General features: G+C 34.8%; 11 protein-coding genes, 1 long non-coding RNA gene and 1 pseudogene across 21 annotated transcripts in view; 5 read left to right on the forward strand and 8 right to left on the reverse strand.

Annotated features, from left to right (window-relative positions):
* Positions 1-3471, reverse strand: part of LOC142619774 (two-component response regulator-like APRR5) — a 4723-nt gene extending 1252 nt beyond the window's left edge. Inside the window, exons 1-7 of one of the 2 annotated variants that reach the window (XM_075793052.1) lie at positions 2974-3471; positions 2063-2224; positions 1796-1926; positions 1543-1698; positions 1165-1336; positions 763-1078; positions 1-321 (exon numbers count right to left, since the gene is read on the reverse strand). The exon at positions 1-321 is cut by the window's left edge and continues 448 nt beyond it. In XM_075793052.1, coding sequence (XP_075649167.1) covers positions 1-321; positions 763-1078; positions 1165-1336; positions 1543-1698; positions 1796-1926; positions 2063-2224; positions 2974-3265 — 1550 coding nt within the window. In that variant the 5' untranslated portion in view covers positions 3266-3471. Of the gene's footprint in view, positions 322-762; positions 1085-1164; positions 1337-1542; positions 1699-1795; positions 1927-2062; positions 2225-2973 lie in introns of both variants that reach the window. The other variant, XM_075793051.1, reaches the window with a different exon arrangement.
* A 13026-nt stretch (positions 3472-16497) lies between these two features.
* Positions 16498-19107, forward strand: LOC142619805 (ribosome-binding factor PSRP1, chloroplastic). Its single transcript, XM_075793092.1, has 5 exons — positions 16498-16960; positions 17373-17516; positions 17608-17871; positions 18492-18600; positions 18685-19107. The coding sequence occupies exons 1-5, from the start codon at positions 16646-16648 to the stop codon at positions 18819-18821; spliced, it is 969 nt and encodes a 322-aa protein (XP_075649207.1). The 5' UTR covers positions 16498-16645; the 3' UTR covers positions 18822-19107.
* A 3-nt stretch (positions 19108-19110) lies between these two features.
* On the reverse strand, positions 19111-23659 carry LOC142619804 (subtilisin-like protease SBT3.9). 2 transcript variants are annotated; one of them, XM_075793091.1, is made up of 10 exons: positions 23525-23659; positions 23333-23424; positions 23132-23229; positions 22203-22358; positions 21427-22100; positions 21240-21319; positions 20671-20916; positions 20469-20583; positions 20180-20366; positions 19111-20067 (listed from the first exon to the last, which is right to left on the reverse strand). In XM_075793091.1, exons 1-10 carry the CDS (start codon positions 23657-23659, stop codon positions 19505-19507), a joined length of 2346 nt encoding a protein of 781 aa, XP_075649206.1. In that variant the 3' UTR covers positions 19111-19504. The 2 variants fall into 2 exon arrangements, with proteins under 2 accessions (XP_075649206.1, XP_075649205.1); XM_075793090.1 differs by having other exon boundaries at positions 21427-22358; positions 23525-23633.
* Positions 23660-24910: 1251 nt separating this feature from the next.
* On the reverse strand, positions 24911-28386 carry LOC142618914 (transcription termination factor MTERF8, chloroplastic). Of its 3 annotated transcripts, XM_075791973.1 has the most exons (4): positions 27931-28386; positions 26520-27809; positions 26316-26388; positions 24911-25197 (listed from the first exon to the last, which is right to left on the reverse strand). In XM_075791973.1, the coding sequence occupies exons 1-3, from the start codon at positions 28217-28219 to the stop codon at positions 26348-26350; spliced, it is 1620 nt and encodes a 539-aa protein (XP_075648088.1). In that variant the 5' UTR covers positions 28220-28386; the 3' UTR covers positions 24911-25197; positions 26316-26347. The 3 variants fall into 3 exon arrangements, with proteins under 3 accessions (XP_075648088.1, XP_075648089.1, XP_075648087.1); XM_075791974.1 differs by lacking the exon at positions 24911-25197 and having other exon boundaries at positions 26051-26428; XM_075791972.1 differs by lacking the exon at positions 24911-25197 and having other exon boundaries at positions 26051-26388; positions 27931-28385.
* Positions 28387-30348: 1962 nt separating this feature from the next.
* On the reverse strand, positions 30349-34943 carry LOC142621342 (uncharacterized). 2 transcript variants are annotated; one of them, XM_075794661.1, is made up of 3 exons: positions 33723-34943; positions 30969-31048; positions 30349-30863 (listed from the first exon to the last, which is right to left on the reverse strand). In XM_075794661.1, exons 1-3 carry the CDS (start codon positions 34587-34589, stop codon positions 30728-30730), a joined length of 1083 nt encoding a protein of 360 aa, XP_075650776.1. In that variant the 5' UTR covers positions 34590-34943; the 3' UTR covers positions 30349-30727. The 2 variants fall into 2 exon arrangements, with proteins under 2 accessions (XP_075650776.1, XP_075650777.1); XM_075794662.1 differs by having other exon boundaries at positions 30349-30860; positions 33723-34939.
* Positions 34944-38355: 3412 nt separating this feature from the next.
* On the forward strand, positions 38356-39048 carry LOC142620090 (zinc finger CCCH domain-containing protein 15-like; annotated as a pseudogene).
* Positions 39049-41852: 2804 nt separating this feature from the next.
* Positions 41853-45889, forward strand: LOC142621190 (uncharacterized). Its single transcript, XM_075794507.1, has 6 exons — positions 41853-42338; positions 42922-43084; positions 43287-43463; positions 43568-43651; positions 44262-44343; positions 45209-45889. The coding sequence occupies exons 1-6, from the start codon at positions 42052-42054 to the stop codon at positions 45646-45648; spliced, it is 1233 nt and encodes a 410-aa protein (XP_075650622.1). The 5' UTR covers positions 41853-42051; the 3' UTR covers positions 45649-45889.
* Positions 45890-46680: 791 nt separating this feature from the next.
* Positions 46681-47474, reverse strand: LOC142621215 (uncharacterized). The gene is made up of 2 exons (XR_012841726.1): positions 47326-47474; positions 46681-47227 (listed from the first exon to the last, which is right to left on the reverse strand). It is a non-coding gene; the product is annotated as an uncharacterized LOC142621215 (long non-coding RNA).
* A 12408-nt stretch (positions 47475-59882) lies between these two features.
* On the reverse strand, positions 59883-61455 carry LOC142619418 (large ribosomal subunit protein P1-like). The gene is made up of 4 exons (XM_075792514.1): positions 61345-61455; positions 61120-61217; positions 60331-60537; positions 59883-60111 (listed from the first exon to the last, which is right to left on the reverse strand). The coding sequence occupies exons 2-4, from the start codon at positions 61186-61188 to the stop codon at positions 60055-60057; spliced, it is 333 nt and encodes a 110-aa protein (XP_075648629.1). The 5' UTR covers positions 61189-61217; positions 61345-61455; the 3' UTR covers positions 59883-60054.
* A 2863-nt stretch (positions 61456-64318) lies between these two features.
* LOC142618259 (small ribosomal subunit protein uS11m) lies at positions 64319-66892 on the reverse strand. The gene is made up of 2 exons (XM_075791168.1): positions 66664-66892; positions 64319-65321 (listed from the first exon to the last, which is right to left on the reverse strand). Exons 1-2 carry the CDS (start codon positions 66797-66799, stop codon positions 64663-64665), a joined length of 795 nt encoding a protein of 264 aa, XP_075647283.1. The 5' UTR covers positions 66800-66892; the 3' UTR covers positions 64319-64662.
* A 2481-nt stretch (positions 66893-69373) lies between these two features.
* On the reverse strand, positions 69374-76582 carry LOC142620931 (serine/arginine-rich splicing factor SR34A). 2 transcript variants are annotated; one of them, XM_075794245.1, is made up of 14 exons: positions 76420-76573; positions 74241-74514; positions 73960-74083; positions 73335-73400; positions 73174-73248; positions 72921-73092; positions 72703-72749; positions 72551-72608; positions 71791-71840; positions 71654-71710; positions 71046-71191; positions 70881-70952; positions 70734-70782; positions 69374-69663 (listed from the first exon to the last, which is right to left on the reverse strand). In XM_075794245.1, the coding sequence occupies exons 3-14, from the start codon at positions 74044-74046 to the stop codon at positions 69643-69645; spliced, it is 900 nt and encodes a 299-aa protein (XP_075650360.1). In that variant the 5' UTR covers positions 74047-74083; positions 74241-74514; positions 76420-76573; the 3' UTR covers positions 69374-69642. The 2 variants fall into 2 exon arrangements, with proteins under 2 accessions (XP_075650360.1, XP_075650359.1); XM_075794244.1 differs by lacking the exon at positions 74241-74514 and having other exon boundaries at positions 76420-76582.
* A 7228-nt stretch (positions 76583-83810) lies between these two features.
* Positions 83811-87983, forward strand: LOC142620091 (protein FAR1-RELATED SEQUENCE 5-like). Its single transcript, XM_075793521.1, has 4 exons — positions 83811-83975; positions 85819-85965; positions 86010-86902; positions 87188-87983. The coding sequence occupies exons 1-4, from the start codon at positions 83811-83813 to the stop codon at positions 87981-87983; spliced, it is 2001 nt and encodes a 666-aa protein (XP_075649636.1).
* A 5814-nt stretch (positions 87984-93797) lies between these two features.
* LOC142618798 (uncharacterized) lies at positions 93798-104775 on the forward strand. Of its 4 annotated transcripts, none has more exons than XM_075791822.1 (16): positions 93798-94095; positions 94553-94637; positions 94963-95065; positions 95191-95289; positions 96094-96180; positions 96305-96375; positions 96635-96746; positions 96907-97361; positions 99079-99160; positions 99249-99425; positions 99507-99560; positions 101051-101143; positions 101221-101286; positions 102957-103003; positions 103333-104043; positions 104199-104775. In XM_075791822.1, the coding sequence occupies exons 5-16, from the start codon at positions 96097-96099 to the stop codon at positions 104575-104577; spliced, it is 2331 nt and encodes a 776-aa protein (XP_075647937.1). In that variant the 5' UTR covers positions 93798-94095; positions 94553-94637; positions 94963-95065; positions 95191-95289; positions 96094-96096; the 3' UTR covers positions 104578-104775. The 4 variants fall into 4 exon arrangements, with proteins under 4 accessions (XP_075647937.1, XP_075647936.1, XP_075647939.1 ...); XM_075791821.1 differs by having other exon boundaries at positions 95205-95289; XM_075791824.1 differs by lacking the exons at positions 93798-94095; positions 94553-94637 and having other exon boundaries at positions 94984-95065; positions 96110-96180.
* Positions 104776-119521: the final 14746 nt, after the last annotated feature.

Raw genomic sequence — 119521 nt, forward strand, 5'->3', positions numbered from 1 at the left:
GGTGATGAACCAGATTGTGTACAAAACATTGGAGGAAGAGCAGAACCAAACCCCGTGTATAGATTATTAACTCTTATACCTTTCACTGGAATTGGCACAGGAAATACTTTCTGTTGAGAGCATGAAGTTGCAACTTCAGATTCTTTAGAATGACCAGCAGCTAGAGAGATAATACTTCTTTGGGTGATACCAGGATTATCAGAGCTACAAGAAGTAAAGGTATTGGATAACATTTGTTCAGAATTTGTTCCATATTCTTTCTGATGATTACAAGCATTGGCAATTTTTGTTTGTGGAGTCTGTGATGCCCTGTTAGTGTACCTGCAAGGATTGAACTTTTAGTACATAAACCCAGTCAAAGAAAGATTTTAAATTTTTAGTTAGAAAATTCTGTAATCCCTCCCCCCCCCCCCCCCCTCTTCCCAAAAAAAAACAAAAAACAAAAAAAGGATACAAGAAACAGTTCATGTGTATATTGAAGCTTTTATGGTAATATTTTCATATAATGTCCTCAGAAGTTGCACATACAATACCTTCATCACTTGAAAAACTCACTTAAACATAATCAACATGCTTATTGTGTTTGGGCTTATTAGATCCAACCATTTTATTTTAAGATAGATTAATGAAATAAGGCAAGATATGCAGTCAAACAGCAGCAAGTCTAATAAATTAACTGCATTATACCAATTCAATAAATTCTGAAAGGAACCGGGGATAAGCAACAAGTAATGCAGTATAAACAAGGGAACTTAGACCCACCTCGTAAAGGCTGAGGCATTAGAAGTCCCAAGGGTACGCCTTTCTTCAGTATATGAATTACAAAAGCCACTGAAATGAGATCTTCTCAATGAAAGATCCAATTGTGGCAAAGAATCAAACTTGCTTGTGCCTTCACTGCTGCAGTTTGGATAGTTATGGAATGATCCAATCAAATCAATGGCTTTTCTAGAAGAGTTGACAAGGACATAATTATTGTCAAAATCCTCATTAGTGATAATAGCATCCCTATTATGACTTTCTGGTCTTATATCCTTGCCAGGAGGAGTTGTGTTATCATCCTTGCAGGTATCCACCTCTGATCCTAGACATGTTCAAAAAGTTAGACGCTTCCTTACTGTATAGAACATATAAGATGACACAAAGCTAGATAGAAATGTTTACCTTCTGCTTCACTCCCATGCGTAAGAAATTTCTGGCCAAAATTCAAGTATTCTTCTTTGTTTTGCGAAATTATGTCACTTGGAAACGATTTGCCCCATTTTGGCTGAGAGAATTCCTGCATATTTTCCACACGGACACTTTCAGCTTCCACCTCTGGCTTCGTGCAAGAGCTCTGCAAGAGGAGACAGCAAACATGCAGTCTCTATATGAAACTTCATGTATCCAGCCTAATGTGAAAGGAAATTTCTTAAAACCATAATTGGCCTCATTTAACATAGGTTCATATCCCCTGGATACACGCATCAAGCATTTATTGCAATAAAACTGATTAGTCAATGAACAATGCGAATCAACTTATGGTCTATCAGAAACACTAACCTGTTCATCACTCCCTTTTTCAATTTGTTCAGTATTTCTCTGAATACAAGCCATCCGACCATTCGAACGTTTACTGGCAGCATTGTTTTCAGAAGTGGCCTCTAGCTGTTGTTGTGCAACACTCTCATCTTGGGGATCATTTATGCCCAAATTTGACTGATAGATCAATAGGAACAGATCAAGACTGAGACAAGTAGCTTATAATTTCAAGACCAAAAAGAAAAAAAAAAATAATGGCGACAAAATTGCTTACAGATTGTTTTCTCCAAACATGCTGCCACAAATTTTTCAACTCATTTCTTCTAATAGGCTTAACAAGATAGTCAGCTGCACCTCTCAACATGCATTTATAAACTGTGCTTACTGAATCCTGTGCGGACATCACTGCAAATTAACAAAAAAATTATTTTGACGGGTACAAAAAATAGCATAAGATATATGAATAGTTTTTAGTTTTAATATAGAATTATATCAAATCAGCAATGTCAAATATTCGAAGCCTATATTTAACATGTCATACTTATGACTGGGATGTTTTTGCAAATCTCATGCTCCGCGATTAGCGTCAGAAGAGCAAATCCAGATATGGCTGGCAAATCCACTTCTGTCAATATAAGGTCTATGTTATGGGGTCTTCCCCTCAGTATCTCCCAAGCTTTTAAGCCATCAGGAACAGCAGTAACTGCTCAAACAATAAACAAGACATTTCAGTTCCAAAAGCACCATGTCTACAAATTTCAGGTTTCAACCAAAACACAACAAACAACATTTCAGGCTTGTAACAGATAATTACAAGCCTAATAGTTACATCTTTTGTCCAGGGGCTCTGCGATCCAACTCACTAGAACCCTTTACAATTAATTGCCTATCCAGTGATCAATTGAATAAAGAGATCTGAGCAAGCCATAACATGTAAGAAGGCCAGTGAGGAGGAATTAAATGGTTGAGGATCCATTCAGTAGCATTTCCTATTTTCCAGTTTCAAAACTTTTGTTTTTTTGTGATGTGATTTGTAGTTAAACTTCTTATCTTTTCCTTAAAAGACTTTCTCTAAATTCCAAGTCCTTGATCCATTTTGTTTTCTTAAAAAACTTGCACATGGGAATTAAAGCAGTTGAACATAGAAGAAAAGGCAGCTTCTCATTGTAATTTGAAAACAAAAAACCAGCTAACTATGCCTAACAATAATCAAACCAACCTTACAAGATAAATACCATAACTTTCCAGCCCTTATCTAATCCCTCCAACTTGTACCCCTGAAAGCCAACTCTTTTACAATCCAATTGACACTACTCACAAAATTTTACCAAAAAAATCCAAAACCCAGTTCACTATTCAACCCAATGAAGCTAAAAATCCAACAAAACTAAGGATGCAAAGCAAGCACACACACGTATATATAGAGAGAGAAAGAGAGAAAGAGATACAGACCTCTGTAGCTACACTTTCTAAGAAGCGCCCCTATGATCTGTCTGGTGGAATCATCAGCCTCAATCAGCAACACCCTCAGCCTCATCCTCCGCAAGAAATTTTCCCACCTCGCCACCCCACTTGAATTCCAACCTTTTCTCTTCCTAAGCTTCTTAGTCTTCTTCCTCATCTTCTTATTCTCTGCAGTCTCACTCTCTGTCTCATACTTCTCTTCCTCCATCTCCATCTCCATCTCTGTCTCACTCTCTGCTCTCAGTTCCATTTCCTCACTACTCACCACCACCTCATCCATGTCTCACACACACTCTCTTTCTCTTTCTCTTTCTCTTTCTCTGAACCAAACCAACTACAAAACACAACAGTGTTCAGCTAAGAAAATATCATATATCCTTGAACTACAAGAACAACTAAAAGGCTTCGCTGAAAATATCTAAAATAGAACTCTAATATATTATATATATCTCTTGAAGGGAAATAAACAGTGGAGATATTGAGCCCACTGCTCAAAGATTAATAATAATATCTCTCAAAATATCTTATTTCAGTATTGGTGGGCTGCTTTTTGCCACGTGAACTTGTAGTCTTGTACAAGTTTCTATCTTTAATCAAAATGCTATTGGTCATTGGGTTTTTTTTTTTTTTTTCTTTGTTTGTGTTTGTGTGGTTATCAGTTGAGTCTGTGGGTGGTGCAAGCAAAGCAAATTTGAAGGTCAATACAAAACCAGTGGATATTTTTATAATGGGTCCCACTACAAAACTGACAATTTTGTCACAATTTTGTCACAATTTATCCGCATAGCAAGTTATAAGTAGTGAAATTGTGGACTATATATAACTCACCCACAACCCACCGCTTATAATTTTTTACGTGGTTAAGTTGTGGCAAAGTTGTGATAATAGCCTTGGTTGGGTTTCATTGCGAAAGTTGTATAGATGGCCCACAGGAATTAGATATTTTTTTGGGTCAGTTGCCGTCGAGGAGACAGTTGATCTCAAGGACCCAATATTGCCACGTGGAGATGTATCATACGAGGGGTCATTTTGTGGCTTTCATTTTGTCCAGCGTTATCTACATCACCATGGACGGCTTCAACTTTGTTTGTTATTATAACGTTTAGTCCAAAGCAAAATTATTTTAAAATCTTGTGAAAAGGAAAGAAACAATTGAAAAATAAAGGAGTGATTCTCCTTAATCAATTGAGTGTTTGTGTGAAATTTGTTTTGAGTGATGTCAACGATATTATAAATTTTATAATTGATGTGTTAATTTTAAAATAAGAATAATGTAAGTGCACAATTACACCTGGACCCAAAGACAATCACGGGCTCAGGCCCAATGAGCCTTAAACAATAAAATTTGTAAAGTGTGGGCTTGAAACCTAAGTTTGAAGTACTGGGAGCTCGATAACAGGCTTTTATAAACAAATACAGGTAAACAACGAACAATAAGTACAACGAATCTCCTCGGACTTTAGCCGAGGACTACTTCTTTATTATTTCTCTTTCTTCCTTAAAGATTACAATTTCTCACTTTCTTTCCTAGCTACCGCCCCCCCCCTTTTCTTTGGCCTTTACCCCCCTTTTATACTTCATTCCCTGATACTTTTTGAACAGTGACTAAAAGCTTTTTTACCTCACTGTTCAGGGGTCACCTCCCCATTAATGCGGCCAGGGAGGTAGGTGCAGAGCCTTTAATGCGGAGGTAGCAGCCTTTACCCTTGATATTTTCTTTAATACTAATGCATCTAGAAGATTCAAGATGTCCCCATTTAACCACTAGTCTTTTCAGAGTTGTGTCTTGACCTTTATAATGAAATCTTGAGTTCTCTAAGACCTGTCCGAGGTGAAACTCTCCTCCGCATCCTGGACCTTCATTGTATGCCAACTCATAGAGTTTAATCCTGAGCCCGCCTCACGTTTCCAAAGGCCCATTTGCCCACCTAAGTCCTTTTACTCCCCACAAATAATAATAAGTTAATTAAAATATTTATGTATTATATAATGTAAGTATTTTATAATAAATTTTTGTTTTTGTTTAGCATTTCCAATTGTTTTTTTTTTTAGTTAGGATAAATTTATTGTAAGAGATATAAAATGATCAAATCATTTATTAATAGCATTTTTCTTTCCTCTTTATCTCTAAATACAAGAAATTCAAACATGTTAGGCCTAAATGAAGAATAGAGATATAAAATGATCAAATCATTTATTAATAGCATTTTTCTTTCCTCTTTATCTGTAAATACAAGAAAATCAAACATGTTAGGCCTAAATGAAGAAAAAATTTCTCTCTCCTTTCCCCCTTAGTTAATCTCTTTTTCTTCTTGCAAAGATAGAAAAATATCCTCCTTTTTTTCTCACTTTTCCAATAGATCAAGTGTGTCCTCCTTACCACAACTCAATTGGGTGAGTTGGTACCCACAAGTGCTTGATGGAGAGGGGAGAATGGGGCCAAGGATGTAGCATATATATTATATAAATCTTTCTAACTATTTCAACCCAACAAAAAAAATATCTCCTCCTTGTACTTATGGATACTTGTTTATATATCTCATTATATATATATATATATAGAAATTCCTCAATTTTTAGTTGTGACACAAAGGCATTGAGAAATTCCACATGTATTAGTTTTGACAAGTGAATAAAATGTAGCCTCTCCTTGGGTCACTCACTTGAATTTGTTTAGGCTGTAGCACTGGCCACTGGGACCCAATCCTTCCTATTTGTACCATGCTTCTTTCGTTTTTTTTTTTTTTTTTTTTTTTTTTTTTCTGGGCTGGGTAATTTGTACCATGAGTCAAAATTTCAACCAATTGTATGATGTCCAGTCCTTATCTAACTATTTGGAATATACTTTACTATTCGTCCAAAACCACCAAAACAAGAAAGCAAGGAATTTCACTCTATCTGGAGCTGTATGTACTCAGTGGTGGAGCCAAGAATCTTAAGTTGGGAACCAAACAATTGTGTCAAAATAAACTCAAATTACAAATATACATTACCCTAAAAAAATATACATAATATATGTGTATATTGATTTCATTTTGGATGACTAGAAGAAACAGGTTTCTGAGGCAATAGAAAAAAGGAAGTGGTAGATCCTTTTATTGCAAATGAAACGAGAGGTTGGAGCGGACTCCACCCCCTCGTCAAGTGAAAATGAATTTTGATGTTGTTGATTAGAGATGGCAAATCATGTATAGCTATTGATGGAGGAAACCACACAAAGGTGATGTTATTTTTGCCTACACTAAGATGATTGTCGAGCAAAATCGATAATGAAGGCAATGGAAATGGGACTTAAATTTGGGACAAAGATCAGGTTCAGTGTTTCCGCGCACTGAAGAGGTTAGGATGCACATGTCTTTAATTTAAACATGTTTCAATGGCTCAAGCCAATTCCATAAATTGGTCATATACAAAAGAGATGCATTAAACCTGATTCTTCATAATCAAAACTCCTTAATGCAATGATAGCATTGATGCATTAAATTCATCATTGGAGAGATTAAAAGCTCTCTTAATTCCTTCTCAGTCTGGTTTGTAAACTATACATTTAAAGAAGCAAATTTTGTTACCAACAATGTTTGTCGCAAGATGGGCCCAAAGGGTGGGATTGATCCCCCCCCATCTCTAACATCTCAGTTTCTTGTCTCTTCCTATTCCAGTTGTGTTACTTAGTTATTTAATTATTTTCACTTTTGTGTTAATGAAACCTAGAGTCTATTTATTTTGAAACTATTTATAGGGGAAAAATAATTATTTAACTCTTAAAAAACATATTCAATTGCCAAGCACAAATTAATTTGTACTGTGGAAAACTTAGAAGTTAGAACTAGATAAATTACATATGTAGTTGGCCAAAATTTTCATCAATCTAGAAAAAGGGAGAACATGTATCAAAAAGTACTTTCACATTAGCGTTGGTGGCTTTTCCCTATAAGAACAAAAAAACAAAAAAAAAAAAACATTAGTGTTGGTGGCTACCCACTTAAGCCAACCCAACCATACACTATATACTACTCAATAGATATTTTCAAGAGAGACCTTTCATGGGCTCTCCGAAAGGTGCGAATAATCGCTAAACCTTTGTCGGCAGTCTTTGTGGTTACAATTCACCCATGTTCGAGGAAATAAAGTAGCTTATATTCTCGCTAAGCATGCCAAATGTAGCACTACTTTTCTAATTTAGATGGAAGAAGTTCCACCATAAATTGAAGATGTTATTCCAGTAAAGTAACTTATAGTCTCTCGCTAGGCATGCCAAGTGTATAACCACTTTTCTAGTTTGGATGGAAGAAATTCCACCAAGAATCCAAGATGTTATTCAAGTAAAGTAACTTATAACCTCACTAGGCATGCCAAATGTATCACTACCTTTCTAGTTTAGATGGAAGAAGTTCCACCAGAAATTCAAAATGTTATTTGAATAACTTGTGGTAAGAGAAATTTTAGAATAGCACTGTTGATACGACATGATATTTTTTAAAACTATTGATATGGTCTGCTATTATTGGAGTAACATCATTTTCATATTGGTCCACGACTAATGCAACTTTTAAATACACCAATAGCATGAAAAATGTTATCTTCCTAAATTAATTGAAAACTTTGTAGTGAGTTGAGTACAAATATTGAAGATGAACTATCGGTAATTACACCAAGGAAATGGCTACAAAGAGCTCAATACTACATTAATCCTATGTGCTACAAGAACGACCCTATAGCTAAGATAAAAGAAGGCAGGTTGCCTTGAAGTTGAAGTGATGATCGATGTGTTAAGTGTTGTTCTTCGTGCATAACCCTTATTCTATAGGCAAACATAGAAGTTATTTTCAGCTCATAACTATCCTTTTTCACAAAATAAGAGAGCAGAGTGGTAATTTCAAATTAAGTGACATTGGTCTTCAACCCTTCTATTTACTTAACTAGTGTCTTCGGATCTTATAACTATTTGACAAGCGTCTTTAACTCTTCCATGCAACAGATAAGTGTTTTTTATGTGTTCCTAGCATTACTCATCTTTTATATGGTATAAATAATTTAAAAAAACACACATGGCATGGTTACCAAACTAACACATATCATATCGTTCCCAACTTACATGTGTCACCATCTATAGAATTGCAGGTGACTTTTTGCCGACTATTGATGTTATTATTTTTGTAGTATAAACATTATCTTTTAGGAACAACGTTGCCCACACATAAGAGATGCCTAAATCTCATTATAGTTCTCTCTCACACACACATACACATACACATAGGGACAAAACCAAGATTTTTTGTTTGGGCCAAATTGCGGTACTAATATATTAGTTATGAGTCAAAAAAAAAAAAAAAAACTATCACACACATACGTATAAACACACATACACACATATATAAACCTTAATATTTTAATACTAGAGTAGGCCATAATTTATTAATATATTATATACAAAATTATCAACTTTGACATATGTATATTCAAACGATAATTTTTAGGAGAATTTATTATCTTTTAAATTCCAATAAATATATAAAATTTGTTTAGTTTGATATTAGCCATGTACAAAAAACAAAATTGAGAAAACAAAAACTACTTTATCTCTATAACTACTAGACCAATTGAAAATTTTTATATTTTTTAAGAGTATTATTGGACTGTCCCAAACATTTGGAGGAAGTAGAAAACTCTTATATTAGTAACTAAATCTTTAAAGTCTTAAATAAATATACATAAAATAAATTAAAAAAATTGGGGGTGGGTCGAGTCACTTCCACGTGTACCGTCTCATTTTTTCCCACTAACTCTTTTTTTTTTTTTTTTTTTGAGAAGATTCCCACTAACTCTTTGGTTTCGTCACCCACATTATTTTGCTAATTGTTTGTGCTTTCATCACCTAACTTTCTGCCCCACATGGCTTAATTGATTTTTTTATAGGAAAATTACATAAAAAGTCATAATTTATACTATGTTTCAAATTAATACAAAGAAATTCTAATTTTATCAATTAAAATCCCAAATTTATGAAATTATTTCAATTTGAGACTTTGTTCAACTTCATTATTCACCTCCATTCCTCAAGGCAGTAATAGAGCAAACAGTGGAAAATCATTTATTAAACTCTATGTTTATGTTTCAGTTTCAGCTTGTTCAAAAATCAATTTAGAAGCTATTGAATAGCTAGAGAAGGTAGAGAGGGAGAAAGTTTCACTTAGAGTAAGAAAGTGATTACCAGAAAATTGAAGTTGGTTAGTCAGGTGCAACACAAAGTTTTATCAAGGAATTTCCCATTTTATCCACTTTTTTATTGCCTAGATTGACAAAAATTAATTACAAAGATGGACAAGTTATTCAAATTGGAACTATTCATAAGTTTTGGAAGTCAAAATTAAAAACTTGAGACACAATTTGAAATAGACTTTAAACTTTTTTATGTCCCTTCTCTCTCTCTTTAAATTTTTTTCTCTTTTCTTGAACAACTTTTTATTTTTTAAAAAACTTCTTGAACAACTTTTTAATTTAGCTATCCTAATTATAAACCATCTTATTGGGCTAGAACATAATGGACCAGTTATCAACTTACATTTTTAGAAGCCCTTAACAAATTATATGGACTTTAACCAAATAATTAATTTTATAAATCATTATCTTAATTAATAGCATTTACCCAACCAGGCAACCGTATGGTTCGACCCACGTTGTAGCTATGATCCCAATCAGGCAATCACAACACCACCAAGCCGTACCAAAATATTTCTTAGTAGAACAATGTTGTAGTTGCTGCAAATTTTATTACTTAAACTCTATAAAGTGATGTGTTAATAGTAAATAAAAATAATTAAAAATTTTATTTATTATATTGTTAACGTGAGGTCAATCACATTTAGATAATACTAAAGATAGGGTCATTCTACCGTACCTCCAAAAAAACAAGGGGGTACGGTACCCACCTATTTCTGAGTCGTTAATTTATTTTGGTTTTGATTTTGACCATTGATATAATTTTAAGGGTTTTTGGTTACCGGTGAAACCGGTTTTATATATAAACAAAAAATTAAAACATTCTTTTCAGCCCTTTCTCCTGTCTCACGTTTGCTTCTCTCATCGTTTGCTCCTCGCATCGTTTTCTCATCGTTTGCTTCTTCTCTTCCATTCTAAATCGGCGGCGACACCCACAATCTTCAGGTTCTCTGTTTCCATCTCAATCTCCAACTTTTATTGACTATTCTTTCTTCTGGGTTCAACCAATCACTGTGAAAATTTAGGGTTTATATTGGGTTTTTCATTATACCACGTTTGGTTGGTGAGAAAAAAAGGTAGGAATCGAAGAAATTAAAGTTAGGTTTTTTTCTTTATCTGGGTCTTATAAAAGCAGTAATGTGAATGTCCACTTAATTTTGCCCAACAAACAATTTTGGAGAATAAGGCGTTAAAGACAGGAATTTTTCTTAATGCTATATATATTATATTGTGTGCTTAACTATATATTTTTGTTCTGTATATCTTTTGCTTCCATTCATTCACATAGATTCTCTCTTCGTGTTTTCGTGGGTTTTAATGTTTTTTCAGTGACAGAAAAATTTGGTAGTTATGGTCTTCTCGGGTTTGGTAATCTCAAAGAGTCTTACATTTGTATCCCTAGCTCGTGTGTGAGCTACCGGATTTAACCACCATGTTTCGTACTTAACTGGAAGCTGATAAAATGAGAGTTCTTTTTCACTCTTCCCCTACATTTTTGTTCTTGTTGTTGCATTATTCTATCTGGGTTTCTCTTTTCTTATCATTCTATGGCTTTCCTTTGCTATTTTCTGTTTGATTTGGGTTATGGGTTTCTAAGATTTTCTGGGTTTTTTCTCCTTTTTTTTTTTTTTTTTTTGTATAAATTATTTTGATTCAAGTTGTGCTCTTTAGTTTTGTGCTAATTTGTGTGTGTGTGTGTGTAAATTTGCATGTGTTGTATTTGTATCTTTTCTGTACTTTAGGGTTTGTGTTTTTCTGTTATTTAATGGAGTTAAATTTGTGCAATAAGTGATTTAGTATTTTTATTTTTATTTTTATTTTTTATGTTTGTGGTTGTAACATTGGGGTTCCTGGACTGAAATTGTGTAATGATACCACGCTTTCTTTTGTACGCTTTCTATAATCTCTATTTCGTATTTAATCTTGGGTTATTGTTGTTTTGAGCTATTGTTCTTTGTAAAAGTTCTAATTTTTCTTCCCCTAATATTCATGACCCAGACAATATGTTCTTGCTACTTCTAAATTACAGGTTAGATGTGTATATCCATGATTATTTAGTAAAGAGGGATTCAAAGGCTTTCATGTGCTTTTCAAGTCAAGTGGAAAGTATCATCTGATCCTCGTTGGTGAGTATATTAGAACAAGATGTTGGGATGCAAAGACAAGTCTCATTTCGAGAGACTCTTTTTTCTTCATCTCTTTTAACCTTTTTAATTGGTTTACATTTTTGGAACATGGGGTTACAGCTATTGACGCCCCCCGGAGGTTTTCTCTTTGAGTGGTGGTCGTATTTTGGGATATATTTATTGCTTGAACTAATGAGAAGCACTCGTAGGTTGCCGCATCTTACATTGAGGTTGGTTAAGAATATTTTATTTTCTTGGACATTCTCCTTTAGTATTTGTTTTGTTTTGACAATCATTGTACAAGAGAGGAGGAAATGCGGTAACTACCTGGTAAAGCAAGAGAATAAATAAACTTGCGGTTCAAAGACATAGAACTTTTCTATCATGCATTTTCCAAATTGTTTCATCTAAAGACACTTATCCTTTCAAGAAAGTACGGATTTTGAGCTTCCCATGCAGAATCAACTTGAGCTCTTGCGTGGCATTAATTATGGGAAATTATTGATTCTCTTTCCATCTCTAGTTTAGTTGGTGCAAAACAAAATTATTTATTAAGATTTGTTTGAAAACGTTAGTTCGATCTCACTCTTAGATGTTTATACTTTGGAATCCTAGATATCGCCTAACTTTGTGATTTGCTAATTCTAAAATTGCTTGTTTTATTCCTTAATCGGTGTAACACATTTATAGTTATCATGGCCTTTCTCGGTATTTATCTTTTTCTTTGTCTCACATCTTGGAAATCGAAACTAATCTCGCTTCGTTGCTCCTCGTCTCGCTTTTGGAAGTCTTTAACTTGGTATCATCTATTATAATTATTGCTAACCGTATCTTGCATTTGTCCTTGACTATGACAAGAATTTAGAATCAAATGAAGGTTTCTCTTTCTCCATGCTTAGCCTTTAGTTTTTCTTTTTCCTTTCTGCAACAAGAGTTCATCTCCCCCAAAAGAAAAACCCGTGTTAGGTGTTTCTCTTGCTTGATCGGTTTATATTTTTGCATTGCTCATTGACAATTGAGTGAATGACAGAATTTTTCTTAAAGAAACTAAATCATGTTATCTCCTTTACATGTCCTTATGTTAGATGTTTCCTGCCAAGATGTTTGTAGCTAAACTGATTGGCACCTCCTAGTGTTTTAAACGGACACATCTAGAGTTCAAATCTTCATCCCACAACTAATGAATAATCAAAAATAGATGTGCCCCGATTGTTCCTTTTCTTTGATTTCTCTTTTCCTTGGTACATATGAGGTGAATCTTTGGCTTATTTAAGGGGTGGGGTTGTGAGTTTGAAGATCATTTGCACATCTTCAGTGATAGTCATTTCCCATAGGTAGCCATTTAAGAACTTTGATTTGCTGACGTAGAATTAGTATGCCAATCTTTGTGGAAATCACTTATTCTTTCGCAAAACTCGTCAAATAGCATAAAGTTCCTAGTTGGAAACATGGTATATGGTAGCCTATTTTGACATTATAATTGTTACGAATTTTTTTAATGCTACAAATACAATTAAAAATAGATGTGTACAAGATGTCATTCCTATGGAAAAATATATGAATTCTCCCCAAAGTACTTTTTGGGGGAAGTCGCACGTACAAACACATTCTTGCATTATTCTCGTCATCAATTTTTACTACTTAATACTGTATCAGTCAAAGCTTATGGAATTATGAAAATGCTACGCAGTTGATTAAATCAAGGGAGCAAGAAGAAGAACCTCAACAACCACAACATCAACAACGGTAGGTGAGACATGGATCGATGACGTGGCAACTAGTTACAACTGTTGGATTAAATTAAAGGTTGAGATTATGAATCCAATTTTTCTTATATGAAAGTACGAACTATGGTACTACTCAATAGAGAATTCCATAAAAGTGCAATCGACATGTGATATTGATGTTGCATAATGTGAGGATAGTACCTTTAAATGTGAGAAAAAAAATAAGAGAATTATGAATGTGATAAAAGTAGTGGTGGAGCTAGGATTTTAGTCTAGAGGGGCAAAATTAAAAGACGATATTAAAAGTGAAATTTATCTAATAAACATTAATCAATATTAATAACAAAATAAATAAAAATTGTAAGCAAATATGAATATATTTCATATTATTAAAATAAATAAACAAAAACAACAAATTCATAGCTACTAAAAAATTTACAAACTGATGGAGTAAAAATATGATTAGTGTTACTTAAAAAATATAATGAATAAATGTTTGAAATTATTTTTTGTGATTGGTGACATGCTAATTTGTAAAACATAAGTAGTAAAATTTGTAATATCTCTAGCATCATTTAAAGATAAAATGTTGTGAAAAGTATCATAAATAGTAACAATGATGTAAATAATGATATAAAAAAAATAGTGAAATAGGTGGTTTGGTCACTTTCAAGTTTCAACAAGTAGAAGTTTTTTTTTTTTTTTTTTTTTTTCATGTGACTACTAATACAAAAAAAAAAAAAAAAATTAGGAGTCAAGCGGGGCAAGTGCCTCCTCCGGCTCTTACCAAAGGATAAAAGCATACCACATGCGACGTCGAGATTACGCAATGAGGCCTTGGTACCATAAAATGTGAGAAAAAAAACAAGGGAATCACCGAACGCGATAAAAGCATACACATGCGATGTTAGTACTATATGCGATGTTGGTATTACGAAATGTGAGACTAGTACTATAAAATGTGATAAAAAAAATAAGGGAACCATCAAATATAACCAAAAAAATAGTCACAGTAATGTTGGTACTACGCAATGTGAGGATGATACCATAAAATGTGAGAAAAAAAATAAGAGAACTACCAAATGTGACAAAAGTGCACTCACGTGTGATATTGGTACCGCAATGTAAGAATGATATCATAAAATGTGAGAAAAAATAAGGGAACCATCGAATGTGACAAAAGATACATGACGTTTTACCGCATAATGTGAGAATACGTTATATAAATGTGAGAAAAAAATAAGAGAACCATTGAATGTGACAAAATTACAATCAAATATGATGTTGGATTACATAATGTGAGGATCGTACCATAAAATGTGAGAAAATAAGGGAACCACCGAATGTAACAAAAGTATAGTCACATGTAATGTTGGTACTGCGTAATGAGAGTGAAAAATGTGAGAAAAAAATAAGCTGAACCATCGAATGTGACAAAAGTACACACATGTGATGTTGGTATCACAGAATGTGAACATTTATACCATCAAATGTGAGAAAAAAATAAAGGAACCATCGAATGTGACAAAATACATACATTTAATATCGTATACACAATGCGAGGATGATACCATCAAATGTGAGAAAAAATAAAGGAACCATCGAATGTGACAAAAGTATAATCACATGCGATGATGATATCGCGTAATGTGAGGATGGTACTATAAAATGCGAGGAAAAAAATAAGGGAACCATCGAATGTGATAATAGTACACACAGCATGTGACGTTGGACTCGCGTAATAATGAAGATGATACCATCAAATGTGAGAAAAAAATAAAGCGAACCATCAAATGTGACAAAAATACTCATGCGATATTGGTACTACACAATGTGAGGATGATACCATCAAATATGAGAAAAAATAAAGGAACCATCGAATGCGACAAAAGTATAATCACATTGTTACGACGCGTATCGAGGATGAGACTATCAAATGTGAGAAAAAAAAATGGAACCTTCAAATGTGACAAAAGTACAATACACGTTGACGTTAAGATTACACAATGGACGACGCACTATTAAATGTGAGAAAAAATAATGAACTAACGAATGCGTGACAAAAGATGATTACATGCGATATTAGGATTACACAATACGGCATACTACCATCAAATGTGATATTTTGGTAACCTGGTATAGCAGGTTGACTACTAGTGGGTACCATACCCCAAAAAAAAAAAGGGGGGTACGCTAGAATTACCCCTAAAGATATGTATGAACTATGAAGTAAAAACTGAATAACTCACTTAGGGTTGAACCTCTATCCGGAACAATTAATTTGAAGAGGTGGGCTTTAAAACTAACTATTGTGTAATGGCAAGATACTCAAGCTAGGAAGACTTTAAACATAAAGACAAAAGGTAAACAAATAATACCTCTTTATTTATTAACTTTCCTCAAATTGGCCAAGGAACACCATTACACCTATAGAAAAGAAATATATCAACTCAGTAATTCACAATAATTTCTCCCTTCTTAAGTTCAGTATTTTCTCAATCCCTATAGCAAGGGGGATCTTTTCCTATTTATAGTCTTATTGCTCTTATTTAGGCCTCCATTTGTAGGGTAGATAATCCTCTTGGTAAGATACTTGTCACATCTTCCTTTTTCTCTCCTTTTGAGGCTTAAGCTAAGTAAATAATAGATTGTTGTGATACGGTTCAGAATGTTCATTTAACCATACATGCAGCATGACTGGTTGGTGCAATACATTTAATGCAAAGGAGATGCGGCTCTGTCAAAAAGCTTCCTTAAACTTCTACTTAGGTAGATCATTATTCCCTTAGCATGACTTGATAGACTCCAGTCGTCCGTTTAGGTTCTTTAAGTTTTTTGTTCTCCTCAGCTTAGACCTCAAATTTGAATCTTCCTCAGATTGTTTAGTTTGGGCCTAGGCCTCTCTGGTTGGCACTCATGTAGGCCCCCTCCAGATCCAAGCTTGGCCCATAATTCCTTGGGCTCTTGAGTGCTCATCTTGGCTCACACAAAAAGGTTTACAATAAATCATCGCTAATATTATTTTTATTATATATTAATTACAATTTATCACTTTAAAATAAAAAATATTAAAAATTTTGTTATATGGATATATCATGTATTCAATTTCCTTTTTCCATTTTCTTATCTCTTCTTTCTCATCCCAATCAAGCGTAGCATAGGTTTAAAGCTATAATAAATCTTGTGATTATTGACAGTATATTGTAATTAGTGTATAATAAAAACAATGTCAATAATAATTTTATATAATTTGTGAACATAATGTTACACTAATCACGATCATTCACCGCAATAAATATGAAATTTGTTTTAGCACTCTTCTTTTTTCTTTTTCTTTTTTTCTTTTTTTTTTTAAGTCAAGAACCCTTTTTTTTTTTTTGTGTGTCAATTTCAAAGCGCACAAGATGTCAAGAACTCAAGATTTCAAATTTATTGAATTGGATAAGGTGATGACACTGACAGCGACACAATCCGTATCCAGATTCCAGAATTTGCTGTTTCCACTTTCCATTGTCTATATTCCTTGAACCTCTCAAAATCCCTCCATTTTCCCACACTTTCTCTCCATCCAAACACTCCAGCCCCGAAATGGCTACTCTATTATCCTCCTTACAACCCACACTTCAGCTACCCAATATCCCATCTTCACCATCATCATCATCACCATCATCTTCTTCTTCTTCAGTCTCTCTCCTCAGCCTCAGCACCTTCTCTACCAAGCCTACAAACTCACTAACTTTCACATTATCCAACTACAAATCCAGTTTCTTGAGCAACCTTAAACCCATTTCCCTCTCACCCAGAAAAAGCCATCTTGGCAATAATGCTTCACTCTGTGTCCGAATGTCCTGGGATGGTCCACTCTCTTCAGTGAAGTTGATTATGCAGGGCAAGAATTTGGAGGTATTTGCAGTTTTGCACTAACCCCTTCTCTTGGTACCTTAGAAAAAAAAAAAATTGGGGACCCTTTTCTTTGTTGCTAAGAAAAATTACAATAGAATATACAAAGTCAAAGACCCATGTCTTGGTTGCTAAGAAAAATAATAATAGAACATACATATTTCAGTTTCATGGTTTCTGTTTCTCTTTTAGTAAAAAGAATGTATATTTATTAACTTATTTATCTAATGAAGTTAGGTAGTTGTTTTAGGCTATTGTGAAACTTATAGACTTATGTATGAAGTTCTGTGAATGCATGTTGAACAATCAGAATGGGGTTTAATTTTCTCTGATTTGTTTAATGTTCATTTGGTGGTTATTATATAAATAGGACTTTGTCAAATTGATATGAGAGAATGTTTATGGGTGAATATAGTTAACTGAGACTGTCAAGAAGCATGTGGAAGAGAAGGTGGGGAAGGCAATTGCTAAGCACAGTCATTTGGTTAGGGAGGTGGATGTTAGGTTTTCAGTTCGGGGTGGAGAGTTTGGGAAAGGCCCAAGAATTCGGCGGTGTGAGGTATTGTTAATGCTACTTGCTTATGTATTTTTTTGTGATTTGTAAGGTTGTGTTAAATGGGTCATTGTATTCTGAGGGTGTGTTTTTGTAGGTTACATTGTATACGAAGAAGCATGGAGTGGTTCGAGCAGAGGAAGATGGTGAGACAGTCTTTGGGAGTATAGATTTGGTCTCATCAATAATACAAAGGAAGCTGAGGAAGATTAAAGAGAAGGAGTCCGATCATGGCCGGCACATGAAGGGGTTCGACAGATTGAAAGTTAGGGAGCCTACAATACAACCAATGAAGGAAAATATAAATGATGAAGAGGAAGGTGCCATTTCTCAAGAAGATGATGGAGAAATTATTGATGAGGTTGCTACTTGACCTTTTCCGTTTATCTACAAATTTATATATTTTCTGTTTATTTTAACTGTTGTCCTCTTAAAAGATCAAATTTGTTCCCCTTTCATTCTAAATTTGTCATTACATTTCAATTTCCCAAATCCAGATCTTGATCTTCTTGGGCAACACTCTTATGTTACCATTCAATATTAGTATCCCAGCACTCTTATAGATTAGGATAATGCATTTCCTAGTTGTAAAAATTTTGATTCCAGAACTTTAGATTTGAACCTTTGCTTCTATCTTTCTCAAACATTAGACTGCATTTTTACTCTATACCAATTTTATATATATATGAGGACTGTATATGCATATTGTTAATCTTCTTACGTAAAAATTTTACAATCAAATTGTAGCATAAAATTGTATTACCCTTATAAAGTGATTGGAAATTTCATCTTTCTTCTCTTCAAATAAAAATTAGGCACTGCATGTTTGTCTTTAGAATCTGTGCATCAAAGGAATTGTGCCAATAATTGCAAAATATATCAATGTTGTTCTACTGGTAGTCGGATCATTCAACTGCTAACCTAGATGAGCTGTTCTTTGCCAGCACACACTTGCACTCACCCCTTGTACCTGTCTTTCAGATTGTTCGTACAAAATACTTTGATATGCCACCTTTGACTGTCTCTGAAGCAATTGAGCAACTGGAAAATGTTGATCATGCTTTCTATGCTTTCCGGAATGAAGAAACTGGTAAATACTTTGTCACTTTTTTTTTTTTTAACATTAATTATCATAATCATCCTGGGTCCAATTTTTCCCTTGCCTTTGCACCAGGTGAGATTAATATCGTGTACAAAAGAAAAGCTGGAGGATATGGTGTTATCATACCTAAAGAAGACAGTAAAGCTGACAAATTAGAGCCCAGGGTGGTGGAAGTGGAACCAACTAGAGAACCCTCCTTGACAGACTAGATGTACCTAGCAAAGGAAGATCCTTTTTCAGAGATAATTTAACTAGCTATGTCTTCAAATCAAACGGCAATGATGTATTGGAGGACAAGGCATGCTTAGACAAACCTGAAATGTTTAAGATCAAATGAGGAAATTTTGAGATGTATGAACATGTTTATGATGGTAATTAGTTTTTGTAAGTCGAGATGCACCACATGATTTCCAACACAAATGGAGCCAGATATAACATGTAATTACTATGCAATCTGTAAATGATAATTAGCTCAGATGACTCTCTTTCTTTCTATTGTCTCTGTTTTATACCCTTCTTTTTGTCTAAACTTAAGAGGCTAAGACAATTTAAGTTACTGCTGTGCTCTCTTTTCTATACTTCCACAACTTCAAACTCATGTTTTTGTTAAAATTCCAGTTCTTTATCTTATTTGATTTGTTATGCTTGAAAAGTATATTTTCTGTGCCTTGATGGGTTGCTAAATGTAGGCTTTTAAGGAGCCATTGAACTGATGTCAAAATAATCTTAATGGATTACCCTTACCCATGTCAAGAGCATCAGAAGCAGTTTTGTTTGCTTGCATAATTTTAATGTTTAGAGACTGCAACCATTTTTATTTTATTCAGAGTCACTATGATAACTTTACAATTTTAATTGGACATGCTTGCCTATCCAGATCATTACCTTCTGATCAATCATAAGATTCTACAATCTCAGTTCTCACAGATAATGGACTTCTTACAGTATGCACCCCATCAGTCCAAGTCAAGCTTCCAAAAGAGTATCCTGTGGTCACTTTCTGACTAGAGGAAACCCTAACAGTGAAAGAGATTGTCTTAATCATAGAATTGAAGATCAATATATGAGGTTTTACTGCTATAGTTATGCCACGCGGAGGCTCAATAATGGCCACATATCTGGAATTAACCGCTCCAACATTTGTGACAGTTCTGGTAATAGTTGTTGAATTTCCTAGGGTTGGGATGGTTATAGAAGGGAGATTTACGTCCAAAATAGAGGGTTGTTTTATGGGGCAGAATGTGGGATGCTCAGTAAGCTGGGAAATGGAAGAATTGTTGTTGCCCATGGCACAGAGGTACTGAATATAATCTGCTGTCCCCATGTCATACACAAGACCAGGATCTGCAGCCCTATTTGAGTTGACAATTCCACCGCCATAATCGAATGGATCAGCAAGTTTCATTGGCTCTCCCTCTGCAAATACTGGTTCACCGGATGGATCGGTAGTCCATGCTGCAGATTATGATTATACCATATTAATTGATGCGTTTTAAACCATGCATGCATGTAAGGTGTAAGTAGCAACGAACATTGCAGTACTTGAAAGAAAGCACAATATAAGTACCTGTGGTTACAAGTGCTGATTTGATAGCGGCAGGGGACCAATCTGGGTGCAATGATTTGAGCAATGCAACAATGCCTGAGACATGAGGAGTTGCCATGGATGTTCCTGATCCAAACTTATATGCAATTTCTGGGTTATGAGGAGAAGCTGCTGCTAGTATATGGACACCCGGGGCAGCTACATCTGGCTGTCATTAGACCACATTGGAACACCAATGAGCCAGATACCAGTAATTTCTGACATCCCACATACAACTTTTCTTTATTAGCTTTGAATAATAAGGAAATACCTTCAGTATTGCTGGGCTGATGGAACTAGGCCCTCTAGATGAGAAGTATGCCACGTTGGTTGACACAGGTCTACCGAGATGTGTTTTGGAAGGCCTAATCCTGACAAGTGGATTCCTGCAACAATTATGTCATTTATGAATTTATCAACAAGAACAACCGTGGTGATGATTACATCTTTGATAGCATGGACAATGGTGATACCTGGTAGAGCGAAGGTAGTAGAGTATCTGGGTACCAATTTCATAGCTTACTTGAACACAAGGGAAGTTATCATCACATGAATGCAGGGACCTTCTGGGATTTATAGCAATAATTAGTCCCAAACAGCCAATATCTTTGACAGACCATGCAGCATCCTCTACTGCGTACTGATTAGAATTTGAAGTGAAGCAGAGCGCCACATTTCCGGCCAACCAAGTATCATTTGGTGTGAGAGATTCGCAGTAACTGTATAACAACTCCAGGTAACAGGAAAATAAAAACTGAAAATTGTTATTGACAAAGTCATAGTTGAACTAAGGTTTTCTTTAATAGATATACGCCACATACTCTCATGCAAAGAGTAGGCGCAATCACTTGCTAAAACTAGAGGGAATAATATAATGCGGACATGACAAGTGCATCATATACCCGATTAGATATTTGAGCTATACTACTACTTTATTAGACAGCCCATGTGAAGGGAATTTAGAGGGCCTGGTGAACACAATACATATAATGAAATGTAAAGACTTTAAAGCAGCACTATGTTCTCTGTAGGATATATGTACCGGGGGGATAGGAGTTCTGGCACCTCAGGGTAGACCAGATTGATGAACCCTGTATCCTTTCCTGTAAACATTGCTTGGCCCTACAATTAATAACCATTAATTGCAACAATGTAAAGAAACTGATGAGACGTGGATTTTTATTTTTCTTCCTTTTTTATGAAGTGCATGATCCGGTGTGGAGAATTACCATTGTAGTCCAGTTGTTACCAAGGGTGATGGGTGTAGGGAAAGACCTGTCTATAGTGCTTGCTGCAACAGTTATGATCCAAGGTGATGTGTTCTGTATCGTTTGAGCACTTGGGCCAGCATTTCCAGCTGCACACACAACAGTGATTCCCTTGGCCACAGCATGGAAGGCACCAATGGAGATCCCATTGTGTATCTCCACATCGGAAAAGGGAAGATCAGGGGCAATGGACAGTGATAGCACATCTACCCCATCATGTATAGCTTCATCAAAGGCTTTCAGAATGTCAGCACCTGCACATACTCCTCCTCCATACAGATTCCAGCATACTTTATACATAGCCAGCCTGGCCAGGGGTGCACCACCCCTTACAGTGCCAACACCTAGCCCATTGTAGCTCACATTGGCCACAAAGGATCCACATGCAATTGAAGATGTGGAGGTGCCATGTCCCGATGAATCTCTTGGGGACAAGGAGTCTTGATATTCAGTACTGTTGTATGGCTGTCCATACTCAGCTTGGAGTCCCTTGATGAAGTAACGAGCTCCAATAAGTTTTCTATTACAGGTCTTCCTTGCATTGAACAGCTCTCCTGACTCACAAATGCCCCTCCATCTAGAAGGAATTGGTCCTAGACCTTCATCTCGGAAAACTTGGGATTCTGGCCATATCCCTGCTGACCATCTATTGGGATTAGTTTGGTGAGAGACATGAATGCACACACTTGCACACAACACACGCGTGCACATGTTCACAGAGAGGAGAGGAACAGTACCTGTATCAATGAGACCAATGATAACGCCATTGCCCATTTTAGATTTATGCAGGACATTAGTTGTAGAATACGAAGACAGTTGAAGGTAGTCCCAACTTCTTGTGGTTTGTAACTTATGAAAGCGATTGGGTATGACTTGTAACACAGTAGGTAACTCTGCAACCAAACAAGAAATGTAGGACAACGCTTTAAATCTGTGGTAAGGAGCATATTTACAATAGTTGAAATTTGAAAAATGTTTGTGTCGAATATTGTCTTGAAATCATAGCTTTTATCTCTTAACTTCTTTTTGCCCTAGCACAGGTGTGGGATCCAGAGGTTGCAACCATGACTGATTCAAGGATTAATTGCCATGGATCAAGCAGGGAAAAAGTTTTTGTACTGAATGTAGAACTTTTTTTCTTACACGAACTTTGTGTGGCGAGGAGTTGTTCATCTCTTTTATTAAATGAGAAATTTCATTAAACACAATAAAAGAAATTACAAAAGCCGGCAGCTGAGCTGCAGACCAACAAAGCCACATCTACACAAACAAAACAAGGAGCTGAAAACAAGCTAACAGAATACACAAACAGAACCAACAGCTAACTACAACCCTCAAGACTCAAAGACAGAAAATGGAGTACACCGCTTTAGGCTTGAAATTTACAGTATGAAAGATTGCAGGACTATAAAATATTAATTCTAAAACCTTTAAATTTCACGACTTTTATGATTTATTTGTTATTGTTCAATCATTTAATGGCATTTGCTCTGGCTGCGGTGTGCTTAGCATGTAACTTATGTTGATGGCCTTGTTATTTTTCACTTTATGTTTCATGGTGCCATCTGCTTTCAAGTTCATTTCTCCACAATGTGATGATTGTAGCACCAATAAAGATGACTTGTATGAATGTAGAAATGTTCCGTAGTTCTAATTGAAGAAGTACCTGATATCGCTTGCGCTTGAGCCTTGGTCAGCTTGGCTGCAAAACCAGAGAAGCCATGTTTGTAGCTATAGACCATGGCTTGTGCAGATGCTTCTATGCTGCATAAGTACATATTGAACAATCAGTTCTGGCTCAAGCTATTTCTGAACTAAAGCCACCATCAACCTGAAACCTCAAGGAATTATGTTTCTCATGTTATACCTTCCAAGGACGCTAGTAAGCATTGTGTGATGGGTTTCTGCAAGGAGCTCTGGATCATCATGTTGCCGTGTTCCCATATAAACGATGTAAACCTGTTAACTCTCACTATATAGTTAGTTGCCAAGAATGGTTCAAGCTATGAGAAGGAAAGCAACAGCTATAGTATAGGCAAACAATAATAAAACTTATTACATTGCTTTTGGCTTCAGCAAGAGTGAGCACAGTATGTTCCTCATTTAGAAATGAGAGAAGACACAAGAAAACAAGTGAAAGAGTTTTGTTGCTGCTCATGCTACATGGAACTGAGTTCATTGTGCGTTTATGCATGCGTGCGCAAGTGTGAGTGTGTGAGAGAGAGAGATCACGGGGAGTGGGTTATCTTTTATATTGACAATGGAGGAAAAAAGATACTGATGATTCTCATGTTGCGTTGATTAAGCAAAAGCTACTTTATTAAGAATAAACCAAAAGACTAAACAAATACATTTCACATGAGAAAACCCGCTTATTACTGCTAAGATCCCTATTCTAGTAATTGTTTATATCTGATATGAGCTATGACTACCTCTAATGATAAGAAAATGGGTACATGATTCTAAGTGCTTACAATTTCACCAAGGGTCAAGATCATTCCTTGTAGTCATTTTTTCTCATAGGACTTCTTTCAAAGCACCGTTAATTATTGAACAACTTTGTGTACTACTATTCCAGATTTTATATTTTTAAAATCCTTTGTAGTCTTCTTTGTGGTCCTCTCAGGATTGTAAGGCTACTATTTGCCATATTTTTGTTGACGTCATAGAAATATTCTTGAAATTTCTTCCATGCTAGTGCTGCATAATCAGTTAGGAAGCACGAATACTTTATTTAGGGTGCCATACCACGTCGTATTTGTTGTACCTATGTCATATTGGTGTCGTAGTAGCCATTTTATGTTATAATTTTTCAAAAATTGCTCGTGTCACCGTATTGAACTTGTGTCCATGTTTCCTAGATAATCAGTGCAATTACTCAAAACGATTTGCCACTTCTTCCTTCTTTTCAAATGGGGAATTGTTCTGCTCCCACTTTAAGTGGATATGTTTCATAGACATAAAGGAAGTGAAGTGATACCTTGGACTACTTCAGAATAGTTGAATATGAGTTGTTAGTCCCTTTGGAAGCAACATAAAGGAATAAGAAAAAGAGCTCTAACGTAGAAAATTAAAAATTTGTAACAAGGTATTGAAAAATATAGTGGAGGCATACTCAGAACCAACTACAACAAAGGAACTGTTTTAGGCCTTAGACCAACTCTTTAAATTAGCTCCAGTGATCTAATCTCTAAAAGAAAATGAAAATTTATCCATTACTTCCAAGTGTACTTTTTTAATCTTGATAATATTCTTTAATTATATCAAACACTACTCGAATACACCTTGACCAAATTGATTCTTCAAAATATTTATTAAAAATATAAACCTGGGGACCAAATAAACTACATCCTTCGCCTGGTATTGTCTAGAACCATCTGTATCGGATCAATATGTTCCAAACTTTATTGCAAACAAAACCTCATTCTCGATTACTTTGCCTCGTTCTTCTTCCAAACCAATAGACAAATATTCTTATTGAAATATATTGAGTTGATTATTACAAAAAGAAAGTGAAAATAACCAAGCCAATTAGAGGCACCCAGGGGAAAACGATGCATCTATATAGACACAAAATAAACTGTTGAGGATGGGATGAAGACACCCAATTTGGCAAGGCACATCCTTCTCTGACAGCACTAGAAAAACTTTGACAAACCAAGACCTTTTAAAACTCAAAATGACTGACTCGTCTGGGCAACTTTCATTGCTCTTCCCCAAGTTAGATTTGTCCTAGAATCAGAAAAGAAAGAAATAAGCTGGATAGAGCAACTGTATGCAAGTACAATGTATATCGGCTGTCATTAATTGTTTCTTTTGCTGCTAGAGCTTCAGCATATGGGAGATGCTTAGAAACCCTTTCAGGCTTCAACCAACCACCACAGCACTGCCCCTTGCTTTTGCTAATTGCTATAATGATCACAGCAGCAATGGCTACATCACAGTTGACAGTTTTTAAGAAATTTTGGAATTTAGTTAAGAGCCATTAGGTTCTTTGTGTCAACAAAGCTGCTTGTAATTTGATCTTCAGTAGGCAAGAAAATCAATACGAGCACAGCTGCTGCCGACACAGTTGATATAAATGCTGATAAACAGGTATGGCCTTGTTTTATGAAAATAAGCTTCATTAATTGATTTCCAGATCAACCAACAAGTCAATAATACATTTGATTCGAATTTTGTCATAACATCATGTCCAAATCACCTTTCGCACTTTCTTCCCATTATCGGAAGTGACATTAACAAAATAAGTGATATTAAGGCCAAATGGCTGACAAGATTTAAGCATTGACTCCCACCATTCACCATCTACTTTTTGTGCTAAATGGACAAAAATAGTTAATACCAGACATCATAAGATCTCATATCATTAACAATCTAAACCAACTGGTCCATTGGTTTACATACAACTAATACAAGGCATCCAACTTCCATGACAGCACTGGATGTTAAAGAAACATCATAAGTGTATCTATTTAATAAAGGTGCACATGAGTGGGCTCTTTACAATGAACATTTGCCGACGGTCAGGTTGACGGTCCTGTTGTGGGGGGAAAAATTCCAAAGAGCCAAACTTTCAGAAATAAGAGCAGTATGCTCTATTCCACAAGTCAATACCATTGTAATAATTCAGGTTAATGGATGAAAATAAGACATTTTCAAATAATTTTTTATCCCTCCCACTAATGGTTGCTAGAAAGAAAGGAAACAAATAATTGAGAGACAGCAGAAAGAAGAAACCAGCTTCTTTCTTAACATAGCAATGATAAATATACAGTCAGTTTCAAATATAGATGTGAGCATAATAAATCTTATCCCAGAGCAGATTTCCTACTGCTCAAGCTTCATACCTTTCAGGGCTTCCATTGTTTGAAGAATCATCTCAATTTTCTGTACTCCCCAAGTTGCAATTGTCTGCACCAGCTAATACAGTAAAAAGGGAATTTGCATACATCACAAGTAGCTGACGAGAGAGTTTCAAGAAGTTATTCAATAAAGCCGTCAAAAGTGCCTCAATTAAGGAAAGGAACATATTACTATCCAACTTATCTAACCTTCATCGCAAGTTATATTCTCGACCGCATGTAGCAATTTTTTCTCTTTCTTTTTCGTCGAGAATCTCTTAGTTGAAACAGTTAACAGCTTATTGATTGACATTCCTTCTCCAGTAATCTTCTTCTTTGCCTCATACCTAACCTTAATTCTCTCATCAAGCTTGTAACCAAGGAACGCCGGAAAAGCCAACAATTCTCCAACTTCACGACCCATGTCCTCTATCAAGTACTCCATCTTCTCCTCCAAAGAACTATGATTGTATTGCAGTATCTGTGGGTGCTTCGTGCTCATGGAAACAATGTCACTGTAAGACAACCCATAACTCAAGAATAGCCAAATTACCTTTCGCAAATTCTCACAGCTTGTTCTGGTCACAGATCCCATTGCCATTGCCATGTCCCTTGTCCTATATTTATACCCAATCTTCACCAAAAACACTAGTTTATAATTGAGGTTATCAAATGAAAGGCCTAGAAACAAGGGAGCTTTGATCAAGAACTTGAAAATATCGTTGGAATCCAACCCACATTGCTTGAGAAACTCTATCCTGGGACGCAATTTCCGCTCTTTGCTAGCACTAACCACACTTGGGAACACAAGAAAAATCTTGAAAATTTGCTGATTATTTAGGCCAGCAAACGACCTCAAGAACTCTACATGGCCCTCCAAATGCTCCACACTGTAACTTAAAATCATTGGGAGCCTACGCACCACATTCCCTGTGGCATCCTTATCTCCCCCACTAAGATCCAAAAGGAACCCGATTCTAGGTATCAACTGACTTTCCAAATTATAATTAAGAATTTCCGGACGCCTTACAATCAAATCAATACCACCATATGGGCTAAAAAAAGTAATGGTCCTATCAATCTCTTCAATTGGCCTAAGACACACTGCTTTAGCTAACTTGACGTGGTTGAGCACATAACCAATCTTTTCACTCGGAACTCCACGATCAAGAAGCAATTTAACCTTTTGATCAAAAGCCACCAAGAATCTAGGATCTGCGGCAGTCAAAAGGTGCTTGAGCTGCATAGGCTCAATCTTATTTTCCAATTCATCACGCACAAAACATATAAATGGATCAATTTCCTCAGCTGTTAACACACTAGGACATTTGATAATCAAGTAACTCAGTGTAAGGCTATCAATTCTAAGTGATTGCAAAGAACGAACCCGAGCACGTATTGAATCCAAAGATGTCAATGCAAGAGTTGGGTTTTTGTCCAAGACTAATTCAGTTTCTTTATCTTCAAGTCCAAGCTCTCTGAAGAATGGAAAGAGATTCCCTGAAACAAAAAACATATCAAATAAAACATATCCCTATAATGGAACATGACAATGTGAATATTTGGAAAGACTACATTAGACTACATTGTGTTTGAGAAATTGACTCTGAGAGTCACTCACCTATATCAGTGTGAAGATTGGTGGGGGAATTGATGCAACTGCAATGGATTGAGATATGTTTAGTGGGTCGAAGACCCAGTTGGGGAAATAGCGGTTTGAGCTCGTTTCTTGAGGCTTTACTGAACTTCAAGAACCATTCATGGGGATGGAAAGTTGAAACTGAAGAGAGTGAAAAGTGAACAGTTGTGAGAGGGATTGGAGGGTGTAGAAGAAGAGTAACAGAAGAAGAAGAAGAAGAAGATGGAGAAGAAAGGATTGGGTTTGTGAACAAAGTGAGCAATGCAACCATTTGTACTCAACAACCAGCAAGTGAGTTTAGCGCTTAGTAGAGTGTTGCAGCAAGACGCGGGTGTTCAACTTTCAACTGCGAAGTTAAATTATGTGAAATTTGTGGACTACGAGGAGAGAAATGGGATTTCCTCTAGCGAATGTTTTTTTTTTCTTTTTTTGATGGGAGCTCTAGCGAATGTTTTTTGTTTGGGCCAATTTTACGTTTTTTAGATTCTTTGGTCCATCCTATGTATGTATACCTTCAAGGCCTTGCAATTTGGAAACTAAAAGGTTTTAGCCCAAGCCCATTAAGGGAACTTCATAAATGATTTTTTTACCCAAGTTTTTCTTAAATCAAAATTATTTCAAGAAACTAAGGGTTTTTTTTTTTCATTTATAATGGATATTCACTTTTCTATCTCTTAAAGTTTATAATTCAACTAAAGCTTGATTGATCACAATCTCAAATATCCGGTATTGTTAAGGAGAAATATCGTTGATAGTTTCTTTTGATTTGCATTAATTGAGTGAGCTTGTTAGACAATCATGACCATAATCAACAAGTTGTTCCCCCTAAAAGGATACCTGAAATTTGGAACATAGAAACTATATTTGTAGAAAAGAAACATATCAAGTCGAGATTTTCATCATAATCAAAGTGATTCTCTCAGTTTTACCCATTATGGCGGCATCAATTCGCCGGTACACTTCCATTCGGGCAATACCGGCCGGTACCGGGCGTACCGGCCGGTACAGAAAAAAGCTTTCTTTTTTTTTTTTTTTTTTTTTAGTTTTGTAATTTTTGAATTTTTGTAAAGGTATAATGGTAACTTATTTACATTAACTTCTTAGTGTTATTTGTTTTCTTAGTATGCAATGAACAATTAAGCTTTCTATTTTTTATATTGTGTTTTTTTTTTTCTTTTATTTGATACTAAAATCTAAAACTATGAATAATTTGTTCTGAATTGAGGTAATGTTTTATAATAAACTTTTATATTTACTATAATATAAGTGAAATATTATATGTTTATAAACATAGTTCTAAAGATTTTGGTGTGTGTGTGTATGTGTATATATATATATATATATATATATATATATAAAATAGCGGTAAATCCGAAACGGTACACCGGTATTGACCGGTATCCGAAATATATCGTACCGGTGGCCAAACCGGTACAGCCTCCGGTACGGTATTGACTTCCTTGTTTTTAACCATGACCTATGACAACCTAACTCATATAATTCAAATTCGCTTTACCAGAACAACATATGAAATCATTTTTAGCACTAAATACTCCTTAAAGGAGATTACTAACTTAAACATCAAAGTATTATACTAGTACCACATTGGTGTCATCTAAGTAATCTAAGTAATTTATGTTCTTTTCAAGTGTCCAAAGGTATTCTTTTGAGTTCATCGTCACCAAATTAGTTGTGTAATCACTGATTCATCATTCGGTATAAATTGAGAAACTTTGATATATTTCCCTAAGTTTAAATGATTGTTATATAAGAGGGCCTAATGTTACATGCTTAAAGTGACCTAGTTAGACTCGATAATGGCATTTGAAGGTGGAAACCCCATTTGCAAGTCACAATGGAATAAAACATGACCGGATCATGGGTCTCTTATCCTTTCTTTGAAGTAGAAACAACTAGAGTGAACCAAGCTAGGACAAGGAGGAGCAAAGGCATATTGCCATCTCTAATGGGGTGATATCAGCACTTATGAGAGAGAGAGAGAGAGAGAGAGAGAGAGAGATTTTGGGAATGATAATAAGATATGTATAAATATAAAAAAAATTATATACATTCAGGATGATATGGGCAGGATAGGGAAAATCTATCCTTGTTCCATCCCCTCTTCATTACAAAAAAATCTGATGCAAAACGAGACTAATATGGCCAGAATGAAGGTATTTGGTCTTTCATATTTAGGATGATTCAAAATAATTTAGTTATATATGAAAGATAATTATATAAATGTGCAAAAATAACTAGTTGGCTGTCAAGTGTGTGGCATACTGCCATGCATCGTTCTTCTATAAACTATTGTAAACAGCATAGTGGAGGGAAAAAGGTGTGGTTAATTCAATCATGAAACAAAATGAGTTTAATTAATACATGGAAGCTGAGTGGGTGTGATTAGAATAGGATAAAAGTCGGATTGTCCATACATTTTACCCTTTAGTCTAAAATCAAATTCCAGATCAGGAGTTACACATCAAATATCCTCACAGAAACTAAAAATGAAATCGTCACTCCATTTTGAATGAAACAATAAATATTCACACAACGTTGATTGGTTCCTGACAATTGTAAGAATCGCAGAAGCTTGAAGTCCAGCTTTGAGTTGACCCCAACTTCTTCCATACAAAAAACATGGTTGTAAATAGAACCAAACGCTAATAGAAGAGCACTAGTGCTATTACAGGGAGAAACATCAAGTAGGAGGTTCTATCACAGACCATTAGCCCTATCCAATTCAGAACTTTTAAGTAGAAGTTCCATCAGGCTTGACTTATCTTTGAGTGTCCTTGTGGCATTTGCTGTTAACTTTTTCTCCATTTTTCTTGCCAGTAGGGAGACCTTTGATAAGGATAACTGATGAGCCTCCTTTTCTTGATTTTCCGCATGATCTGGGAAAAGGCAACCTGCTAGACAATCATAATACTATGTATTTTCAGTTGGCATACAGGCAGTGATGCAAATTGAGATAAAAACAACATTAGAAACCTTATGCAGCTAGTAAATGCACTTGCCTCTTTTTAGGGACTTGGTTAAGATCGTTAGTTCTTTCTTTATAAACTTCTTCTCGCACATCATTCTGAGGATTCTGTCCCTGCAAAACATGGTAGAGGCAAATATACAATTCTTAGTTCCATACAATCAGGATTTCTCTCCAGGTAGAACCATCTACAGCTCATAGAATTCTACATCCTCAAAAGGAAGAGACTAGAGTTTTCAACAACAAAAAAATCAGGAGAGTTCAAACTTTTAAGTTATTCACTGCATAAGGTAAAATCACGGGAGTAAGCCCCTTCATATAGTCATGCATGATGCTGCCATTTGTAGCTTTATAACCAGATAGGCACTAACTAAATTGGGACGAAAACTAACTCTATGCAACTGAGGGAGAAAAAAAAAATTAACACATTCACTTGATTGCTTATTACTAGTTAATTAAGTCAAACAACTTCAGAAATATAAAGAGGCCTGACAGAGAGCTTATTCCTCAACAGTTACGAGGAAAGGGGGGAAAGGATAATAGCTTCAACTGACAACAACAAAAAAATCCTTCATGAAAATTATGGCTTTTTAATAGTGGATGAATAGAAACAAATGGAATGCAGTCCTTACAACACACAGGATAATCATTACTAATTAGAGAAAAAAATACCACTCAAAATTTATTTCACCATTGTAATTTTGTCAATAGATAATGTATTTAACAATGAAACGTAGTTATAGACAATTTCAAGTAAGCATTTTGAAACACAGAAAGTCAAATAGTACGTCAAAAACCAGAAAACTTTATGCAACATTCAAAATGAGGACTCAAGAATCAGTAAAGACCTCATGCTCGATATGATAGATCAAGGCTGTCTAAAGGCAGAAGGATGAATGTCAGCAGCATTTAATCCAGTCTTTGAGTTAAACAATTGAAGTTTCAGCAACTATTTAAATTCATTTGCACCTATTAATTTTTCCAACATATGTAATTACATGAAAGATCAGAAAATTTTTATTATCAAATAGGAGAATATCTAACTTTTAGTTTCTAGGCCTCCTGGAATAAACAACCTAAATAAGATCCAACATTAACATTTATATATCACCAACAGGAACATGGGGAAAATCCAAATCAATCCTACACATTGTTGCAATCAAATACCTCTTCTGTGTTCAATATGTCATAATAATTTAATATGAAACTATAAACACTTGATAAGTCCCAAAGTAAGAAAAAAATAAAGTTGCTATAAAAATGATAAGGTACCACAACAATAAAAAGAACATGAATTTGCCAGATGTGTCTTAATTACATTGAGAGCAACAACACAAGGTAAGAAAAAAGACTACTTCTGGATTAGGTTTATCTTGGAAAACAATTCAATTAATAGTATTTTATTAACCAGAATGCTGTTGCAGCCTCTTAAAATTCACAAACACATCAACCAGAGAAAAAAAAATTTATATATATATTTATATATATCTGTTAGGAACATTGTTTATTACATATAAAAAAATGGCACAAATAATCTGCTAAGAAATTGTTTATTACGTTCAAACACTAATCAAATAATTAGCAACATTCACATCATCACTCAGAAAGTGCAAAGCAATTTGCAGCTTATATTTTATGACACTATCAAAAGCCATAAATAACGTAATTTAAGCATTTCAAGGCAGAGGATCTGGGCAGTAGGCATAGATGCTTGGCCATACTCTCAACAATACTTATGCTATATGCTCCCTCTCATATTCTAAAAAATGGCCCAATAACTTCATCATTTAAGAGTGACATCATGTTAGATAGCAAACCAATCATCTTTATTCTGATGCTTGCTGATGACATTCCAACAAGCATATGCATGATGAACTTGTCAAAACTCCAATTCACATTTGTCAAGCACTTCACAAACCTTGTCTCCGTCAATGTTGAATGAAAAACTATCCATAAAATACAAACAATTAAAGAAGAAAAAATATATGATGACAGTTTTTCAATTAGATAGAAAAATGCTCCAAGCAAAATACACCAATAGTCACTAATCTAAGATTGGGGAGGAAACTTATAGTTCAATATAATTTTCAAGTCCAACCACACTAAAATCATTAAAATGTTCACATGAAATCTAGATATACCAATGGAATGTAAAATATGAGAAACGGAATCGCTCACGCTTAAGTCCTTGTTTCAAAACAGACACCAAAATCACGACACATGCCAATACAAGCTAAAAAGAAGGTAACTAAGAGTTCAACCTCCAGCTGTAAATGACTGAGACCAATCACATAGAAATTTAAAGCATTATAGATGCATCATGCATATGAAATACTCAATTCCAGAAAGCATTCATCTCACAAATCCAAACGAGAAGATGATGAAATGTGCTTTAACCATTACCAAAGCCATCCCTCCCCAACTCTGGATCGTGTAGTTTCAAAACAAAACATTTCACCCAATCATCATGAGACTCATCCTCACATAAATTGTAAGACAAGACGCCATCAAAACTAACATACTAAACATACAATAACAAAAACCGAAGCCCAAATTATCAGATTACTACAGAAACCACAACAACATATTCACCAAAACAGAATGCCATTGCAATATGATTTTAATTTGCACACATGAATACTATGACATCCAAGGCACAAGCAAGCAATCAACTCATACATACAAACACACCAACATCCTAAACTACAAAAACCACAAGAATTCAATCAAACATAACTCCCCAAGTGCAAGCAAATACATACACATACAATCAAATCAAAAATCTTACTTCCTTGGAACCTGCTATAGACTCCGAACCCGAAACTTTCATTTTCTTCAAAACCCCACCAGTATTTTCATATTCATCATCATCAGGATCATCATTATCATCATCATTATCATCGTCATCATCACACCCACCATTCATTCTCTTCCTCTTCCTTCCAAAGCTCCTAACTTTCCATACATTCTTTCTCCTATACACAACCTTCTCACTCTTCCACGCCCCAACAAAACTAGTATCAATCACCGTCACTTCACTTCTCGAATACCCCACTAACTCTCTCTTCTCCTTCTTCTTATTATTCTTCAACTTCATCATCTTCTTCTCCTCCTCCTCTTCTTCTTCTTCCTCCACATTATTTTCTTTCACTTCCTTCAAACTATTATTCGAATCAAACGACGCTGTTGCTGGGGTAGTCACGTATTGGGGACTAGTGTTGTTGTTGTTGTTGGTGTTGGTGTTGGTGGTTGAGGTTAGGAATTTGGGGTTTGTTTGTTTCCTGGGAAACTTTTTCCTGGAAAGTTTGGAGCTTTGGATGTGATCGTCACCATCAACACCGTCCATGAAGAAGAGCTCCGACAAGACATTGCTCATTAGACTGTACATTTGTTTGTGTTGTTGTTGTTGTTGTTGCTGTTGTTGATGATGAGTACTGTTTCGGTGGAATCGTTGTTGGTCGGACTGAGTGGAGCCAGAGTCGGAGCGAGTGGAGTCGGTAGGATTCGGGTTCGGGTTTGGGTTTGGATTATGGTTGAGGAGGAAGTGGTCTAGGTTGTTTTGATCATCGTCGGAGGTTGTCGGGAAACCTTTGTTGGACCGGAGACGGTCGAGCCAGCTGGAGCCGGACTTGCCGGGTGGGACCGAGCAGAGCATTATTATTGTTGTTGTTGTTGTTGTTATTGTAAGAGTGACACGTGGAGAGAGGTGAGTGGTGGGAATTGGAAGGGTTGTGTGTAAACCCGAAGAGAGTGTTGAGAGAGAGAGAGAGAGAGAGAGAGAGAGAGGTCTGAGATAGGGTTTTGGTGTTTGAAGTTGGAACTTTGAAGTAGTTGAAACTCCGATTGCAGATGAAAGAAAGAAGCTTGAGGAGACTCGAGAGAGTGGGCACACCTGCTTTACCTCCACGTGGCATAGTTTAATTTCATTAGAGGAAAACAACTGTTGGTCTGTCGGAAGGAAAGACAAAGTCTTTTTTCTTTTTCTTTTTTTTGGGCTGAAAATAAAAATGTTACCACTTACCGGCAGCTAAACTAAGAGCATTCTCATTAGGCTCTTTATAAACTGGTTTGATGCTAAAAATTTGGCTAAAAACCCTCCAAAAACCCTATGCATTAAACTCCTCAAACTAACTTGACAAGGAACAATCACGCGTTATTTGTGGCGAGATGCTACTCCTAGCCAATGATAAAGAAAATGATTTTTTATTCCCCTTTCTCTCTACATTGTGTGCTACCATCATCAAACCACCCAAAGACCTAAGCACCACTATTCGAACCAACATCAAAATGCCATCATCAATAACCCAAATCTGAAACCCAATATCAAACCTATCAAAAACAATAAACCATTAAACGCATTAGATTCGAAAAAGATTCTTCGAGTTGAAGAAACCCATCAAAAACCTACTTCGAAAACCCCCATCAACAACCCATATGTGATTTACTAAGTTAAAGAAGACTCATTTGTTAGGCAAAAATCTAATTCACAATTCCAAATCAAGCTAAGCAACAGCACCAAGAGGCAAAGGCCGAGTGATGATTCCAATGATGGTAGCGAGGAAGATCGCTAGTGGATTTTGCTGGGTTTAATTTGGCTAGGCTAGGTTGTGCCGGATGGTTGTGGGTTTTGGTATTAAAGTGTGAATAGAAAATAAAAATAATAATATTTAAATGAAAGAGTGATATAGTATTGAGGCTAATGTACATGTATAAAAAAAAATGATAGTTGAACTCTAAAAAAAAAATATGGAGTTTTTTGGATTAGTTTAGCTAAATATTTAAGGAGTCTGGTATGAATACTCTATACTACAATATTTGCCGCAACTATCCACATGTCTAATTGTAAGTTGTGGGATAAAAAGTTATGGGTTTATGTGAAGGCGATATACAACCAGTTACGGTCTACTACATTGTGGCAAAAGTTATGACTTAGTTTGTGGTACTAGAAGTCTAGAATTACTCCTGAAATAAACAAGCCCCTCAAATTTTTTTTTTTTAAAGATATGATAGAATTTCTAGATTTGCTCCATGTTTTTTGTTATATTTGTTATCAAGTCAAGATGCCAATTGATTTTTTGTTTAGAGGGTTTGAATCTCATATCTTTTATTTTACGATAACAAACAACTTTACCAATTAATTTAACTAAAACCTACACTTCTCACTTCTTTTTAACCTAATGAATAACATAACACACATAACAACTGTGAGGTGCCGAAGACCCAAGAACCTGAGGACCCAAGGAAGGGAAGCTCGAGACGTAGTAAGCAAGGGAGAATAAAGGAATAAGGAAACTTACCCGAGGATACCCGAAGATGAAGTAGCATGGGCTTTGATGACATAGGGGACGCATTGCGAATAGCTGAATATGGCAGGATAACTTAGAAGGTTGCATTAAATGTCCGGCACCAACCTTTCTGGCCGCATTAATTAGAAAGTATCAACTTTGTCCGTTGCATTAATGTAGACGTGACATGAACAGTGCGGAACGCAAAGTTAGGACTTAGCTCCATTACCGACGGACAGGTTTCGGGGGAAGAAGCTTAATAGATTACAAGGTGTAGGGCTGAGATGATAGGAGCCAAGAATATAAATAGGAACCAGAAGATACAGATAGGTGACTTTTGTTGTTGAACCCTCTCTACCAAATATATTGTATTCGGATCTTTAGTCCAGGAGCTAGCAGAGATATTCAAAGCTGGTTTATGATTTTTTGGTCCTTACAACAACCTTTTTTCTTCTTTAAAAAAAAATTATTTATAATAACACACACACAACAATTATAATTAGTTACAATCTTCTCTTTTTTCCCGTAATGATAACTAGTATCACACACTTCACCACAGCTATCTTATGTTATATACTGAGTGGTGGAAATATGGTAGATCTATGTTATAGTGACAGACAATTAATTACAATCTGTCACATAGAACAGTTGCGACAAAATGTATATAAAAACATGTGGTACTGATTCGCCCACAATCAAAATTCACTTATCTAGACATCAAACTTTTTTTTACTTAAGTTTAAGATTAAATTTATTTTTTACTTTTGCAACAACCCTTGAAATTTATGAGGATTGATTTGGAAAAGTATGCAAATAACTTATTATTTGGTATGCATTTGGGAATTGTTGAAAAAAGTTTTGTTTTTTTTTTTGCTTTTTTCCTTTTGTCTCTTTTTTTTTTTTCAAATGATATAGCTTTAAGCTTTTTTGGAATAAACTAACTTTTAGATTTTTGCAACAAATTTAACATAAAAATTACCAAAAACTCTATATTTTGACAAATAATATGCAAATAAATTACCAAAAAAAGAAATTTTCAAACAAACATGCAAGAAATTAATGATCATACGTCCATTTGAGTTTTAGAAAACCTTTAAGGATAAGATCACATATCGACACCAATGTGGTGCTTACCAAAATTTTTTGATAGTTTTTTTTAGAGAGTTTCAATCTATGGCGTCCACTCTTGATAATAACTCTTTTACCATCAAACTAAGACACCAATAGGTTTTTGGTGTAAGCAATGATTGAGTCCAAATCTCTTATTCAACCATCAAAGACTTTATTAGTTGAACTAACTAGAACCTACAACTTTTTGGATAGTTAAGTTACTAATAATAATAATAATATATGCAATAGACATGATGATCCTGGGAATTTTTTCATACCTTGGCATGGACAGTATATGATAGTTATATAATACTTTGGCCGTTACTCATGACCTTTACCATACTCCACAATTTAGGTCATAGAGCATGTACTAGTGAAGGTTTATGGTGGATATTTCGAGTTGTGCATCATCCATCATTAATGGGGCATGACGACTTTCACACACTGATAAACTCACTTTCCTAAATGGGTTATGCTTTTTATGGGGATAAAAGGATTGAATTTGAGTATTGAGCTGTGGGCCACACCCGAGAATGTCAAGGAACCTGAGGATAATCAAACAACACGGTAAGCATACGGGACCACAAGTCAAGGACAAGGATAAATAGCGACAAACTAGTGATATATCCCAAGGAGCCAAACCTCCTCGGTATACATTGTGAAGGGGTGGAGTCTGGTCGCTTAGAGAATACTGTACAAAAGGTAACCATGCTTCTAAGGATAAACTTCAAAGAAAGAAGCCAACAGTAAGCTGAGAAATATTTGAGAAGAAGGCTGTCACCACCACATTAAATGTTCTGGGGGGAAATGTCTATACACCCCCTAAACTTTCAACCACTAGCCAAAAGACCCCCTCAACTTTTATAAAGACCAATTTACTCCTTAAACTATTTATACCTGTCAAATTAATACATCTGTTAGTTTGGTGTTAAAAAACTAACGTTCAAATCACGTGAGAAGCACACACAAATTACAAAGGTGAATCAACTTAGTTCTTTTTGCTTGTTACAAGAACTGAAGAAAAAAATGCAAACCGACTCGTCGTCGAGCACCGTCACCGTGAACACCATGTCCGCCTCGCCGTTCAAGTCGTAATTATTCCATCCAAACGATGTTGTTTACAACTCTCTCTACAGCTCTCCTCCAACCTACTCGTCCGACTCGCTGAATTCGGACTCAATCTCCAACTCGAACTCAAACTCCGACTCCAACCGCCTATACCACTCTCGGACCGTACAGGAGCACCAGGAGATCGTGAACCGGAATTTGATGTACCTTACTCGCCTCCGCGAGGCCACTAGAGAAGTGGAGGCTCTCCGTCAAGAGAACAGCCACCTCAACGTCGTCAACCGCGAGCTTAACAAGCAACTCAGCCTCCTCATCCACACTTTGCTCCTCTCCTCCACCACCTCCAACGACTTCACTACTACGGCATCGTTCTGTGCTCTCGACTCCGCGTTTCGAAGGTTGAGAGTTAGAGGAGTTGGAGTTGGAGAAGGAGGAATGAACGAAGGAAGCAATCACGATCACGATCGAATCCCCTGGGATGACGTGGCGACGGTGCCAGATCTGATTGAGAGTCCGACGAGCGTGATCGAAAGCAGAAGGCTCCAGAACGCTGATGTGAAGCGCTTCTCATTACAGAAGAGTATCTCCGTCAGGTCCAATCATTTTCCTCTCTCTGAACCTAGCTTTCTCTTTCCCTCCCAACTAAGTTGATTCACCTTTGTAATTTTTGTGTGCTTCTCACATGATTTAAACGTTAGCTTTTTAACACCAAACTAACAGATGTATTTGATGATGCAAAGAAGATCAGTAGGCTGGATGCTTCAGACTTGAAAGGACCACTTACTCTCTCTGTGGCCTGAAAAAAAAAGAAAAGCGAATCAAAGGTGACCGGGGCTGCCGGCCAAAAACCCTCCGATGGCAAAGTGAGTTTTTCTCTCTATATTTTTGGAGTTCCAACTTTTTTTGAGTAAAATTCACATACCTTTGCCTTGTCTGAATCAGTCTTTATATAGTGCCTTCATAGACAGTTATCGAAATTGGAACCTCCCCTGAATTCAAGGAGGCGCAAGGGTCAAATGTAACTCCCATAACCATTTAGGAGTTATTGCTTCTATTTCACAACGGATACCTGACAGTTATGCGTGGGATAAGGAATTATCACATTATATTCGGAGATTTTCCTAAGTATGATACTTTCGTCCTGGAATTCCTTAGTTGAGTATACTTTGGCACTTGCGCAGGGGCTGTCTCGTCTGACAGATAAACTCCTTCAAGACGAGGTTGTCCGCGCTTTGGACGAGCGCCTATTCTCTGGTGGTCCTTATCTCATCCAGATCTCTTCTTGCTTGGACGAGGTAGTTGCAGGTAGGTTCCAAAGGGTGTTTACAATTCCAACCGGGTTACGGACGACCTTTATGGACGACTTGGAGATAGGCAAAATCAGTACCCTATCAGTATTAATTTGGCAAGTGTAAATAATTTAAGGAGTAAATTGGTCATTATAAAAGTTGAGGGGGTCTTTTGGCCAGTGGTTGAACATTTAAGGGGTGTATGGGCATTTTTCCCAATGTTCTGCAACAACTCTTCAGGCCACATTTATGTGGAAATGACTCCAAAACAAGGATATTTAGTCTTACAGCTACCTCCAAAGCTTCTGGGAGGGTTTTGATGGGACAAGCATCTAAGAGAGGATCTACATAATCAACAAGTGGAAGGCTAGAATGAAAGGAAAAAAAGAAGAAGACTATATAAGGGGAGGCCTCCATGAAAGAGGGGGGCATTGAATCGAAGAGAGAGAGAGAGAGGCCTCCATGAAAGAGGGGGGCATTGAATCGGAGAGAGAGAGAGAGAGAGAGAGAGAGAGAGAGAGAGAGAAGAACTTTGTGTGTTGAGAAAAAGTTAGATCATATATAAGAACATATCTTCCTCGGATTCGACCGAGGAACATTTTTCTCTTCAAAATATTCATCTCAATTATTCTAACTCTAATCCAATCTACTGTGGCTTAGACTCGATTTATCAAGTATTTACCTGAAAAATCCACTCTCTTACAAATCTATTATTGTGGGCTTATTGGGCCATCATTCATATTTTTTGGGCTGAGGGATAATTCTAGTCCTTACACTTTTCTTATCCATCCTAACTTTGGATGAGAGATTTCTAGATTGGGATGGCACTTTTTCTTTTTTTGGCTAAAAGATTTGGAGGACACTTATTGGATGATTTGAATCCTATTATCATTAATTATTCTAGTTTATGGAAATTAATAATCTATATATATAAAAGTGAAAAATAAATTATCAAGGACATCCAAATCTATGGATCTTGCACCATTTAATAGTGAACTAATGGCTAAGATTGAAAATTACAAATTCACATTTAATCTCAGCAATTAAGTAAGAAAAAATTTAACCTTTCAATTTTTTTTTCTGACTTTTTCACCTTTCTAGCTTTTACACATCTCATAAACTAATAATTGCAAGGCATCTAAATCCAAATCTATATATCCAAGGTTGCACCACATTCAATTTCTCTCAATGGTGGAGAGTTTATAAAAACAATTAGAAAAATGTTAGGACCAAATACAATTACAAATTTTTTGTCACAACTCACCATGTGACGAGTTGTGAGTAGTAGAGATGTGATGGTGGGTCTATTTGGATCAATAACTTATCACGTGACAAGTTGTGGCAAAAATTGTGTAATTTTATTTGATCCTAGCATTGTTAAAAGTTGGCAAATTGTGGCAAAAATTATGTAACTTTATCTGATCTTAACATTGCTGAAAGTTAGCAAATTGTGGCAAAAATTGTGTAACTTTATCTGTTCTTAATTGTGGCAAAAATTGTGTGACTTTATGTGGTCCTCACATTGCTGAAAGTTGGCATATTGTGACAAAAACTGTGTAACCTTATTGTTATTGGCCAATTGTGTCAAAAATTGTGTAACTTTATCTAGTCCTAACTTTTGTGTGATTTTATCTAATCCTTATCCGAAATAACAACCTTCAACCATCTTTTACTCCCTTGTACAGTTGTTGTACTGATGTAAATACAAAGACACCATACGCCCAAGGATTTCCCCAACGTTACAAACAAGAGACCAAAACCCCCCACAAAACCACAAAGCCCATGCACCTTTGCTTGCTATTCACACAAGAGCCAAACCAAGAAATTATTTATTGACTTTAATTTGTCCCAATGTTTCTGTCTGCTCAATCTCTCTCGTGTCTTTCTCTCCTTTGTTCTGCACAATTCAACTATTATTTGGCCTTTGATTCCTCTTCACATTTATTTGGTTGCCTCAAAACCTCAAAAACTTCTGCTCCACCAATTTCAACGTCAATCTTAATGGCGTTGTAAGTTTCTCTAAGCCATTAAACGACATATATAGCTTGATGAATAATAGACTAGCCTACCCTTTTTCTTTTCAAACCCTCTTCCCACCTCTCATGTCTCAATCAATACCCAAATCGAAAGTACACAAACTTTATCCTATCTTCTGGTTTTTCACCAAATATTTGTGATTGTTTTTTCCTGGGTTTGACTTCTTTTTTGCTTTTTCAAAAAAAAAAAAAAAACTTCCATATCCTTGCTCTCCTTCAATTTTTTTCACACTTAATATTATCAAAATTTGAACTTTTGTAACTTCTAATTATTTTCCATTATTATCTGGGTTTTGTTTACTTCTTCTTCTCTTTGTTCTAAATGTTTTATGGCTTTAATTGAGGTTTTGGTATTTCTGGTTCCAATATGTGTAGCCTTTGTTTTTGGAATATTCATTGGATGGGTTTGGAAACCCAGATGGGCAATCATGGGGAGTGACAAACTGAGCTATTCTGTGTCAAAAGCCTTTGAATTATCGTTTCCTTCATCACCCTTAGCCTCGGTTATGTCTCCATTAAATGGGTTGAGGTCAAAAGGCAGTGAAGCTTGGACCTTGAATACTGGGGAGGATAAGACACAATCTTCTGCACCACCTAATGAATATGAAGATTGCAGGTACTTGAGATTTATTGGCTTCTCTCTATTCTCTCTTTCTTTTTTTTCTTTTTTTTGGTATTATTCTATTACTATTTGATTTGTGAATTTGCTACTTTTTGTTCAGGTTCTTATTTGAGCATATTAAATATTTGTCATTATATGTAATTTATCATGAACATAGGATCTCTAATGTCATATTAATTAATGATAGTGAGTAATTCAATTTGTTCTTTTATCATGAAATCCTAAGACTATTTTTCTACCAAGAATTATTGTGAGGACTCCTATAATTCAAATGGCCTAACTGAAGATAACACGTTTATATTTGCATTTTTCTGTGCAAATGATTATGGGGGGGCATTTACTCTCCAAGGGATGCCCAATTTCTCAATCGTATAATTCTATTTATACAATCATGTTTGGTTGTGTGTGTGTGTGTGTGTGTGAGAGAGAGAGAGAGAGAGAGAGAGAGAGAGATTACAATTTGAATTTAAGGCGCATTTTGGCATCCTTGGAGATTAAATGCCTCCATTACCTTCCTACCTAAACATTATTTGAATCAGATATCTTAAAGTCTCACTGGTTGATTCTTCTTGTTTAGTATGTTGCAGCCCAATGAACAAAAACCTAATTTAGTGAACAAGGAGGATTTAGAACATTTATGCCAGCTTGTAGAGATGAAAGATGGAGGTCCTCCTTGGAAACAAATGATGGATCGTTCTGCGCCAAATATGAGCTACAAAGCATGGCAAAGAGATCCGAAGGTAAGTTATCTTTTGTTTTGGTTGAAGAATTTCTTCAAACCTATAAAGTGGTCATTTGAACGATCAATTGAACTGTAATGTTAGGTCTTGTGCTAGAGCTACATCAGATTGCATTCAAATTAACTCTTTTCTTCCATAGAAATCTTTAATTATGTCAATAAAACCGTATGTGTGATAGTTTTTGTCTCTTTTGGATTGTTAGCACGGTCCTCCACAATATCGTAGCAGCACTATCTTTGAGGATGCCACGCCAGAGTTAGTTAGGGACTTTTTCTGGGATGATGAGTTCCGATCAAATTGGGATGACATGCTTGCATCTTCTACAACTATAGAAGAGTGTCCCACCACAGGAACCATGATTGTGCAATGGATACGGAAGGTGAGACTTCCCTAATCATTTTGACCCATCAATTTTCTTTATTTTTTTACTGATAGATTACCTTAGTCACATGCGCTTATCTTTGTCAATGCTTTGTGGCACAGTTTCCCTTTTTCTGCAAAGATAGAGAGTACATAATTGGTCGTCGAATATGGGAATCCGGAAGATCATATTACTGTATCACAAAGGTATGAGGAGAAGTCTTTTTTTTTATAACATTAATTGAATTAAGTAATAATGGTGACAACAGGAACATGTGTGTGCTTATGTAGGACTTGATTATCTTTTTTAGGAACTGCTTGTGTGATTTAAAGTGTTTTGTATTAGGGTATTAATTTTGGTATTTGAGTTCAACCACCAATTGATATACTAAAGAAGTCATTGCCATAGGATTGTAGGGTGGTTGGAATGTGCTTTTATTGTTTTATTCAGGGAAACCTTTTCGTCATAAGTAAAAATAATTCATATGAGATGTATTTTTGTGGATAATGTTGAGCAACCAAGTCTCACATAATCGTGGGATAATTGTGGCCTGGAAGGAAGCTAAGGATGGATGGAAGGGCACTTCAGAACAACCTATAAATACTCTCAAATTAGCAGTCAAATGGTTTTGGTACAAAATACGGGGTGGAAATAACTGATATGATGCTAGTGAAAAGAGACAAATGATCAGATATTAGAAAGCATTTGAAGGAAAAGAGGGATCTCCTGTGTCATTTTCTCTTTGTGTTTACATTTTTATTGCAGTTCAGTTTTTGAAGCTCTAATGTTAACAGCCATCTGTTTTTTCCCCTCTAGGGAGTACCTTGTACTTCTGTCCCAAGGCGTGACACACCAAGGCGTGTTGACCTTTATTACTCAAGTTGGTGCATTCGAGCAGGTAAATCATGTCACTTTTCATTATTGTAATTAGGAGTGTTCACCAAACCACATAAACCGCACTAAAACTGCCCACAAAATGGCATAACCGCACCGCACCGCAAGTAATAGTGCACCGCACTTCATGGCGCAGTGTGGTTTGTGGTTTTCTAATAAGAAAACTGCACAAACCGCATCGCACCGCACCCTCTCTATATATTAAGATATATAATTATTTTTAATATTAAATATATTATTAATATTTTAATATCCCTAGTTTTAAAAAAAAAAAAAAAAAAAAAAGGTTGAATAACCCTAGCAAATGTTGATTAGGAAAGTTAGCTCAAAATAAAGAAAAACTAGTTCAATAGTTTAAAACTTGGACCAAAACAAAGGGAAAAATTAGTTTTGTCTAGGTAGAAAAAGCTCAAAATTTAAAAAATATACCAACTTTAAATCATTCAAACCGCATCTTATACATCATACAGCATATGTGATTGCAAAAATGAGGTGCGATACGGTTATGGTTTTGGCTAAACTTTAAACCGCACCGCATCACACTGCACCGCACATGTGACTGCAAAAATAAAGTGTTGTGCAGTTATAGTTTTAGCTAAATCGCACCGTAAAGTGCGGTGCTAAAAATGACCCAAAATCGCACCACAGCGCACCGCGAACACTCCTAATTGTAATAAATTAATTAGTATCTTTTTCTTGGTAATTTAACTCACTCATCCAGTGGGATTAAAACTGATTTGAAATTGATCCCAAAGTTATTATCAAACATATAGATAATTTGTTTGCCAAAAGTATATTTGCATCCTGCGTAGTCCTAGACTCACTAATGTATTGTTTTACTAAGTTTCATTTCCATTTGACTTAACCAGTGGAATCAAAAAGAGGTAATGGCCAGCTGACTGCTTGTGAGGTGCTTCTCTTCCATTATGAAGATATGGGCATCCCATGGGAACTTGCGAAGCTTGGAATACGGAAAGGAATGTGGGGAGCTGTCAAGAAGATTGAGCCTGGTTTTCGTGCCTACCAAAAAGCAAGAGCATCAGGTGCACCACTCTCTCAGCCAGCCTTTATGGCTCAGATCAACTCTAAAATAGGTCCACAGTACCTGAGATTCTTGGGAGAGACTGAAAATTTGTCAGAGACACAAATAGCATCAACATCTGACAAACCATCAGGGAGGAACATACCAAAGCTACTTATTTTTGGTGGGGCTATCATACTTGCTTGTAGTCTTGATCGGGGACTCTTGACTAAGGCAGTGATATTCGGAGTGGCCAGAAGGTTTGGAAATATAGGAAATAGATTGTAAGTAAAGTGCTAGAATCTATCCAAGAATGTGAAATGGTAACTTATATCTTGTATGAGTTAGCTTTGTTTCATCCAATTCGAGAGAGAGAGATACTCTATCATTATTTTATGTCAGGCAGGCCATTACGAAGGATGAAAAGCTTTTCCTTATATTTATTTGGTATATTGTGCCTGCTACAGTCATCTAGAATACAAACACATTGTATCGCTGTATATACTTAAAGCAGAAATTTTGTATTATAGGCTGCCAATGTGCAACTAGTTCAGGGTTTATAGCTTTGCTACTTCCAGTTTTTTCATTTCTTATGTTCATCTAATTTCATCTTGGTTTGAACTTTCTCCATGAACATAATAGAGTAATTAAATAAACATTACACTGTATTGCATAAAATGCTTGTACTTTTTTTAGTTGGATTTATCCCTCATTTAAACTTAAAGACTTCTTTATTTATTTATTTTGATAATTCAATTGTTAAAATGGGGGTTTTGGGATTGGGTGGGGGGGTGTTTGGGGGAATTTGAATCCTGAACATCTCTATTGGAAACACCAAGAGGGGCCAATTGAGCTACAAGACTTTTTAAAAATTATTTGATATGAGGCACTCATGATTGCGGAGGCAACCTGAGGCCATGCTTCTCTATGACTGTGTATACCTCCTGAAGCCATGCTTCACTATGTCTGCATATATGGTTCAGAAGCTTTTGTATTGATATCTCAAAAGTGAGTGTTTAAACATCCAATTTAAGCCTTGTGAGTACACCATGTTCTGATTATGAAAGCCTTGCTTCTCTAAGAAGCTCTCTATACTCATCAATATCTTCCTCAAATCTTCTCCCTACACCTTGCTTGATATGAGAATTTTACACAACTGTGTCGCAAAACACACTCAAAACAGTGCTATCTTGCCAAATAATTATTAGAATGATATTATTTTTTAAAAATTTTTAAAAAAAACCTCTATTTGAATGTTCTTTTCCTATGCTTCCTATTTATTACTTCTCTGTTAAACTAAGATAATGGGTCACCCAATACTGTGTAGAAAACTAGAAATATATTCCATGCACGAATCATTATAACCTTGCTTGAAAATTCATACATTGTATACGTCTTGCATTTGGTTGGATAAGATTCTGCACTTTCAATCTTAACTGATTTCTCCTTTTAAAACATCCAGTAGTTTACAATATGGCAAAAGAATTTTGGATGATTAAACAAATTATCTTTGATGAACTATTGTGACAGAAATAATGATGTTGCCATCGGAGTCACTAATATTCACATTGCTCTGCTAATCTGCTATCAAGAACTGAAATATATATATATACCTTTAAATAATTATCTTGAAGGACGGATGTTTCAATATCATGCCACAATTCCCTGGCAGAAAGATATAATATTCATAATTCATGCTAACTAGGCAAGCCAAGCAGACCTATTAACGATGATGACCCACCAAGGTTTCAAAGCAGTGTAACCCATCAAACTGTGGTGCTAACTTTGGCATCTCGATCTTCTTCACTTCTTGCTTTGCTTTTGCCACTATATTTTTCATAGATGCCTGAACCCCACCTTCATGTTCCTGAATGTAACACTAAAATAGCTTAGCTTAAAATATACCAACAAAAATAAGAGTTGTAGTTAGAAGATGAAGGAAAAAGCGTAGAGTGGCTCTGTTACTTTAGGTCTATTGTGATTTATATCAAAGAAATAAATCCCAGCAGCAACAACAACCGCAGGCACTGTCACGTAAATAGTTCCTGAAGCCATTGCAATCTGGAGAGCTTTGTTTGATTCTTAGAGAAGAGACAATATGACCTTTAGATGATATATATCTTCAGAGACTTTAGAGGAATGAAGAAAGTAAAGCAAAGGAATGTGAGATGCCTTGGTGATGAAGAAAAGCAACGAATGTTGTGAAAGGAAGGAATTGGAAAAAAATAAAAGGCAGCAGAACAAAACAAATTTTAAAAAGAGCACCTGATTTGAGTGTGTATTTATTCTAATTTAATGAAAGGGAAAGTGATTGCTTTAACGTCTATATTATTTTGGACATTTCGTGCGACTAAAGTATCATGCATGCAACCAATTAGTTAACATCTTTGAGTTTACATTATCCAATTCTTTTTATGATGAGAATTTGGGTTCGAATCTTCCTCCCCATCTTGTACATTTCAAAAAAGATAAATTATTTTAGTCCCTTCATTTAGTTTGTTAGGCCAAATTGTTAGGAATTCTAAAACGAAATACATGTATAAAATTCATATATAGAGATATAGAGATGCCTCATCGAGAATCAATTTATCTATATCTTTATAATATCTAAATATTAAAGCATAATATTTAATGTTGTTACTCTTTCATTGTGCCGCCTTATCCACTGATTTTCAACTCTTATTATCTCATTTTAAACTCTTCTTTCTTTTTCTTAATTTCTCACTTCCTCCAACATTTCCCCCTCTATTATACCTTTTTATCTCCCTACCACTTTCTACCCTAGTATTACTCTTCCTCCATCCATTCCTCTTCTTTTTATTTTGACTCTCCTTATCCCCATCTTCTTTACAATAAATATATGATTTTATCTCATTTAGGGTGTGTTTGTTTGGAGGTAAAATAGGGTAGATGGAAAATTTTGGAAATAAAATAGGAGAGAAAATGGGTTTGTGTGTTGTTTGGTTGGAAGAGGGGGAAAGAAAAACTTTTATTTGAGGCACAGACATTTTCCACCCGAGTCCGCACAAAATTTGTCTCTCCAAATTGGAGAGAAAACTAGGTGGAGAAGTTTGATGGTGAAATGACAAAATAATAGTTGGAGGACAGCAAGAAAACACAGATAATAACCTTGCCTTGCCTTAATTTATTGTTGGCTTAATCTAGCGATTATCAAATGTACATGATCCCTTGAAATTTTCCATGAGGTATGATAATTAAATGTTTGATTTGGCATCAACAAGAAGTAGATAACCTTATCCAGACTACTGGAGAAACTTTATAGGTTTAAAGTAAGCCACGTCATATGAAGTGACAGAGGAAGCATTCATATTCTTGATTTTTCTATGTTACTTTCATTTATCATATTTTTGATATGATGCACCACTTGCACTAATGGTTCAAATGACTTACTTCTTGTAACTTGGTGGATAGAGCATAGGATAGAGGCCAAAGAATTGATGAGTTGGGAATCTATGTCATCCATTCATAGTTTCATACTCCTCATAAAACAGAAAAGTTAAAACTATTTTTACGGAAAAAAAATATTGATTTTTTTAACAGCATTTTATATTTTCTATAAAAGTGGTATTAAAAATTTTTGTTCATTAATAAATGCTTTAAGAGCACTCATTAAAGGGATCTATCAACTAAACAATAATTAATGGACATAATAATCCCTTATCCTTTTATAAGCTTGTGCAAAATATTTTTAGAATCAATGGATAATGACTAGGGAAATAGATAATGCCAAATATATATATATATAGATGAGTTCAAGTTAAACCTGATGTAATTCTATAAAAATTACACATTTTTTAAAATATTGATTTGCATTAGATCTAATGGTTAAAAAGACACTAGTGTCATGTCAAATTTAATATTATTAAGTCATTAAATTCTCTGCCAAAAATAAACAAAACCTCATTAAACTCTCACCCTCCACCGCTGTCTTCTTCTTCTCTCTCTCATATGCCAGGACGTCCATGAACTCTTCCAAGGAACCAAATAACTCAACAAGTGATAAGGCATTAGCCATTTTTCATCTTTTCAATTAGATGTGAAATCTTTTCAATTAGATGTGAATGATATGCATCTGTATAAATAGATTTCATGGGAATAGGCAACGATTGAATTAATTTGTTATTTGACAATTCTCCTGAAGCAAACAGATATGAGTAATAAACAACCTTCAATACATTAGCAGACTAACTGATTTATTAACTTTATTTTGTTGTGATGGGCTCGTACTATTTGTTGACTCTTTAGTATTCCTAATAGAGAAGTTATGCCCTCCACCTAAAATCCCATATGAATATATTGTAGAGAAGATGTTGCAGTCTAGTGGCTATTGCATGTTAGACGATGTTAAATCTGAGATTTGGATAGCTGGTACTTCTAATAAGTCTTTTAAAAGGATCTTCTAGATGTTGCATGTTTTCAGATCTGCTACTTTTACCACAATAAAAGTACAATGTATCGATTCCCTTGTTGATCTATTTGGTTCATTGGAGGAGTTCATGTCCAGGAAGATGAGAGAGAGAGAGAGAGAGGGGTAGAAGAAGAAGACAATGTGGTTGATGAAAGACTTTAATGACTTTTTGTTTATTTTAGAAGAAAATTTAATGAGTTAATGATATTAAGTCTGACATGGCACTATTTTTTTTTTAAACCATTAGATCTAATAAAAATTAATGGTTTAGAAAATGTGTAACTCTTATAAAGTTACACCATGTGTAACTTGAACCCACTTCATATATATATCATTCTTGTTAGCCCCTGGATCATGATATAATTCATCTTATACCAAAATACTAGGCGATTTAGTTATATACTTATGTGTTAGAAAACTCATATAACACTTCTTTATTTTGAAGATTCCATGTATGTGTTAAAACTCAAACTCTCTTAATTTGTTGGCTAATTCGCTACTAACAAAAAATGAAGTTTATAAAATTGCTTAGAGAGAGAGACAGAGAGAGAGAGAGATGAGGATCATAAGCAAGAAACATAGACAAGCTTCTTCTTCTTTTTTTGGGACAGAAACTTTATCTACTCAAAAATAATAAAAACTGGGTCCTAGCCTTGCAAACATATAATGCACAAGTTTATCACATTTACCAATCTAACAAGAACTTTATAATTGAGTAGTATTATATCATCTAACCCCTCTTGTGGCGATAAATGGCTCGAATAAAGATATTGGGCTGTGGGCCGCACTCGAGGACGACAAAGAGTCCGAGGACAAATAAGTATTAGTAAAAGCAAGTAGGTTATCGGGCCGAGGACGAAAGCTAGTCACGACAAGCACGTGATGTTGTCCGAGGAGTCAAGCCTCCTCGAGAAACAGAGTGGAAGTCTAAAGTCCGACCATCCAATCAATACTAGGAAGTAGACAACCATGCTTGGAAGGAGGATAGGCTTCAAAGAGAGGAGAGTCAACGGAGAATTAAGAAATATCTAGGAAGAAAGCTGCTATTACCATATTAAATACTCTGCACCTAGCCAGCTAGCTGCATTAATGTGGAAGTGATGTCTGAACAGTGACCTCTAGCCTTATAGCTGCCCACAAAGACTTCAAGAAAGTTCTGATAGAACAAGTATCAAGAAGATTAGTTGCTTGATCAACAAGTGGAAGACTAATATGAGAGAAGGTGAAGGAATATAAAAGGGAAAGGATTCCATTACAAGTGATCATCATCAAAAAAAAAAAAACCACTCTGTAATAAAAAACTTGAATATTTGTACAAGTCTAAGATATATATATAAAAAAGAACATACCAACCTCGGATTTGACCGAGGAGTGTTTTTCTTTTCAACTTATTCTTCTCAGTCATTCCTACACTAAACTAACCCATTGCAATTCACCTTTGACTCATTAAATGTGTGTTTGTTTGGTAGTGAAATAAGGTGGATAGAAAACTTTGGAGAGAAAATAGGAGGGAAAACTTTTTTGAAGTATGTTTGGTTGGGTAAGGAGGAAGGAAAATAAATAGTGATGCTCAAGTGTTTTCTCTCCAGGCCCACCAAAATGTTTTCTCCCCAAAATTGAGAGAAAATTGAATAAGGATTTTTTTTTTCTATTGACAAAAATACCCATATTTTCTTCAAGTTGCTTTTTTTTTTTCTCTCTCTCTCTCTCCCTCCCCTGTGCAGTAACGTTGCTCCTCCCCCTTTTTTTTCTGGGCAATCACGATTCACGCTGCCAGTTAACTTGCCACTTTTTTTTTCTTAGGCATTAACGTTTCCTCTTCTTTCTTTTCATTTTTTTTTCTAGGGCTTAGGCATGATAGTTTTTTATTTTTTACTAGATGTGATTTTTTTAGGACATGATTTTTATTTTTATAATAAATTTGGTTGATTGCTCTTTTTTGTGTGGTTATTTGTCACTTTTTTTTGTTTTAATTGGGCATCATTCTTTAATAAGAGTATATAAGTAAATTTATTTAAACTCATTTTTTCCATCCCTCTACTTTTCCACTCCTAACCAAACAAAAATAAGAAAAAATAAAATCTTTTCTATTTTCCTACTTTTCCATCTTCCCACTATTTTCTATCCTCCTACTTTTCCACCCCTCCAACCAAATGTACCGTAAACGTTCAATATTAAACCCTCTCTACAAATTTATTGTTGTGGGCTTGTTGGGCCATTGTCCAAATCTTTTGGACTGTGGATCAATTTGTTGCTGCACCTCTCATTCCCATCTGTTAACTTGTTATGAGCTAAAAAAAAAAAAAACATTTGACAATCCCCTTCAATTGGCAATTTAACTATGTATAGGATTGAAATTAGAATTTCTTGTTACATTTACAAGTGAATAATTAGTTAAATAATTAAATTTAGAAATAAACTAATGGTATAACATTGTTTTGAGGAAAAATACTGAATTAAAATTTTATATTAACTCACTCCTCAAAATATTCATTCTTAACTACAATTCTACAATAATCTCAAAACCCCAACAACTGATTTTAATTAAGAACCAAGTTCGATTAATTATTTTAGTATCTTGTTAACTCTACATATGTTCTCTTAACCCCAAATCCCAATCATTGCTATATATAATAATAATATATCAGAATATCTTGTGCATGAACATGAAAAATGAAATGGAAAATTAAAGAAAAGAATATGAGATTGTATTGAATTAATTTTGACTAACTTTTACAAGACATTATGGTGACTAACTCAAAAAAAAAATCTCTAATAAGGTACAATGGTTTCAAAACAATGGACACCATCAAGCTCAGGTGCGAGCCTCAGATTCTTCTGCTAACTCCAAGGTTGTTTTAATTGGGCATTATTTTTTAATAAGGGTATATGAATAAATTTATACAAACTCATTTTTTCCATCCTTCAACTTTTTCACTCCCAACCAAACAAAAATGAGGAAAATTGAAATTTTTTCTTTCCACTATTCTATCCTACCACCATTTTCTATCTTCTCATTTTTCCGCCCCTCCAACCAAACATACCCTTAATCCATATTTTCCCTACACAAGAAGGTGATACTCTCTCTCTCTCTCTCTCTCTCTCTCTCTCTCTCTCTCTCTCTCTCTCTCTCTCTCTCTATTTTTTCCCTTTTAGTGGATTTATAATTATTTCTTGCATCTCTACTTTAGTTTAATAAATGAAATTAACAAAGATAAGAAAATTTTAAATAGAGAGAGTAAGAATTGAAACCATTCGGTCCAATTGGTCTACTTCGGTCCAATTCAGTCAGCTTTGGTCCATTTTATTCCAGTTCGGTCCAATTTAAACTATTTTGGTCTAAGTTAGACCACTTCAATCCATTTTGGTCAATTCGCTTTATTTCGGTGCACTTACTTAAGACTAAGAAAAGAAAGGTTTGACAAAATAATTTAAATCAAACTACAAATGATGGAATTTTTGAGCTGCAATGTTTAAACCATATGTTATTAATTTCTTAATCAGAGATTTACTCAAAGACAACTCCATTGGTACCCTTTAGTAAGTACAGTATCTTTTATGATTTAATACAATATCTCAAAATAATAGTTGGAGGACAGCAAGAAAACACAGATAATAACCTTGCCTTGCCTTAATTTATTGTTGGCTTAATCTAGCGATTATCAAATGTACATGATCCCTTAAAATTTTCCTTGATGTATGATAATTAAATGTTTGGTTTAGCATCAACAAGAAGTAGATAACCTTATCCAGACTACTGGAGAAACTTTATAGATTTAAAGTAAGCCACGTCATATGAAGGGACAGAGTAAGCATTCATATTCTTGATTTTTCTATGTTATCTTACGTTCATTTATCATATTTTTGATATGATGCACCACTTGCACTAATGGTTCAAATGACTTACTTCTTGTAACTTGGTGTACAGAGCATAGGATAGAGACCAAAGATTTGATGAGTTAGGAATCTAATTTGGATTTCACTGAAAAGGAAAGGAAAAAAAATTGCGTTTAATGTTTGTTGTGTGGGTCCCGTGCACTGTTCACATGACCCACAAATACGAATTTCAGCAAATTTTTCTTTAAAACTGGGTCTCACGATATTATTCACACATTAAAAATTATTTTGCTATAATATTTTCAGTATTTAGTAATAAGCAACATCCAAACAAACACCTAATCATCCATTCATACATCTTATAAAAAAGAAAAGTTAAACTATTTTCACGAAAAAAAAAATTTTTGATTTTTTTAACAACATTTTATATTTCCTATAAAAGTGGTATTAAAAATTTCCGTTCATTAATAAATACTTTAAGGGCACTCATTAAAAGATCCATCAACTAAACAATAATTAATGGACATAATAATCCCTTAGAGCATCTCCATTAGATGCTCTATCTTTACTTTTTGGAGAAAAAAGCTCACTATTCGCGCTCCAACAGAATCTCTAAACCCAAAACTTTTCCAATTTTTTTTTGAAGTTGCTATAGTAATTCTCTTAATCTAGAGAACTATAGCAACTCCAAACCATTATTTTATCTTAAAAAAATACCCGGCTGAATAAAAAAAATATTCTTTCTCTTTCCTCCCCTCTTCCTTGTTCATTTGTCTCTCTCTCAAACGGTAACACAATCAAAACACAAACACAATCTAAAATAAGAATAGAAACAACAGATCAAGAACAGGTTAAAATACAAATTTAATTAGAACAACAAATGTAAAATCAAAACAAAAACAACAAATCAAGAGCATGAAAGCCTATCTAAGCTCCATTGTAACAACAAAGTGAAAAAAAAAAAAATTAAAAATAAGAAGAAGATAGACGAAGGCCATGTCGGCTGTGTGCGTGTGAGGTGAGCTGAAGAAGAAAGAAAGTAGAAGTAGAAATAGAAGTCAAAAGATCATGCTAGAGAGTGTTCTAGAATCAAGTAGAAATAGAAAGTAAAAAAAAAAGAGAGCTAGAGAATGAAAGAGAGAGTCTGGAATGTTCTTGAATGTGAGGGAGAAAAATAAAATAAAAGAAGGGGTGGGGGGGATAGAGACAGGTTGGACACGTGTGTGGAGGAGAAAAACAAGAAAAGAGAAATGAAAACATATGGATGAGAATGAATTGAAAGAAAGGAAAAATAAAAAATAAAATACAATAAAAATCTTAATTGAGAAATGCTACTACAATATTTTTACAATAAATTTTAAGTAATAGATTATTATTAGTTAATATTGGTGAGTAAAAAAAATAATTTCAACGGTGGATTTAAATTAGAACTAGTAACAACTTTCCATCTAAGATTTTGATGTGATTCTTGTGAAAATATTGCGAAAAATGTTGTGAATATAACACTTTTCATTAAAAAATGTAATTGTTGGGAATGAATAAAGGAAGAATAAATGATGATAAAAAAATAAAGAATTAATGAATAAATAATATTTAAATAAGATAAAAAATGGGATTTGGAAAGTATATTTTAAAAAATGGGTAGTTAAAAGGTAAAAGTCACCGTCCATTCTCTAAACAGTACAAAAATTCAGAGAATCTGCTGGAATTGCTCTTATCCTTTTATAAGCTTTTTTTTTTTTTTTTTTTTTAGGGACAACCTTTTATAAGCTTGTGCAAAATATTTTTAGAATCAATGGATAATGACTAGGGAAATAGATAAACAAAAGACATGTGGGTAAAAGTACGGCCATTTTTTTTTTTTCATTCTTGTTAGCCCCTGCGTCATGATATAATTCATCTTATACCAAAATACTAGGCAATTAAGTTATATACTTATGTGTTAGAAAATTCATATAACACTTCTTTATTTTGAAGATTCCATGTATGTGTTAAAAACTCAAACTCCCTTAGTTTGTTGGCTAATTTGCTAATAACAAAAAATGAAGTTTCGAAAATTGTTGTGTGTGTGTGTGTGTGTGTGTGTGTGTGTGTGCGTGAGAGAGAGAGAGAGAGAGAGAGAGAGAGACGAGGATCATAAGCAAGAAACATAGAGAAGCTTCTTTTTTTTTTTTTTTTTGGGAACTCTATCTACTCAAATATAATAAAAATTGGGTTCTAGCCTAGCAAACATATACTGCACAAGTTTATCACATTTACCAATCTGAGAAAAACTTTATAACTGAGTAGTATTATCTCATCTAACCCCTCTTGTGGGGATAGATGGCTCGAATAAAGATATTGGGCCATGGATCGTGGGCCATGCCCGAGAACGCCAAAGAGCTCAAGAACAAACGAGTATTAGTAAAGGCAAGTAGGTTATCGGGCCAAGGACGAGAGCTGGTCACAACAAGCAAATGATGTTGTCCGAGGAGCCAAACCTCCTCAAGAAACAAAGTGGAAGCCTAAAGTCCAACCATCCAACCAGTACTAGGGAATGGACAACTGTGCTTAGAAGGAGGATAAATTTCGGAGAGAGAAGAGTCAACAGAGAATTGAAAAATATCTGGGGAAAAAACTGCTACCATCACATTAAATGCTCTGCATCTAACCAGTTTGCCGCATTAATGTGGAGGTGATGTATAAACAGTGACCTCTAGCCTTACAGTTGCCCACAAAAACTTCAAGAAAGTTCTGATGAGACAAGTATCAAGAAAATTAGTTGTTTGATTAACAAGTGGAAAGTTAAGATTAGAAGAGGTGAAGGAATATAAAAGGGAAAAGATTCTATTACAAGTGATCATTAGGAAAAAGGGAAGAAACCACTTTGTAATCAAGAACTTGAATATTTGTATAAGTCTGAGAGAGAGAGAACATATCATCCTCAGATTTGACCAAGGAATGTTTTTCTTTTCAACTTCTTCTTCTTAGTCATTCTTACATTAAACTAACCTATTGCGATTCACCTTTGACTCATTAAACGTTCAATATTAAACCCACTCTCTACAAATTTATTGTTGTGAACTTGTTGGGCCATTGTCCAACTCTTTTGAGTTGTGATCAATTTGTGTCCCTACACCTCTCATTCCCATCTGTTAAGTTGTTATGAGCTAAAAAAAAAAAACATTTGACAATCCCCTCCAATTGACAATTGAACTATGTATACGATTGAATTTCGAATTTCTTGTTACATTTACAAGTGAATAATTAATTAAATAATTAAATTTAGAAATAAACTAATGGTATAACATTGTTTTGACGAAAAATACTGAATTAAAATTTTGGATTAACTCACTCCTCAAAATATTCATTCTTAACTACAAATCTACAATAATCTCAAAACCCCAACAACTGATATTAAGTAGGAACCACGTCCGATTAATTATTTTAGTATCTTGTTAACTCTGCATATGTTCTCTTAACCCCAAATCCCAATCATTCCAATATATAATAATAATAATCAGAATTTCTTGTGCATGAACATGAAAAAAAAAAAATCAAAGAAAAGAATATGAGATTGTATTGAATTATTTTGACTAACTTTTACAAGACATTATGGTGACTAACTCAAAAAAAAAAAAAAAAAAAAAAATCTCTAATAAGGTACAATGGTTTCAAAACAGTGGACACCATCAAGCTCAGGTGCGAACCTCGGATTCCTCTGCTGACTCCGAGGCTGTTGGAGGGGGGCTTTGCTAACTTGACCCGGTGGTGTAGAATTAGAATTCCCTTCTTCACCATTATTCTTCATTGACACCAAAGGCTTTGAGCTATGACCCATCGAGAAGCTCAATTTCTGGCAGAGAGCATCAAAGGAACTGAACATCGACATCATTTATGATTTTGATGAAACGAAACAAGGAATACAATTGCAATTCAAAGAAGTTTGTAAAGGTTTTTATGATATGCAAAACGAAGAGTGTGTTTGTTTTGTTTGCAGTTATTTTTGTGTGGAAAAAGGTTGTAGTAGGAGGAGGTATTTAAAGGTTGAGACTTTGAGAATTTGAGATAGGATTTGGATTCTGTGGAAACTAGAAAGAGCTGGAAGGAAACTAACCAGTAACTACTAGGATAATGTAGAATGGTCATTTGAATCTTGACCCTCAGTGATGGAAACGTGGACGGCTTAGATGGGATTGGTTGGCCGGCCCAACGGATTAGAAAGGAAAAAAAAATGTATGACACACAAAAACAAATGTATAACCGCAAAAACTTACCCAACTTTTGTCACAATTAGTTGGATGGCCTAATGGATTATCATGGAGGAAAAATGATAAGAACACAAAAATTGACACAATTTTTGTTATAATTAATCACATGGTGAGTTATGAGTGGGGAAAAAAAGTGGTGAGTCCACACATATACCACTCACAAATCGCTACACAGTGAGTTGTGGCAAAATTTATGTAAATTGTTGTGGTCTTAGCGTTTTTTAAAAAGAAAGCTAAGAATGTTAAGGAATTGAGAATGCTTGTTTTACACGCTATGACTAATTTTGTTAGGAGTAATTATGGTATCATATACTAAGTCACAATTTTAACTACAATTATCTTATATAACAAATTATAATTGACTCTTTGTAATTAATTTTCTACCACTTTTACACTAGTTTGTGTTATTTAGGGGCCGTTTGGTATGATTGTTTGAGCAACACTTTTCAATTTTTAAATAATATTATACACTTTTTTACACACTTTTTTACACATATTTTCAAAAATTATAACCATTACTAGAACAACATGACCGCCTTCTAGATTTTTTTTGTTATTTGGCAAAGAAGAGTAATGCCGAGTAAGCGAAAGGTGGTTTTTGGGTATGTACCTGTCGGCAAGTGTTGTGGACCAGGGAGGAAAGAAGGAAAGTGGAAAACCATTTCTCATATTTCTCACGCGAATACGCGATGACTGATTTTGGTAACACGTTTTCATTTTCATGGGGAATCCCAGATCTTTAATTGGCCAAAATAAACCCATAAAAAACAGATGTTTTGGGAGGATGATGGAAATATCAGAATAGAGACAAAGGAGGGTGAGAAAAGAGAAATACCTCTAGATATCTAAATTGTTTGGTTGGGGCAATTAGATTGAAGTTTTTTTATTCTCCTCAAAACAATAGCACAGGAGAATAGAGGGGAATTCTCTCCACCCCTTCAAGAAATTTGAAGTATTTATTCTTTGTCTCAAGACAAATTGCCTCCAAATTTTTAGTAGGCTTGATTTTTGTTAAAATAGATTTCATGGAATCCTTTTTTTTTATATATAATTACAATAGGAGATAAAAATTTGAACTATGAATATTTTCTAAGTAAGAGATAAAGATTTGAACTTTGAATATCTTTATTTAGAAAGATAAAATAAAGAAGTGAAGGCGTATAGGATTCATTTTTATTTAGTGAAAAAAAAAAAAAACCCAACAATTTGCACTCCTTTCTGTAAGTTGTTATCATCTTTAAATTCAAAAATCTAACTATTGCTACTCAATAAATGTGAAACCAACCTCAATGTCAAGTCTACAAGAATCAGTAGAAAAAAGCTTTGAGCAGAACCTTTTTTTTATAAATCTAGTGTCAATTTTTTTTTCACAGATTATTGTGCAATGCACTCCTGAATCGCTCAAGCCTCGAGCTAATATGTTGGACCATCACAACACAGAAAATTTAGGTGAATAATCTGCCAGTGATAATATGATGATAGCCCATGCTTATTTTAAGGAATTTAGATTTTAGATTCAACAAGCAGATTTGAGCTCAGTTGTTTTGCCCAACTTCTAGGCTAGCAGCTGACCCATCGTTCAAACAGAAAAGAACAGAAGAGAAATGGAAGGAATTTGGTGAAATGTAAAAGAGAGATGAAATTATCATTAGATCCAACGGATTGTAGATATGTTAGGCGCTAAAAGATGTGGAGTTTCGGCCTCTAGGCCCTGACAACCTCGTCTCACAAACAAAGGTTCATGTCATAATAATCACCAAATGGCAGTAGTGCTCATTTAAAAGACCAAAATTCAAGAAAAACAAAGAAGCAACCCAATATTGCAAAGCCCATTATAGTGCTTTTTCAGGACAAACAGAACAAAATGGTCAGCCATTGTAAAGTGGATTCCAACCCACTACCCTCCATTTTTTTCTTACTCAGGTGTTCATCATAGGAAAATCAGAAATTCTAAGTAAATGAGATGATTGCGCTGCTAATAACATTCAAAGGAACAAACCCAACACTTAACAAAATAGATATATTCCGGCTGACTGTGAATTATAACTTTGACGTATTAAATAGCCATGTCAACATATAGCAATTTCATATAATTTATCAAAAACCAGGCAAAAATTAAACTCTGTGACCACTCAGTCCTAACCTGCCTAGCAATAAAAGACAAACTGGTAGGAAAATCTAATCAAATAAACTGAATCCCAAGTCATCATCATCGCTCTCTTCCTGTACCTCTTCCTGTTTACATAACCAAAAAAGAGAAGCATCAGAAGCTATGATTTCTACTCAAAATAAGAAAAGGCAAAAGCACCTAAAGTATCAATCTTTTCTGCTATTCCAAGGTCACTTTCTATCCTTATTTGGGACAATGGCTCAAGTTAATCACCAGGTCCAGTGGTTCAACCAAAACTTATACAAACCAAGTATCATATCAACTAGGTTTAGAGTAATTTATACCTTCTTTTCCTCAACAGCAGGAGCAGCTGCAGCAACAGCACCACCAGCAGGGGCAGAAACAGCAACTGGAGCAGCAGCACCACCAGAACCAGCATTCAGGATAAGGTCATCAATGCTCCTCTTCTCTGCAAGCTTCGCAAACAGGCTAGGCCAGTACGACTCCACTGAAACTCCGGCCGCTTTCACCAATGTATCAATCTTCTCAGACTGTTGAAGAATTATATCACAATTTAAATAATTTCAACCAAAAAAAACATTGACACTACATCAAATACAAGGACACACATTGAATTCTAACAAAATGTTTCATTTTCGACCTCAAATTTCAACAAATTCCAACCCACACACCCAACACCCAAAACAACCATTAATAAAAAGCATAAAATATAATGACAAAATTCACATCAATTTGAAGAATGACCCACAATGCAGCAACCTCACATATAATTATATACATAAATATAATCCCAATAAACTTCAAAATCACCTTAGAGCTTTCTACCATTGTACTGGGTTTTCAAATCAAAATACTGTATTTCAAATAAAAAGTGAATAGTAAGTCCAACAAAAATTAAATCAAATTAGAGGAAATACAATAAACTCAAATGGGTCTCAAAAAAAAAACCCATCTAACATATATTTATAAACACACAAATATCGAATGATAAAGGGTCTATTATAATCTAAATTAACAATAATCCGCATTATATTAAAAAAGAACATAGAATCAAAATATTTAACATAAAATTGTACAAAATAAAAAACCCAAAAAAAATTTGTGGGACTTACAGTGATTGCGATTCCATCGTCATGGAGAAGCAAAGAGGCGTAGGTGCAAGCGAGCTCACCGGTAGACATTGTTACAGCGCTCTGATTCACACTAAAACCTTCAAATTTTTCAACAAAAAAAAAAAACTAGTTCAAAACTACTATTTTAAAGAATAAAAACCATTAAGAAAATAAAGTCGGAGGCAGAGAGAGAGTGAGTGAGAGAGAGAGAGAGAGAGGAAAAACCTTGAAGAAAAAGCAGCGCTGAAATGAAGCTTTGGGTAGGGTTAGGGTTTTGTGCACTGTGTATATATATAGGTTGAGATTTAAGAGTGCTAGGGTTTTTATTTTAGCGTTTCCTTTTTTTTTTTTTTTTTTTGGTTGAATGGGCCATAGTATTGAACCTATTATCAGGCCCACGTTTCCTTTTTTTTTTTTCTTTTTTTTTTTTTTATATAGAGAGAGTTTCAGCAGGCCCCTACTGCCTTCAACATTTGTCAATCACAAGGCACCCTTACCATCTCATTCAAAGCTGATGGTAAATTGTATTTGAGTTTGTTTTAAGTTTCATCACCTATAGATAGCCACTTTGTATCATTGTAAAGGCAGAACTTACTCTTCTTTCAGGCCAGCTGAACAATAGATGTAATTAATGCAATCGTTTAAGGCTCTCAAATAAAAAAGGCCCACACTTGTTAAAAAAAATTATATATAATATATTTATTTTTATATATTTTAATTACAAAAAAAAATTAAGTATTTTTATTGGTCAATAAAATGCATTAAAAATGCCACATTATATCCTAAAATGTAGAAAATTACACAAAAACATGGCACACAAGCACTGTGCAGTCTTGTCCACAAGCCCAACACATCACAAGGCCTAAACTAAGCTAGCCCCCACACGGCCCCACACTAATTAATAAGTTATCACATTTTTTTTAATGCAAACTTTTACTATATCAATTATTATAAATTATCACACCAATTAATAATCTGATATATATTATATCAACTCATTTGTATTATAGTGATACTAATTTATTAAACCATGTAATAAATTAATTTTTATTTGTGTAGGTTTAGACTTTAAAATTTAAAAAAGAATCCACTTAAAATTTTCGCCCAAGGCCTCCAAAATTGTTGAGTCGGTCCTGCCTCCTTCAAAAATCATTTTCTTATGTCTTATGTAAAAAGTTTGTTCAATCTAATAATATCAGTCAGTTTGTATCTAGTTATCTATTTTATTCCATGCTTTCAAGTAATTTTTTATATTTCTTTGATGTTATATTTCTTAACCAGATCTCATAATCTTCTTACACCCTTAACCAGTTTCCATAATCTTCTTACACTCTAAGTATGTGTAATCTCCTTGTCCCATGCACATTGAGTTATGATCAGGGGGAATTTCTTGTTATGGCTCCAAGAAGCTAGTTAAAGGTTTTGGATATCATGAGGTTTAAAAAACCACTAAACCAACCTCTTAGAGTTGTAAATGACATATATCATTTGTCAATGAGAAGAAAAAAAAAAGATGTAAACAAATCTTCAAGCTAAACAACACAATCAAAACATTCTTTTGCAAAGTTTGCTAAAGCAGCAGCAAATTAATTCCATTCATTGTCATCATAGGGAAAAGACCATGGAAATAATGTTAATTTTTAGACCAGTTATGCAATTTACAAAATGAGATTGAATTTTAAATGGAGTCAAAATAAAACCTTATTTTGAAACCCGCAAACACAAACCTGTGAAGGAGCTATTCATTGTATAATGATCAAATTCCATGTATATTATAATAAATAAAAGAAATAAAAAAAGGTCAACGAAGACAATAAGGCTGTGTTAGGCATTGTAATTGAAAATGTGTCACAACTTTCCAGGCACTGAATGAATTTTACACGAAAAAAAAAAAATTTGGTTGGTATTTCGGGATTTGTGAACTGCATTCTGCCCATAATTTTATTTTTCAAATTGTATATTAGTTTAATCGTCGCATCTTACATCTATGATCTACCAGTGAAGAGCATTGTGAACAACTGGTAAAAGTTTTGCTGCATTAACTTTTTTATACAGGGACATAAGTCACACAACTAAAGAATGACAAGGGAACATAAGGAAACACAATGACAATGGTACATTAACTTTGCAGCATTCCAATTTATTCAGATTAGATCATGAGAACATATAACTCTTGACAATTGAAACAATCAAAGCTTGGCCCTCTATATGATTAGTTTGTTTTTAAGAAAGATTGTTGAACCCAATCTTAACTGGAAATTAGACTGCTATGGCACCTGAAGCAGAACAGCATAAATATGGAGTCACTACTGATGGATGGCACAGTGTGATCATCATAAAAAATTTGGTACCCTATGCCTATCAACTGCATTCTAGGCAGCAAGATGATCAAACTTACTTAAAAAGGTCAATCTGAATCTGGAAATTTTTAGCCTCTATTGCTACGAAACTTCGAATAGTGAAAGCATATACATAACAGACAGCACTGCCAATAAGCCAAAATAAATTAACAACTTCCATGTTAAAATACTGTGTAGAATTTGTTTCTCTCTATCCCCTTCTTTCTTTTTGAAGAAAACTGTTAAGACATCCCATATCCATGATGAACACCACCCATGTACATAAAATCGACTGAATATTCTGGCTCCTGAATATTCTGGAATTAATTTTGTTTAATGAAGCCACAACTTACTGTGCAGTAGGCATACCCAAAGTACCAAAAGACCATAAGAACAATAACACACTACGAAAAAGACGTTTCTATTTCTTGAAAAAAAAATACCAAAAGACTATAAGCACATCTGTCTGGTGAAGATCATATTCACAACGGTACAAGCTTTGCAGCACTAACTTTTTACATAAGGAAATAACTACAGCATGACAAGGGAAAATAAGGAAACATAATGGCACAATAACCTTGTAGCATTTTTATTTATTTGAATAGGTCATGAGAACATAGAACTCTTGTCAATTGAAACAATCTTGACCCTCTGTATATGGGATTGGTTCATTTTAAAAAAGATTGTTGAACCCAATCTAAACTGGAAATTAGAATGCTGTGGCACCTGAAGCAGAACATTATAAATCTGGAATTACTACTGATGGAGGCTACAGTAAGATCATCATATAGACTATTGAGGGCCAAAAGCTTAGATTTTTTTTTCCTTACGTTTATGCCTAAATTATTAAATAGGACCAATAATAAAATGTGCTATGAGTTCTTGTTCAACATTTTGATACACAGGAATCAGCCAGAGATGCTCCAAATGAAGCTCCAAACATTATCAATAAAGAACAACAATCCTCTCCAGCACTAATATAGTCAGAAAATTCTCATTCACATGATCTTAATAAGCAAGATAAATGACTAAATAGTCTAAGATACCCTTCATCAATTTTGCACCTAACATCATAATGGGACCAATCTTCAAACAAAAGTACATCCAAGACTCGCATAATTTTATTAGCACCGTGAAGTTGAGCTGCAACTGGACAATTCCTCATCCTACCTCTGTTATCATCCACCACCCAAATTGCTACTATTTAAATACGACGTTTTTTCGGGAGCCGGCAGCCATTATGGGGACGTCGTGTTGTATCTTCAATGTATACAACTGGATTCCGATCCCCTCGAGAGTTGGTGAAGCCCTCTCTCCAGCTCATGATTGCCTGCCTCTTCTTTTTAAAATAAGTAAACCCCCTCACCTTCATCACAACTGACTTCAACCCCAAATTTCGTGACATACGTCCCACATGTTCAGCAGTTGCCTCAGCAGCATATCGAGACATTTTTGCCCCACCTTTCATTTCTGGCACGCATCCTACAGAGGCCCTACATTTTATGTTCCCTTTAGAATCTGTCACCGTAACAAATGTATTGTTACGCAGCATCTTTATGTGAACAATATCAGCATTTTGCTCAACATTATATCGAGGAAATTGAGAAGTCCCCATGATGTCCCTACCATCTTCCTCTATAATTCCCCTAACAAAGTTCATAGACCTAGAATTCCTCTGGGTCTCAAAATCTTTCTGACTGGAAGAATGTATATAACTCTGAAAGCTTAAAGCATATGGAGGAGAGACAAAGACATTTTCTTTTATGTTCCTCAAACCAAAATTCAGCACTGAAGTTCCTGACAATCCCCCTCTTGCATAATTTTCAGAAGAATGGGAACCACCAAGAATATTCTCAACACAACCTACAAAATCCACAATGCATCCATCACTAACAAAGGTATTTAACATAGTTATTCAACCTACAAATGACAAAGTCGGCAATTTTCAATTTCCACACCGGTTACAGGTTGGTTTTCTTCCATTATCTAGTCAGACAACCATTTTGGTTATAAAATTTTAAAAATAAAATAAAATAAAACCCAACAAATCCATCCTTTCTTATTGAGATCAGCCACAGCAACTGCATCATAATTACTACTTCCGTGTGCAATATTTTAACAGACTAGAAGGGCAGATTCAAACAAACCCAGATCAGGGAGTTTTTTTTCACATAAATGATAAGTAACATATACATAACTACACATTGCAACTAAGCTAACATTTTCTAGAGCACAAAAACTAGTCCATGTAACACTCAACAAGAGGACAAAAATCCTCACATATGACCAAATGTCAATCCCTAACTACATTTGCTCAAGCTGTTCCACAACATGCATTCATATGCTGGCTGGTAATTAAGAATTGCTTAAGTACCAGAGATAGAATGCTTCTATAGGGGGGTATAAAGGAGACTCAAACTGTGTTTTGTGAACATAGAGGCCATCAATTTTTTGAGTGTTCCTTTACTATAAGAATCTGTAGGAACTGATGTTCTGGTGTTTCTTCACAAATCACAACTCCAGTATTTGACTTGGATCACATAATTGAATGGGGTGCAATTCAAATCATTGGAAGGGGAAATCTTAAAGGGCTGTGCTCAAAACAGAGGAAAATACATCATCAAGCTCATACTATGTTTGTCAAAGATTGTATAACTGTTAAGTTTAGTTTGCTGTGTTTTGGACCAGGTTGCTTCTCTTATTAATGTTCAAATTTGTTCCTAGAGTAAATGAGTAGGTATATACTGATGTATTGTGCTTGATCTTAATAAATCTCTTATTCTTTAACTAGGCCATAAAGAAAACTGCAATGAATTCAATAACTCCTGCAGTATATGACATTAAACTAAATCATAATCAGATTCAAAATCTCCAATCTATATCAATGCTATAAAGCTTTTTGAAAAAAAAAAAAAACAAACAAACCAATCTTGAGATAACCCAGAAAGTTAAATGTCTCATTTGATTCAAAAAAAAAAAACTTAGTAACCAAACAGAGAATAAACCCAGATGAAATTGACAATTTTTATCAATGCTATGAAGCTTTTTGAAATAAACAAAAAAAAAAAAAACCAATCTTGAGATGACCCAGAAAGTTAAATTAAATTCAAAGCAAAAGGGTCTCATTTGATTCCAAAAAAAAAATCTTAGTAACCAAACAGAGAATAAACCCAGATGAAATTGACAATTTTGTTCATAAATATACCTGTAGAGAATGATCTGGGAGCAGTGAGGTGGGAAATTCTAGTAGCATAGAATGGAAGAAGTGAAATGGGTTTGGATGCAAAGAGAGAATAAGAAGAAGGAGCAGTGGCTCGGCGAAGAAGACTGGAACAATACATTTCTCTCACTTTCTCTTTCCGTTCTGGTCTAACTCTGTTCTGTTTTAGGGTTTTAGGAAGGAAAGGAAAGGAAACTATTTCGACCCAACCCGATCCGATTCTTCTCCGGGCTTTCCCCCATATACTATTTTACCGTTTACTAACTTTACTTTTACCTCTCAATTTTTTGTTTTTTATTTACAACTTTCAAATTTAATTGCCATGTTTGATGCTTTCAAATTTTGATTAAAAGAAGAAAAAAAATCTTGGTTTAATCACTTTTTTAAAAAAATTATATGTCCATAATATTTTCACAACAAATCTTAAGTGACATGTTGTTACTGCCTGTTACTAGTAGGTAAAAAAAAATTAATTTAAGTGATGTACACTTCATATTATAACCAGTAAAAGCTTACCACTACGATTTGTAGTGGAAAATATTGTGAACATAGTATTTCTCTACATTTTTAGTCATCAACCTTTATCTCATGTTTTAAAACGGTGCATATTCTTTGAATTGTTTTATTTTAATCCTTATATTTTTTAAATTATGTTCAAAATGTATCTAACATTGATTATTGCTTTAATTTTGAGTTGAGATTATTTAATGAAATCTTATGGATTATAATAGCATCAAAAGAGGAAAAAGATTGATTATTCAAATACTTTGTTTATTTCTTTTATATTTGTTTGGAGATAGAGAGAATCAAAGTAAGAAATAATGACAATTTCTTTTATATTTCAAAGGATGACGACCATTTGAACATGGGGCAAAGGTTGAGGACTAAATATGTAATTAAACCTAAAATATTTTTAGGTGTTTTATTAGACAAAATCTTTACAATTTTATGTTAGTTCAAATCATAAGGGAGTCAAATGTAAAGAATTGGAAGTTTTATGAAAAAAATTGGGATAAAACCAAACAACGTGGAAGTAAATTATAATTTTCCTTTATGAGGGGCGTTAGTTACAATTTTCCTCTAATTACGTAGTGGTTGCAAGTCACATTTTTCCTAAACTTCAAAACAAAGCAATGTCTCGTTTTCAAGTCACATTCTTATACTATTTTTGAGAATTTTTCATACTTAAAATGTTGCTTCAATGATTGCCTTATTTTAAAAATGAGATTAGATGAAATTATTTTGAGTGTTTAGAGCAATCATTTCATACTCCAAAATCCATTATACCAAAGTTTTTTTTTTTTTTTTTAGTTAATAAGTTCAAAACAATCACCAAAACCGCTTTTATAAGACTTTCTATAATTTTATGGTCAGTAGTGTGTCTCATGCTTGATTGAATGAATAATTAATTCGTGCAGTAATAAGTAATTTAATTTAATCTCACTTGAATTGCTTTCGAAAATTGCCTACGTATCCCTTAATATTGCCCTTAGAATTTAAGCAAAAGTTAGATTGACTTGATTTTAATGATACAAACATATAATGAAGAAGAAAAAGAGACCATATTTTATGATCTCTAGTAAAATTGTTGCCCTAAACTATTAATTTTGTTACTATTCTCCCTCAACTTTATAAAAATAAGTCAATTTCTTTCTTAGACATTCCCTATGTTAAAATCTTAACATGATGTCCTTATTGAAAAGAACCAAGGTTCAAATCCGCATTCTCCATTGTCGTAACTATCAAATAATTAGTCATAACTATCAAATTATTAAAAATAAATTGTACATCTAACGTTTACTTCTTTAGTAGAACAATTATATTACAAATTTTAATAGAGAAGAGGCCTAAAGATGAAATCGACTTGGTTCTAAAAATTCTACAAGTTCAGAACCGAAATTGGCACAAACAATCATTCAACAAGACACAAAATTAACACAATGACCAAAATGAATTTTAACAATAATTTGGAGGACCCAATTAGTAATTTTATCTTTATAAAAAAAAAATTGAAGACTACTTCAAACAGTATCCCATGCCTATTACTATCCACTTAATTGTAACAAATTTTACCCGATGTTTATTTGCCCACAAAAATTGTCCCTGCACACCCTGACCTGATACCATTTAACAACCAACCAACATCACAAGATAGAGTGGACTTAAAAATCAAAAGAATCCCTTAGACAAGGGTAAGAAACTAGATCATGGTCTGCACTTTCTGGACCAATTTTGAAAATCAGAGCCATTCACAGGCAAATAAAAAAAAGATGCTTCAGATTTTGAAACATCATTAATATTTTAAGTAGATACCAGTTAGTGTGTTCATTTTCTTAAATGTTAAAGATATGATAAAATCTAAAGCATGCATTACTCTGATAGAATTGTTCTTTTAAAAATACAAGATAATAATCCTCAATGGTACAAGCCACAGTAATAAGTGCAGTTGAGGTTCAAAAATGCATAGGTACTGAAGACGGAAAAGCCATTCAAGATCCATTTAAAAAAGTAAATCTCCCACAATGGAGGTTAGGGGACTCGATTGCAATTGAAGCCCCAAAAATGGGATAGAGCTCCATCTAGTTAGAACAGGATGGTCTTAATCACATATTATTATTACCAAATCCAGAATACACTCAAACACCGAGAAATTTAGACTCAAACCATAGTAAGTGCCATAAATAATAATGTCACAGATCTCCATAATAGTAGCCTCAATTATTACTTAAAAAACAAAACGTACACATACCTTGCAGATTGTAGCTCAAATAAAAAGAAAACCGCAAAATAACTGGTTTGCAATACTACATAGTACACATACTTCGATAAGTATCAAGCCATGCAAACCATAGCTAATTTAGATCAAGACAAGCCATCAAATAAGTGCACTTAAAAATCGATTTAAAGCTTTCCCCTCAAACTCTACCAGTTTCTGGAGTAGTTTGGACATTACTTGCATAGAAATCAGCCACTACCAGACCGTGCCTGAAATGAGATTAAGCTTAAATAAGATTTCCAGAATATTTTAACAAGTAATTTTATATTAAAAAAGTTTCAAAAATGTGGGAGTCCATCCTTCCTCCTCTTTCCAATCACTAGGAAGCTTAAATGTTTCAAATTTTAAGCATGAAGACTGGTCTTGGAGGTTAAGAAAGACACATGAAGCACAAAGAAACATCTTGAGAAATTGTCTATTTATTTTGTTCAAACAAAAAACATAACGAAAAACAATCATAAAAACCATTGCAATTACTCATTAAAATAGGAACAACTTTGAACCCAAAAAAAAAAATGCTAATAATAATAAGATTTCTGATACAGCATAATTGTTTAAAAAAACAAAAGGGAACAGCACCAAAAAAAGACTGAAATGGGAACTGAGAAATTGTCTGTACCATCTTGTTCTATCCAAAACATGGTGATAAACAAATTTAAATCCATAACATTAATCATTAAAATAGGAACAACTTCAAACAAAAGAAAACAAGAAAAAGGGTTTCAAAATTCTGCTACATGATAATTCTTTTTAAGGGAACAGCACCAAAAATGACTGAAAAAGGAACTTATGAAACATGAGAAACATGGAAAAAATAGGTTTTTCATAAAATGAGGCTCCTATACATGGGGTACTGCTTTGTCTGGAGGGAGAGAATGGAGAGGTGGGAGGACAACTCCCCCGCTTGCAGGGAAAAATGGAAGGAGTTAATCCCCATAAGACTTTCAATCTGTCAAAAGTTGGATGGGTTCGAGGTCCTTCCCCTTCTCCCCTCCCATCTCTCAACCCCCTACCATAGTGTACACAACTAAAACATGCTGGAAAATTCTCAGTGCAGAGTTATATCCTAGATCACATGCTTTGTATGCTATCCAGTTTAAATAAGTTCAAATATAATACCAATTTCATTGACTTCTATAAGCACATCCAGAGATCACACTGCAATATCTTATATACACACACACATATACAGATGTATCTCAAAACGGTGATCTACGAAAAAGGTATGTGAGGCACACACGCACTATAATTTCATCACTTAATCCTGAAGTTTAATTACCTGGCGAGGAGATCCTGACCTAGATCTTGATCTTGATCTTGATCTTGGCCTGCATATTTTAACAATCAATATCATCATTAGAGGTAAGATAAGAGGAGCAGCAAAGGCCAAAATATAAGAGAGCTAGTGTAACCAAAAGCCAGATACCTGGAAGATTTGACAGGAGATGCAGATCTGGATCTTGATACCGACCTAGAAATAGACCGCTCCAATGATTTGCTGTAGGGAAAAAAAGGACAGATTCTCAGATAATAAGAATATTCAAGACGCACAAAAAAATTAAAAAGGAAAGAAGAGGACAAAAGTCAGTACCTCCGGTCCCTTCTTACACTTCTGCTACGGCTACGGCTACGACTACGGCTGCGGCTGCGGCTACGGCTGCGACTGCGACTGCGACTGCGACTGCGACTTCGACTTCTACTACGACTTCTTGGGGGACTGCCCTCATACTTCTTCACCTGCACCAGTTGAAAATAGAATCAAACAACAGCAAAACAGTAAGCATTTTACTCCAAGGTATATACATCCAATCTGCCCTACACCTCTCAATAAAGCTTAATCGAACACTGTTTTACATCAAAAACTGGGGAAACAAAAGTGTAGGATTTATTAATCAACTTAAAGTGAGAAAGGAGCATTTTTCAAAGCTATAACCAAGCAATTCATTAAAGATCATTAAACAACTCACAAGCATCCATAGTATCAAATAGAGACTGCTATTGAAATTTTGGCCTCTAAATTTAAAAATTTTCATTTACATCCCTAAACATTCTAATTTTGAGCAATTTAGTCCTTCCCATCCAAATTGATACATCACCAATTTGGGAGAGACTTGAAACATACCTACCAGGACCCAAAACATAGTTTAAGCCTAATAACAATCCCACAAGTTTATTAAGATGGCAGAAAGGAAAGGTTACCCGAATATAAGCTCTTGCCCAAGGATTTCTGAATTCAGTGTCATCGAGTTTCCGAATCTGAAAAGCAGACATGTCACCTATCATATTAGACCAAAGCACATATGCAACAAATCAAATGATTTCTCCCAACAACTTACAGCATATTTCATGTCATCATAATTTGTGTAATCAACAAGGCCAAAAGTCCCTGGAGAGAGATCAATTCAATATCATTAGTAATCAATCCAAAGTATAAGGATATCATTAATTACGTCAATTCAGCAGGTCCTAACCAGTGCACTAAAAACTATTAAGAAGTTAAATGTGTCATTTAAGTATATAATTAAGAAAATTTCACAATGAATATTAGATGCTACAGCAACAGACATCTAAATGAGCTATAATCACTAAACATGCATCGGCAATCTCCAATGTCCTGTTTCACCCCCCTTATAGCAGCTATACAGACAAAACAGAAGAACATGGCATCAACCCACCAAATGCAAAGTTGCAAACCATAGATGTCAAGCATAGGACGTGTAAACTTTTGTTCAAAATAAATTATGAGACATGCTAATTTTTTTCCATAAGAAAATTTGCATTTTCAACAAACATAATGAGTTAGTCTCACAGCTATTTGGATATCCAAAGCATATCTGTATTTCCACATAAAAAGAGGAAATGATTTTTTCTTAAAATTGGTAACTACATGGGCAGCCAGTGGAACTTTAACCCACAACCTAATCCTCCAACTTACTCTTAAAAAGAAAAAGAGGTGTAATTTAAGCTAGAGCTCATTTGCCAGAGGAAATGAAAATTGACCATCAAACTCATAGGAACCATATAAATCGAACAGCAATTTTAGCTAATTATAATACCAACAAATTAATAGATACATATTTTAGATAAAATGCATACCTTCACCGTCACGGGACACCTCAGCAAAACATACATCACCAGCTTTTCGCATATGATCCTGAAACCGATTGACCAATAAGGTTACCAACACAGCAGCATGAAAAAATAAATAAAAAATCTGCAAATTACTTTTTAATATAAAAATTCCACACCTTCAAATCTTGCCAGGAAGCAGAAGAAGGGAGCCCACGAACAACAACTGTAAAACAAAAAAACAAAAAAAAAAGCATCAGAACCATTAAAGTGCTCCTAAAATAAACCAAATCAAAAGATATAAAAGGTCTAAGCACAGTTTCATGCACAAAACTTTCCCATCACATTCTCCTAAACCCTTTTAGTTACAGAAGAAATATTCTCCTAAATTATGCACCTCGATATTCAGAATGGCGTGAGATACCAAATCGGCTCCCACCACCCCCTCCCCCATCACCACTCCTACCACCACCACCACCACCACCACCACCACCACCACCACCACCACCACCATAGCCACCTCGACGATCGCTTGAAGATGGACCCCTACCACCATGGGCAAGTTCAACCTGCGTAAAGGACAAATGACAAATTAGTCAAGAAATAAGAAAGCAAAGTACCCCAATAAAACTAATTGGTGATCTTATTACCCTTAAACGACAACCATCAAAGTTATAGCCATCACGACCCTTGATCGCATCTTCTGCATCCCGAGCATTATCAAACTAACAAAACAAACAAAAATTAAGTGAAGACAAAAATAAATTATGTTTTGAACATATCCAGTCAAAATCCAAGATGCAAAGAGTACCTCCACAAAACAATAACATGGAGGGCGGGGTGGAATCTTCAATTCGATGTCTAATATACGGCCATACTGCAAAGGTAAAATCAACATCATAGAGCTGTGTCAGTCCAACTATTAAACAGCCATATTTTAACATACAATCATGTAGAACCATATCTTTAATAAGTCATGTAGAACCCTATTTAATATGATAAATTTAAATTGTTCCTAGAAAAGAAATCCTTTTTCTGGTCCAAAGGCTAGAGAATGCCAACACAACTGAAGGGAAGACCTTAACTACATGAGCCTCCTACAGCCAAATCCCATATACTTTTACAACTATTAACGTCTTTCAAATTAGGGCATCAGATGAACAGCATAAGCATTATGTTGTCTCCCAGTATTCAAATCCTAAGATGGTATTAATGTTATCATATAAGCACATGAACAAATGTGCATAATCCTGTGCAGAAATTCAGAAACTGAACAATTTTTCAAATAAAAATGATTTTTTAATTAACCGGACACATTTAAATGGAAAGTTCTTAGGATTAAAATGAGACATAGGAGAACACAGACAATTCACCCCAAAACAAATGAAATTTTGAGTACCAGCAAAAAATCATAGCATAAAAAAATCCAACCAAACCTTGTGAAATAGATCTTCAACTTCCCATTCTCTTATATCTGAGGGCAGGTTGCCTACATAGATTGTGCGAGAAAAACGACCACTCATATTTGGCACTCGAAGATTGTATAGAGACGATTATACACTGCATAAAGAAGATGACATGTCATAATTATAGAAAATTCTCTCAATTTCTAAAGTAAAGTCTTCCTATATATTGCGATGTCCAATTATCATCAGCATGTACTATGTTGATGATATCAAAAGGAAAGGAAAACCAAAACCAAAACAATGAAGCAAACCAAGAGAGCAATCCTCGAGGTGAGCCGTGCTCCACAAGCTCCATTGCTCATTTGCTCCAAGATGCTCCAATGCTATAATAATATTGAAATAAAATTTGATCTCCTCATCCTCTCCAGAATTTTAGCACACGTAGAGATCTTCTGAGAGTGAGCAAGAATCTCCAATAGTCCAATTATAAAAAATAATACCCATAACTCCACCCTGATTCTCCCACTCCCTCTCTATATCCCTATGTATGATTGCAATGCTCATATTTGTCCAAGCGCTTGCCATCTATCATAAAGAAAGCATTGGTGTCATGAGATCAAGTAAGATTGACATATATTTAGGTATTTACCTTACTCAGCTCGCTTTAACAGCATTGAAAAAACAACCCTGGAAAATACTTAATATAGCCCCTAGTTCACTAATCATCGTTTAGTGCAACTCATGTCCAGGGAAAAGGAGTGGGCATAGATGTCTTCAGCCTCTCTCATGGAGCGTTTAATAATATATGTATTTATAAACTTAAATCTTTCATAGCAAGAATCATGATCGATACCCATGTTTCAGTTTTCTTACCTCTTGTTAGTTAAAATATCTTTTCATGAAGTTGCATCCAGGAAAAGGAGAAGGCAAAAATCTATAGTAACAATTTGGAAAAAAAAAGGGAGGGGGGGGGAGGGAGGAGGAGGCTATTCATGGAGGGAATCCTCATTGATACTCCTCCAAGTTCCAATTTTTATAAAAATCAGGCAAAACCAGTCTTGAAGCCATTTGCTTTAACACAGACACAAATAAATACCAACAGATACTATTTGACAAGAAAACTAAATACATTGAAGATAAATCCTTTAACCTCCATTCTAATAGTACACTTAGACAATTACAAGTACAATCAAAAAGTCAAATTAAAATAAAAAAGTTAATAAAATTCCATATATGAGTTAGATTAGAATAGAAACAGTGCCATTTTGTTTCACACTCGCACATTCTTTGGTGGCACAAAATTCCCCTCTAAAATAAATTATCACAAAAATTTGAGTTCGCCACTTACGAAATGGGGAAAACGAAGTACGATCAACACCAAAAAGGAAGTGATACCAAATATAACACACAAACCAACCCACCACATGAGGAACCTTATATGTTCCACTGAAATCTAGAACCTTGCTATGAATACACTAGTTGTCGCCAAATTGAACCATAACATTAGCAACACAGAAACTTTACTCTTCACACTCGTTGCAGTCCAAATTCCAGAGGTAAAAAAAGCCCATTAATTGTCTTCAACAACCATAACTGACAACCCATTTCCTCTCTGACATGATGACTAATGCCACCCCTTGCATCTCTCTTCCCCACAACCCACCCCAACCAGTGATAGGAAAAATGCAACCAAACAACAAAAGCCACATGAACGAGCATAGAGCCACCACCTTCACTAGCATTCCAATCCCTCATCAATGATTCAACATTACCCAAGGGCTTGAGAAGAAGGGGAGAGAGAGACTGGAAGCTAGGAAAGGTGGTTGCAGCTATACCGATTGGTAAACTATTTTAGAATTAATTGGTATTCTTATCCCCATTTTGGTTTTAGATGTACACAGAGAACAAGAATTTTGGGTTTCATGTTCTCCATCAAAACAAACAGACGGAGTTTTAGGGTGCATTTGGATAAGCCGTTGTTTTGGGTTCAAATTGAGCGTTTGTAAAAATTAAAAAAAAAAAAAGCTATAATGAGTTGCTGTTGCGAAACAGAGTTTCGGGTTTTAAAAACATGCTTTTATGCTCCCAAAACAGTCTAACCAAATGGAGTTTTAGTATGTTTCAACAAACCATTCACAAAAATCTCACTTTCCATGAGGCAGACTATAAAAGAGTGATTGTATAATTAAATCACCACTATGTCTGTGTGCCATCAAAACCCATTTCAGTCTTGCAAATCTTTTAAACATACCAATACCTTATTTATCCAATAACATCAATTTTTACACAAAATCTACCAATCAAAACCCAATATACATAAGAAAGACTTCGCTAAGCACAATATACCAATAATCCGAGCAATTGAAGCTAGACCCACTTAGAAATTCCACTTTTTTATTCAAAAAATCTCAACTTTCAAGCTTAATCATCAAAATTAGCACACACTTATACACCAAAAAAAAAAAAAAAAAAATTGGAGGAGCACAATACCGAAGATTTTGATTTGAGCTGAGCTGCAACGGCTACGAGCAAGTGGCACGTGTCCCTCCCTCCCTCCGCGTAGCGAGCTCCTGTGACTGAGAGTGGAGAGAAAGAGCGATGGGTTTTGTAGCTCCGAAGTCTGATCTTCTTTTCGTTTTGCTCTAGGTTTTGAGCTCGAGGAAATCGATGGTATTTTGATATATATGCGTTTGAATTGGGCTCTTGAGTTTTAAAGGTGTGTGGGCCTCTTGATACTGCCGGATCTGGATCTGGATCTGGATCTGGATCTGCTGCCCATTTGGGATTTGGGGCCTTTTTGTCTTTGGGCCGAATTTGGATTAAGATAAAGTATTTCATGCCCAAATCTTCTGTACTGCACCTCTTGGTTTACTATATACTCCACAAATAAAAATATGTTATATGTTCATTTAATTTATTTAGTGCTAAATTTATACCTTCTATTATTTCAATTTCCTAAATATGATGGGTTCTTTCTTTATTTATTTTAGAAAATTGAAATAATAGAAGGCATAAATTTAGCATTAAATAAAATAGATAGACATGTGGCATTTTTTTTTTTTTGATAGGAAGACTGAAATTTTTTATTACGTAAGGGAGAAGTACATAGCGTCTTGTAATACTAGAGATTCAATTATTGGTGGACATTCTTCCAACCAGGTTATAAAGTCATGGATACCCTTTGTATGTTGTGCCAACGTATGTGAGCATTTATTTCCCTAGCGCTTGACATGTTGGACTTTGACTTGTCTAAAATCATGCAATTTTTGCTGGATGCTTTCAAGGATGTCAATCACTGTAGCGGGTGGTATGGTGGAGCCCGACAGAGCAGTGAAAATTACGTGGGAGTCAATTTCAAAAATAACATCTCGTACCCCAATATCCCATGCAAACGAAACTGCTACGTCCATCGCTTTTGCTTCAGCCTCTAAGGGACCCAATGGTAAGTGCATATGCTGACTGAGGCCTGCAATGACCGTTCCTGCATGGTCTCGGATCATTGTACCGATGCCCACTGTGCCGAGATTCTTGAAGATAGCTGCGTCGGTGTTTATTTTGAACCACGAGTTTGAAGGGGGAACCCAGCAATTGTCTAATGGACCGGGGGGTTGAGGACATGCGAAGTGAGCCACCTGGAACTCCTCCATGACGGTGCGAGCTTTGTGTAGGATTTCGTTTGAAGACTGCCGTAGGGAGCCATGTCGTGTTCTGTTCCGGTTGTACCACACGCACCATGCGATGGAGATAACAAGTTCGAGTACGTCTTGGCCCACATGTTGCCTGAAGATGAGGTACCAGACCAGGTCAATGAAGTTGCGATAGCGGACACCCATATTATCGAAAGGAATACATGTAGCGGTCCAAACGTCACGTGCATGTTTGCAGTCCCAGAAGAGGTGTCCGCTGGTCTCAGCAGTCAGGTCGCATGCATTACAAGTAGGGTCATCGAGCACTCCACGAGAGTAGAGGTTTGCCTTCACGGGGAGAATATTCCGGCTTGCCCTCCATGCAAAGGTTTTTAGCTTGTTTGGAATCCGGAGGCTCCAGATTTTCTGCCAAAACTGACTATGGCTGCTGGCATCTGATGTTCCTTCTATTGATTTAGACTGAGATAAAGACAAGGCAACTTTATAAGCACTATTCACTGGAAATTTGCCTTTTGGCGTGTAGGCCCAAATTATGTGGTCTTTGTTGCGTCTGTTACTACGTGGGATGCCAAGAATGGTGTGGGCATCATCAGGTAGGAAAACATGATTAACCAAATCAACATTCCACTCTCTTGTGGCTTCGTCAATGAGCTCAGAAACAGTCGCAGTCTCAAGTAAGGTGTTTGGCGTAGAGATGACTCGGAAAGTAGATGGCTTTGGCAGCCATTTATCTCTCCAAATCTGTATAGAGGTGCCATCACCCACTTGCCATCGATGACCAGCCTTAACAACGTCTTGTGCAGCCACTATGCTTCTCCAAGCATAGGAGGGTGTTCGGCCCAATTCAGCATAGAGGAAGTCACGGTTAGGGAAGTAACGTGCCTTGAGAACACGATGAACTAGTGAGCATGTGTTGCTTTGAAGGCGCCAGCCCTGTTTTGCCAAGAGTGCTATGTTAAAGGCTTTGAGGTCGCGAAAGCCCAAACCTCCATCTTTTTTGGGTGCACACATTTTTTCCTAACTTAACCAGGCCATTTTGTTTCTTCCATCCTTTTCGCCCCACCAAAAATTACGAACTGTTTGTCATCTCGTCACAAAGGGAGTCTGGAAGCTTAAAGACACTCATTGTATAGGTGGGAATGGCTTGAGCCACTACCTTGATGAGAATTTCCTTTCCGGCCTGTGAGAGCAACTTTTCCTTCCATCCCGAGAGCTTGTTATCCAATCTTTCCTTAAGGGCTCGAAAGGTATTTCTTTTTGACCGACCCACCAGGGAGGGTAAACCCAAATAAGTTTCATGTTGTCTGATAACTTCTGCCCCAAAACGATGTTTAATGTCCTCCTGAATCTCAAGTGGTGCGTTTTGGCTGAAAAATAAGGCAGTCTTGTCACGGTTGAGTTGTTGACCAGATGCTGTTTCATATGTCTCTAGGATGTGTTCTAGGTGATCACAGTCATCACTAGTGGCTCGGCAGAAGATTAAACTATCATCAGCGAAAAAAAGGTGGGAAATCTGTGGACCCCGTGGGCATGCAGCAACACCATGGATTACCCCACTCCTAGAGGCTTGAGTGAGGAGGGCGAAGAGTCCTTCTGCACAAAACAAGAAAAGAAAAGGGGATATGGGGTCCCCCTGTCGCAAGCCTCTCGTGGGGGTGATATAACCACGGGGCTCGCCATTGATCCTGATGGAATATGTGACAAAGGTAACACAAAGCATCATAAGGTTTACCCATTTAGTATGAAAACCCATTTTTAACATTATATCATGAAGGCAGCCCCATTCGACTCTATCAAAAGCTTTACTCATATCAAGCTTTAAAGCCATCTCCCCAACCCGCTCGTTTCATTTTTTATTTAGGTGGTGCATAGTCTCAAAAGCTACTAATATATTATCAGTAATAAGCCGGGTAGACATAAACGCACTCTAGTTTTTACTAATGATTTCAGGAAGGAAGCGTTTAAGCCTATTTGCAATAACTTTGGAAGCTAATCTGGAGATGACATTGCTTAGGCTTATGGGTCTATATTTTGTTATCTTGGTGGGATTTTTCACCTTCGGGATGAGTACGATATGAGTGTCATTAAACTTAGGAGGCATGATTCCCGAATTTAAAAAATCAAGTATAGCTCTTGTAACACACTCACCCGATAGAGACCAAAAATGTTGGTAGAAGAATGGTGGCATACCATCTGGGCCCGGAGATTTCTTTGGGTGCATTTGCTTCAGTGCTTTGTGTATCTCATCTGCTTGAAAAGGCTGACAAAGGTACTCATTCATTTGAGCAGTGACCACAGGTCGAACAGCTGCAGTTATTGGAGTAGTGTCTGTAGGACCGTTGGACCGAAAAATGGTGTTGAAGTAGTCTAGAACAACCCTTTCCATAGCTTGAGCATCCTCCTGCCATACCCCATTTGGGTCTGTAATGCCTCGGATGAGGTTTCTGTCCTTACGATTTGAAGCTTTTTGGTGAAAGAAAGAGGTGTTTCGGTCACCATCAGTGATCCACAAGTGCCTGGACCTCTGGTGCCACATTGTGTTTTCAGCATCAAGCCAGCAATTCAAAGCTTTGCGGGTCATTTCAATCTTTTTGTGGTTAGGGCGGGGATGTTGTACTAGAGATTGTAGTTCCTTTTCCAAACTTGCAATTTGCCTTCCGACGTGCCCAAACTCAGTTTTATTCCATGTAGATAGCCGGGCTCTACAACTGTCAAGGCAGTTGCTAATTGGGGCACCATTTGGATTGTGTAGTCCTTCCATCCATGCCTCTTCCACTATTTCAGTACAACGTGGGTCACGAAGCCACATTGCTTCAAAGCGGAAAGGTGGTCGAGGACGTTTGAGCCGAGTCTTAGAGGGTGGCAAATGTACGGCAATCATGGAGTGGTCTGAGGTGGACATTGAAAGGTGTTGAACTGATGCTCCGGGGAATTTTGATTTCCATGTAGCAGTAGCAAGTGCCCTGTCCAGGCGTGTGCGAATGCGGCCCTCAGTAGGATGGTTCCGTGACCATGTGAATGGAGATCCATGGTAGCCTAGGTCCAAGAAACCACAGTGTGAGATTGCCATACGGAAACGGTCCATTTGCCTAGCAGGTTGAAGGCGTCCTCCGGCCTTTTCCGCTTGACTGAGAATTTCATTGTAGTCACCTAGACACAGCCAAGGTAGAGTGTTCGATCGTCCAAGGGATTCAAGAAGAGTCCATGTCTCTTCATGCTTGTTGGTATTGGGGTGGCCATAGAAACCAGTTAGCCTCCACGTTATACTTGTTATATCACAGACTATATAGGCATCAATAAACTAGCGTGAAATTTTTTTTACATAAACCTGAGTGCCGGGTTTCCATAAGAGTGCCAAGCCTCCACTTGAACCATCACTAGAGACTATCAATCCTTCGTTATATTCCCAGTTTCGTTTCATGTTATTCAGCTGTTCAGTAGAGAGTTTTGTCTCCATTAAGAAGACGCAGATGGGAGCTTGTTTCTTCCACGCTCTCTTGAGAGCATTCACTGTACGGGGGTTCCCAAGCCCCCGACAGTTCCAGCTCAATATACTCATTGCCTCCGGCGGTGCTGCCAAGCAGCCCCCGCCGATCCTAGGTTGTCTGCCATGAGTTTGCCCAGGGTACGTGCCTCCTTATTTAGCAGCTTTTGCTTTTTTTCGTCAAAAGAGTCTTCCATGTGCACCTCCTTAGAGGATTTTCTTTTAGAGCCTGAACTTTGGTCGCAGGTCCCACTAGTGTCCATTATGTGTCGAGGTGGCCCAAGCCGATGCCAAGAACTTTGTTTTGGGCCCACAGGGTCAAGGTTTGTGGTTGTTATGGAGTTGTTGGAATTTTGGCGTGGTGCATGGATATCATGGTCACATGGAGGCATGGTGTCGTTCACGTGGGTCACTTTGGCCGCGTCGGTTTCCTTTTTGGTGGTGACTGATTTTGGGGGGCATGGTGACGGGGATGGTCGAGAATATGTGGCCGGGGTGTCGTCTAGTCGTATATGTGGGGTTGGTTGGTGGGAGTTTTGAAAAGAGTGCAAAGCATGGTCACATGGGAGGGTGGGAGTCACGTGAGGTACTATGGCAGCACTGGTGTTCTTTATTGTGTTGGTTGACTTTGGGAGATATGGTGATGGAGGCGTTAGAGTATTTGTGGCTGGGATGGTGTCTAGCTGTGTAGGTAAAGTTTGTTTGTTTGAATTTTGAAAAGAGTTTAAAGCATGATCAATTTCCGTAATATGCGTACGGAAGAGAATCGGGTCAGAAAGAATTTCCTTATTTGTGGGCGTGTTTTCGGGATACGTTGCTGAGATCACAGGGTCATTATTTTTGGAGAGAGAATGAGGATTTTCTGGCGGGTTATGGGCTCTTTCCATCACCGGTGAGGGGCATGTAGTGGGGGATGGTGTTGGGCGATGTGTGGACGGCGATGCCGTGGGCTGTGGAGTTTTGGTGTGGATGACCTGGGTTTGTTGGGGGTTTGCCGTGGTGGCTCGCAACCATGGTCCATACTGTTGGGACTCTTTTGTCAATGTTTCACCACTGTTCGTCCATAACCGGCAATCCTTCTCGTCGTGATTCATGAGCCCACACCAGTAGCAGAAAATCGGCATGCGTTCATATTGGAATGAGACCCATAGAGGTCCGGTTGCACCCATGTCCACGAATCGACCACGGTAGAGGGGTTGTTCAATATTTATTGCAACCCGGACTTGTACACAGCGACCGCGACATTCGCCGATAGGCGAGGCGTCTACTTGTTCAACCTTGCCGAGCGAGCTTCCAATAATCTCAGCGTTTGCTCTATTCATGCGACTGAGTGGAAGGTTGTGGATTTGGACCTAAAAGGAGGCAGTGTCGAATTTGGCGTCGTCCACGGATTCAGAATCGCTTGGTTTGTACAATCCAATCAGATACTTATCGAAGGACCAAGGTCCCTGAGAAAGAATCTTTTTCGCGTCGGCCTCGTTGGAAAAAAGGATCAGAACAGTATTGGAAGTGAGGTCACGAACCTCAAAATTCTGTATAGATCACCACATAGTCTTCAGTGTACGGGACAACGCTTCTATGTTGACACGGCGTTTTGTGAAGAGCTTGGCCACCAGTACTCTGTTATTGTTCTCCACTTCAAGGGCCAAGGGGAGTGTTTGAGTTTCATGTGTATTGAGGGAGAGGCGGGCCCACTTACCAGTGAGGTCATCCATTGTTACAGAGAAGCATAAAGGCGTGTGAGAGGGAGAGGGGAGGGAGAGATAGTGATGAGAAGAGGTGCAAGGTCACTGGGTTTCACCGTCGTGGGAAAAAAGTGGCCTACGCTAAGATAGGCAACATGTTTTCACCACCGCTAGACTCACGCATGGGAGCCCACGAGGGAAAAAATAGAAATGCATGTTCGGCATATTTTTTTTTTGTGGAATATATAATGGAGTAGGAAGAGTGCGATAGAAAATTTGGACTCGTCTCATGCAACGCATTACTATGGGACCCACATGTCAGTATCAAATGTGGAACTCATATGTCAGTTTCATATGTATGCTGTATAGTATGAGACTGGCATATATGAAAATTTTGCCAATTTAAGGGCCAACATTTAAAGTGGAGTAAATTTAAGGATTTAGGTTGTGCTAAATGCTAACTCATTTAAAACTTATAAACTAAAGGCTAAAATCCAAAACTAACTTTCTAAATTTCAACATTTGTCATTTCAGTCTTTTAAGTTTGTTACTTTAGTCCTTTAAGTTTCAATTTTTTTTTCAATTCAGTACTCCATTACCCTTCGTCTAACTGTTGTGTTAACTAAGCCAAGCTTCTTCTTTTTTTTTTTTTTTTTTTAATTTCGTAATTAAAAAAAAAACTGTTTAAAAAAAGAAAAACAATTAACCTAAAAATCAAAACAAAAAACCCCACCCTCCCAATACCCTAGCCTCACCGATTTCTCAGAAATGCCCCTACAAATTCCAAAACTACAGCATGCATTACTAACTTGTCATAATTCAATTGACAAGTATTACAAAGCTTTTACCAATGAAACAAGCAAGAGGCAGAACACAACATCCATGTTCCATCCAAAAGAATCAAGCCATGGAAGGGGGATCCCAACAGGCAATTTCTCATCCTTATAGTTGGTTATTGCAGACCCAAGTTGAAGAGTGGCTTACCTGGCTAGAGATAAGAGTGGCAGGGAAATATTGAAAGGATTCAACTCTATCACAGACCACAATAGGACACAGGCAACAATGATGGCTACAAGTTACAAGGGAAACTGGATTCCAATCTATAATGTGAGGTTACCCAAACATCACCATTTTGATAAACTCCAATCAACTTCTGGAGAACTTGAAAGGAAGGAAGAATATAGGCTGAAGCCCCACTCACTTTTTTGTCGAAGATCTACAGAAATGCATGTCTCTTGGAATTTCACTATTTCTCAAAATTGGTGAGGCTAACTGATTTTCAAGTTTTTTGTTTTTAATAACAGGTCTTCTTTTCTTTTTTAAATTACGATAAAAAAAAAAAGCCCAAAACAGCGTCGTTTTGGCTTTAATTAACAGCAGCACTTAACTAAAGGGTAACAGAATACTGAATTGACAAAATTTGAAACTTAGAGAACTAAAATGATAAAACTGAAAACTTAGAGGACTAAAATGACAAAAGTTGGTGAGTTTGAGTTAGCTTAACTGGTAAAATTTCTAATAGTTGTATAAGAGATTTGAGATTCAATCATTGCCTACACCAAAAACTGATTGGTGTCTTGATATGATGATAAAGAATTATCATCAAGGGCGAATGCTATATGTTGAAACTCTTTAAAAAAAATGACAAAAGTTGAAATTTAGATGGTCAATTTTGGATTTTAGCCTAAACTATACTTTAGATTTATTCTGCTTTAAATTATGATACTTAAATGGACACTCACAATTTCACTTGGAAATTGAGGGAATCATTATCTCCCCCATCCCCCTCAAATGGGCAAAACTTAGGTACAGTACCTTAGGTACAGTACCTCAGGTACCTATTTTAAAATTAAATCACATGTACACTCACTTAACAATGATACTGCCGTTACCTTCTCCGTTTATTTCTTTTCCCTCTTTTTTTTTTCCCCTGTTTCAGACCCAAGCATTCTGACTCTTGAACTCCTGTCAAACGCTATTTGCTCCTACCATTCGTTCTCTCCCTCTCTGTTCTTCTCTTTCTCTCTTTCTTTCCTTCTCTCTCACTCAGATTAGATGAAATAGACGAATCCAACTCTCTGAACTCTCTATCTCGCTCTGTTTTCGCAGATTAGTTGGCTAGCACTAAGAAAATTCGTTGGTATGTATTGACTGAATCTCATTATAGGTTTTCAATTCTAGTTGCTGGGTTTGTGTTATTTTGAGGTTTGGTAGAGTTTTTCTTTGTTGATTATGATCTATGTATCAATTTTTGTTATTGGGTCTGTGTTATTATTGCTTTGGTTTGTTTTGATTTGGGTTTTCAATTATAGTTGCTTAGTTTGAGTTATTTTGAGGTTTGGAAGAGTTTTCCTTTGACTAATTCTGATGAAGGTTCTAATTTTGGTTAATGAGTTTCTCTTAGTATTGCTTTAGTTAATTTTAATTTGGGGTTTCAATTATATTTTTTGGGTAAGATCAACCTTAAACAATTTACATCGACCAGAATTTTTTTATATATATAGTGAGGTAAACTAGAGGAACATAGCTTTAGCAATATTGCTACACTTTGGTCCAAACATGATATACCTGTTAATGTAAAATTCATTCAAGATTCCAGAGTGATATTCTGTATCAACTAACGAAAGGAATATAATATATATATATATATATATAAGCTGCAAAGGAGGGGCTAGCTAATAAGTTAATTTATGGGAACAAACAGAGGGCCGAGGATAAATTAAATGGTTCTTTTATGATTCTTTTAAGGTTCTTAACTATTGACTTATTTGCTTCGGCTATTAAAGTATAAAATTATTTGAGTAAATTGAATGCCACATTGTTTTACTAAGCCAAGCTAAGAACTAGCTCAAAAATATTACAAAAACATATTAATCATACAACGAGGGAAAAAAAGGGGGGAATAAAAGGGTGTGGTGCTTTAAAAATATTTTAACCAAAATCTGGTGAAAAGTTGTGTAGCCCTATATTAGTATTGTCCCACACCAATGGTTGTTGTGTTTAGTACTCAATTTACAGAGTGGTTAATTTTAGAATATGTGGAACCTAATAAGTTGTGTTTGTTAATTTACAGGTTATGGAGAAAGATGGGAAGAGCAACCTTGAAGAAGTTGTGTCTATTGATTCAGAGAAAGATACAACTCCAAGAATTGGAGAAAATGAAGACACTAAAGAAGATATAACTCCAAAAATCGGAATGGAGTTTGATTTAGAGGATGAGGCATATCTATATTATAATATATATGCTGGATATGTTGGATTCAGTTTCGTAGAGATTGGCTGAACAGAAGTAAGACAGATAAAACAACTATCATATCCCGCAAGTTTTGTTGTTTTAAAGCTGGTTACAAGAAGGAAGTTGCATATGATGGAAATAAATCTAGAATGGAATTAAGATGTGGTTGTGAAGCCCAAATGGTTATCAGTCGTCAAAAAAGTGGTAAATATCGTATTACCCTTTTTGAAACGAAACACAATCATGAAGTTGTAACTCCACGGAGTAAACACAAATTGCCATCACAAAGGAAGATATCAGCTGCCCAAGCAGCTGAAGCTGAATTAGCAAATCGCTCTGGGATTAGGCAAAAATTAGTTTTTGAGTTCATGAGTAAACAAGTTGGAGGTAGGGAAAATCTTGGTTTTACTCTTAAAGATATCAGTAATCATTTACAATCTAAACGGATGAGGGAAACGAAAAAGGGAGAAGCATTTACCCTTATTCATTATTTTGAGATGAGAAAGTCTGAAAATGCTTCATTTTTCTATGAGATACAGTTGGATGTTGATGATCAAATAACTAATATATTTTGGGCAGATCCTAAAATGGTTGTGGATTATGATTTATTTGGTGATGTAGTTTGTTTTGATACTACGTATCGAACCAATAAAAACCATCGTCCATTGGCACCTATAATTGGAGTGAATCATCATAGACAAACTGTGGTCTTTGGTGTTGCATTGTTGTATGATGAAACAGCTGAAACTTTTTCATGGTTATTTCAAACTCTCTTAAAAGCAACGTGTGGAAAGAAGCCGGTTACAATTTTTACTGATCAAGATCCAGCAATGGCTAAAGCAATTGCAGAAGTGTTACCAGAATCTCATCATCATTTATGCCGATGGCATATATATCAAAATGCTCTCAAAAAACTCAACAGGTATTTTCAAAGTTCAAATTCATTTGCTACAGAATTTAAAAGTTGTATGTGTGATCATGAGTATGAGGATGATTTTTTTCAAGCATGGGAATCAATGTTAGATAAACATGGTCTTCAAGAAAATAGCTAGTTGAAATTCATTTTTGAAGTTAGAGAAAAATGGCCAATGGTATATGGTAGAAATCATTTTTGTGCAAATATAACGACCACACAATTGAGTGAAAGCTTCAATAGTCGCTTGAGACATTATCTAAAGTCAACCAACAATGTGCTGGAATTTTTTAGTCATTTTGACAAGTTACTTGAAGACCTACGCCACAATGAGTTGGATTCCAATTATGACATGAGCCAACGTTTGCCAGTTTTGAAAGTGGAAGTGCTTTTATTGAAGAACTCAAGGGATGTTTACACACCCAAAATCTTTAATTTCTTTCAAGAAGAGTATAAGAAGTCTTTGGACATGGTTGTTAATACATGCTATGATATTTCACCATTGTTTGAGTACAAGGTTTGCATGTATGGGCATACTCGAGAACATAAGGTTATCTTCAATTCTACAGACCAAACAGTTGTTTGCAGTTGTAACAAATTTGAGTTTGCTGGGTTTTTATGTAGTCATGCATTAAAGGTGTTAGATATTCAAAATATAAAACTACTTCCTTCTCGATACATTTTGAAGCGGTGGACTAAGCAAGCGAGAGTTGGATGTGTACTAGATAGCTATGGTTGCATTGTGAAAGAAGATCCTAAGTTGGATATAACAAATCAATACAAAGATTTGTGTCGTAATGCAGTTAACATTGCAAGTAAGGCTGCTGAAACTGAAGAAGCATCTATGTTTTTAGCTAAGAAGATGGTTGAGTTAAATCTTGATGTGGAAAGGATTTTGAAAAAAAAACCAGATTTACCTGCCAATAGAATTGGGATGGATCCTTCTCATAATGAACATGTAGATGTTGCATCTGTCATAACAACTTATAAAGCAACTGGGATTAAGAAAAAAATAGGCACATCTCGTGTTAAAGGTCGGCCTAAAAGTTTTATTGAAAAAGGAGGCATCCTTGTGGAGAAACTCCTATGACAAGTTCTACTGTCAACATCCCAGCTTCTTTATCTGTTGACTATACACAAGTAACACAAGTAATTTTCTTACATATATATTTTGTTTTAGACCTTTAAATGTTATTTTCATTCTTAGATGTGTCTTATATTTTGTTTTATTGAAGGAAAGAATCTAAGTGGTGCTTATTTTTTTGGAAGTTACTCTTATTTTGTTTCTGCTTAGTTCTTATTCTATTTCAATTTTACTTGGAAATGGTAAGCATCAAGCATTGGGTTTGATTATTCTGCAAGGGATGGCGGTACTAGTAGTCATTAGATTCCGTGGATGTGTACTTAGTGTGGTGGTAGTATCTACAACTTACCATTAACAAGGTATTTTATGCATATCTAAATTTTTTAGTACATATGAAAATTTCAAGAATTAGGCTATAGACTATCTAATGATGTGATTAATAAATAATGAGTTTTTTTTTTGGCAGACCATTGTGTTCTATAGCATGGGCAAGGAGTTTAGCATGCAAGAAGTTTAGTGTGACTTTGGATGAATCAATCATTTTTTGGCATGGGCAAAGAGTTTAGTGTGGCAGACCACTGTGTTCTGTAACATGTGATCAATAATTTGTTTACTAATTGCTACAAGTGACATTACTTTGTTTTGGTGTCGTGTATCAGTTTATTTACTGATGCGTGTTTTGGGTACTTTTATTGTGATAACTTATCAGGTGTAACTTCTTTAATATTGGATACTTTTTCTAGTCCAGATTCACTACTGGCCTTTTGATTATTTGAACTATTTTTGCCTTACTTTATTTATTACAATCATCTCAAACTTGAACTGTTTTTGCCCATGCTTCAAGCACTACCATATTTCTGCACTCTGCACTGGATTTCTGAACTGCTGGATTTCTGCACTCTGCACTGGTTTCTCTGCACTAGGTACTGCTGGATTTCTGCACTAGATAGCTGCTGCCTGCAGCTTGTGGACTGCTATTTTCTTAATGCAATTGCATCATTGAATAGGCTTGCTTGTGTATCTATGGTGAAAGTCGTAATAAATACATGTGTACATAATATTACATTTTGCATCATTCATTTCTTTTGAGCTAAATATTGTCAATTGTTGTACGTGTACAATTTTTTTTGTGTGGATTATTTAATTAGTGTACTTGAAAATCTTAGGGTCTTCTTGGTTTTGGATGAGGGCTGTACTTATTGGATCATAATTGAATCTAGCCAATTGCTTTATTAGTTATATGCCTTGCCTTCAAGATCATATCTCCACTTCATGCAAGACCTGCTTGGAAAAATAGTACCTACTTTCTCAGCTTAACAACATGTCCAGTCAATACTAAACTAACAATATCATGCAAGACCTGGTGGACTCTTTTTATAAAAGATGAGGCAACCTATGGTGAATATAGAGCCAAAACTCACAATAAATTCAAATGAAATGGCATAAATACCCCACTTATAACTCAAAAAAAAAAAAGTTTTGATAATAAAATGAAGTAAACAATGTTTTATTATTGTGAACTCACATTACAAATATCACATGGCATATTGCAAAAGAGAGTACACTACAGTAAAATCAGAATTCACTAAATAAATACAATGCTTATTGTGCAATTTTTAAATAACTTGCAATTATACAAAATAATTTGAATGTATTCAACATCTTAAGTCCTATTGCCTATTCATTCTAACACGTCTTTTTGCCGTTGGAAATGGTTGAGCTGCAAATCACTTTATGTCTCAAGACGCTTGAAATGGTTGAGCTGCAAATCACTTTATGTCTCCATGTTGTATAAATCTTTCGTCCAAACAATGCATATATTTTTGGATATTGTAATTGTTTCTTTTAGTCCTCCTACTGGGCTTAACACTGATGCATCTTGATACTAAGATATTCTTTCCAATCAGTGAGGAGATATAACAAGATCAGTCCGATTAATGAACTCGATCAACTCATTTTGGTGAATGAGAATAGATTTTTTGGGCAGGCTTTAATAGACCAGGAATGAATGGTCAATCCTTGAGATGCATCCCTCATAACTCTTGAAGTGACAAACTTTGCCAATCTGTCTGCCAATGCACAAGTCAGAATCAAGGCAAAATGAGAAATATTAACAAAAATAGTCAAAAGATGGTAAAATTTCATTTCTAAATAATCAAGGATATGTTTATTTACTGATTCGTGTTCTGCTACTACAATGTGAAACTAAGGATATGTAACTCTTCCCAATAAGCTTTAATACAATAACTCAAACCCAAAAGCGCTTAGATTACTGCCCTGGTCAATCTAAAAGGTCATAGGTTTAATCATTAAGAACATTCTATATGATACCAAAGTTGTGGTTATAAATAAAGTTTCTAGATATAACCAACATACCAAGGATTCAAAGAGAAAATGATCCACTGTCACAAATTTATTTTCAAGTTAACAGTCTTTGTTCCCCTCAACAAAAAAAAAAAAAAAAAAGTTAACAGTCTTCAAGGTGAGAATAGGTGGAGCAACCTTAATATAATCTAAAGCACCACCCTACCAACCAAATTCAAGTCAATGGAAGGAAAACACAGTGGTCCCGGGACATTTGATTCAAAAATCAAAAGAACTCATATTGGTGATGATGGTTGAAGATGGAAAGCATGGTGTAAATGAGCATATAAACATTGATCTCCTCAGCAAACTGACAGTTTTGTGTTGGATAGCATTGGAGGTTGACACAGTCTGATTATACAATGACATGTGAACAATTCATATGACCGTGGGAACACACAGCCTTCATTTCTCATGGTCGTAACTACTAAATTTTACCTCAACTAAATTTAATTTAAACCCATATTAGATTCTCTCTCAAAGCATGGTGTCTTTCTAAATTCTAAGAATAACCTATAAAATCAAGGTGTAATGTACCTTTCACTACTCAACTTTATAGGGGTCAATTTCATTTTGTTCCTCACAAAATTGTTTAAGGTTGCTCTTACCCAGAAACTATAATTGAAACCCCAAATTAAAATTAACCAAAGCAATACTAAGAGAAACCCATTAGCCAAAATTGAAACCTTCATCAGAATTAGCCAAAGGAAAACTCTTCCAAACCTCAAAATAACTTAAACTCAGCAACTATAATTGAAAACCCAAATCAAAGCAAACCAAGGCAATAACACAGACCCAATAACAAAAATTGATACCTAGATCATAATCAACAAAGAAAAACTCTACCAAATCGCAAAATAACACAAACTCAGCAACTAGAATTGAAAATCTATAATGAGATTTAGCCAATACATACTATAGTGCCAGCCAACCAATCTGCGAAAACTGAGCGAGATAGAGAATTCAGAGCTGGATTCGTCTGTTTCATCTAATTCTGACTGAGAGAGAAGGAAAGAAAGAGAGAAAGAGAAGAACAGAGAGGGAGAGAAAGAATGGTAGGAGCTTGGGGTTTTGGGGTTTTCAGTTTTCTCGTGGGATGTCTTGAGTCTGAAACAGGGAAAAAAAAAGAAAAGAAAAGAAATGAACGGAGAAGGTAACGGCAGTATCATCGTTAAGTGAGTGTACAGGTGTTTTAGTTTTAAAAGGGGTACCTGAGGTACTGTACCTAAGGTATTGTACTTAAGTTTTGCCCTCCTCAAATACATTGCTTTTAGTTCTTTATTTTTCCAATAAGCAACTTTTTAGTGATTATTGTTATAAAAATGAGCACAATTGGTCATTTTGTTTAATTTTAATTTTGCTAATGTTCTTGCATACTGCCGAAGTACAATGTGGCCTATTTTAATGATGTGAGTCACGTGACATTTGAGTTTCTATTAAAAAATATATATATATATATATATATGTGTGTGTGTGTGTGTGTGTCGTTGCCCATCGCATTTTACCCATACATGAACTAGTGGCGGAGCCAAGATTTCAACTCAGGGGGGGCAAGATTAAATAACACTTCGATACTCATTATTATGATCATGTTTCTTCATAAGCTCAATTAACTACATGTGTGTGTATGTATTTCATATCATTAAAATAAAGAAAACAAAAATAATCAAATTATAGTAAATAAAAAAAAAATCTAAATACATAATGTTGAAATTAAAATAAATTGAGAAAATAAATTAATGTATGAGTGTTAGGAATATAATAATATACCTATAAAGTTGTATTAATGTTTCAGTGACTTGCATTCTTTTAAAAAAATTTGTAGAATTAAGCATATGTTTCTTTATTTGTTTAAGTAGTTAAAATTAAGATTTATAGAAAGAGTATGAAATTGTAAAAAAATTAAAAGAAAATATAAGTCATGTCAAGGATACAATAAAAATTCACAGCAATTTCACAACATTCCTCAACTTAGCACATCATCTCATACATGTGGGTCATTAGAAAAAAAATTAAATCATATATTGTGATTTACATCCTGAATGGAAAGAACAAAAAGTAGATTTTTTTAATGCTCTATACACAAAAAGAAGGTGATTTCAATTTTTTCATCATTGACATTTTTTATGTCTAAAAAATACCAGTTTGTAATTTGTAGTTTGTATTATATACTGTGACCTTATGAGAAGCAAATAAATTCTATAATAGTGAATTTAACTATTTAAATGGCCCACTAGGAAAAGACGAAAATTAGTATGGTGATTGTTTTTTTCTCTTATAGTAACATGCTTTCTGATATGTGTAAGGGGCAATTTAAGCTTTCTATCATCAAACTCTATTATTATACTATTATATAAGCTTCTCAAAAAAAAAAAAAAACTATTATATATAAATTCTGGGGCAGGTCAGGGGGGGCAGTTGCCCCCCTTCGCCCCCCCCCCCCCCCCCCTTTGGCTCCGCCCCTGACATGAACCCATATCATATCAATTGAGTCCCAATTTCACATTCCCAATTTGAACCCTAATTAACTATAATCTATATTCTCTTTCCCCTCCCCCTCCCACTCCCAACAAAAAAAAAAAAAATCCAATTGCAATACAATATACCCTCAATTCTACACTTACGGATTTCTTATGTACATGGCTTCAAAAAGAATTGTGTGTTCCACTCTACAAGGCACGAAGGAGTACAACAAAATGTGACCTAGTATCACCAAAACAATTATACCATACACCATGAAAAATATGAATGTAAAAATTAAGATTGTGCACAACTTAAGTTAGGTTGGTTGAGATTAAAATTCGTAACTAAATTACTTTGGTAAGTTGGAAAAATGCCACCCACCAATCTCTACATTGCCAGTTGTTTGAAAATAATTGGTGGTTTGATTCGGCAATTTGGGTGGATTGTGTAGGTTTACAATATGCATTTGCTTAGGTTGAATTTTATCTAATTAGGCCATAATAAAATATAACACTTTAGTCAATCTTTTAAACGATAATTATTTTTAATAACTCTTTTTTCTTTCATTTTTGGATTTTATGTTTTAAAAAATTTCACTTTGATCCTTGATTTGATTTTCATATTAGGAAAAATACTAGTACCACAAAAAACTTTATAATTTTTGTCACAACTCACTATATGGCGAGTCGTAAGTGGTAGAGTTGTGGATCTACATGGATTACCACTTTTTTCCACATAGATCCACAACTCTACCACTCACGACTCATCACATGATGAGTTGTGGCAAAAGTTGTAAAGTTTTTTTATGGTACTATCACATAAAACTTACTCTTTTTTTTTCTTTGTAATTTTCAAAAATCAACGTTTATTTTGGAAAAATAAATAATTAAAAAAAACAAAGGAGAAAATTTTAAAAAACCAAAGTTTTTTTTGAGCTTATAGAGGATTCGAACTAGGGTTTTTGGTATTTTCATCTTCTCCAAAACTCAAAAAACACACTCTCTTCCCGATTCGATCCAGAGATCTCCAACTCTCTCTGCTTCGTCTTTTTCTCTCAGCTCCCGGCTACAAGCAAATTTCCCTCCAAACTCACAAACCCACACTCTCTCTCTCTCTCACACACACTCACATATACAATTCACAGTTCACAGTTCAAAGTCCACAACAACCAGCGATGGCCCCGCGCTTCCAGGCCATTCCACTGGTGGCGTCGCCGTCCTACCCCAACGCCGTTGCCTGGTCCGACGAGAACCTCATCGCCGTCGCTTCCGGTCACCTCGTCACCATTCTGGTACCACTTTTTCTCACTACTTTGCTCTCTTTTTTTTTTGTTCGTGTTGAAAAAAGCTTGATGCTTTGGCTATGAAACACAGTAAAAACCATAATTGAACGTTATTCCATTTCTGGGTTTGTTTCTAAAGGTGCAAATTTTGGTTCTTTAAGGCAAAAGGGACTACTTTTTGTTCAATGTTAGCTAAGTGTTGCATGTATATTTTGCTGTTTCTGCTTCATAAATCTAAAAAAAAAATTAAACTTTTTTGCGTTTTACTCATTATGAGAAAATTATTATTCTTCAGAATTGTGTATAAATCATAAACTAATTGATATTTGTGTGGATATAAACGTATTCACTTAAAGCTGATTAATGGGTTTGTAAGATTACACCGGAAAATTGTTTCAAGGAACCACTTTTATTGAAGATAAACATTGGATTCTCTCTGTTTGATTATATATTTGTTTGCTCTCAGAATCCAGCATTGCCTTTTGGACCGCGAGGCCTTATCACAGTCCCCAACAGTGAACCTTTTCCAATTGGAGTCATTGATAGAAAAGGTGTGTATCATTTGAATTGTGACTTGGTGGTGAACCAGAAGTTACAAGCATTTTTCAATGTGCTTTTTGATCACCCATTGGGGGAATCTAGATCATTTGTGGGGCTTTTTTTTTAACATCCCTTGTTAATTTCAGATGATAATCTAGTAGAATCGATATATAGTATGGACGAAATTTTTGTAGTTATTAAGGTTTAACGTGTGGATAATGCCTTATAGAAGTTTTGGTAGGCCTATACAACTCACAAAATTTCTCTATGTGTATTGGTGTTGGTATATTATGTCAAGCAGATTCAGTATTTTCATTGTTAACGCTTTATTTGCAGATTTATTCTCTGGGTGCTTGTTGCCCAACTGTTTATCTCGGGATCGTCAACCTTGTGTTCGATCAGTATCATGGTCGCCACTTGGAATGGCTCATAACTCAGGGTAAGAACTTCAGTTTCTGTAACTGCTTAATGGCATTTCCCTTGTGTTTACTTCTCTTGTATGCTGTTTAACTTATATTATGTATTGGTTGACAACATATTGTAAAAACTAATTGCGTTTTCAAGTTAACTTGGTACAGATGCTTGCTGGCTGTTTGTACCACAGAAGGACGTGTGAAGCTTTATCGTCCACCATTTTGTGACTTTGGTGCTGAATGGATAGAGGTATGAATTAGTGAAGCACTTCTTGATGCTGATATTGGAAATGACAGTAAACATGCTTATGATCTGAGACTGGAAGATTCTTGGCTTCTGGAGCCAGAGAGAATTGAAGTGTTTCAGTTTCAAATGTAGATATTCCCCATTACGATCTTGAATGTTGCCATTATTTTAAATTGCTGAAATGGAACAATAATTTTTACTCGACTCCAGATTCTAGGGAAATTGTCTCATTCCAAATGAATGTATGAAAAGAAATCAATCCTATATAAGTTTCAAGAGAAACAAGGTGTTTTCACAATGTTTTTGAATGCTTACTTTTATATTGAAGTTTTCTGGTTATTTCAAGTCACAATCTGATGGCTAATTGCAGTGCACTCACGCATCACCTGTAGTATTATATGAATACGATACATATATCATATGCAACATACTCTATTAATACACTATTATTCCATGACACTTATTAACAATTTGATTTTATTATTATATCCTCCCCCCCCCCCCCCCCCCTCTCTGTATATTTATCTGTTGTTTGAGCTCATTGACTCTTGTGTAAAGCAATTCATTAACATATGAACCTACATATATACTACATATATATATATATATATATATATATATATATATGAATGTTTCTCATGCTTTTCTGGTCACCATATAGAAATTTAACTTTGAAACTAAGTTGTTCTCTCTCCATTGTTTCCCTTTATTATTGAATTGTACAAAAAATATTTTTACAGTTGTTTTCCTGTTATATACGTGAAATTATTTGCATAAATAATTTTCTTTCCTGCTGACTTACCTCAGGTTATGGATATATCAGACAGGCTTTATGAATATCTCACAAGTATCAGCTTTGGGGAGTTAGATGTTTCTTGCCCAAAACATTCTGATGTAAGTACTTCATGTACCAATTCGAGGGATGCCATTTTCCTCTTAACTTATGCCACATGATGTTAGCTGATATGTTTCCTGCGTTATATTTATAGTTCAATCACTTATCTGTGACTAAAAGCAGGCAGCAGAAGACATACATGCGGAAGATTCGGCTAGCTATATTTCCAAAAAAGAGTGTAAGCGAAGAAAAATGTATGTATTCTTTATAATATAAATAGCTTTTTAAATATTAAAAAAACAAGAAAGAAAGAAAAAATCCAATTGGATGCTTTTCTAGTAAATGAAGAACTTTTGTTTTCTTTGCTTGGACTCTTTTGAGCAGGAAGCAAAGTCACATATATGTCTGTCTTAATATTTGAAACCTACATGTTTAAATGTGTTTCGTTTTCAGCTGTTTCTCCTTGTAATCATTTTACTCAAGTTTGTCTTTGTTTTGATGTATTTGGTGCAGCAATAAGGTCTCTCAAACTACTGGGGACCAATTACCATGTCAGGGAAACAGTGAGAATTCCAATTCTAGCTCTGGTGCTTATATTGAGAGGGAAGGACAAGGATTAAAAGCAGTATGGCTTTTCTTATCCCCCCTCCCCTTGTTTCTTCTGGTATTTATTGTTATTCTAGTATTTTGCCTCTCCTAGCTTGAAACATTGGTTTGTCCTAATTTACACAAATATTAAGTTCCTTTTGAAGCATTGTTTTTATTCATTATTACTCAATTTCCAGGTGTATAAGCTTAGTTCTGACCCGCTCGAAGAAGGAAAGTTACATCATATTGGTCCTCTGTCTAAATGTAAAGCAAAGACTCTCAATAAGATGCAAGAAAATCGCATGCACCCACAAATAACTGCGGCGCAGTATGCTTCTCGTAATGCAATGCTATGGTCTCTTGCAGTTGCATGGTCACCATTGCTGCAGTTGTCATCTAAACTCTGTTCAATTCCCCATATTGGCTCATCTGTTTCTCTACTTGCAGTTGGTGGGAAGTCTGGTAAAATTTCAATATGGAGAATATATGTACCAGAATGTTACTCTATTGAGCATAGCAGGGTCCCAACTGCAAACATTGTTGGGCTCCTTGAGGCACACAATTCGTGGATTACATCAATCAGTTGGGCTTTGCTAGCTTCTGATTCTTCAAACCTTCAGGTTTTATTGGCTACTGGGAGTTCTGATGGGAGGTGAGTTAGGTATGCAAGTATAATTTTTCAGTTTCACTAGTTTGTTAGTGCTATGCATTTTTTATATTTGATTTAGTTTTTCTGTTTTTTTTTTGGGTGAATTTGCACCAGAGATGATTCTTAATCTGATTCATCTCTTAAAGTTAAGTGAAGTGTTTTGAATGGTTTTAAGCCAAATTTCTGCTCCTCTCTCCCTCCCTCATGATTTTGTATTTTGAGCCTTATGAGATTTAGGTGGTGCTTTAGATTCGTTGGTGTTATCTGTTTGATTTAGATTCTGTGTAGACTTGTCAGAAAAGTTGTCTCTCTGATTATCTGATTACTTGATATGATTCTCCAAGTTTGTCTTGTTACATGTACAATGCTAGGATTTTTTTAAAGTGAGTTTTGGCCCAAAGGGGAATGATACCAGTAGGGCCAAAAAAAATTAATTTTAATTTAGTTTATTTATTTTTGAAAAATCAATTATATTTTATTTTAGGTCTTAGTAGTTAATTATATTATTAGTATTTTATTTCCTAGGGTCAAGGTTACTTTTGTAATTCAATAATTGGGATTTCCCAAGTTATTTAGAATTAAGTTTCCTGACTCAGTTAGAATAGCGGTTTAGTCCTAGTAATCTACAAAAGCACAATACTGTACTCCTATGGAGACAGATTATTTTGATGATGGAATTCTCCCAATGGTCTAGTGTTGAGGCAACCTTAGATGCTGGCTCCTGGACGTTTTCTCTTGATTGGTGCTGATTCCAAGCAAGAGTAGCTGTTGACACCTAGGTTATCTATCATTTATTTTCTCATTTTGGTTTTGCCTGGCATCAGAAGGGAAAGGGGAGATTTGAACTAGTAACTTTTGCTTCATTAGTTGTGGTCCCCAACAGATTGTGTTACCCCTTGGTGTTACCTCTACAATGTTAGCTGTAGCTGTTCAATTTAAATGATGGACATTCTGCGCCATGGAAACATGGAAGATTTATCATAAATTTTGTTCATGGTCATGAAATTCTGAATCTTATCAATTTGTAGCCAATTCTTTTTACATTAATCAATTGAATAGTTTTATGTGCACTCCAGAGGTGTTAGACACGGGGGTGTGCCTCCACTTCTCTGCTTATGACTGTTGGGATGCATAATGCATTGAGTAGGTGGGCTTTATGGGCTAAAGCCATGGGGAGTCCATCAACATTTTAAGGTTTCATTGTGAAGGCTATTCTCTCCAAAAGCAGGATGTTATAGGTGTGGAGGTGGGTGCATTGGATTGTTGACCGTGCACTGTTTTCTTGATGGCAATTTTATGAACCAAGTACCAAAAATTTGCTACAATTGGGGCTATAAAAAAAAGTACATTGTATAAGTATATTTATAACTATGTTACTTCTCAAAAGAGAGAGAGAGTATATTTATAACTTTGTTAACTTCCATCTTTCATTTGCCAAAGCATATTTTTGCCTATGACTTGGTTAAATCAAGGATTTTTGAATTCTTTATTGCAATTGCTGGGTTTGCTAAAGAATGTTATGATGACATTCTCATATGAAATAAAGCTATTCATAAATGTTATGACCTGGATGTTCAAAGATGCATTCTTGTGTTCAATAGTTTTTTTCATTTCTTTACACAATTTGAAATTTTAACATGAACTTCAAATTATTTCTGTGGAAGAAGTAATAGTAAAAAATGGAAATTAATTTCCAAATTTTCCATCACTGCTCTTTCAGTATGAGGATCTGGCTGGGCAATACTGAGAAATTGTTGAACACATCAGAAGTTGATCGCACTCCTTGTTTCCTATTGAAAGAGGTAGCTCTTATTTTTGGAAGTACCTTTTTTCTGCACATATATTATATTACTGGATATAATATGCTGATTTTTTTAAACTTCTAAATAGGTTATAACTGCTGATAGTATCCCAGTTTCGGTTCTTTCACTTAGTATGCCTGCTAAGTCCCTACATAAAATGCTCTTGGCAGTTGGCAAAGGATCTGGATCTTTTGAACTTTGGAATTGTGACATATCTGGCAGAAAATTTGATAAAATTGGCTCATTTGATGCTCATTACCATGCTGTAAGTGCCTTCTTCTTGATTAATCTTTAGATACATTACAATGTTAATTACTTAATTTTATTTGTTTATAAATTTCCTCAGGTTACAGACTTAGCTTGGGCATTTGATGGATGTTCTTTGTACAGCTGTAGCCAGGTATTTTATTTCATAAAGTTAAGTTGCATTATAATATATATTTTTTTTTGATAGGTAAAAAAGATATATATTCAAGAACACTACCTTATGCAGAAAAACATAAGGCAGAGAGATAAATACAAAGGGACAAGAAAGAGTAAAAAGAAAAGGAAAGGAAAAGAAACTAAGTACACAGGAGAGAACTAAGGAACATAGGGAGAGAATCACTAGAGGTGAGTTCCCAAGCCCTAGACCAATCAAACAGAGTGCCACTAAGAGAGGCCAATAGCTGGTCATTTGAGCTTTCCATGTCCTCGAACGTCCTCCTATTGCGCTTCCTCCAGAGACACCACATCAAGCATAAATGAGCTAAATTCCAAATGCTAGACAAATGCTTTCCAGGCCAATTCCACCAACTGAATAGTGTATCCGCAACTGATCTAGGCGAGACCTAAGAAAACCCAAATGATCTAAATACCAAACTCCACAGTCGAGAAGCCTTTCTACAATGTAGTAACAAATGATCCGCCGTCTCTCCATTACTGCAGCACATGATGCACCAATCAACAAAATCCAACCCTCTACCCCTCAAATTATCCCCTGTAAGGATCCTATCCCATACAGCAGTCCACACAAATAATAATATATTACCGTTAGTGAACTAACTAGTTTATTTGATATTCCACATGCCTGATTTTTCCTATGTTGTAGTATGGAATCAGTTTTTGGTAGAAGTTACCCATCTCATTCTACCTAGTAGTCTTATCTGCAATCTTCTGCCTGTTATTAATCCTTATAATGCTGTGCTCAATCTATATAGATTGGTGAAGTAATTAATATCTCTAGCAGATTATTAGTCTATAATCCTTGCTTACAAGGTTTGCAACAAGAAATTAGTTGTTTGGGGAAGTCAGATTGTAGTAGTTTGATCTGTACCAAGTAAAAAAAGTTACTTTATTGTCTTCAAATATTCCAAATGGGATAATCAATCAGATTCCATTGAAATGTGTTCTCACGTTTGAGAAAGATTTTCTAATAGGCTAAACAGAAAAAAGATAGACAGAGTATTTATGTGAACTTGTAAAGGAAGAGAAATTATGCTTGCCTTTTTCTACTTGCGTCCTTAGTACTTCATATCATCTTCAGGATGTTCAGGGGGTTAATCTTTGCTGTTAGCAGAAATGAAAATCAATATTTACTAAGATTATTTTTCCACTTCAAAACATGAGATTATATGTCATCTACCAATGTAGATGTTAGGAGGCTTTACATGATCGGACTAAATTGAACATGTAACTTAATAGATATGTAAGCTCAATTTGATTTCAAAGTATTTTCAATCATATACGGACTGTGAATATAACAATGCATACTGCTATTTCTCTTCCTGTTCGTTTTGGCAATGGCATTGCAAACTTCATTTATATGCACTTTTTAGTTTTTACTGCTGCAGATTGGTTTTTAGTCTTTCATCGAATAATTTGACACCGTTTTGTTTTAAATAATGGTAGGATAATTTTGTGCGCTGCTGGATTTTACGTGGTAGTTCTCTCCATGAAGTTCCCTTCCCTTCAAATACTCCCCGTCTTAGGAGCTCAACTGACGTATGTTGTTCCCTTTTTTGGTCTCCTTTCTAAATGTTTTCTTTCAGTTCTTATAAAATGTGAAAAACTCTTTACAGGTTCCAAATGTATTTATTTCATGCATGGGTTTGGCGGTGTCCCCCGGAAATCTTGTGCTTGTTATGGTATGATCTCTTTCCCCCATATGTTTCTCATTAATTGCCTCTTATGAACCCCAGTTCCACCTTTTGCATGTTCTGGGAAAATAGTCATTGTTGCTCGAAGTTATCTGCGTGTATTCTTAAAATGTTGGGTCAATGCTTTGAGTATAATGAATTGTGTCACATGGATTTTTTTAACATGATATATTCTTTATCCCCTAATTGTTCTTGTTTGCCTCTTGACATGATCTGATTTTAAAAGATTGATCTTGACATGTGATGTGTTATGGGTCAGAAATTGTTGTGTAATTGTTGATCAACAAGGGAGCCTCCATTACGTTGGGAGCCTCAATTGTTGTTGATCAGAAATTGTTGTGGACCAACCTTGATAAAGCCTCCATTAGCACTCACAAAGAGATAAGGGGACAAGGGATCTCCCTGTCTCAAAACCTTCTCCTCCTTGCAAATATGATATCCCACCAAAGAACCATTTAGGCTAATAGAAAATCTGGGAGAAATAATACCAACCCTGATCTAATGCACAAATTTGGGAGGGAAACCAGCTGATAACAGACACATAAGAGTAGAGTTCCAATCTAGAAAATCATAGGCTTTCCTCAAATCAGCCTAGATGGCACATCTGGCTATGCCATTTTTCCTATTAGTGTTTCACTGGCTCATTAGCTAGAAGAATATTTTCAGAGATATTTCTTTCAGATGTGAAGAAGGAAGTAATTACTGAAATGTTCACTATAGACCAGGCAACCTTGAAAAAATTAGCAGTGAAACAATCTGGACCAGGACTTCTATCACTCCCCATGCTGAAAATTGTTTGCTGGATTTCTTGTTCTGTTACATCTCTAACCAATCTGCTCTTTGCAGTACCAGGAAATTGATCAATAACAAACCAGCAACAACCTCTATCATTTCACCTTCATTTACAGGAGTAGGGGAACCTAAGAATGCTTGATATTACCCAACCGCCAAGTTTTTGATGTCATCAGGAGCCTCCGCCCTTATTTCATCTGCATTAAGAAGGCAGTGAATAGAATTTCTAGCCTGCCTGCCCTTAATAATGCTATGAAAATAGTTCTCTTTCCATTTTATATATGTCATAATCATCATTTTCTTTCTAATTTTGATATTAATGAATAGCATGATGCCTTTGACATGCACCTAGCATTTGAATGAGTAAATTTGTATGGTGACTTGAAAACTTAGCCATTGTAAGTTTTTAACCATGATTGAGATTGACTATGAATCTCACAAATCAGAATTTTTTCTTCTTATTAAGAGAGATCACAGACTCCTTTCTTGTTGTTTACTCTTCTAGGAGGGACTATTTGTTAATCGCTTTAGTTGAATGGTTAAAAGAGCTGACATCGACCATCTTTAATATGGGAGGATGATGGAAGGCATGATGGAGGTTACAATACTTGCCCTGCTGGTTGGGTAGTTATATAGCCATCACTTGTATCTGTAGCTCTTTTTGTTTTTCATCTATTAATACTTGATATTTATATCTACATTGATGAAGATATGATGATAGTAACATATATTTTGCGCACTATATTCTAAAGAGCAAACATTTATAATTAATCTTTTCCCTCATGTATACTTTCTGGGTATGTTAATTAGTTCCTCTTCTTCCATAAAATTTATTACTAATAAAAAAAATATTCCTAATCTTTCAGGTACGCAATTTGGATCTTGAACTATTGGATTCAATGTACCAGAAAAAGTAAGACTCTTTGTGTTGAATTTTCTTTCTGAACTACATTTATTGTGTTTTTGTGGGTACAATCACGCACGTGTGATGTGTGTGTGTGTGTGTGTGTGTAAATTTGAGTTTTGTTGAATTTTAACAATAGGATTGTGGAAGATTGGTGAATACAAAATATATCAGAAAAGAAGCAAAGGAATGAAACTCAACTCAACATAATCAATCCTTATTCCCTACTTCAAGTAGCAATAAAATGTGAAAAGGAAGAAGCTCACTGATGTTCCTTTAGAAAATGAGAAGAAAAAATTGCACGTTAGGAAATTGACATGTTTTACAAATGTTCGCAGGGCTCAGAAGGCAGTTGTTGAGTTTTTCTGGATTGGAGGACAACAACAGGATCTTTTGTCAAACGCTTCCCCCCCATTTGATGTTGTGGAATTCCCTGCTTTTCCTGAGAAGGAATTGGCTTATTGGGAGTCCAATATTCTTTGGTCATTGAAACAATATGAACATTTGGATAAGCCTTTGGTTGTCTGGGATATCATAGCAGCATTATTGGCTTTCAAGCAGACTAAATCAAAGTTTGTAGAACATGTGCTGCTTAAGTGGCTCTTATCTTCATATATTGGATACAACATGGATCTTTCTGCTGAAAAGATTTTGCCACTTGTCTCTATAAGATTATCAAAGATCAATTCTCGCAAGCTGCACCTCCTAAATATAATCTGTAGACGTGTAATGCTATCGGAGCTGAAGGCTGATCAAGTGAACAGTAAAGTGCAGAACTTGGAAGTATCACACGGTGCTGAAGAGGAACAAGTGACTATGTGGACAGAGCTACTTCGCAGCTGTGAAAGAGAACTTCGTGAGAGGCTTGTGGGATTTGGTTTTTCTGCTTTTTTAAGTCTTAAGTCCCATTCAACCATAACTGCTTCTCGACCTGGATATTGGTATCCTGTTGGATTGGCACAACTGGAGCATTGGGTTGCTCTTAATCATGAACGTGTACAGGATCAACTAAAAGTTTTTTCATCAGAAGTTGGAAGGCATGAGAAGAGGTACACCTGCTCCTAGTCTATATGTTGCATATTTCTTGGTGTTCTCTGATTTATTAGGTTATTTTTGTTAGTGTAGTTGCTCTGATAAACAAATGGCTTCACCATATACGTACCATGCTTATTATCTTATCATGTGCTTTTCCTCAAAACAACAGACTTGAATACAGTGAACATGAAGTGGCAGAGCAATGTATCTATTGTTCGGCATCAGTTCCATTTGAATCACCAGAAGTTGGCTTTTGTCAAGGTGTAGAGAGTGATAGTGGCACTGGTCAGAGCCACAGACTACCAAGGTGTGCTGTTTCTATGCAGGTTTGCCCTACCACTCCATTATGGTTTTGCATATGTTGTAATAGATGGGGTTCCAGATTGGCACCCGAGACCCTTTTTTCAATGTCCAGATATCCTTCGGATTTCAAATCTTTAACTGAATCTTCTGTTCTAGAAGTACCCTCAAAACCTTTGTGTCCCTTTTGTGGGTTACTACTTCAGAGGCGACAGCCAGACTTTCTACTTTCTGCATCACCTGTGTAAGAAGAATGTTTGCCTCTTTTTATATTGTTGTATTAGTTATTATAAAAGCTGTTTCATTCTGTCTTTTCCAAAGCAATGGCCCCAACTGCATGCATAGAGCTTAGGCAGAATGAATTAGTATGTAGTATAGGGAAAAACATACTGGGAGCAAAGTTGCATTTGATTATACATGAAAATGGGAAGAAATATGGACTTGAAAGCTGTGAACAAAATATATAAGCCGCGCATAGATAAGCCGCCTAGGGTGAGTTTGGTTCATTTTTTTTCGCAATTGAGCATTTTGAAAAAGTGGTGATTTGCAATTGCTGCTTAGGAGATGCAATGCGAAAATGCACATTTTTCATGTTATAAGACTGAAAAGCACGATTGCAAAATTTTATTAGATGTCTTATGATCTCGTTTTCAAATTACCAACATGACCTTCTCAAAAAAAAAAAAAAATTACCAACATGATTTTGGCCCAAAAAGCTCTAACCAAATGGTCTGGATGGATAGCTTTTTGGCCCAAATTAAAAGTTTTCGTTTTAATTTTGCTTTGGTCTTTCAGCTGATTCTGGGCCGGCCCGCAGTAATGTGATAATGGGAAAAAACAACTCGTACTTTTATATGCCTAACCAATATCTTCTATATATACATACATACATATATATATATATGTATGTATATATGCATGTATGTATATATGCTTAGCCAATATACCAAAGACGTAAACAACTTAACCAATAGTTATAGTCTTATAGACCTATATACCAAGACTCATTCAAATAAAAGACTGGAATATTGTAAAAAATAAGTAGTTTCCAATAACATGTTGGTAACATGTTGATAATATGTTGAGACTCAAGGAAACTTTAATTGGATCGATATTTTATTGAATTCACATTTGGAATCTTGGATTACAAGACCTTCGGGTTGTCACATTTGACAAAGATTAAATCAAGTATTTTTGTGGAAATAAAAGTATTGAGATTCCATACTTTTTTGGTTGTTTGTAATAGTAGTGTCAACAACAGGGCTGGCTACTTGAACAAGTCTTGAGATTCTAGGAAGAATTGGCACGGACGGTAATCAATCTCATATCAATCACGACTAAGACAATAACAATTGATTGCTTTGCTAATGTTCACCGTGCTGTAATGTAAAGAAAATTTGCATATATCCTCTATTTTCCATGAAAGACTTTTTCTTTCTTTAACCCAAATTTCTAGCTTACGTTTCTCCTGGTCTTTCGTTTTGACTTTGTTTTTTTTGTTTATGCATGAAAGGCTTTCTCTAAAGCTCTGTTTGTGTGTTTTGGTCAACATATGCATTTGCATTTGGTTTTGGTTTTGGTTTAGTTGGGGAAAAGGGTTTTGAGTTTTGACCCACGGTTGCGAAAAGTTGAACAAGTTTTAATGGCCATAATGCTAAAATAACCAGTCCAAAACAATTCATGTCCCACACATATTTAATTTACCCAAAAAAAAATCTATTGGGGAAATACGTGGCCCTTTGAACTCTTTCTAGGCCCTAATAATAGTGACTTTTCGCCCTTAGTGGATTGCCCATTTCTTAGTACAATCATAATAGATTATGATTAAAAATAATTATTATCATTTGGTTGTTGGTGTTTAATTAGTCAATTACAGTTTCATGTTAAGCACTTAAGCTTCTCTGCCCTATGTTAAGGTCAGATTATTTATCAGTTTCATGGTGTAAGTACATATAATTTAATTTAACTGGTCAAATATTTTATATTAAGTATGTAAGCATGCGAAAGTTTATACCTATATAGACTAATTGTCCAAGGAGATAGTGTGTGTATAAATATATATAATTCGATAGTTGAGAGATGAGAAATTTAAATATATATGTCCCTATTAGAATCATTGTTAATTGAACTACAAAACTCATTATTGAAGAAAATATATACTGTAAAAATGATTCCATACCAGCCATGAAACAAGCCATTAATATAAAAGTAAAAATCGTGCAAAAATCAAATAGGTTAGATAAACACTTATGACGTGTTCTATTTATTTGGAAAATATCACTCGGTAGTTAGAGTGTTTCACATCTGACGCTGACTCTATTATTTCAAATATTGTACAAGTTATAAGTACCTTTCGAAGAATTTTTCTGTTTAGCTAGATAGAAGAAAATTTAAAATTGAATTATAATTTCAAAATTAAATTATTTAAATCTCAAGCACATAGACTTAATTATAAATTGCATTAAATCCAATAGTCAGGATCATCTTTAACTTCAACAAAGCTTAAATATATGGGGGCACCAAGCACCAATGTGGCTATGTGACTATGTCCATTCCTTGAAATTTTTTCAACTTTCATATATGCAAAGCTTTCATATTTGTAAAGCACAATTACTCAAATAGGAAAAGAAATGAAAGTTAGAGAGGTCAGGAATAATTTTCTTGTTTTTAAAACCAAAGTTACCTTGATTACTGCTTAAGAAAGAAAGAAATTAAAGAATATTTTAAGGTGCGTTTGTATTAACTATCGGAAGGGTCTTTAAAATGCTTTTTCAAGTTCCCAAAACGTCTAACCAAATGGACGTTTATTGTTCTAAAAATTTGACCATAATTTGTTTTTTAAATCTAAATCTTATTTTATAATATTATAGGAGCTTCAAATTTTCCGTCCATGTAAAAGTCTGCAAACACATACAAACTTTGTAAATACATGCAATATTTAATTGAAATCCTATACTACTGGCATTCCCTTGACTACTATAATTATATTAATTTTATTTTTTAAATGAAAGACATAGATGGTCATGTTAATTTCCAAAACTTTCTAATAAACCTCCGGTTCCATTTTAGTATTGTCACTATCAAATTTTCAAAACATGAAGAATTTGAATTTTAATGAATGCACTTTTAAGTAGAAATTAGTTTACTCGAAAAATCAAATGAACTATCTATTATTATTAGAGCCCATATTCCTCAAAAGAATTTAAAGTAAACTCGTCAAAACTTCTTGAGGTATCGATTTTCTTCTGCCCAAAACTTTAACAGTAGCTAATTTGGGCAAGAATGTAAAAAAGTCTTCTTATGAATTCCTTGGTAATCATAATTAATGAAGGGAAAACCAAGAAAATGTTTTAAAAATCTCGGGTTTTAGGGAATGAGTATTTAAATTCAAGATTTTACCCCATAAAATAGTTTTTATTTTTTGGATGGGTCCATTATGAATAAATGTGATTTATTTTTTTGGGTTTCCACTAGGTAGACAGTAGAGAACAAGTACTTTCGGAGGTTGGGGCAGGTTATGTGTCTTTTTAATTTATATTCATTGGCTTGAAAAATAAGATAAATAAAAATAAATTATTAAATGAGAAAAATTAAAGTTTTAATAAAACTTTATTCAGCCAAATAAAGTCAGTCAGGTTTGGCAAAAGCTTGTAGTTTTTAGTTTTTGTCATAATTTTTTAATTTTTTTAAAAAACAAGTTATTTTTAGCTTTTTATCACAAGTGACATAAAATCTATAAAAAAAGACTTTATCTCCATTTTTTTTTTTTTTTTTTATATCATATTTAGCATATAAGTTTTCATGATTAAAAAAAAAACATATTAGTTAGTAATAGAAACTATGAAATACACAACCAGACAAATTGCAAAAAATTTGAGAGTTTAGGTAAGTGAAATTTAAGGGGCTGTTGGACCATTACATTAAAGAAAACAATGAAGCTTTTGAGCAAGTAGAGTGCTATTTTTTTCCTTTAAAAAAAAAAAAATTCCATAAATAGAAATTTAGGTAACAAATGGCATGACTGTGAGGACTAAGAATGCTATGTCCATAAAGTTTTAGGGGTGGGTAGACCATTACATGTCCTTTTCCTGTTAAATACAACATAGAAAATACAGCAGCTCTCTCTTATTTTTAACCATTTTAGGCAAATTGTGCTTATTGAAACTGCTCTTATAGCAGCCTGCCTACTTAAAAAGAAAGCAAGAAAACTACTGATTAGGTCTTTGAATTAATGACACTGTCCCTTAGCTGAATATTGCACTGACCCACAGACTCTGGAAACTCTGATATGCTAAAAACATGTGCAAGCTAGACTTTTTTTTTTTTTTTTTAAAAAAAGGAAAATTCATCAACTCTCATTAATAAAATCAATCAGATATATCTAATATCACTAGGTTTTGGATGAAGGAAGGGAATTCTTCAATCCAAACAGTCATTTCTGAAACAAATTGAGACTCTTTTGAGTGTGATTTTGCTAACTAGATTAAGGTTAGAAAAGAAATACAAAATATAAACCACAATTCCATAAGTTGGGCCTAACTTTATCGAATTATATAGAGTTTATTTGTTATCAATACAGGAAAAAAAAAAGTTAAATAAATAAAGGAAAAAGAGAAAAAGAAGCTCTACATTTTTAGAATGCCACAATATTATATGAATTTAATGAGATAAACCTTGTGTAGTTTCACCTTTCAGTGCTTTTTCACTCTTTACAAAATGTTTTTGGCAAATATTTTTCGCATGCTTCAACTCAATTCCAATACTATCACCTAACATTATTTTTTAAAGAAAAAAGTACCACCTAACACCCTTTATGGTGAATCTATTGAATTTTTTTATATATAAAAAAAAATTCCCAAGTTAACACACACACAATGCATGATTTATTTTATTTTATATTTTATGGAATATAATGCATGATTGGACTAAAGTGGGATAAGTACTACTATGGGTACCAGAGATCACAGATTCTCATCTAGTATAAGAAGGTCATCATAGTAACTTTAATATGACAATCACCCTATCTTTTCCTTAGTTTTATCTACCTTAAAAGAAGGCTCTTAGCTCTTATTTATTTCTTGGTTTTATTTTTATATAATTTGTTGAGGGCCCACATTACAGGAAATGGACCCACAGGTCCCACACTCTTCTTAGTGGTAGAGGCAACGCTTGGCTCTTTAATTAGTTCATTTTTACATCTAACTTTTTGTATTAGCCACTCTCTTAGCTTCTAATTAGTGCATTAACCCACCTAACTTGCTGTATTAGCCTTTGCATAAAAGAGTTATAGCAGTCCCTTTCAATTGTCCAACTTGAAATACTAGGCTATCTGGGAAGGACCATGGAATAAAGAAAGAAATCAGATTGAAAAGGCAAAGTTGTTTATGTGGCAAGAACATGACCATTGACAAAGTTTGGCCCCCTAATTAAAATCTTGAAAGTGCACCATCAAAAATATGTGGTCCACCAGAACCAATGGCTGAGATGAAATATTTGGGGCATCATGATTGGTGGCTCTAGAGGAAAAGTCCATTGTCCTCCATTCACGTACGTAGAGTCAGAATCCAAATTCTCATTTTGCAAAGAATAAATCTACTATTACCAAAAATTTCAAAGTGATTACTGATTAGTTCATGTGTAAAAATGCTATGAGCAAGAAAGTGCTAAGAAAATTTCCTTGATTATAGAAGGAAAATTGATTACAAGATAATGCTCTATTATGTACACCAATATCATTGCACTAGGGCAATTAACAAAGCTAACTTAATGACACACAATAATAACAGAATAGCTAAAACCGTTAATAAAAGTAGAATTCAATTCGGAGATGACATGTGTTGGCTTTAAGGAACTTTAATGAACCACATGGTGTGCACATATTGAAACAAATCTTCAATTCGTTCTAAACGAGTTGTAACTTTGTACATAATAGGCTTGAGCTTCACGTAATTTAGAGTCATTTCAACAAAATTCAATCCTTCTTCAAATCCATTGGTTACAAATGCTATTAGCAAGAAAGTGCTAAGAAATTTCATTTATTAGAAGGAAAAATGATAAAAAGAAAATGCTTTGGTTATATACACCAATAACATAGCACTAAAACTAATTAATTGAAACGCAAAACTAACTCAATAACCGTTTCATGGTAATAACGGAATAACTATCACCACTAAAGAAATGATAATCCAATTATGAGACGACACTTGTTCGTTTTTGAGAACTTTAATGAACCACACGATGTGCACATGTAGAAACAAATTTTTAATTGGACGGCCTGTAACTTGGTACATAATAATTTCAACAAACTTCAAATATTCTTCAAATCCGTTGGTAAGAAAGTGCTATGCAAATTTCATTAATTAGAAGGAAAGATAATTACAAGAGAATGCTCTAGTTATATACACCAATAACAAAGCATTAAACTAAATAACAGAAAATAAAAAGTATCAAAATTAACCGTTAGTTGTTACGCAGTAATAACAGAATAACTAACACTACTAATGAAAGGAGAATCTAGTTAGAAAACGACATATTTAGGCTTTTAGAAACTTTAATGAAACACGCAATGTGCACATGTAAAAACAAATCGTCAACTCAGCTTGGATGACTTGCAGCTTAGTACATAACATACTTGAGCTACATATTGTTTAGAATCAGTTCAATGAACTTCAATTTTTTTTTTCTTTCAAATCCACAAGTTAAAAATGCTTGCGTGAAAGTGCTAAGCAAGTTTCATTGACTTAAAGGAAAAAATGATTACAAGAGAGTGCTTTGGTTATATACAATGAAAACATAGCACTAAAACTAATTAATTGAAAAGAAAAACTAACTTAATGACACATTCTCATATACAAAGTGCTTAGAATTTTAAGGAGAAAATGTTCGAATTGCGTCATTAGTAGCAGATTGTAATTATTTAAGGAAAAAAAAAACTTAATGACTATTACACAATAATAATAGAATAAGTATTATTAAGTAATACCACAAATAAAAGGACAATCCAATTATGACACGTTGGGCTTAAGGAACTTTAATGAACCACGTGAATAAGTAAGACCACCAATGAAAGGACAATCCAATTAGGAGATGACACATGTTGGGCTTTAGATACTTCTTTGAACCACGTGATGTATATATGTACAAACACATCTTCAATTAATCATGGACGAAAAATTCAAAAAACAAAAAAAAATTATGGACGATGTGTAGCTTAGTACATGATAGGGTTAAGCTACAGATTATTTAGAACTAGTTCAAATCCACTGATTTAGTGATTTATCAGCTGGAATTCTAACTATTCATAAAAAAATATTCGCACACATCAACTAATACAAAAAAAAAAAAAAAAAAAAAAATCCTTGTAATGATATATTGTAATTCTTTTAAAATAAGTTTAAAAATTTTCTCAAAAAAAAAAAGTTTAAAAATTATTAGACCAACCCTTTGAATTCGTTATTTCTAATTACGTTTTTGGCGAAATTACAATGTTGATTCTTGAAATTTACATTGTGAGCACAATTGGTGAGCATTATCGGTCCCTTCAGTTTAAAAAATGAGCATTATTGGTCATTCGGTTAACTTTGGTTAGGTTTATTGTCCATTTGTCTAACGAAACAATGACGTGTCAACTTTTAAGTGATGTGACGTATTTTTTATTATTAAAAAATTACACATGACACCAACTCACAATTTGAGTTGTCAAAAAAAAGTTTTAACAAATTAGACTTATCTCAATCCCTAAATAACCCAAGTCCCTTTCACCTAAATCTCACTGTCGGGCTCAATTGCAATAGCAACAACCAAGCCACAATTGCCATAGATCTTATTGTGAAATAAAAACCTCACGTTGGTCTCTACAAAGACAACAAATATTGACAAATCAAATGATTCAAAAATATATAGGTGTTTTACTCCAAATCTCAAACGTTTCAAGAAGAAAATTGATTTTGGTTTAAAGCAAGATTTAGGTACAGTACTTAGGTATTGTTCCTTAAGTTCCCTTTTTAAAATTCTGCCATGTAAATTTTTTCTCATGAGATGGAAGTGTATGTTTTAATTAAGTAGCTACGTGACTAAATTTTAAAAGGAGAACGTAAGGAACAACATCTAAGGTACTATATCTAAGTTTTGTCATTTTATTTATATATTCTTATTAGCTATTTGTAAAGATCCAAGTGTTAGACTCTTTCGATTATGCATGCCTATGGAATCTTGAAACATTTTTTTTCTATTATATACATTTGCTTTAAATCAAATATTAAAATTGGGAAAAAATGGCTTCTTTTATATAAATCTGGATCTTTTATGTAGTTAGATATGGGTTTAAACAATGAAGTCGACCCATTTTTTGGTAATGACAAAGCTGAGAAGAATATCAGGGCTTTTTGAAGCTGATCCATTATAGATTTGGATCTATTATGTTGCTTGTAGAGAATCATTATGCGGTCGCTATGGCTTTTGTCAGGAGTTGTGGAATTTTGTAATAAGATTTGGATTTTGCCACGAACTACGGCGTTTGCGACGGTTGTGGCTTGATATTTGGAATTGCTATGGAGGCTAGTGTGGAGGTTCTGGTTAAAAGGGATTTGGGTTGTTTGGGGATCAAGATAAGTCTAATCAGTAAATAGAGTTAGACAATTCATATTTGCTTACGTGTAATTTTTATATAATAAAAAATATGTCATGTCATGTAAGAATTGACATGTCGTTCTATTAGACATATAAGCAATAAAACTAAATGAAGCTAATTGAAGGACCAATACAACTCATTTTTGAAACTTGAGGAACCAGTAACACTCACTTGAAACTTGAAGAATTCTAATTACTTATTTTGATTATACATTAGGCAAAAAAAATCTTACCAAGATAGAAAAATCCTACAGATTTAACCACTAAGTTTGGTTGGATGAACGATTGAATGCATGAAAATTTTGTTTGTAAACAAATTTTTAAATATACAAATTGGGCAACTTTATTTGTTGATATAGTGAACCATTTAAAGAAAGTGTAAATGGCTTGCAAACTGTCTCTATTGAAAAGAGTAGAACATTTCTTATTTGTTCTACTGAGTGGTTGCAGTTTCTCTAAAGCTCCTAATAACCACATTCCATTCTTTTGTGAAGTGTGATCTAAAAAAAATATTGAAACTAATAGTAAAATCACCATATTATGTACGTTTTTAGAATTGTTTTAATGCTCATGACAACATATATTTCCGATTTGTAGTTAACAAAAAATTGATTAGTATTTTAATGACACAATAACGAACGTTTGAGCATCATAAAATTCATTGATAGTTAGACTTTTGCTTTAATTGATACATTAAAGATAGAAGTTTGAGAATGTGTATTAACAAATAAACTATAAGTTAATGCTACACCCATAGTTTGACAAAAAAATAAAATAAAAATAATGACAGATTATAGGTGATTATAAATTTACTTCCAAAACAACCTGAGTTCAAATTTTAAAGTTTTATCAAAATTATATCGTAACTAATTAAGAACCAAATCCAACACTTTCAAATTTGGATTCTTATTCCTATATTTGATTAGTAATAACCAAAAAATGTCACGATTATATCACCGCGCACCCTTGGTGCGGTGGTCACTCCATAAATATAACTGTTTATGAGGTGTGGGAGAAGGGTCAGGGTTCAAGTATTTAAGAAGGAGTTTCACACACATATACATTTAGATTAGGTTAGAGTATAAATTCTATTTTGTATTAAAAAAAAGAATAGGTCCAAGAATATATATTGGGCCAAAGACCCAATTCGAGGACACTGAGTAGTTCGAGGACGGAAAAATATATTTTTAAAAATCCGTGTTGGTAAGTAAAGAGGTAAAGTCTGATCAAGATCATCCAAGAGGGTGGTTCGAGGACGAATACTTCCTTGGCTAAGCAAAGTCGAGGTCGGAAGGTACAGTCTACCACCCAAAAGCAACGTTCTAAGAGATCCTGTAGGTACGGATATACATCGTGAGAATACAGGACAAGGAAGAGCTATGAAATATCTAAGAGAAAGCTGCTATCACCACATTGAATGCTCTGCAGCTGATTCTCTGACCGCATTAATGAGGAAGTGATGTCTGAGTAATAGTGTTTAGCCTTACAGCTACTTCTAAAAGTTTCAGGAAGATGCTGATGGGACAAGTATCCAAACCAACAATTTGATCCATACGTGGAAGCTAAAGAAATGAGGAAGGATGGTATAAAAAGGAGATGAGACACTCAGGATAGGGGATTAGAGGACAAAAAGAAAAACACTGTAGACTAAAGAACGATATTTGTAATCTGTCTCTGAGTGAAATATATAGAAGAACTAGCCTCCTCGAATTGAGTCTAAGGACAATTTTCCTTATATAAAACTGTTTCATCTTTATTTTATGGTCACCTTGGCCCATTACAATTGATATATAAACTCATTATAATCTAAATTTCAAACCCACTCTTTACAAGTTCATTGTATTGGGCTCTTTTGGTCTATTCCCTTCTTATCTTGAGCTTAGGTGCAAATTGCGACCTTATAATTATTATTACCTAAATATAGTTTGAATTTGGATTCTTATTTGCAATAACCAAAAATATCATCATTATTATTATTATCATCTAAAAATAGTTGAGAAAGATGTGAAGCCTCTCTATATATAGACTTTTCCTAATATGCAGTCCACAAAATTGATAATAATGTACTCAAAATCAAATAGATCACTATTTCTCCAAGTCCTTTTTTGTTTGATAAGCAAGCTGTACTTGGATTTGTCTAAGTCTTTTAAAGTTTATCCAAATCTCTTTTTCTTTTTTCCTTTTTCTTTCATATCTTAAAATCTGAGAAGTCCCATACGGATAATGTTTGAATTTTTGAGATTGGTATATCTCTACAAACTAACAATTGGATATATACGTATGTGTTTCTGAAATAAAAAATAAATAAAAAAACAGTTGGATCAACTTTATTACACAACTTTTATTACAATCCGCTTTGTATAAAATTACAATAATAAAGAAAAAAAGTAATGAATTTACATGAATTTACACTTCCACCCCCTCACAACTGGACATATAATGAGTCTCAGCCAAGCTAGTTTTAGTCTTGCCCACCAACCCAAAAACGTACGTGGAGCTCAACCTTGGCGAGTTGAAGCATTTTGTTTACACATAAGGAACTAAAGAAAGTAAAAGTGGGCCCAGTTTTTTTTTTTTTTTTTGGGTCTTTTGGTCAGTAACATGATAAAAGCAATATTAGATAGATGTCTGTGACTGCAACGGATAATGACAACCTTTGTAACTCTATCAATTTTGTGTAACCAAACCCATTTCCCACGTGGCGTCGGAATGTTGACATTAACCACCTTGCGTCTAATACACGCGCGCACATGTTAACACATTGTTACAGTTAAGTATTTAACAAGTCATGAATTGAATTGTCAACAAATGTAACATACATGCATGTCATTCATTACCATATGATGGTAACAAATTAAATTGTCAACTATGTAAAGAATTTTCTAGAACCTTATCTCAATTCTCCTTTAAATCCAAAACAAAACAATCTCCTAATAACTCTAGTACAGTAAGCTTGATTATCCAATAATCTCTTAGATTTTGAAATTGTGATCTTGAATATAGGGATGGAAGGATAATAAAAACTAGTAAATGTGATCTTGAATATAGGGATGGATAATAAAAGTGTTAAAACTGGGTACATATGTCAATTTTTGGCCACCTATAATCATCTCAATGGGTCGTGTACTGAATTCAACCCAAATTCATAAAAGGTTACCTCATTTGTTCTCTAACATTATAAATATAACTTTGTTGTCTTAAATAAAACTTTCAAAATTTTCTTAAGTTTCTATTTTAAGATTCAACCATGTGGCTATTTAATTAAAAAATACCCTTCCATTCCATAAAAAAAAATCCACTTGGTAGAATTTTAAGAAGGAAATCTAAGGAATAGTACTTAAATACTATACCTAAGTCTTACCGTTCCTAATTAGCCTCATTGAACTATGTTGTTGATAGTCCCTTATTATTATTATTATTATCTCCTTTACCATATGGATGTAAAAGAGTTTCAAAAAATCAAAGTAGTTGTAGTTTAAGAGATTTCTTCATTTGTTCTTCTTCTTTTTCCCCAATTTGACTCTTTTACTCCTTACATTTTATTATAATTTGTCTTTCATCCATTTGTCAAAAATACTTTTTTGTCCTTAATATATTTGTTTGAGAAAAATTAACTTGAATTATGGCAAAGCTTCCATGGAGTGTTTTAGTGCTCTAGACAATATTATATAAAAGAATGATGAAGACTTGCCACAAACAATGTCGTTTTGTATAACAAAACAACAATTGAATTAGAGACAATGTAATTGCACTAATGCCATTAAGCAATGCACGTGTTCATAAAGTACATAGTGTCGATTAGTTAGACAGTTTTTTTTATCTCTCCTTTTTAGTTTTTTTTTTTTTTGGTATATATATCCCATAACAACCTTTGATTTAATTTATGGTTCCCATTTTTACTCATTCAAAAAAAAAAATGTTAAAGTTATATTTAGAATGAGAGTGTTTCAATGAATGAGACACAATGCAAATACATAACCAATTTTAGACACATGTTTGAATCGTGCATGAACCTAAACCAAACCCTTATATATATTGATATTTTAATAATAACAATGGGGAGAAATCTCAGAGAGGAACTTATACTATAAATGTCTTCGTTAAAATACAATGAGATGCCAATTGAGATACAACGATTATTACAAAATTGATTATACTTTTGAAAATAACAAAAAAGTGGAAATCAAAACTCCTAATCCACCACCGCACACCCTTGGTGCGATGATTACTCCACAAGTATAAGTGCTTGTGGAGTGTGGGGGACAATGGCCGGGGTTCAAGTCTCTAGGAGGGAGCTTCACACACATATACACTTAGATTAGGTTAGAGTATAATTCTATTTTGTATAAAAAAAAAACTCCTAATCCAAATGCATATAGAAAAAGATATAAATAAATTAAATACATATGGCAAGCTTCTTGTTCCATGATAATAAAACGTTTTCTTTAACCATAGGGAGGAATTAACTTAGGGCATATTAAGTAAGAAGCAATGGATTTTGAAAATGTGGATCTTATAATAAAATGTCTATCCCATATAAAATAAATTTAGGACAATAATCATGCTTTCAATGTGCGTGATGTTGTAATACTTACCATGGTGATTTCTTTTAGATTCTATTGTGATTTCAATTAATTTAGGATATTCATAATTTTATTGTGCATGATGTTGTAGTACTTACTATAGCAAATTACCTTTAGTAATTATATATGTGCATGGTGTTGTAATACTTACTATTGCAATTTCCTTTAGATTCTATAATGATTTCAATTAATTTAGGTCCGTAATCATATATGTGCACGATGTTGTTCTACTTACTATAGCAAAATAGTTTCACGATTCTTCTGTAAAAAAAATACAAAGGTTTTGACCATGATTTAGATTGCTTTTATCGATAAATATTGTTTTATGAAAAAAATTAACGGATGTTTTAAAAATAATGATTTATAAAATATTTTTTAAAGAAATTTTTTCATGGAGCTTTTTTATTTTCTTGGGAGATTTTTTTCTTTCTTTATTTCACCTTTGAGAGTGTTTTCTCATGATAACATGCAAGTAAAGGTAATAAATGTCATAAAAAATGTAAAGGTAATAATAAGTAATAACATAAAAAATTTAAAGCACTAGTCTATCAGAGCAAATGAGCAAATTTGGCATAACAAATAAATTTACTTTTTTTTAGAAGAAAAATAAAACTGCGTAAATCAACTACATTTTTTTTTATACAAAATAGAATTTATACTCTAACCTAATCTAAAATTATATGTGTATGAAAATTCCTCCTGAAAACTTAAACCCCGACCCTTATCTCCGACACTCCACAAGTATTTATATTTGTAGAGTGACCACCGCACCAAGGGTGCGCGGTGGTAATCAACTACATTTCGATACTCAAGAAAAAGTAATGCCTCATTTCCAACTATTGAAATTATTTGGAAAGCATTTTAATTGACTCTTTAAAAGCATTTTTTTTTTTACTTAAAAAAAAGAAGAAGAAAACTTTAATAAAATAACTATCATTTATTAGTGGGGTCAATGAAATAGGGTAATTTTTTTTTAGAGAGTTTCAACGTATGATATTTGCTATTAATAATAGTTTTTTATTATTAGACCAATAAATCAATCGATTTTTGGTTAAATACTAACTGAAACTCATAAATAAGGTAAAATTTAAGGGCTCGTTTGGTAACGTTGTTTGTATTTTTTTTCGAAATACGTGTAAGTAAAAAATTGTGTGAAAATACATATAATGTTGTTTAAATACTGAAAATTGTTGTTTAACGCTTCGTTTGTTTCAACGTAAAATATTTTCAAATGTAAAATATTTTACATATAAATAATTTACTTATAAAATATTTTACTGTAAAACATTTTCAAGTGTTTGGTAAGTATTGTAACATAAACATTGCAAATATAAATCAGCCACCATATACGCAGCCACCACCAGTCATTGCAAAAACACACCCTATAATCCCATCCCATCGGCAGGTGGCGCTAGTCGGTGGGTGATGCCGATCGATTGGTGGTGCTGCCGGTAGGTTTTGGGAGAGATGGATTAATGGGTGAGAGAAGGAATGTTGGGTTGTGACTGTGAGAGAACTGAGAGGGAAAGCTAGCGTGAGAGGGAAGGAGGGAGGGTGAGTTATCGGGATGAGAGCCAGTGAACAAATGTAAAATGTTTTACCAAAATTTTAAGTGTAAAATATTTTACGCAAATTTACTTAGGTTGATTTCGTTGACTAAAAATATTTTACTTTTGACTAAATATTTTACTGCAAAACGAATATGGTAAAACAAAAAAATATTATCCTGTAAATATTTTACATCAAAACAAATGGAGGGTAAAATACCATACAAAACAACCCCTAAATATAAGATAAAATCTTTTTTGGAAAAGAATATAACTTAGATACCTAAAAAACCTTGTAATTGAGATGACACCCCATAATGTTATCAATAAAAACATCCTAAAAAAAAGAAGAAGAAAACTTTAATAAAATGACTACCATTCAATGGGGACAATGAATTAGGATATAACTTAAATATAAGATAAAACTTAGATAC

The sequence above is a fragment of the Castanea sativa genome, chromosome 12 (assembly GCF_040712315.1).
Source record: "Castanea sativa cultivar Marrone di Chiusa Pesio chromosome 12, ASM4071231v1".
Lineage (NCBI taxonomy): Eukaryota > Viridiplantae > Streptophyta > Magnoliopsida > Fagales > Fagaceae > Castanea > Castanea sativa.

Bases quoted from the DNA above. Each gene is read 5' to 3' on its own strand.
- LOC142619805 (XM_075793092.1), top strand. From the start codon at position 16,646: ATGGCTACTCTATTATCCTCCTTACAACCCACACTTCAGCTACCCAAT. The intron at 16,961-17,372 runs GTATTTGCAGTT...GGGTGAATATAG, and splicing joins TGCAGGGCAAGAATTTGGAG to TTAACTGAGACTGTCAAGAA. The intron at 17,517-17,607 runs GTATTGTTAATG...GTGTTTTTGTAG, and splicing joins CAAGAATTCGGCGGTGTGAG to GTTACATTGTATACGAAGAA.
- LOC142621190 (XM_075794507.1), top strand. From the start codon at position 42,052: ATGGCTTTAATTGAGGTTTTGGTATTTCTGGTTCCAATATGTGTAGCC. The intron at 42,339-42,921 runs GTACTTGAGATT...CTTCTTGTTTAG, and splicing joins AATGAATATGAAGATTGCAG to TATGTTGCAGCCCAATGAAC. The intron at 43,464-43,567 runs GTGAGACTTCCC...TTTGTGGCACAG, and splicing joins TTGTGCAATGGATACGGAAG to TTTCCCTTTTTCTGCAAAGA.
- LOC142618914 (XM_075791974.1), bottom strand. From the start codon at position 28,219: ATGGTTGCATTGCTCACTTTGTTCACAAACCCAATCCTTTCTTCTCCA. The intron at 27,810-27,930 runs GTGAGTGACTCT...TTTTTGTTTCAG, and splicing joins CAATCTTCACACTGATATAG to GGAATCTCTTTCCATTCTTC. The intron at 26,429-26,519 runs GTTAGATAAGTT...CTCTCTCGTCAG, and splicing joins GAATATAACTTGCGATGAAG to CTACTTGTGATGTATGCAAA.
- LOC142619418 (XM_075792514.1), bottom strand. From the start codon at position 61,188: ATGTCTACCGGTGAGCTCGCTTGCACCTACGCCTCTTTGCTTCTCCAT. The intron at 60,538-61,119 runs GTAAGTCCCACA...ATTCTTCAACAG, and splicing joins ACGATGGAATCGCAATCACT to TCTGAGAAGATTGATACATT. The intron at 60,112-60,330 runs GTATAAATTACT...TTATGTAAACAG, and splicing joins CTGCTGTTGAGGAAAAGAAG to GAAGAGGTACAGGAAGAGAG.
- LOC142618259 (XM_075791168.1), bottom strand. From the start codon at position 66,799: ATGTATTGTTCCAGTCTTCTTCGCCGAGCCACTGCTCCTTCTTCTTAT. The intron at 65,322-66,663 runs GTATATTTATGA...TGGATTTTGTAG, and splicing joins TCCCAGATCATTCTCTACAG to GTTGTGTTGAGAATATTCTT.
- LOC142620931 (XM_075794244.1), bottom strand. From the start codon at position 74,046: ATGAGTGGTCGTTTTTCTCGCACAATCTATGTAGGCAACCTGCCCTCA. The intron at 73,401-73,959 runs GTTTGGTTGGAT...TTACCTTTGCAG, and splicing joins TTGAAGATCTATTTCACAAG to TATGGCCGTATATTAGACAT. The intron at 71,711-71,790 runs GTAAGTTGTTGG...TCTGCTTTTCAG, and splicing joins ATGATGACATGAAATATGCT to ATTCGGAAACTCGATGACAC.
- LOC142618798 (XM_075791821.1), top strand. From the start codon at position 93,979: ATGGCCCCGCGCTTCCAGGCCATTCCACTGGTGGCGTCGCCGTCCTAC. The intron at 101,144-101,220 runs GTATGTTGTTCC...AACTCTTTACAG, and splicing joins GTCTTAGGAGCTCAACTGAC to GTTCCAAATGTATTTATTTC. The intron at 104,044-104,198 runs GTACACCTGCTC...TCAAAACAACAG, and splicing joins GTTGGAAGGCATGAGAAGAG to ACTTGAATACAGTGAACATG.
- LOC142621342 (XM_075794661.1), bottom strand. From the start codon at position 34,589: ATGCTCTGCTCGGTCCCACCCGGCAAGTCCGGCTCCAGCTGGCTCGAC. The intron at 31,049-33,722 runs GTAAGATTTTTG...CATGTTTTGCAG, and splicing joins CTATAGCAGGTTCCAAGGAA to GGACAGAATCCTCAGAATGA. The intron at 30,864-30,968 runs GCAAGTGCATTT...ATGATTGTCTAG, and splicing joins AACCAAGTCCCTAAAAAGAG to CAGGTTGCCTTTTCCCAGAT.
- LOC142619804 (XM_075793090.1), bottom strand. From the start codon at position 23,623: ATGAGCAGCAACAAAACTCTTTCACTTGTTTTCTTGTGTCTTCTCTCA. The intron at 22,359-23,131 runs GTACTTCTTCAA...GTTTGGTTGCAG, and splicing joins TCAAGCGCAAGCGATATCAG to AGTTACCTACTGTGTTACAA. The intron at 20,917-21,239 runs GTACATATATCC...GTTGTTATACAG, and splicing joins CCAGAACTCCTATCCCCCCG to TTACTGCGAATCTCTCACAC.
- LOC142620091 (XM_075793521.1), top strand. From the start codon at position 83,811: ATGGCTACAAGTTACAAGGGAAACTGGATTCCAATCTATAATGTGAGG. The intron at 83,976-85,818 runs GTCTCTTGGAAT...GTTAATTTACAG, and splicing joins GAAGATCTACAGAAATGCAT to GTTATGGAGAAAGATGGGAA. The intron at 85,966-86,009 runs GCATATCTATAT...TGTTGGATTCAG, and splicing joins AGTTTGATTTAGAGGATGAG to TTTCGTAGAGATTGGCTGAA.